This window comes from Gnatocerus cornutus, chromosome 1 (genome assembly GCF_029298725.1).
Source record: "Gnatocerus cornutus isolate USDA-ARS CGAHR chromosome 1, icGnaCorn1.1, whole genome shotgun sequence".
In the NCBI taxonomy this organism is placed as follows: Eukaryota; Metazoa; Arthropoda; class Insecta; order Coleoptera; family Tenebrionidae; genus Gnatocerus; species Gnatocerus cornutus.
In genome coordinates this window covers 31,861,522-31,969,099 of record NC_142233.1, presented here as the reverse complement: position 1 = coordinate 31,969,099, position 107,578 = coordinate 31,861,522, and the positions used below count along the sequence as shown (strand labels likewise).

Here is a 107,578-nt window from a genome sequence, read left to right as displayed (position 1 = left end):
ATAAGGTTTGATTGGGGTTTAGTTTTTTGCATATTCTTTCGTTGTGGACACAATCTGAAGAAGTAGAACAATGTAGAAAGGATTTATAGATTGCTACCTAATAGAAAGATCAAAAATCAAATTTAAAAGTGATTGCACTTAAAAAATTCAAAATTTCTATAGATAATTTTCAAAATGTTTAGAAATTGAAGAGACTCGGAAGAATTAGATTTTAATTTATAGAGTAAAATTTAAGAAAATTTTTATTTTAATTAGGTAAATGGAAAGATGCAAAAGGTCTAAAGAAGATCCATAGAAGAATAAATATAAAACAGTTATAGAATAAAGATCTTGAAAAATTAAAGAATGAAAAATATCCGAAATGGTCAAGAAATAATAAGGAAAAAATGCAAATATGCAAACAGGATCCAAAGATTTCTAAAATAATTTTACAAAATTGAAAAGACTAGGCTGGATCAAAATCTATTTAGAGAATAGAAAAATATATAAAGAAGTAAAAAACTGAGAAATTGGCAATATTTAAGAATCCAAAAAGTGCTAAATGATTCCAAGCATTCAAAAATCTAATATTTAAAGCATACAAAATGCAAAGAATTGCAAATTTATAAAAGGAAATCTAAGTAGAATCAACGGAATCTAAAAATAATTCAAGATAATTAAAGGAGAATATCGAAAATTGGAATAAACCGGAAAATTATCTTAAGGATCTGAGGAAAATACAAAGAGTAGAAAATCAGAATTCAAGAGAAATAAAAAAAATGTTCCAAGAAGAATTTAAAAAAATATATACAGGATGTTTTTAAAATGCATGTACAAAACAATTCTGCGCTTATCCAGACGGAGTATGAAGTATGAAAAAACAATTTTTAAATAAAAAACTGACAAGGTAAAATTAACTCCAATCCACGTACGTACTTTCTACACCACTGGCAAAAACGCATCTGAAATGACTTGTTTCCTAAGCAACCAGCAACTCGATTTTCTGTTTACTATTAAATCAGTGGCGCACAAGCAAATTTATTGAAATTTTTGTGTAATTTTAACTCGAAAGTAAAAACACTTTAACTGAAACTTTTTTTTGAATAAGTTCAAGTTGTAACAAGGAATTTCCACATATTTTTTTTGTACATGCATTTCAAAAACACCCTGTATAAAGAAGTCAAAATACGGAGAAATTGCAATATTTAAGAATCCAAAAAGTTCCAAATTACAAACATTAAAAAATCTAATATTAAAGGCATACAAAATTTAAAGAATTGCAATTTTCTAAAAAATCTAAAGAGAAAAAACGGAATCTAAAAATAATTCAAAAAAAATAAAGGAGAATCTAGAAAACTGAAAAAAAAAACGGAAGATTATCTTAAGGATCTGAGGAAAATATAAAGAGTAGATGATCAGAATCCAAGAGAAATAAAAAAAAATGTATTCCAAGATAAATCTAAAAAAACATAGAGAATCAAGAAAAATTCTAAAGATGTTCAAGACGAAAACTTTTAACAACATCTAAAAAGAATGAACTAAATCTAAAGAGATTTCAAAGAATCTACAGAAATTAAAGAGAGCTTTATGTTAATTAAATTAAATTAAAAGAAATCACAGAGAATCTAGAAAATACGAAGACCACCAAAATAGAATTTTAAGAAGAAAATATAGAAAATTCAAGAAGCATGTAAAATAAAATTGAAAAATCTAAGGTTATTTAAGCCTTTAAAAAGATCAAAAAGGCTATAGAAAGAATCTAAAGAGAATTCTGAGAATCTAAACCAAATATAATCTAATGAAAGGGAGGTAGAATCTAAGGAAAATATGAAAAAAAATTAAAGAAAACAACAATTTAACAACTTTTCAAAAGTCTGAAGAATTTTCTAAAATTTTATGAACATTTTGAAAGATCTAAAACATCTGAAGGCTCTAAAACGGTACTGATGAGGAAAAATTAACATTTTACATTTCTTTTGTGTACTTTTTCGTTTACTTTCCTTATATTTGTTCCATTTTCCACCTTATCTTTGTTGTGTTCTTCCAATCATTTCTTGTGTTTTTCCTGGCGGAGAATTTTTGAAAATATTGCTTTTAAATGTCCGTTTCGGCCTTGGCAAAGCCACAAATCGCCCACAAACAAATAAACCGATATCGCAATAAATCACCCAAATCCGTTCTCTAAGCAAATCCCCCAAAATAATTGATACCTTCGCACAGGTACCAGTTAATTTACGTCCATCATCACCAAAGGGCAACGATATTTCATCCGACTGGACGCCAATAATAATAGATTGAGAAACTACCTCAATTAAATGTGAGGCAAGCCGATGAAGAAAAAAGCGGCGATTGTCACGACGTTTCGACCTCGGCGCATCCACCACCATGCACTTTGATTGTTTGTTTGTGTTTTTTCTGGTAATCGGATCGAGAAAACGGCGACCTTGTCAAACAGGTTGGGGTTACGTTGCGTCACGGAGGAATTCCAATAAAAATAGTGAAGATGATCGAAAATTTTTCTCGAGGAGTTGCGAAACGGTTGGGAATTTGCGAGGAGGGTTGGAAAAAAAATTGAAGTGCGCGGGGTGGATGGGGACAAAAGTGCACTTTTACGATGAATATTAAAACAGCATGAATAAATTAAAAGCGAATTACGAGCAATTACACTTTACGACCTGCCATATAACTCACACATGTTCGTTTTGACCCAATAATCCGTTCTTATTTTGATGGGAGGAATCCGAAAGTGCGCTCGATTCAATTAAATGTTAAACCGACGCCTAATGACTTCAGTAATAATTTACGGTGTTACAAAGAAGTAAAACTTTTTCTTCTATTATTTTCGAGTCAAAAATTTCACAAATATTTCACAAGGTCGTTGTGAAACTATTTCGTAATGTTTCCTGAATACCACCAAACATTGTTTATATTTTTATGAGCGCTTAAAAACAAATTATTCGGAAAATTCACATAAATCGTCGATGATTGTGTTGGCAGTGAATAAATTAAGTGACAATGACTTAATTTTCGGACGGTTTGATGACCTTCGCCATTGTTGGGTTTTTTAAGGGAAAAGTCAAGGTTTGGGGGAAAATTTGAGAAGCACGACGCGCATTGTTGGGGTTCAGTCAAGTGTTGAGATAACGCTTTGCGTGCAATTAAATTCATTAGTGTAGAATTATCGGAGTTGATCGGATTTTTATTGTTGTTTGATTGGCATTTGCGTTGGGTAATAGAGCGTAATGTTTGAAGTCAGAACGAGGATTTATCTATGTGTCATGCCAGGTTCTTGAACTTTGACTGGAGCAAAGCTTTTCCAATTAATTTTACTGTCGGCGTAAAATTTATGTGATTGTTTTTGTGAAAAACAAACCGGGAATAATAAAAAATTCTTAAACAGGCCATCGTGCCCACAAATAGAGCAGAACATTGGAACCCATGACTATTTCACAACCAATCAAAAGGTTGATCACTATAAATAAAAAATCGCCTCGTTGCATCATTCCATCAAATTCTGCTTTTCATTTGTGGTCAAGACCAAATTCTCGTCGCGTGACGCCTCAACAAAATCTCCTGACCCCTGACACTAAGAATGTGCCCCAATTCCGCGTTACTGTCGTAATTAATTCCTTACAGGCTAAAATACTCGTTTAAAAGTACAAAATCGAACGAAAATAGCAAGGCCGGTTTTGCAATAATTGTTTTCATGATTTTTTTCTCATATTTCGCAAGAGAATTTATTAGTATAACTCGGCGTCGGTTCACGGAAAAATGCAACGAATTAGTGTTCAATTAGCCTGAAACTCGTCTTGAATAAAATTTGCATGGTTTTCATCATAATTAAAATCGTTAATTAAAGCAACTATGTTGATATTATTATTTATCGACGGGTTGTGTAATCGAAAAAAAAATATGATAATGCTCCAACCTAACCCATATTTCGCCATCGCACGATTTTCATGCATTATCTTGATCGTAACAACCATAAAACATTACACCCCAAGGATACGTTTTTACCCTCGACGAAATTCGGTTAAATTTAGAGAAATAATGAGGATCGCGAGTTTAATTAGGCTCGTGGACCACGACAAGGTCCGGCCCTGACCTCCAACCTGGCAAACTAGAGTAGAAGGCGCGCGGTTTAGAGCTCGAATTAACTCAAATTCGAGGCTCTAAATTTTTTTAATTCTCCAATATTTTTCTTAAATGTTTTTAAAAGTTTCCTCAAGTTTGTTTTTGGATTTTATAGAATTTCTTTAGATTGTCAATATTTTTTTTAGATTTTACTGAGAGCTTTTATACATTTCTTAAAAAATAATGATAAAGTTTTTTCTAGCTTATCTAGATTCTGTAGATCTCTCTAAATTTTCGCTACATTATAGTTATCTCAACGTTTTATTAGATTTTTTAGATTTCATTAAACATTTTCTTACATTTTATTTAAAATTTCTTGACCTATCTTTGAAGATTCTACATTATCTTTGTATTCTCTAGATATTCTCTTTATATTATGTTTCTGCGGGTTCTTCTTAGATTTTCTTTCATTTTTTTCTTCTTACTTTTTCTTACTTTTTAACATTACAACTTATTCTGTAAATTTTTTCTATATCTTCGCTAGATTATCGATATATTTTTTCAAATTTTCTAGATAATCTCAAACGTTTTATTTCTTTTTAGATTTTTTGTTTAATCTCTCTAGATAAACTTTTGTCTTGATTTTCTCTTAATTGTGTAGAATATTTTCTTTAAATTCTCTTAATAGTTTTCTTAATTTTTTTTTAATTTTATAGATTTTACTTAGATTATTTATAATTTTTTTTAGATCTCTTTTAGAATTTATCTACATTCTATTAAAAATAACGTCAGAGTTCTTTCTAGTTATTCTACATTCTGTAGATTCTCTCTGTCTTCGCTATATATTTTTTCAGATTTTCAAGATAATCTTAAAGTTTGATTTAATTTTTCTAGATTTTCTTTCGATTTTTTGTCTATTCTCTCTGTTTTAATTATTGACTAAGATATTCTAGTTTTTTTCTTAAAGTAAACAGTAAAGTAAACAGTTTTCTCAAGTATTTTTTTGATTTTATAAAATTTTTTAGATTGTCTAAATTATTTTAAGATTTTTCTTTCATTCCTTTAAAAATAATGTCAGACAGTTTATTCTATCTTATCTAGATTCTGTAGATTTTCTCTATATTTTCAGTAGATTTTGGTTACGTTTTTTCAGATTTTTTAGTATTTCTCATCATTACAACTCGAAGATTTTGTAGATTCTTTCTATATCTTCCCTAGATTATCGATATTTCTTTTCAGATTTTCTAGATATTCCCAACGTTTTATTTCTTTTTAGATTTTTTTAGATTTTTGTCTAGTCTCTCTAGATAATTATTAGATTTTGTCTTGCCTATATCTTTTTAGATTCTTCTTAGGGTTTGTCTACATTTCTTCAAAAATGTCAGTTTTTTTCTATTTTTCTAGATTTTGTAGATTTACTCTACATCTTCGTCAAATTATCGTTATATTCTTTCAGATTTTCTAAATAATCTCAACGTTTTATTAGATTTTTGTAAATTCTCTTCAGATTTTTTGTCTATTCTCTCTGGATTTTGATTAGTTTTTGTCTTATTTCTCTTCAATTCCTTAAGTTTTCTCAAGTTTTTTGGATTTTACAAATTTTTCTTAGATTGTTTATAAATTCTTTTTAGATTTTCCTTAGAGTCTTTTCACATTCTTTTAAAAATAACGGCAGAATTTTCTCTACTTTTTCTAGATTCTATAGATTCTCTCTATATCTTCGTTAGATTATCGTTGTAATTTTTCAGTTTTGCTAGATAATCTCAACGTTTTGTTAGTTTTTTTTCTTTAGATATTTTGTATAATGTCGCTGGATTTTTTGCTTTTGTCTTGATTTCCTGTTAATTGTCAAGTTACCTCAAGATTTTTTGGATTACACAAAATTTCTCTTCTTTTTTCTAGTTGTGCTTTGTCAGAATTCTTTCTACTTTCTGTGTTTTTTTATTTTATATTTTTTTCTTTACAAATTCTAAAATTTAGAATTTCTATATCTTTTCTGGATATTCTATGTACCTACTCTTTTAGATTGTTTATCTAGGTTCTTCTTAGATTTTTCTTATTTTTTTGAATCTTTCTTCTTACTTTTCATATTAAAACCCGACAACTTGAAAATCTGATAGGTCGCTTAGTTGAAAAGACTAAAAAAGTTGAAAACTATGAGAAAACGGAAGAACAGATGGAAGAATCTTCTAATGCCACCTGTCCCATCTCCGCTGGCGTGTGACGCAGGCGTCTTCATTAATGTGCATCGTGACCGCATCGGTGCGACATGCGGGCTTTCGCAACTGACCAATAATGAGCTACCTGCAGTGCCACGTGCCCTTGTACCCATTGGCCGCCACCTGATGCGGGTGGACATTTCGCAATAGAATTATTATCCATGAATTATTATCCATTTATCGCTTGATAAATAGCCCGCTACATCCATTGACCACTCTCCGGCCTTCTGTTATGAAGAATGTGGCCGAGATACGAAAGCGTAGGCGGTTATTGTCTGTATCAAGTTACAAGGTGTAGGGGTACACAGCCTGGAGGTTTCACTGTATCCCACCCTTGAACTCTCAACCCCGCGATTTTTCGCACACATCTCAAAAAATTCCAATGTATTCTTGGCGACTCACTTTCGCAATTCGACCTGAATGGCTGACAGGACAAGGTTGGCAGCTTGCAGTGACCACAGGTCAACAGGTCAACTCCGGAATGCCTCTCATTTTTCTAACGTCCATTCTTTTTATGATTCGCGCGGTGATTCTGATTTATCGCCTGTAAATATCGGGTTTGTTTTCAGACATTTCAACACTTTGGTTTCATGGAGATTTATGGCTTACCAATTTTAAATCTGCACTTTTGTAAGAACACCGTTGACTTAGTTATATTGTTGGCAATATCCTTTGTTGGAACTTTCTACTACAATTTTAATGGCTTTAGTACGACTTAAAAGGATACGTACCTATTAATCATCTCGTTCGAGCTAAAAATATCCAACATGGGTGGAATTTGTTTATTTTTAGACATTTCCACTAAAATTGGGTTGCTAAAGCAGCCTTGTGGTAACGGGACGTTGTTGGATTATACTAATGAAATTTGATCGAAAAATGCTTTTAGCGGTGCAATAAATTTCACCGACGAGAATAATCACAAATATTTTATTATTAGTTTGGCCTCGTCTGAATTAATACCGAATTTGTAAAATTTTCTTGATTTATTGAAGATTCAAGGTGCCACAAATTGGGAATGCAGAATTACACCTTTTCTCCTAAAAAGGAAAAATAGAAAGGCATTTTTATCTAACGCTGCTGTTTACTTACAGGTGAAAATCTCGACGTCCGCAGATTCCACCAAATGACAACAAAAGGTAGGAATTAGTTTTATCTTACTTCTGTTTACAATTTTTACTTGTTTACAATTATTTGTGTTTTTTCTTCTCCAAAGAGTGGAAAATATGTAAAAAAATTTCAATTGCTTTTTTTTTCGTTTTTTGATATTTTTTGATTTCTCTATTTTTTTAAATTATTGTGATTATTCAAATCTAATAATAAATATATCAAAATTTTGCACTTTGGTACAGTTAATGAACTTTAGAAGTAGTAATTTTCCCAAATTTTATTGTAATATTATTTAATTTTAATAAAAAACAAGAATATTTCGTTCGTCCTAAAATGAAAATTTCAAAAATCTCCATTTTTTATTCGAAAATTTTGCACTTTAACACCGTTAATAAACACTTACACATAAATAGTAACTTTTCTAAATTTCATTGTTACAACTTGAAAACTAACAAAGATATAAATTTAAAAAAATAAATAAATTTTTTAAAATGAAAATTTCTAAAATCTTAATTTTTTTCTAAAATTTTACACTTTGGCACAATTAATGAACACTTTAGAAGTAGTAATTTTTAAAAATTTTATCGTCATAACGTAAAAACTAAGAAAGATACAAATTTTAAACAAAAAAATTGAAATTTTCTGGTTCGTTCTAAAATAAAAATTTCTAAAATCTCAATTTTTTGTTCAAAAAATTTTGTGCTTTGGCACAGTCAATGAACACTTCAGAAATAGTATCCTCTCTAAATTTTTTTGTTGTAACTTAAAAACTAACAAAGATACGAATTTTAATAACTATAAAAATTTGAAAATTTTGGTTTGTCCTAAAATGAAAATTTGTAAAATTTTAACTTTTGTTCGAAAATTTTCTACTTTAGCAAAATTAATGAATATTTTTGAAATAGTGACGTTCATAAATTTTATTGTCATAATTTAAAAACTAATAAAGATACATACAAAGGGGGTTTAATAAAAAAATTGAAAATTTTGCTTTCGTTTAAATATTAAAATTTCTAAAAAAATTTTTTTTCGAAAATTTTAAATTTTACCACAGTTAATAAATAATTTAAAAATAATAAACTTCTCAAATTTCATATTCATAACTTAAAAACTAACAAAGACCCGAATTTTAATAAAAAAAAATGTATTTGGTTTGTCGTAAAACGCAATTTTAAAATTTCTGTTTTCTGTTGTAACATTTTGTATGTTGAATAAGAAACACTAAGTAACCTTAAATAGTAACCTTTCTAAATTTAATTGTCATAACTTAAAAACCAACAAAAATACAAATTTTAATAAAAAAAATTAAAAATATTTGGTTTTTGGTGAAGGGTGTAAAACTTTTGAACGTTTTTTTTATCTAAATTGCGAAAATTAACTAAAAATTTAAAAACCACATAAATTTTCGAAATTCTTAGATATTTTATTTTCTTCTGTTTAACCGTTTCTTAAGTTTTTTATCACTTCTAATATTCCAATTTTTTAATTAGAAATACCTACATTAAACCGCAAATATGCAATTTGTCTGTGAAATAATATGAAGGCTAATTTTATGTACGACATGTAAATATTCAAAATGATAATTAATTTAACCCAAGCCGCAATTTTTTGTTCTGATTTAGTCTCGATATAAGATAAGGCGAGTGGGTTGTGATAATGATAAAGAACTCGTTTCTAGACCAAAAATGAAACGAGAGTGAAAAGTGATTAATTGCGTTTTGGTTGATATGAACTGAAACAATTTTTAAGTTGTGGGTCATTCAGTCGTAGCTCTCGGCATTTGCAAGAAAAAGCATCTAATGACTCTTATCTAACGCAAAATAAAACAACCCATTCGGTATCTTTATATAATTTCAAGTAACCTTTCGCATTTGGTATATCGAATCAAAACGGCACCTATTTTTGCGTTCATTTCTTCGCGTTATATCATCGTAGCAAGTAGTCGATAAATTATGCAAAACCGTTCATTGAATATAAAATTTAGCACGACATTGGCTTCTAATGTATTATTTATAAAAGCTACTAGAACCGATTATAACTAAATTATGACGTGTTTGCTCTCATACGCCACCAAAACATTGAAGTTACACAAGCACTAACGCGAAAATCGACATAAAATAAACACTTGATAGAATTAACATTCCAGAGCCGGATTTAGCCCACGTAATTGCGGCGTAAACATACCGTAAATTCGTTCGAATTCTATAAAACGATAAATAATTCCGACGGTTGCTCAATGGACCTTGAAATGGACGAAACGTCGACGCGGTGCTAATACGGACGACGTCATTAAAGGGAATTGTTCGGGACAATTAACCGGGACCTTGTGCCCACGAATGACATAGATTCAAATTTGGTGCCAATTTTTTTCCCGCGTCTTCATAAATCATCACTCATTTCCTTTTACGAAGACATCCAGAAAGTCCTTCAGTTTTTCTTCAAGCTTCGCTGCATTGTGAATCCTCGCCTAGTAATTCAGACACGGTCTGTTTATCAGCACTGATAAACATTGCGCAAGGCAAGGTTACCTATTAAGAGCCCAAATAATAAGTAATTCTTCGGATTGACTAATCGGGAAAGGTCAGAGGAGGGTTCTATTGGTCGTCATCATCGCACATTCCATCACAATTACGCCTCGTAATTAAATTATTGAAAGTGATTAACATTGACAATAAATACGACCGACTTCTTTAGTTTTTAGACCGGAACGATTGTGTAAGATGTGGTCATAATGAACGGATTTTTGCCGAGACACGAACGACATTGTATGCTTGGCCGAGTCTATTCTCTTGACGAGCAAGTTTTGGAATTTCTCGTTTTTTTCGTTTAGTTATCTGAATCGTCATCAATCATCACAATCTTTTGAGTTTTCCTGTTTCAACATCACCGATAATTTCTTTTTTCTTTTTTTTCCTAAATTTTTGTATATAAAGCCATTCTTGATTTCGATCAAAATCAGTGTTCAAAATGCAGTAAGTGTCATTTTTCTCCTACTCTAGTTTTACTTCTGTTTTGTAGGTTCTTCTACCTTCTTCTTGTCTTCTCTGCTAACTTTCTTGCCATCACCAGTATCTGTCAAACCGATAAGTATTACATTATAAGAAACCAACCCTCTGGGCTAGTTTTGGAAGGTAATGGTAACGAAGTGACCCTCCAGTTCTTCACTGGGTATGAAACCCAGTTGTGGAAATTTGAGTGTGCGGGAGCTCCTGGTATCTACAACATTCTTAACAAGCATTTGATGTACGTAAAAGAGATCATTTAGAAACATTTATGTTTATTCTCAATTTTAGACCTGCCCTAGACATTGAACGTGTCAATGACACTACTGTTGTCGTTTTGAGAAAAAGAGACCTAAATTCGGATTCCCAGCAATGGATTGCTAATGCTGATGGAACTCTTTTTAATGTCAATGCGAACTTGTACATAGATATTCTTCTTGAAGGAGAAGATACTACAGTTCCTAAAGTAGGGGATTCCTTGGATCTTGTTTCTCTAGATAGTGGAAATGAAAACCAGAAGTTTACTCTTCAGGTTAAACTGTAGAACTCAAGTTTAATAGATTTGATTCAGTAAGAAAAGTTTGTTTAATTTAATCTGAAGAAATTTGCAAGGTCTTTCTGTTTTTTAAGTATTCTTCAATTGTTTTCATAATCATCTCTCAAGATTCTAATCGCCTAACCTATCAAATGATGATTATTGTTTTTTAAATTTTCTGTAAGACAAGATTGTCGTGGATCTTATCTTAACTTCAATCAAACAGCTCTTCAAAATGCGATAATGTGTCTACTTGGTGACCACTTTTACAGTTCTTTTCTACTTTTTTTTCGATGTTTATACCACCAAGCAACTGAGATTAGAAGTTTTAAACTCTGCAAAGGTTTTAGGACTAGGTATTGATAAGCTGGACCCTCTTAGCGGTGAAGACAATCCAGTTTCTAAAGGCTTGAAATGTGCTATAAATATTATGTTTAATTGTTTGATTAAATACGATTGATTAATTTTTATCCATTTTTGAATGTTTTAGATGTTAGATTCGTTTACAATGTTTTGTTCTTTTATCAGTATTGATCTTTAAAAACTGACAAATTTCGAATTTCTACGCCTTTCTGAAGATGTGGACCAAAAGTGGTCCCCTGTGGATCACGCGCTCCAATTTTGTAAACCTTTTGGATAAGCAATTTTGGAATATACCAGTTAATTTATCCACATTTGAAGTAGTCTGTCCTGAATTAGCTGTGATTGACAGCAAACTCTAAAACTGCCAATCAATCACCTCTTTTATATTATCACGACAAGCTTTTTAGTTTACTATTGTATTTGGCAACACTCGTTTTTTATCTTTACAACTTTTCGTCACATAAGTAGGTATCTGTATATAAACAAAATTTTTATTGATCAAAAACCACAAAATCAAGCAACAAAATGCGGTACGTGACAATATATGTAGTATTTTTGTTTTCATAACTATTTTTTACAGTTCTTTTTACCTTCTTTTTGTTGTCTTCTCCGCCAACGTTCTTTACGTCAGTGCTCAGTGTCAAATTAATAATTATTTCATCATAAGAAATCAACCCTCAGGACTTGTTCTACAAGCGGATGACACTGCGGTAACCCTCCAATATTTCACAGGATATGATGCCCAGTTGTGGAAATTTGAATGCTCTGGAGCTCCCGGTGTCTACAATATTCTCAGTAAACATTTATTGTACGTCTTAAGCACAGTTGGGGAGTTTTCTCATTTAGTTTTGATTTTAGTAACGCTCCCGTTTTGGATGTTCAGACTTCTGACAACGAGACTCTTGTGTTTCTGAACAGCCAAAGAGATCAGAAGTCTGATTCTCAGCAATGGTTTGTTAATTCTGATGGGACTATTGCCAACGTGGATTCTCAGTTGTTCTTGGACGTTCTTGTTCAGGGTGAAGATGGTAAAGTCGCTGTAGGGAATTCCTTGGATGTTGTTCCTCTCAGTGGTGAAGACAACCAGAAATTTCTTCTTCAACCAAAGGCTTAGCTTCATTTGTATGTGATTAGATAAGTAAAGTGTTTTTTATTGAAATTATAGCGATTATTAATGGATCTAGGATTGAAAAGGCGTGTTTTCGTTCCGAGAAGGCGAGCAATTATCATACCATTCTTATTTCGTTTCGAAACCCCGAAATCCGAATCAGGCAAAACCGCGAAATTTCGTCTACAACAGGTTTTTCTGATCTTTTCACGTACAAACTCGGGAATAATTTCCTTGTTGACGTTTATTATCTTCAAATTAATTACTCTCAACTCAGACTGGGTCAGTAGATAATAGTTTGACATTTTGACTGCCGGGCATTTCGCAGTGATTGATATACCCACCAGTTTTCGCAAGTTTCATAACGATGTGCTATGAATACACCTTAAATACGCCCCTGATTTATGATTCTTTTCACAATAATGGTTAATCCAATATCGATCCTCGAAAAGTCCACAATCAATCACGCTGAGATCCGCCGCTTACGCAACGGAATTCTAGTCCAAGCAAGCGCTGACCTAGGCCAACTAATTAGCGACCACGCCACTTCAATTGGATCAAATCGGTACGAAAAAACGGCCCAATTGGAATTCGCTTTCGTTACGGTCATTGCGAAAGCATGAGTCATGAAAACGCGCGAATTTTCAATTGTCGAAAATTGCACTTGTGCAATGGAGTGACTTTCACCGAAACGGCTTCTGGTGTTACTCGAAATGAGAAAATACAGCTCAGCTGGTTGATCTTTGGGTTTCATAAGATGCATGCTTTGATGTGTGGATTAATTGTGGCGTCATATGTCACTTTATACCGATTTTTATGGCGATTTTCTCTGATGAAACCGCATTGTCTTTGCAGAGTTGGCATCGTTGGGAAATTGTGACAATGGCAAGTGCAACATGGATTTTTGGAGCACGTTTCGTAGCAGAAACAGATGGCTGTGATTACATGCAACTTACACATTTAGAACAGTTTGTACCACCTAAATAGTAACATTGATTTCGTATCAAAATGTTTAGATTTTTTATCTACATACACTCGCCTCCAAATTTATTGCATCATTATCAAAATTCAAAATAAAATGCTTGTATCTGCTACTAATAGTGACACCGAAATGTGAACGCATTTTTCGTTGTCATGGATTTTTCCCTTAATTTTCTATAATGTAAATTAGGCTTTAGGCAGTGGCGTTCTTTTTGATTTTTCTCTAAATATTTTATATTAGCAATACAACTCTTACTAATCAGCAGCCACTGCTCTGCGACCGATTTTATTCAAACTTTTGCAACGGCTCCTGGTTTTTTTACTACAGTTTAATGTCTAGCCGATTTAACCTAAGTACTGTCATAAATTGTTATAAATGACATTTAGAAGTGCGGCTATGATATAAAGTAAAAATTACGCTAGACAATAAGTTTGTCGTGCACATGTCGTTGTCATCAACATTTTTTTGTGGGTTGGATCTTTGTTGCATAACACCATTCATATAATCTCTACTTTTATTTATCTTTGAATTACTCGAGACCCTGTTGTTCTTTAAGTCAGAGTCGATTAGCGATATTTTGCTGAGAAGATGTTCTTCAAGAGAAGCTACAATTAATTGAACAGTAACTCCAGAAGAGATTTGAATGCCGGTGTTGTTATAATTATTATCCATTTTGTTCATTTTCGCATATTTTTTTTACATTAACAATAACTAACTGACAAATCGGACAAATAGTTTACAAGCTATGGCGAAAAATAAATAAAATGAAAAATTTTCATTGTTTGAGTCGGAATTTATTTCGCTAAATATCGACTATCAAATTTTGTGCTTTTGACCACATTTGCTACCGTAAATTGAGTCTCAATATTTCAAATAGTTTCCGAGATATTTAACTTTGAAAATTACAAAAAATGAGGAAAAATTAAAATCAACTTTCCAAAACTTTGATCGGCCATACCTCAGTTATCTGTTGTCGGATCTGAATTTAAAACCCAAACTTGGAATTTGCCGAAAATTCTGCGTACACTGATGTATAATAACTTAAGTTTACTATAAAAATTAAGCGAGATATCGATATAGGAAATTTGGCATAGTTTTAGTCATAAATTTTTGCGAAAATTTGCAAATTTCGACTGTAGAAAAATCAAAGACTTATTTCTTATGTAAAAAATCGCGAGAAAAACGATGGCGCAAACCGCATCTCAATATCTGAAGTAGTTTCCGAGATATCGAGCACGAATTGTTTTGAACCTTCAAAAATTTGGCCCTCTGGCGACAACCAAAAAATTCAAACGGCCATAACTCAATTATTTGTTGACGAAAATTCAAAAATTCTCATGTTTTTGGATTCAGCGTGACTTTCTGCGTAAAATGAAACTCAAATTTGTTGAGTTTGCTTAATAAATACACGAGACATTGGCCAAAAACTGTTTTGAAATCGTCAATTCAGGGTGATTTTTTATCAAAGTTTTCAAAATAAAAACGACGTTTAATAACTTTGAATTATACATCAGTCGAAAGAGGAGCTCTATCTACTGGCCAAATTTGAGGTCGATCGGACAAATAGTTTACAAGCTATGGCCAAAAATAAAAAAAAATTAAAATTTTCATCGTTTGAGTCGGAGTTTTTTTTCGCGAAAAATCGACTATCAAATTTTCGGCTTTTGAGAACATTTTCTAACGTAAAATAAGCCGAAAAAAAGAATGGCGCAAACCGCATCTCAATATCTCAAATGGTTTTTCCGAGATATTTCCGAGATATTTAACTTTAAAAATGAGGAAAAATGAGAAAAAATGAAAATCAACTTTCCGAAACTTTGATTAGCCATAATTCAGTTATTTGTTGTCGGATCTGAATTTCAATCCTATATTTGGATTCTGTGGAAAATTCTGCGTACACTGATGAATAATAACTTAAGTTTAATTAACTATTTCTTATGTAGAAAATCGCGAAAAAAACGATGGCGCAAACCGCATCTCAATATCTGAAATAGTTTCCGAGATATTTAAGTTTAAAAATTAGGAAAAATGAGGAAAAATGAAAATCAACTTTTCCTAATTTGTATTTTAAACATTCCCAAGTTGCTATGGAAACAAAGCTACTTTAACATTCCGTATCGAAATGGATATTCTAGCACTGAAAACGAATGCGAAAATAGCGAAAATAGCTCTGTTACAAGAACAAATTAGGAAAAATAATATAAAAACCTCGTTCATAAGGCCATTTAGGCACTCATCCAAAGCCGCGAGTTTTATAAACTTAGATTCGTGCCTAAAAATTTGCCTTATGAAACTCGGTGTTTTAATATACCTACCTACTATTCCGAAACTTTGATCAGCCATATCTCAGTCATTTGTTGTCGGATCTGAATTTAAATCCCAGACTTGGAATTTGCGGAAAATTCTGATCAGAAAACGGACATCTCCGAAGGCTGCAACGCAACCACAGGTGGTCATAAAATCACGCCGGCAATTATATCTTACCATTAATACCAACAAACCGCGACCAAGTGCTTTTCCTTCCACGTTATCGCTCTATATCTCACTACTTTTTTCCAGCAATTATCACTTCCATCATAGAAAGTGAAAACTTCCACCGAACCCTCTCATGGCCCGCAACTTAAGTGGGTTAGTAATTATTGCCAATTCATTTTTTAATGCAACGCGGAAATAGTTCTGATTAAGAAAATATGACCTCATCTCGCTAAAATAAATTGCTGTCGCAGCGACGTGAAAGTTGCAAATTAGATCACCACGAAAAAAAAAACAAAAACATTACGTCATCACTTTTTTTCTAAATAACCAACCCCCGCTTTCGATACCAAAAGTGCGCATCGTAATTAGCGATTACGTAAGCTGACATTATTGATTCCGACGTTTTACAAGCAATTATAATTAATTGTTGAGTGGACGATGCGTTTTTGTTTGGTCGATCCGTGTTGATTTAGGTTATGTCATGGATGGCGTAATTAATCAAGTGGGTGATCACGTAAAAATAATTGTCGTGGTCGCACTTAGGCACGTATTCGGTAATTATGATTTTATGTAAGGTTTTGTTTGGGGATTTTACATCTACTTGAGACTTTCCCGCACGCGCTGGGAAAACAAATGCGTGTTGAAATTCTCCATAACTCGCGTTGGCAGCACTGTCCGTCCGGAGATAATAAAACAGTCCTACCAACGACTTTTCCCCTTCCGAGCTCACGCACCAGCCTTGACTCCGCGAGGAAATGAAAACGGTACTTGCTTTTAAACGAGAAAGCGTAATCTCATCACGTTTCTTCCCATTGTTCCAGTAGCGTCACGTTCCGTTCCTTCCTGAGAAGAATCTTTTAATTGGCTGTTACACAACTCATTTGTTCGGCACCAAAAGCGAGCCCTGAAGGTTCACGTGGGCGCAATGAAGATCGATTTTTGAGCATTAACTTTCTCGCGATTCGTCAACGAAGAAAGTTAGATCGATGCTGATGGCGAGGTTCCGTGCGGTTTTTTGTTTAGGCGGTGTTTTCAACGTTGGATTAAGATACGAACACACCTCAGTGATATATTTTGAAAGTTCTGAATGAAAAGGGGGCGGTTCTTATGCAAGAAAAGTCAATATTTGGTTGGTTTTTAGTACGTTTATTGATGCGGAAGTCCGGTTTTGCTAACAATAGAAATTACTGTAGCTTTCGACCTTGACGAACTCTCGGGGGACTTTCGAGGAGAACATCCACGAGTTGTGGGGGTGTTTTTTCTGACAGGAGGGGTATTTGAGTTTGTAGCGGTCCGGACCTGGATGGATGCGCGTGTTGGGGGGTTGGCGCGCGTAGATATTTGAACTGTTGAAGGGATGCAAAGTTTTCTTAGCTGCTTTTATCCTAAAACGGTGGTTTAACCAATTGGGGATGTATCGAGGGTACAAACCCGAGCTCGACGTTGTAGGCAGCCGGACCTGGAAACTCTTGGTCTGGTAGAGACAACCCGAGCCCATTGGGGATCACCATGGGACTTAAACCTAAAATTTACTACAAATAATTTACTCATTCTTCTTTTACTGTACCTTCGGGAAATCTTTCAGCCTGAAGAAATCTCCCACATCTTTTCTTACTAGGATGATGAAGAAGATGATCTAACGCGCTCGGAATATCGTAGATTTTGTCGGGCGATTTGAACAGAGGCGGCGCAAAATGGTTTTTAATTGTAGTTTGATCTCGGGGCCCCGTAAACGTGTCGTACGGCCCCCTTTTGGACACGATTTTGTCCACGATGGTGGGATGGGGTAAGTCGTATAAATTTGGGGGTATTTTATAAGCCGGCTCTGTGTTCTTGAACCTTGAAGAGAAGCCATCCCACTCGAAAGGCGGCTTTACATTAAATTTAGTATTGGCGGTTCGGATATCATGACAACCTGAAGAAGACAATGGGACCAACCGCACAAAAAAACGAAAAGTTACCAGGCGATAATGTCTCATCTTTAATAGCCGAATGGAATCTCGCCTCACACCCAAAGCCAACGTTCTTGAAAACGGACGGCCCTTTCGCGTCTTTATAGTCGATGAGATCGTAATTCCCAGGACCTCCAAGGGTTTTCTGGAATTCGCGTTCGCATAACAGTCCTGGATTATGGTAACCTAAGTACTTCGAGAACTCTTCGCTTTTAAGGCGATCCGCCCAGCTAGAAAAACAGATGAGGGAAAAGGGAACATTGAAATGGGGGTAACCTTGCGGATTTTTTCCTATAAGCGCAACGGTGAGCTCGGGGGTTGTATTCTCCAGGACTGAGGGGGTTGTTTGCATTGGATTTGATTAGCTCAGGGTGGAGACCGAGAGGTTTGAAGCGGTTGATTGAGCTGCCGAATGCTCTGGGGGTGTTTTTTTCAGAAACGCGACGCAGCGAGAATGACATCGTAAAAACGTGTGATGTTACTGTCAGTTTTTGTTTAAAGCATGTTGAGATCAGGCAACCAGTTAAACGTGCGTTTGTTTGTAATAATTTCAATCAGAGTTGCAGTTGGCAGCAATGACTGTTGCATTTAGGAGTAAACATGTTGAGCTGCCAACACAATTTAAATTTCAAAGTCTTTTTCCTGAACATATCGCCATGCATGAGTGTGTTTGAAAAACCAACCGAAGAAGAATTTGTATGTTAATTTGTCGGTCTGGCATTCACTAACTTCTTCGTCCAATCGAGCACCCACTGAAGCGAGAAATTACTAGTTAGAAGATCTTTCTTTTTCTTTACATAACGGAAAAAGCGTCTAAATATGATTTATATTTATAATTATTATGATGATGATGAATATTTACATAATGAAAATGATTACAATAAATTTTAATGATAACCGCCCCCTCCGTGCTCCTCAACCTGATTACTGTTGACTATCGCTAATTGCGCGGAGGCGGCTGCATTACTCTCGGCTTGTTGAGCGGCGGCGGCTGCTTTGTGCGCCGCCAATTCCGTCTCCACCAATCCAGCTAACGCCTCCTCCAACTTCGCATGCAAACTCCCCAATCTCTGTTTCGCGTCTTCAATCATCTGATGTTGAGCAGCCGCAGCCTGGGCCGCTGCCGCTGCCGCTCGTCCTGATTGCGTGACTGATTGTTGCACCGCCGCTATAGCAGCCGTGGCGGCGGCGAGTTGTTGCTGACTTTGCTGTGCTGCATTCTGCGCGGCGTTGGCGGCGGAAAGTGACTGTTGAAACTACAAGGACCGTACATTCTGAATTATCATCTCACGAGTTTACCTGTGCTTCTTCAGCGCGGAGTTGGTGGGCGGCTTCTTCGATGTGTTTTTCTAGATTTTGCACGATGATTTGTTTAGCTACCAGAGCGACTTGAGCGGTGGAGGCGGCTTCGAGAGCGGCGCGGGCGTAACCGGATTGGGCGCCTAGAGATGCTTGGAGACCAGCAGTTTGTTGGTTTTGGACGGCGGTTTTGGCTTGAAGGGCCGATGAGTGGGCGAGGCTGGTAAGCTCGGATGACGAAGAGTATTTCTTGGAAGCGTGGGCGGAGTAGTCACCGGAGAATTCCACAGCGGCGACGGGGGCGGTGGCTTCGGCCACCACGATGCTCAATTTTTGTCGTTTGGCGGCGGCGGCGGCAGAAGCTTCAAAGGAGAGTTCGATGAGGGATAAAGCGGCGAAAAGGAAAACAACAAAAAATCTAGCCATGGTCGTCTGGAAAATTACAGTTAGTTGGAAATTTTCTTATACGGTTCTTACGGTATGGTGAAGACCTGGACGCCTTGGTGGTTAAGGAGTTACTGGTGTTTCATTGGTATCATCCCTATTTATATGAAGAAGAATGTTCAATTAGAGCGAGCGTGCGGTTATAGGCACTTAGTGCAATTTGTTTTAATTTGCATTTTAATTGAGTTATGATAATAGTAATCTCGTAGAAAATGTTATTCCGGGTTATTCCTCCTGTCTGGATGCAGTTAAAAAATGTTAAAAATGTGGAAGAAATCGATACACTTATACAATTTCGTAATTGTTTCTTTCGTCTAATGATTGAATTTGGAAGAAGCAGACCGTGGTTATGAAGTGACGTAATTTTTTGGATTCACCGGAAATGTAGACCCGGTACTCAATTTAGCAACGCAAAGTGGTGTAAATAGATCATCGCGTGATGTTGAAAAAAAATTTTTTTTAGATTCTTGTGATAACTTATATTTAAAATTTACTATTTAAATTTTTTGTTTTTTGGCGACAACTCAAAATTCCAATCGCTTGTAATTCAGTTACTTATTTGTAAAATTGCGTGAAAAATTTGCAGTTTTGGATTTTGCGTCAAATTCTATGTTAAATGAGCCTCAATAACTTAAGTTTGCTTCACAAATAAGAAATAAATTTCTACATTGAAAAGATGAAAAATTTGAATTCGTCTTATCTAAGATCGATTTCTAGGCTAAAAATTGCAAAAAAAAACGATTTTGAAAAGGGTTTTTTGTATTTGAGATAATTTTGGACATATCAAGCATAATCATTTCCGGCGCTTCAAAATTTTTACTCTCTGGCGACAACGCAAAATTTCAAACGCTTCTATTTTAGTTATTTGTTGACTGGCGAGAAAAACAAGGGTGGTTTTCGATTCAGCGCAAAATTCTACGTAAAATGAGCCCATATAGCTTAAATTTCGTTAAGAAACGAGATATTATTGACCGAATTAGATTTTCAGAGGGTGTGGTAGGGTTAGGGTCATTTTCAAGACGCTGTTTCGGAGTGTCAACGACGTTTAGTACCAGTGTACAGTACCAATTATACATCCATCGAAAGAGGAGCTCGGGATCTATCAAGTACTCAAATCTCAAATCGATAGGAAAAGTAGTTTATGAGGAGCGATCAAAAAACGAAAAATTGAAAATTTTTCATCGATTGACTCGCAAAATTTTTTTGACCAAAAAATCGATCAACGAATTTTCGACTTTTGATTTTAATGTAAAATAACACGAGAAAAACGATGGTAATATATCCGAAACTTTGATCGCTCATAACTCAGTTAATTGTGGGCCGATTTTAACGAATCTTACTTTTTTGGATTTCGCGTGAAATTCTGCGTAAAATGAGTACCAATACTTCTTCTGTATACTAAATGATTTTTATTCCAAAATAAACGAGTACATTTTTAGTTCTATAAATATCTAAACTCGAATTTCTGGTACGCTCCTCCATTGTAACCTTGCGTCTCAATCTTTGCGTCTACGTTTTTACTCCTGGTATCCACGGCGTAAGCGCCATTCCCACAAGCATTCACAATGAAGCCCCCATGATGGATGTACCACTTTTGACAAGCATCCATATTTGGAGCCCCTTTAGAGATAGCATTATTCTGTGGGCAGTAGTCGTAGTAGTTCCCATCGAGTCCGATTTTATTGTTTAACACCAAGAAAGTCGTCTGGATTTCGCGAGAATGGTCAAGATCCAACACTTTTCTGTAAAACCCCAAATTAACTTCTCGAGAAAAAAAAACGCGAGTTGTCTTACCCTGTTCCTGCGCTGACAATGAAAGTTTTACCTCCTCTTTCGGGCTCTAACGTCCATTGCTGTGGCGGTAGCCCTGTGAATCTCTGAAGCTTGAGGACTTGTTCAGAGGCGTCCAAAGCGAAGCCTGTTTGCGGGTTTATGAAGGCGAAGGGTTTCTCTTGTGCGAAGCAGGTGGTGAAGCACGCGAAGATCAAAAACATGAGCGAAGTATACATGTTTGTTTTTCAAAAGATGCTGAAGAACTAAAGATAGTCGTTTACCTGCAGTAATTTGGAAAGTTCTTATCGGAGTATTATAGAGTCGTTCGATTTCCATCAACTTAAAATGTCATTATGGACTACCTGTCCACCCTCATTAGAAAACCGAGTCAGTAGATGTTAACCTCTCGCGCTGTAAACATGAAGATGCTCTTCAAAAATTCGTTTTTGTTCCTCTTAATTTGCGTTTTCGTTGCTGTTGAACCACAAGCAGACTTCTTCGTTCTCACAAACCCACGCACAGGACTAGCGTTAGACGCCAGTGAAGACTTCATCAAGCTCCAACAAGTTCTTGGATCGGATTACCAACAGTGGAGTCTTGAACCGACAACGCACGGCCAATTCTACATCGTAAACAAAGCAACAGGGTAATTAGACTCAACATCTCGTGTTTTTCGTTAAGTTTCACATGTTTTTTTCTTGCAGAAAACTTCTCGCGACAGATTTCAGACGCCCAGTCCGTAACACCAACATAATTACGACGAGAAGAATTTATGATTTTGCGTGTCCAGGGAATGATTCAGTACGCAACGATGCTTGTTTTAAATGGTTCGTCCATTATGGAGGTTTTATTGTGAATGCTTGCGGTCGAGATCCTTACGCTGTTGATGTCAGACAGCTTAAAGCGAACGCTTTTGTGGAGACTTTGGGGCTCAACCGCGGGGAGTATCAGGAATTTGCGTTTCAATACTTGAAGTAGCTTTTTGTATGTAAATTTGTTGTTAAAAGTCTCTTAACAATAAATGTTTATAAAGTCTTATGGTGTTCTTATTTTTAATAATATTGGTGGATGCGCTGCGTCAATCGAAAATCAAATAAATTTTCAGTTATAGTTAAAATTTTCTTTATTTTTTTAATTTTTATACTCTTTTCTATTGTCCATGACTTGTTTTAAAAAATGAAATGGAAAAAATAGAATTTACAAACTCAGAAGTTCTCAATATGGAAATAACTATTTTTGCGTGTGCGTAACGTCCTTTTTGCACGAGTAGAAAACAAAATCTAACAATAAAACACCTTTAGCGATGTCGCTAAATATTTTGAAATTGACCCCGAAGTTTTGATAATTATTTCAAAAGACACTTCACTTGACAGAATGACCGCACTCTTTTGGGGTGCAAATTTAATTACGAAAATCGAGTTTTTACGCAGATTCAACAGTTGAAAATTGAGAAATTGGCGCGAATATTCGTGAGAAATCTGACAAAAGTCGATAGAACATCTAGAAAAAGAAGTACAAAACGTTTACTTAGAATTTAATTTTCCTTCAAAATGACAAACTTTTACGCACTCATAAAACTTGTCAAAATGTCAATTTTATACGGGTGTTTTTGAAATACACTACCAAAAATTAAACAAGGTTTTGGAATGGAATTGTCTATTTTTTATTTTTTCTAACGATGAAATAAAAACACCTTTTATAACTTACTTGGAACACCACTGATAAAAATGTCTACTTAATTACTTTGACATAGCACAAACAAACTTTTCATTGTTTCTAAGGAATCAAGATTATACATATGCTTTAATCCAGAAGCGAACTGGAAATTTTGACCAAATATTCGATAAATTTTATCTCCAAAACAAAAGGACTTTTACATAAAGCATTTTTTGTTAACTGATTCTACTGGTCTTCACAAATTACCGGCTTTTGTTTGGTGGTGTATTTCAAAAACACTTTGTATAGCGATTTTAGAAAAAATATTTTGAAAAGGTCTAATTAATTTAGGCTCGGTTTAAAGCTAAAACTGGCTTTTAAATTTTCATGTTTAATTAAAGTTTTTTCATAAAGGTAAACGTTAATTTGACAACCGACAAAACGAATAGTGAATTTTCCAGTACTTTTTGAAAATGTCTCTAGGGAATTGTGTAGAGAATTGTATGGCTTCTAAAAATGTAATAATTTTAAATTGTCAAGAATTTATATAAGCATAGTATGTTATGTAAATTTATATAAATTTTTGAAAACTCCTATGGAAGTTTTAAGCACTCGATGGTTTTTTAATTTTAACACTGGAAATGTTTTGAGGAATCTTAAAGTGAAGATTCTCGACTTTGTTAAATTCACCGAGTGTAGAATTTAAGAAAATTCACTTCAATGTTAAATGGGAAGAAATCAGTAGAAACAAATTTAATAAAACTGTTTATTTATTATTAACAGGTACATAATTTTTTTAAACAGTTGCGAGATATTTGAACACAAACTTCTGGGTGTCTCCACTACTTAGCGCCACAGTTTCCGCCTTAACATTAGTTCTATTACTTTTGGTATCAACAGCAAACGCTTGATCACCACAAGCATTCACAATATAACCCCCAAAATGAATGAACCACTTCTGGCAAGCATCTGTGTTTGTAGTTACGAAAGCTTCAGCATTATTCTGAGGACAAGCGCTTTCAGGCTTACCAAATTTGTTCCTCACCACCACATAAGAATTTGTGACATGCCATCGATGGTCGACATCCAACAGTTTTCTTAAAAATTCAAGTAAGCACGATGGAAAAACTTTAATAAATATCTTCACCCGATTCCCTGTTGACGATGAAGGTTTTACCCCCTTTTTAGGGTAGATCAGACTCCACTGTTGTCTTGGCTCTCCTGTGAATTGCTGGAGGAGGACGAACTCATCGTCGTTGAAATCTAGGGCAAATCCCGTTTGTGGGTTAATTAGTGAAAAATATTCAGTCTGTGCAAAAACTGTCACGATTGCACAAATGAAAATGAAGTGGATGGTCGACATGTCTGTGTTGCTGCTACTGAGCGTAGAACAGAGAACTTTTTTGATTATTACTTTTATATAAATATGGTGCTAAAAGAAGTCCGGCTACAGTACCACAGATTTTAAAGCGGACTTCTTTCTTGAGATGCACAGTAAGATAATTTCCATGGAGCGGGACTTGTCTATCATTTTTTTGTGAGATCTCAATTTCCCGGTGTCATTTCCCAACACGTCATTGAGTTTTTATAAAGACCTTGACTCGAAATGATACAGAAGCAATAGTAATCATGACTCCCAACGTTCTTAACATTTCCTTAACACTTCTCTTCTTATCACATTTCGCCACAGCTTGTGACGACCACTTCCTGATTGTGAATCCACAAACTGGGTTCGTTCTAGGCGCCAGTGACGATTTTATCAAACTCCAGAAAATTACAGTCCAAGACACGCAGTTGTGGAAGTTAGAACCGGCCAGAAATGGGCAATATTACATCGTCAATAAGGCCACAGGGTGAGCAAGGATTCGTAGCGGAAGACAACTGACGCATTTTTACAGGAAGCTTCTGGACACGGATTTCCGGTGGTCTTTGAGAAACAGTTATGTTACTCTCGGTCAAAGACTTTCCACTTTTCAGGCATTAAGTGGTACCAAATGCGACGATTCTTGCCAGAAATGGTACGTTCACCACGGAGGAAATATTGTCAATGCGTGCGGTACTACAGCGTTTGCTGTTGACAGCCGCGGTCTTTTGACTAATGTTAAAGTGGAGACTTTGCCTTTGGGGGAGAGCCAATATCAGGTTTTTGCTTTTCAGTATGTAAACAGTGACTGTAATCCAATCTAGTTTTATTAAACGTTACGATGAAAGTGTCGTTTTTTTAATTCACCGCCTTTTTTTAACATTTTTGGAGGCATCTAAATAGGCCGAAAATCGGCATTTGGCGGTCTAGGCCTATAAAAGGATACTTGTTATTTTTTGTTTAACGGTCACTTTAAAACTTTTAGGAGCTCGAAAGCACCACCTATAAATTTTTAAAATTCAAATCAAATTTATTTGAGGCATATAAACAATAATAGTTATCTGTGTACCAAGATCAAAAAATTTTTTTTTTTGGCCGAGGCCAGAAAGATGGCGAGGGCAAAATGCCACTTTTTGGCCGTGATGCCCACAAGATTTTTTAGACGACTTTATTAAATTTACAAGTTTATTATTTTTTATTTATGACTTATCGATCTAATCATTTAAAGCAACTGAACAATTGTAAAAATTTATGGATCCTTCAGAAAAGTTGACATTTTCTTTATTTACATTTCCAATTTCGGCATGTGTAGCTTCACAATTTGTATGAACTAAGTTTGATGCGCTTTTTGTTGTTGTGGCAGCAGCACTTTCGTCACTGCTAGACATCTGCAATAATTTAACACATTTTTGTTGCACTTTACAACAATTTGTCGATTTGATTTTACCCAAATAATTCTAAAATTAGGGGTAATGTCGGTATCATGACGTAATTTAAAAAATTAACAATAGATGACGCAGTCAAAGAAGGGTCATTTTTCATCCGTATTTGAGAACAGAAAATTCAGTTTTTTGTTAAGGTCGCTTAAAAACATTTTTTTTTATTGTTACACTTTTGTAGAAAATGTGATTTTCGGCAATGAAACAATCATTGCATTAAACTTTTGAAACATAGTTACCAGACGAACAACCTTAAAAACTAAAAGTCACTAGATCAGAAAAAAAATTTGCGGACGCTCTCGAGAAAAAAAAATAAAATTAGGACTACAAAAATTGGGAATAAATAAATATAGACGCATTTCGTAGCTGAATCCTTTATTGTCAAAGTTAAAATCGTATTTGAACTCAAACTTTTGTAACGTTCCAATGTTCAGTGCCACAGTTTCCGTCTTAACATTAGTTTTGTTGCTTTTGATGTCCACAGCGAACGTTTTATCCCCACAAGCGCTCACAATAAAACCGCCGAAATGAATATACCATTTCTGGCAAACATCCGTGTTTGTGGTTCCGTACGAATCAACATTGATCTGAGGACAAGCGCTCCCAGGAAGACCAAATTGGGGCCTCACCACCACATAAGAATTGTCGACATCCCATCTATGGTCAATATCCAATAATTTCCTTAAAAATTAAAATAAACACCTTTTAGAAACGTAAATAAATAATTTCTTACCCCGAGTCTCTGTTGATGATGTACGTTTTACCCCCTCGTTGAGGTTTTAGACTCCACTGTTGTCGTGGTTCTCCTGTAAACTCCTGGAGGACGACGAATTCGTCAACGTCGACATGTAGAGCGAATCCCGAAAGTGGGTTTATTAGTGAAAAATATTCAGTCTCTGCGAAGACTGAGACGATTGCACAAAGAAAAATGATGTGGATGGTCGACATGTCTGCACTGCGCTGCTGCCACTAAACGTGAGAACGCAGAACTTTGTTTTTTGCTTATTATTTGGTTAAATATTACTTATATGGAAACAAGTTGAAAGGTGTCTACAGTGGTGCTCAAGAAGAAGTCCGACGATTGACTACTCCAGTGGCGTGGTGTGTGGAGATTTCAATAAACAACGCATTTAGAAAACGGAAATCACTAGTTTTCGCAATGCGTGTGATTATTTCTCTCAAAACGATTTGACCTCCGCCAATGTCTTTTAACAACGAGGTTACCAACAGGCGCTATATGACCACACAAATCAGTTTTGGTCGTGGATCCTCTACCTTCACTTTAACGAAAACTTTGGTTTGTTGTACATAAGTACCCATCTTAGTTGAGCAACCCTGTATATCTGGAGGCGGGACCTGTTTATCCTTTTTCGTTGAGTTTTCCGTTATATTTTCCCAACACGTCATTGAATCTTCGGCTTTGCATGTTACAGTAGTGATCATAACTCCGAACGTTCTTAACATTTCACTCTCACTTCTTCTCTTATCGTGCTTCGCCACAGCTTGCGACGACCATTTTATCATTACACATCCAGCCTCTGGGTATGCTTTGGACGCCAGCGACGACTTTATCAAACTCCAGCAGATTATAGTGCAAGATACGCAGCTCTGGAAGTTGGAACCGACCAGAAACGGACAGTATTTCATCGTCAACAAGGCCACAGGGTGAGCACAGATTCGTTGCGGAGGAAATCTTCATTTATTCTTGTAGGAAACTGCTGGATACGGACAGTAGCTATGTCATTTTAGGTGAAAGACTTTCGAAGTTTCCATCTTTAAATAAAGCGAAATGCGACGATTCTTGGCAACAGTGGTACATTCATCATGGAGGGAATATCGTCAATGCGTGTGGGGCTACTGGTGTTGCTGTTGATACCAAAGAGGTTGCGCTGAATGTTAGAGCGGAGTCTTTGCCTCTCGATGCTGCAAACAGTCAGCAGATTTTTGGGTTTCAGTATGTGAACAAAGAGTGTCCATCCAATTCAGTTTTATTAACTTGACCATGAAGATGTAGTTTGCGCTTTTTTTGTTCGATGAATATTCATTGTGAATTGATGAAATAAAGATTAATTTTTTTACAACATTTTTTGGAGTTGTATGTGAAAACTTTCTATAATTTATTGTCTTTTAAATTAATAATACATATAAAAAAGGTTGTAGTATTTGATCTGATCATTTTTTATGGAAATTCGCGTTTTTACTTCAACAGGAAAATTGTGTTTTTGGGCGAGGCCACATTTTGAATTGTTTAAGCTTTTTAAAAATTGCTGAAGATTATATGAAAAACACAGTTTTTATTTTTATCAAACTTCTTAAAATTTTATTAATGCCAAGTATTTCGTTACTTTTATTAAAAAACAAATTTTCAATTTTTTGTGTGTAAAATTAATGTTAAAACTCTTGTAGAATAGATAGTGCAAGTATTGGTGCTGTGAAGAATTTGAACTAAACGTCAAAAGTGTTAAAATTGGTGGATGCGCCGGGTCTGCAGTTGACTACATTTCTTGATTACTTTTTTTGGATTATCTTTAGCTTTCTGTTAAGTATTTTTTGTCTTAAAATTACAAATTGAAAAATTTTACATTAAAAACCGACTTTAATAGTCCAAAAATCAAAAATTTTGTAGGTTTAGCTTCCAATTTCCAGTTTTAGTTTTGTTTTTCATTATAAAAGGAAGAGAATCAGAGATGTGTATTCAATGATCAATAATTTTTTATTTGAAACATTTTACAGATATTTGAACACAAACTTTTGCCCCCCTTGACTCCCCAAACCTACAGTTTCTACTTTAACATTGGTTTTATTACTTTTGGTATCTATAGCGAACGCGTAATCACCACAAGCATTTACAATATTACCACCAAATTGAATATACCATTTCTGACAAGCATCGGTATTTATAGTTCCGGCCGAAGCAGAATTCGTCTTCGGACATGTAGTTTCAGTACCATATTTGTTCCTCATCACCACGTAAGAATTACTGACGTGCCATCTATAGTCGATATCCATCACTTTGCTTAAAAATTACAACAAATTCAACTCCCAGAAGCCAGAAGTAAATCTCTTACCTCATTGCTTTGTTGACGATGAAGACTTTACCACCTCGTTCATACTCTAGACTCCATTGTTGTCGTTCTGTTCCTGAGAACTCCTGGAGTACGATGAAATCTTCGTCGTTGACGTCCAAGGCGAAGCCAGTTTGGGGGTTGATTAGTGAAAAATATTCAGTTTTTGCAAGAACTGTCACGATTACACAGATAAAAATGAAGTGAGTTGTCGACATGACTGCACGGTTTTGCGTTTGTCTAATTGAATCGGAAGAAATCCAGCGCGGAAAGGAGGAGGATGACATTGAATTTATGCAATCCAGTGGCGTGCTATCAATCTTTTGATTACAGACTCATCAACTATGGCGTTAATTACGTTTTTTGTTCAATCTGCAATAATTTCTCGAGCTTCTCTCTACAAAATTTGCTCTTTATCCATCTCTTTATTGTTTCTTCTAAAATAAAGGGATCGTTACAATTGTAAACTGTTCCGACTCTGTCTATTATCTTTGGCTCGGCCTGATCTGACCTTCAAACAAACCCGTTTGCTTTGAAACCTGTTTATCTCTTACTTTTTTTGTGAAATATGACTCCATATCAGTAGAGATCATGAATCCGACGATTTTCAACCTTTTATTGACACTTCTTTTTGCTTCGTATTTTACCACAGCTTGTGACGACTACTTTATGATTGTGCATCCAAAATCTGGGTTTGCTTTGGACGCTAGTGACGACTTCATAAGACTCCAGAAGATTATAGTGCAAGACACGCAGTTATGGAAATTAGAACCGACCAGGAACGGGCAATTTTACATCGTCAACAAGGCTACGAAGTAAGAACAAACATTCGTTGAAATGAAAATTCATGCATTTTTGTAGGAAGATTCTAGACACGGACTATAGATGGGGGGTGTATAATAGTTATGCTATAGTGGGGAAAAGACTTTCTGAATTGACGTCTTCAAAGGGCACTCAATGCAACGATTCTTGTCAAAAATGGTATATTCATTATGGAGGGAGCATTGTTAATGCGTGTGGTGATACTGCATTTGCTCTTGATACCAAAACCGTTTCTTCCACGAATATTAAAGTGGAGACTTTGGCTTTGAGCTATAAAGAATATCAAACGTTTTCGTTGCAGTACGTAAATAAAGATTGTCACCCAGTTCAGTTTTATTAGACTGTGTTTTTTATTTTGTACTGTAAGAAAAAACGTTGGAGTTATTATAATGTGATCTTTTAAAGACTGTTGTAATTTGTGTATTATTTAAAACCCGTTGCATTTATTTAATAGTTCCGTAAATTTTTGCATGTATTTTCCCCTCTTTAATTTAATTATCTTATTAATAATAATTGGAAGAAATTTTTAGTATATTTGGTTGCCTGCTTGCAACAAATCTGTTTCCTGTAACGCAAGATTTTCTCTCCAAATTCCCTTCGCTTTATTTTTCTTCCCTCGTTCTTCTTATCCGACTTTCACAATTCGAAAAAATCTTCGTTTATTATTCGCCTTGCGCCAACAAAAACCATTTCATCATTAAACCGAATGCTTTTATTAGCCGTATCTTTAACTTTAATTATATTTCATACAGTAGAAAGCAGCGAAATAATCGGACCATATGCTTCCTTTTGAAATCTAAAGAAACGAATTCAAATCTTGCAACAAAACTGTCGTTAAATAAAAGAGGTAATAATTTCGAGATGTCACTTTGGGGTTTTCTATACGAGTTGTCGAGGAAGTTTGACAGCAAAAATGTTATCCAAGATTTCGTTCCGTTCTCGCGTTATGAAACTCCAAATTGAGTGTAAAAGAACACACTCTAAAGATGCACAATCTGCTTTAATTATCCACGGTCTGCGCTTTTAATTGATGCAGTAACAGCGCGTTATATTCGCGAATATTCATTAAAGAGCCCCTCTTCGGCGCCGCCGATATAAAGCCCCTCGACGCTTTCATAGCATCAGTGACGTGCAGATCTTCATCAAGTGCACATCTTCATCAAGTGAGTGCCGTGTACCACCTGTTAAAAAGCTTAACTTTCTTCGTTTTTTCAGATCCAACATGCTCAAATTCATAGTTCTTGCATCAATTGGTGAGTGATGGTTTTTGAGTGACTTCTTGTATTGAGAGTCAATTTTCAGTTGCTTTGGCGACGGCTGGAATACCCAAAAACCACAAGAATGCCCCTCGTGAACCTGAAGCCCAAAGCACGGACTTCGGTGAAGTTAGTGTGGGGTCAGGTGGCTCGGGTGGACATTCCAAGTCGTACGCCTCAGGAGCGGAACTTACGAGTTTAGCCCACACCTCCGCCCTTCAAGCCAAAGCCGCCGTTCAAGGCCAGAGCACCGCCGGCAGCCAAGCAGCCTTCGGCGCTAAAAACAGTCTCGCCCAAGCTGCTCTTGGAGTACCTCTCAAATTTTTCTATTAAAATTTTACTAATATTGTGATTTTAGGCCGCCGCCACCGCCCAAGCTGCCCTCGTCGGCAAACAAGTCATCGTCCAAGGCCTCCAACACCAACTCCAAGACGCCGAGCACCAACTTCACGCTGAAGTCGCTCAGTACCAACAGACTGAACAAGCGGCTCAAGCTGCTCAACAAGCCTCCCAGCAAGCACAACAGCAAGTTAATGCTTTGACTGCTGCTTTAACCGCCTCTCAAGGAGGAGCGGCTCAAGCTGCCAAAGCTGCAGCTGAGGCTGCTGGGGTTGCTGCCGCTCAACACGCCATGATCCAAGATGCTAAGCAAAGAGTGGCTCATTTGTCGCATGAGTTACATAATGCTCTTCAAGGATTGCAGGAAACGGAAATTGCGGCTCAGAAAGCGGCGGCTGCTGCGCATATTGCGCAGTCCAATGCCGCCGACGCCGCTAATGCTGTTGCCACCAACGCGGCGCAGGCGGAGCTGGCTGGGCACTATGGAGGCGGCGAGGGAGAATACCATCATCAGTGAAGAGGCGGAGGACTTAATCATTGTATATATCATTTTCATCATGTAGTTATAGATGGCCAATAAAACAGTAGAAAAAAAAAGATTTTTAGGTATCTCCTTCCTTTACGGTGCGATTAATTATAGTCGGCTGTGACTCTGTGAACGTATGTATTGAAATTCCTCATTTCGTACCATCCGTCAACTATTTGACGTTTGAGCGACAAGCTCGGACACACGTTTTGCAAGGTGCCAGTCGACTAGATAAATAATTTAATTGGCCACTTTGTCTATTACCAGAAAGTGTAACTAAACAAAAGATTGAAATATAGATAAAGAAATTTAAAAACGTTATTTATTATGTTTGACACAATTTTTATTCTATTATTCTAATAAATGAAATTATTCTAGTAAAAGTTATTTATTAAAACCTGTCAAAATATTTATGAAAAACGAAAATTCACGCTCGACGTACCAAGCACCAACTTCTTGGCACACTTTGTACATTTTTAATCGTATTTCCATGTCAGGATCACTCTTCGCAACGAATTTCCATAAATAAAAATTCTAATAACAAGTGAGAGCAAAAGCAGAAAGCACTTCGGAAGTCATTATGAGGAATCTTCGTAGGAGAAAGAGCGGCGTCTATTCATTTAAAACTACTAGTTTTAATGATGTATCAAATACTCAACCATAAAATGGAAATAGTCAATTATGACCGTAACGACTGCATGATGAAATTTCTTTAAAAAAGCACCTGTTTATTATTACAAAAGATCTATAACAAGAAAATTGTTATTACAGTAATTAAAACTATTACTTCCACTTCAGTGAAAACCCACCCCGAAACTAACATCCGTCTGGTTCATTGCTTCTGCGAGAACCCCGATCACTTCTTGTTGAAGCGCGATTTTCTGGGCATCCTCAAGGAGTCCCCGAAGAACCGCCGTGAGATTCTCCGACTCCTTTGCGGTTCTCGCGAAAATTACAGCCACTTCTTTTAGGACGTAGTAGTGGGTAATTTCCTCCTCCAGCAACTTCTCCGCTTCTTTCAGTCTCTCCTCCAGCACCCTGACTGTGAATTTTTTAGTATTAAGGATAACCCGCGCCGCCTCCGCCGCCTGCAAGCCATAATACAAAAACAGAATTTTACGGGAAAAACATACGTGGAGAGCGGTCTGTGCGAGGTTGTTTTGCGCGTTAAAATTGATAAGATTGGAGATAAGCACTTGGTGGCGGGCGAGGTTCTCAGCTTGGAGCGACGAGAGGCGAGCGATGTTACTCAGCTGCGCCGCCCCCAAGTGAAAAGAGCGAACGGTGGCTGCAAATAGAAAAATAAGAAGTGGCGGTGTTTAGCGATCTTACCGAAACAAGTGACAGCGACGAGAGTCTCTGACCACATCTTCAGCGTCTGCGGTTTCTTCAGGGGAATTTTAATTTATGTCGTGAGCGATGAGATGGAGGGAAGATGAAGAAATGAGATGTTGTGACGAATTGTATAGAAACGGTCACATTATTACTTTGGACTTGTGGAGCTCCAGATGGTGGATGAAGATGGAAAAGTGCATTATCTGAGAATAGTGCACTTAGAAAGTGATTGATTGAGTTCTTTTTTTGGTTTGATTGGACGTCGGAGTTGATTGAGCATGAAACTGTTTCAGGGGAGAAAAAGTTATTGTTAATAATAAATGAGGAATTAAGAAGTGATGGGGGCGAATAAAAAGCCGAGTTTTACTGGTTGCCTATACTTTTGGACAAAAATATAAATTTGGAAGACGATTTTAACAGTTGGTCCAGTTCTTTTTCAGTCGTTAAAAAATACTCACGAAAGGACGTAAACGTTTCCTGGAACGGCGATTATTAATTTTACCGTAATTGGCAATTTCCTCGCCCGTTTTTCGGAAATAAACAACAACAAAGCGTGGTGAAAGTCTTTAAAAAGTTCCAGAAACTCCAAGACTTGGTCACGATTTGAGCGAACGGGACTTCGGTTTAGCCACACTTTTGGGTCTTTTTAACAAACGTGATGGTAGTAAAAATAGGAAAGACCATAAAATCAATGTAATTAATAATTTAATGGAACAAAAAGAAGAAAGTACGGACTGCTATCACAGTCAAAATTGACTCCGAACCGTAACAATTGGGTTTTTGTCATTTGGGAACGTTATTGGCGCTTGAGGTATAAATAATTGCAAACGTGGGAGTGCAGGCAGTGTCCAGCAGACCTCAACCAAGCAAGAGCCTCCGAGATAACACAGTAAGTACAAGAAGTTAATATTTGAATTTTATCTTTTTATTTTTTCTTATTTCAGATGATTCCCTTCTTCGCTTTCTTCGTCTACACTTGTAAGTTTCTTTTTATAGTGCTTTTCTGGTTTTTATAGGATTTGTTTCTAGTGTGTGTTGTTTCTTCTTTCCCCACCCACGACGCCGACGACGCCACCGCCGCCGACTCGCACCACTACGGAGGTTTTGGTTCCTCCTACACTCCTTCCCATCATGGTCATGGTCACGGCCATGGCCACGGCTACGCCTCCACCGCCGAACTGACAAGTCTCGCTCACTCTTCAGCCCAACAAGCCAACACCGCCGCCCAAAGTCAGCACACTGCTGGCAACCAAGCCGCTTTCGGTATCAAAAGCTCCCTCGCTCAAGCAGCTCAAGGCGCCGCTTCCACCGCCCAAGCTGCCGTCGTTGGTAAACAAGTCATCGTCCAAGAACTCCATCACCAAGTTCAAGGAGCTCAACAGCAACTCCAAGCTGAGATCGCTCAGTACAATGCCGCGCAACACGCTGCGAATTCTGCTCAGGAAGCCAACAACCAAGCTCAGCAACAAGTCAACACGTTGAGTGCCGCTTTGTCGGCGGCACAGGCCACCGCTGCTCACTCCTCGCAGGCGGCAGCGGGGGCGGCTAGTGCTGCAGCTTCCCAGCATGCGATGGTGACGGAAGCTAGACAGAGGATTACGCAGTTGAATGCACAGTTGGATGCTGCTGTGGCAGATTTGCAAGAGACTGAGGGGGCTGCACAGAAGGCGGCTGCGGCTGCTCACACCGCGCAGGCTAATGCGGCGGCTGCGGCTAATGCTATCGCCCTGGGGGCTAAAGGACACGGGAAATATCATTAGATTATTGGATTATCTTTTGTACTTACCTAATTAGAGTAGTTTCTTAAATAAACCTTTTTTTAAATGAGAAAAAAATTATTCCTACGCCACTGGTTGTGCGTTATGCAACCAACAATTCGCCAATGACGCTTGCGCGTTGCCAACTCATCTAAACTACGGACATAAACGTCAAATTCGTAACCAAACGCTTAGATGAAAGAATATATAGATAGCCCACTCTACAGTAAATGTTCGGAAATCCGCCTACCTCAACATAAGGTAGCGACCTCTATAAAAATGTCACACAAGCTTTGCACAAAAGTTTAGACCCAAACCAGCGCTTTAGTGAAGACACAAACCGTTATAGGCATTTTTTTTTACTGGTTTATAAATTTGAATTTTAATAAAAACAATTTTCGTTAAAACATTTTTATTAAGACATGTTCCATACATGTAACAAAAATAGTCAAAAAATAAAAGAAATTGCATACTTTTTTAGAATGCGGATGTTCATTTTTGACGATTGCAGACGCAAAATTAACTTCTTCACTTGGAAAGAACTGACTTTGACTCTGCTCACTGTAATCGTGTAGTAAATTCTTTCAGAAGTATAAATTGTGTTTAAATGTCAGCTGATGATAATTCTGGCTGTTGAATTTTCATAGTCCATCTATAACAATTTAAAACATGAAATACTGCCAATTTGGTGTGAAATGGTAACTTACCAAGTAATTTCTCTGAAGAATTGCAAGTTGGTGCATCTCTGGTGAAATGTTAGAACAGCTAGCCTCTTTATTAGACCCCAGTGTAGATAATTCTACAAATAAATAAATAAATATAACTTTTATAAGCAGAAGATTAATGGAACTCACCAGTTTCAGCTTGGTAATGAATATCGTCATTGCTGAATCAACTATTTAATAAATCCAAACAAGAAGAACAATGTAACTTCAAGCTTTTTCATAAAACTCAACACTACAATTGATTACAATTGAAGAAAACTCAAAGTTCAACGCAACACGTGTTAAACTTTCGGTTGGCCAAACATAAACATTGATAAACATTGTATTTGTTTCTCTCTTGGAATTACGTGTTTCCTCGTCAATTTAATTCAATTAGGAATCTGTATTTCTTCAGTATCAAAGCTTCACAACTTATGTGACAAAAACACAGAGTCCGCCACCATCGACCAATGCCAACAAGGGCCTATGAAGTGACCGCCCCGCGACCAAACGGCTTCATGTGAGTAGTTTTAGACGTGTTCGTGTTTGCAAAACCCTCCGAAATGGTGGTGATGGAAGGCTCTTTGAGCAAATGGACCAATGTAATGAAAGGCTGGCAGTATCGGTGGTTCGTGCTCGATGACAATTCCGGCCTGTTGACCTACTACACGGTGAGTAAACTCCACCTGTCATTTTTCGGCAACATAACCACCAAAAGCGGCTCGGCGCTCCCATCCATGCAGTTTGTAAACATTCGAGTGGGTGGCAACACCAAATACGACCTCAACCCACAACGCGTGTAATAAAAAAACGTCATCACCCCCCAAAATTCGTCTTCAAGTGGCGACACTGAGTGCCGTTGAAGTTTTGAGGGTCAAGAGCAACCCTCCAACCCCTTTAGGGAGGGGAGGTGACCCCTTTTCTATTCACGTCATAATCCAAGAGGGCTGTACAAAACAATCCAATGTTATTGTCATGTTAAACCCAAATTTCATCCAATTAAAACGGTCACGTGATTGGAATAATTACGTTTATTATCAAACAAGTGATTAAAAACCTGTCGTTCTCAAGTACGTTAAGATCACCTGTGACCCCAGCATAGGACACCTTTATAAATAACTCGAATAAACATTACGACGTCCTGTTTTTATCCGACACAGATAAATAAAGATTTGTGTTTTTTTTATTAGATTAGTGGACAACCGCAGACTAAACAAAAAGAGGCGTGATTTAAAAAAATGTTGTGTTGTTATTTGGCTACACAGCGCGGGAAGCAAAAACTTTAAAAAATCAACTAATGAATACGGTCGGAACAGTGAATCTATTGGTTGAATTCAGCGCGAACATGAGGTGTTTTTGTTTTGACTAGACCTCAAAATGGGGAAAAACAGAATTGTAAAATAACACGGGACGACAAATTTAAATTAATTTTGAGTACCCTTTTTGAAAATTGGTGTTTTCTGATCTAAACAAAGTGGCAGAGAATATATTCACCTCAAAAACTTCGTATCACCTGCCATTTTTTTTTGTTATGTCAGTTTTAAAAATAGTTAGAAAAACATACAAGGTATTTATAATTGTTCCTAGCAGCATCAAGGGTGGCTATGACAAGTCAAAGAAATTTGCCGCTCATTACAAATGTGAATTTAGATTTTTCAACTGACATTTCCAGTTAACATCAATCATAGAGCAAAGTTAATATAGACAAAAAAAACTGTTCTAGTTATGGTTTAAAACCTGAAAATCAAAGACTTGGACACAAAATCGTAACTGAAACGTCGTTGACGTGAGTGACATTTTAAGTGTAGTTAAACATAGTTACATTCACTATGAAAACAAAGCGGCAAATGAGCGCATGGCAAGAACTCAAAAGCCACCCTTGATGCTAGAAACATTTATAAACACCTTGTTGAAAAGAACTTGTTTTTTCGGGTTTATTTGAGATATTAACGTAGTTATAGTTACTTTGATGCGAATTTTTACACTTACAAAAATTTGTGATTTTTACACTAATTGTAAATAAATTTTACTTAAGCTGTGTAACGACTTTCATTTTGATAACAAAACAGTTAAATACTTACAATATACTCATAACCCACTTGTTCTAAAAATTAAATTAAAAAATTGGTATTTTTGAAAAGACGTCTACATAACTTCTAAATGCGACGTGATAGAGACTTGGGGTAAACGACATATGTCTTATAAAAATGTGGGCTACTTACTGCACCTAACAGTTTTAGGGCACCAAAACCTTGTCACGCAGTGTAATTGTCGCAATTTTTCAAAATTAGATGTGTATACAAATTTTCGCTCAGTTTTAATTTTCTTTTTTAATACAATGCCGACATGTTTTCTAAGGTTTCTATACTGCAGTGACCTTTCATTCTTACAACGGTCAAAAACAAAGATTAGAAGATTTTTTATCTCCCTATTTTATGATAATCCCTACAACACAAAATCCTTCTCTGTGGCCCATTTGTTATCAAGTAAACTAGAGGTAGTTCTTCGTCTTGCATTTTTACTAAAACCGAAGTTAATTTACAATAAATTTTCATCCGTTAAAAAACGCCTTAATACACACGAGATTAAAATGTTTTTTATTCTCTCAGGACTTAAAAGCGCTCGGCTTTAAACATATGCGCGGGTAAAAATCCATAATAATCCCTTGCGGCTTAAAATACTATTCTTTTCATTTTCATTTAATTTTATACAGTTTATTAAATGTTGTTAAGTTGGATTAAGTTTTTTTCCTCGCAGCTGTTATAAATCCAATATACTTTTTAATTAATTACCAGTTTTTATCACAATAAAAATAGGATTACTGGCCTCGTCACAATTTTGAGCCATTTCACTTGAGGGTTAAAATAAGCTTGAATTGATTAAATGAATAATTGAAAAAGTAAAGTCCTCGTTCGGTCGAGAATAATCTATACTATGAAGCAGTCTCGCTGTCTGAGGTACACAATGAAAATTTCATTGAATGCGAACAATAATGCTTGGAATAATTGAACTTCCGCGCTATTCATAGGTACAAGAAAAAAAGAGCTGATCCTGATTAGTTTATTATCACATATCAAGATTTACAAACAGTTTCAAGCGGTTTAAAAATTGAAACCAAAGAGAGGAACATTAATAAATATCTAATCTAAAGAAGCAGTTTTCAGGACTCACTTCTGTTTTTTGATGTAATTGTCTTTGTAAAACTGCCAAAACATGTAAAACACTATGGCAATGTCGGGAAGGTAGATCGCTAAGAGCCCTTTAGGCACGTTGCAATTTGGTTGCAGTGATTGCAAAGAGTGAACTATTAAGACGCAGAATTGGAACATCTGAAACATTGTTAGTCGTGCTTTCCATTTGTTGATTCTCTTCTGCCACTTTTCTCCCAGACTCGACAGAAGGTAATATGTGTACATCATAATGTGGATGGAGGAGTTGATGGCTACGGGGAAGGCGATCATGCCACCACCTACAAACCTCAGTCCAATCCAAGAAATAAAAAACGTAGAAGCGTGGTGGTAGACATGTAATGTGGAGACTTGATTGAATTTCTTGCGTAGAATAAAGACGAGGGTTTCGGACAGTTCGATACCTTTGAGGATGTAAGTGTAGTAGATCACATTGAGCTGCGCTATAGCATTGGTGTTGGTGGAGTAGTCGACTGATTGGCAAACCCAAGTGACACCAGAGGAATAAATCTAGAATTGGGTTTTACCACAAGCCTGAGAGGTTTTAAGACTTACCGCATAGATCAAAGCTAGACAGTAGGTTATCTGGAAGATGTTGTAGTAGAAGAGGTAGGACTTCAAGCTGTAGGGCTTCCGATTTTTCATGTATGCAGGCAGGAGGGCGTAGATGCTGAGGAGGTAGGCGGCGATGATGCTGAGAGTGATCATGGGGTTTGAGACACCCAACCAGTCCTTCACTCGGGGGTCTAATATTTATATTAGTTTTTTGACGACTGTAATAACTATTATTCTTACCACCGAGATCGTTCAGTACGTAGTCGTACTTCTCAGCAATGAACGTTGCCATTTTAACTGCTTCGACTAAGCTTCGATCCATTGAACATTAATATATATAACCTGAAACCTGTGACTCTGACGTTTTAGTCTTTGTGTGTTAATCAGGAGTTTGGAAAATAAAATTTTGTGTTGGTCGGGAAACTTAAATTATGAATTGTATGATGATTCGCAAAAATACAAGATTCCGAGTTTAATTCATTCACCGCGTTGGAAAACAATGGTTGTTACATCTTCGGCGCGCTTTGACATTCCATCCTTGAACTTGGTGACTTAACAATATGATAACCCACTTCTTGACGTACACGTAAAAAGACGTTTTCAATGAAAATGAAAACCGAAATGTCGCCTAATCTCCATATCTCAATCCGCTTTAACGAGCTATAAATCCCAGAAATAGAGCAATAAATCCTATTCTTACAGTCCAAGGAGAAAATGATGCGTGGCGCCCGTCGTGGCTGCGTCCGCCTTAAAGGAGCCGTCATCGGCATTGACGACGAAGACGACAGTACTTTTACGATTACGGTGGACCATAAGACGTTCCATTTCCAAGCTCGCGACGCCGAAGAGCGCGAAAAATGGGTGCGTGCCCTCGAGGACACGATTTTCCGGCACGGAAATCGAGTAAGTTTCCTCGATATTGACGTTCTTTGTTTTAACTTTCTTGCAGATCCTCTGGGACAACCATCGGCCGCCGCCCACTATCAAGGACTTTGATAATAAAGTGTCGGAAGCCGATGCGTATCTTCAGATAATGATAGACCAGACGAAGGTGAGTTGGAGGAATTGGCAGAGTTGGAGTTGAGAGTGTTGTTGTAGAATTTGGAGGAGAGGATTAAGACGATGACTGACGCGGAGGAGAAGGCGAAGTGCCAAGTGATTTTGGAGCACGCCAATGTGAGTACACCGCAGAAGCTTTCGCTTTGTTTTAACATTCTTCAATTTTTAATTTGTGTTGTGTCGTTCTTATTCTTATCTCCTTTGTAGGTAATGTTAGACAATATCAAACACTCTATAGTACTCCTTCAGATAGCAAAGGTTAGTTCTGATTGGTAATTAGACATGAACCAACGTCTGGTTTTTGCAGAACACAGCACACCCCATCAATGGTATCTACCAACCACGGGCGGGTCCCTCTTCAGCCAACATATCACCAAATCTAGGAGGTACGACTATGTTGTCTTGACCATAATGACTATAATTATGACTTGCAGACGTCGAGACTGTGACAGGCACGGTCGTTCAACAAGGCATCGAATTGGGCTCCGAGTGCGTCGAAAACTCGAGACGCCACAGCCGCTCCATCGGTAATTCTCATTACGATTTTATCACCCGCATGTCCATAATTCCACTTAATTACCAATTGTTAAAACGCTTAGCCAATTGACGCCATCGTTAATTCGGGTTAATCGCCATGACGCAATATTTCTTTTTTTTTTTAGATTTGGTACATCCGGCGGCGGCGGCCAGCCTCATTGTGCCGCCCATGTCCTATTCGAGTTCCGAAGGGGAAGACGACTTCTACGACGCCAACGACTCGCCTTTTACTCCTGGTAGCCAACAGCCCACCCCCACGTGAGTGTTTTTTCGTAAACGGAGGCGGAAATTAAATTTCACGAGCGCCTCGTAAAACTTTTAATAACACGGAGCAGGTGATAATGGAGCGGTCGGTTCATTTATGAAGTTCGGTGCGGTTTTTGACGTCATTTTATTTCTAAACAAAGGTAGAATGCGAAATTTATGGAAATTGAGTTGGATGGACGCTGTTTTGATTGATGGGGAATTTCGAGGGTTTTATAGGGCGAAAGGTCACGGGTTTTGTTATGCATGGATTTTGGTTTAATGGGATGAGCGAATATCGCGAGGTTTGCCAATAACATTTTAATTTTTTATTATTAGATCGTTGCTCTATAAATGATTGAAGCGAACATGCTGGGTTGGCTTTCCCTGGCGGCTGGCGTTAATTGTTTAGGTTGGCTATTCTGACAGTTTATTCATAGTGTTGGTAATAATGATAAATAATGTTGTTATCAACAGAAACTCTTGAACATTTAAAACTAAATAAACAATAGTGTAAAATGAATAAAAAATAATAGATAAAAAGTATTGATAATCGCACGGTATATTTATAACAACGGTGGAAAAACACAAGTTGATATAGTACATATTATTTTTACATTAAGATCACTTTTGTGCTTTTATTTTAATTATTATTTACGGATTTTTTACACAAGAAATTTTAACATGAAGATATTTCATGCTGCGACTAAGGTTACTGTTTTTTTTTATAATGCGAATTTGTATCACTGTTAACTTAATTAATTAAACATTCCAATTTATAGAATGCAATAGGAAACTACTTGTCATGGAAATTTCATTTTACTGTTAATGACTTTCAAACGAAATCGTCTAATTAAAATTTTTGTTTGCAATCAGGTCGACAACTTCAAAAAATTTTCATTTTAGAAAATATTTATTTTAAGTACATTCCACCACAACTTTAATGAATTGGAATGTACAGTCCCAAATTAACATTTGAACCCGACCTATTTTAATATGAGGTATACAGTCGGACCTCGACAACTCGAATAATGTTTACCTCAATATAACAAAAAAAAAATAAATTTTTTCATCGACCGTGCACGTCACTTGTTTTGTCTTGGGGACTACTTAAGAGTTTTAGTCTGAAAAGTATTTCAGAATTTTAACACGACTAAAACTCTTAAGTTTTAATTTTTTTCGCGAAAAATTGACCATCGAATTTTGGGCTTTTGAGAACAGTTTTTTACGTAAAATGAGCCGAGGAAAACGGTGGCGCAAACCGTTTCTAATTATTGACCAATTATTAACTCAGTTATTTGTTGTTGGATCTGAATTTCCATCCTAGATTTGGAATTTGCGTAAAATTCTGCGTAAAATGATGTATAATAACGCAAGTTTACTCAAAAAATAAACGAGATTCGATATCAGAAATTTGGCATAGTGTTACTCATGAATTTTTGCGAAAAACTAAAACTTTCGGCTTTTGGAAAATCTAAGAACTATTTTTTATGTAAAAAAATCGCGAGAAAAGCGATGACGCAAACGGTATTCCAATATTTCTAATAGTTTCCGAGATATTGAGCATGGATTGTTTGAACCATCAAAAATTTGGCTCTCTGGCGACAACCCAAAAATTCAAATGGCCATAACTCAGTTATTTGTTGTCGAAAATCGAAAATTCTTCCGGTTTTGAATTCAGCGTGACATTCTGCGTAAAATGAGCACACATTTGTTGAGTTCGCTTAATAAATAAACGAGGCATTGCCCAAAACTATTTTGAAGAGGTCATTTTGGGGTGATTTTCAATCACTGTTTTCAAGGTGAAATCGACATTTAATATCCTTGTGTTATAAATCAATCGAAAGAGGAGCTCAAAATCTATTTACCGGTCAAATTTGAGATCGATCGGACAAATAGTTTACGAGTTATGACCAAAAAACAAAAAAAAATTGAAAAATTTTCAAGCGTTGAGTCGAATTTTGGGATTTTGATCTTTTTTTAACGTAAAATGAGGCGAGGAAAACGATGGCGCAAACCGTTTCTCAATATCTAACTTTAAAAATTAGGAAAAATGAAAATCAACTATCCGAAATTTTGATCGGCCATAACTTAGTTATTTGTTGTCTGCACGAAATTTCAATCTTCAAATTTCAAGATTTCAATCTCAGATTTAGAATCTGCGTAAAATGATGTATAATAACGCAAGTTTACTCCAAAAATAAGCGAGATATCGATATCAGAAGTCTTAGTCATGAATTATTATCGCGAAAAACTGCCACTTTCGACTTTTGGAAAATCTAAGAACCCAGTTTCGAAACTCGTCGAAATTCTATAAGATTCTATAAAATTGATACTTATTTTTTGTTAGTGATAAAACTTATATCTTACAATAAAATGTAATAATGAGTATGTATTTAGTTCTTTATAAAATACTGTGTTTGATAAGTCAACATCGCGATAAGTTGTCGAGTCGGACTGTAATTCTTCTATTTTGCACTATTGATTGTTATCCTGTCTCGCCACATATTTATTTGAACTTTCATATTCCAATCGTTGCATTCTCGTAATTGCTCAATTTTCTCCTCAAATATTTGCGGCCATAAATCACAAAGCGGAAGTCCTGTAAAAACACGATTTGCGCAAATATTGATACGCCGATCGCACCTTGAATTTTCACGACGAATCGCCGAAAATAGAATCTCGCCCTTGTCGTGTTCCGCTGAAATAAAAGCGCAATCCTTGTGCCCCTTCACGCACGAAACATTACACAAAAGAAGTCAAATGAGTCCGCGGCGCTTTCTTTGGAAGTGATTTTTCCACGTTATCTCGCTTAATTGCCCCCAGAGCGCTGTTTTGAATTTTGTCGAATTTCGCTATAGCGACGTTGCGTCGGTGCGTGGGCGCCGCGACGCCACTACCGCAGCCGTCGTTCCAACCCCTCGTAATCCCCTGAAATAATCGCAGAACGCACCACATTGAACACGTGATCGCGAATAATCCCCGTACGCAATAATCCGTCGACAATAACAACAATGCACAAATCCGTTCGTGCCCTTTGACCGCAACACGACGCGGGCGTTTTATTGATTTCCTAAGACTGAGAACCAGCAACGCTATGGTCGCGATTTTTTTTTAATAATAGCGGAGCCTTAATTTACGGGGAACGGAAACACCAACGAACGCCAATGTTTAGAGCCTTGAATAATAGACTGAACTTCAGGAGGAGGAGGTAAAAATTTTGACGATTTTGACAGTAGTTTTGACATTGATTTTTTTTTTGTTTTATTGTAGTAGTGTAAGGACTTTCGATGAAGAAGCGCAGGCGGCAATAACAGTTGGCAAGCAGGCATTGCCGCAGACGCCGAGCGTCCGGACGTCGACTGGGAGGCAGGACAGCATCTTGTCGACAGCCAACTCTAATCTCGATTACGATGGTGAGTTCTCCGAGACTGGTGCAAGTGCGGAACTAAATCGATTTTTCAAAGAGCGAAAGTGCGGCAAAATGATAGCGTGCTTTTGATGGCAGGCTCCGAGCAAAAAAAAATAGTTTTTAGACGAATTTCGCCTCAATCTCAAAGTGACAATAATAAAAAAGAAACATTCAATCAAAGACATGCTTCGAAATTTCAAAGGTGACTGAGGATGAGCTTTTTTATAATCGCTCTGTATATCTTGTTTACCTAAAGTCCGCCGCGTCGCATTTTTTTCTTTACCTTGAACTATAATTATGTACAGTTTCGAAATTATTCTTCTATTACACAATCCAAGATGTACACATCTCGTAAAAACGTAATTTATTAGTCTAAAAAAATACGGCGCCATTGTGTTTGCTTGTAACTGTCTCTTCTTTTATAGCCCCTAAATTTACTCAATCTTAATCAGCTAGTGCTGTTTTTATTTCGATTTTTATGGTGGTATTTCTATGCAGATAGCAATCAAAGCTTATCGTTTAAGGAATAAAGTATAAGGTGTTTATAAATGTTTCTAGCATCAAGAGGGGCTTTGGAATTTCTGTCTAGTACTATTTTGATCATTTGTCGTCATAGTGAATGGAACTATGTTCAGAATTATTAAATGTCGCTTAGGTCAACACCTTTTTAGTTACGATTTTGTGGTGTCCAAGTTTTCGATTTTCAGGCTCAAACCACGACTTGAAAGTTTTTTTTTTTAACTAACTTTGTTCTGTTTAAGGTTTACTACAGATGTCAGTTCAAAAATCTAAACTGACATTTTCAATGAGCGGCAAATTTATTTGATATTTCATAGCCACCTTTGATGCTAGAAACATTTTGTACATTATTAGTAATCATTACACTATGTAACAACAAAAATAATTAGGGGAGAGGGGGGCATAGTGGGGTACTTAACATTCAATTTGCCACGCACGTTAAAATAATAGAAATTAACAATTTTTTTTTACTAAATATCATAGACTAATGTATTGCGGATGATTTTTGTTGTACTTTTTTTGATTACCATAAAAAACTTACGACATGTGAGCATTATTTTAAAAAATGGGATTTGCCCCGCTTTGCCCCGCACATAGGGGTAAAGTGGGGTACCCTATGGGGAAATCAAATTTTTGAATAACTGTGTACCTACTTGGAAAAAGTAACATTTTAAAATTACTTAGGCATCAATGCATATTGCACATAAATGAGCAGGTTCATCATATTTAGCCACTACATTTGTATGACTAGATTTGAAAAAAACTTGCTCCCTAACTTCGCGATTTTTTTAACGAAAACACAGAATTTCACATTTTGTTTTATAAAACATATAGGTTTTCACATTTTGTTTTATAATACACACGTGGTTAACTGTCAACTAACAACCAATCAAAACACGCTATTCGACTTTTTTCACGGCGTTTGATTTGAGCAGCAGGAGTGTTACCCCGCTATGCCCCGGTACCCCACTATGCCCCCCTCTCCCCTATGTTATTTTTTCATATTTATCGTTAGACTGGCGTACTTTTTGACATGTCATTTGGTTTGTCGAAATGTCCTTATATTAAGAGAAAAATAGTATATTAAAACACCGAGTTTCATAAGGCAAATTTTAAGTCACGAATTCAAGTTCATAAAACGAGCGGCGAAGCCTTATGACCTTATAAACAAGGTTTTTATACTAATTTTCGTAATTTGTTCTTGTAACAGAGCTATTTTTGCTATTTCCTCATTCGTTTTCAGTGCTATAATAGCGTTGTTTCCATACCAACATGGGAATTTTAAAATTCAAATTAGGAAAAGTTTATTTCGGCATTAAAATTAAAATCTACAAATTGGCTATGACAAGGGTTAAATTTTTTTTTGTGGAAATTATTCCTTGAGTTTAAAGTCTTTGAAGTCAATATAATTTACAAATGCACAGTATCTGGAGAACAAGATCATTTCACTAACTGCTATTTTGGGTTGCTGTTATTTTACATTTGCTAACAAAAAGGAAAAGAATCAAAATTGTATTTTGAATTTTTAACGTAGAACCGCATTTTATTTTTATAATTTATTGTTTTTTTAACAGTTTTGTTTTATTTTATGAATACAATTGTAATTTTCCAGAGCGAGAAACAAATGAATTTATTATTTTTCTTGGGGCCAACTCACACAAATGGTATTTATATTCTTTAAAAGAAATCCGAACTGCAATTATAACAACAAACAAAAATCAGAGAAATATGACTTTTGTAAAATTTTGTTACACTGTTATTTCCGTATGACTATATGAAGCTCTTTGATTTTATCAAAATTTTAAACATGTGAAATTGGGCTGATGCTTTTCTGACTTACTTTTTGTATGTCCGTTCAGTCTCAGTGGTCACTCGTTTTTAAATATAGTTGACAATTTAATTGTCTTTATACATACCATATTCGTACTATCTGTATAGATAGTACCAACGCATAACTTAATGCTTTTTATATGCCATTACTTTAAATTTTTTTTTTCTATCTTTCGTTAAAAAAGCAGCAATTTAGTTAAAAGTTGTGTACTAAAAGTGATGGTAATGGAAAGCTATTAAATATTGACTGGCCCCTGATATATTTATTTGAACTATTTGAAATATTCGCTTGGTATGTAGACAACGCAGACGCTAATACATACATATTATACCCTAAAGCAAATGTTCCAACCGTAGAAAAAAGTGTGTGTGCAACAAGGAATACATGTTTGGTCGCACTTGATTCATTTTCTATAATTCTCGCATCTTCCCCCGTTTCATTACGAGCTCGCCACTTAAACAATAATCCCTTATCGACCCTCCGGTCGTTTTTCCGCCCTCCCGATCCATTTATTATTCGTCACGAAGCTCTATTTCCAACCTCATCATTTTCAGCCCTTTACGAGGACGACGATGAATATGACGTGGAGATGGAAAGCCAAGGTTCGGTCATTCGCCACCTTTTGTCCCAAGTTAAAATTGGCATGGACTTGACGAAAGTCGTCCTTCCAACGTTCATCCTTGAACGACGATCTCTGCTAGAAATGTATGCCGATTATTTCGCCCATCCGGATCTCTTCGTGAGTATCGCCGAGCTGAAAGAACCCAGAGAACGAATGGTGCAAGTGGTCAAGTGGTATTTGTCGTCGTACCACGCGGGGAGGAAGAGCACCGTAGCGAGGAAGCCGTACAATCCGATCTTGGGAGAGATGTTCAGGTGTCATTGGGACTTCCCGGAGGAGAGAGATGAAGAAGTTCCGGTGATGGACGGTCCTGTGCCTTGGTGCAAGAAGAACCAGCTGGCGTTCATTGCCGAGCAAGTGTCCCACCATCCGCCCAGTAAGTTGGAATTGTAGTCAATGGTCAATTTCGCTACTTTTCTTTTTAGTTTCTGCGTTTTACGCGGAGCATTTCAATAAACGTATAAGTTTCAACGCCCACGTGTACACCAAGTCCAAGTTCCTGGGTCTCTCGGTGTGCGTGTATAATATAGGTCAGGGTACCGTCTCTGTGTTGGACTACGATGAAGAATACATAGTCACGTTCCCTAACGGCTACGGTCGGTCAATTTTAACAGTTCCTTGGATCGAGTTGGGTGGTTCGGTCACGATAACGTGCCCCAAAACGGGCTACTACTGCAATATCGAATTTATAACGAAACCGTTCTACGGCAACAAGAAACACAGAATAACCGCGGATGTCTTCTGTCCAGATGACAAAAAGCCGTTCCTTACCATCACCGGCGAGTGGAACGGCATCATGGAGGCGAAATGGAGCGACAAGGTAAGAAAATGGCGCCGCCCGCCATCTGGTTTCATTGTTTTTTGTTACAGGACAGCGAACAGTTTATTGACGTCAACGCTTTGAGTATAATTAAGAAACAAGTGCAGCCTATAAGCCAGCAAGAAGCAAATGAGTCGAGGCGATTGTGGAAGGAGGTGACTGCGGGGTTGAGGTTCAACGATATTGACAAAGCGACGAGTGCCAAGCAGGCGTTAGAACAAAAGCAGAGAGACGAAGCGAAAGAAAGAAAAGAGACGGGAATCGAGTGGAGGACAAAGGTTCTTAGTTTGTTTGTTGTTGTCAAGATTGTAATGTTTTTTTTTAGTTGTTCCAAAAGTGTTCTGAAGATGGCTGGATGTACACGAAACCGCTAAAACAGAGGCTACTTCACACATCGAACACATGAATACGAAATGGTCGGTCTTATGATTACTAACGTGCTTTTCCGAACTCTTCTGTGAACTTTCTTCTCTGAATAATTATTTTTTCAGGATTATTATAGTGAACTGTGATATATTATCATGAAAGTGTACGTATTGTAAAATTTTAGTATTATACGGCTGCCGGACAGCGATTATTTTCGTGATGAAGCTATGTATATAAGTTCAAGTATTCCGTTTTTTTTTATTTAAATTTGATGTACATATTTGGTTGAGTTACGTTTTTATGCGAACTTATTCTTGGTCGATTTTCTATATTTTATAAGCGACTCGCCTGTGAAGGGTAATTGGTAGTACAATCAGAACAATTTGTATGTGACTTACTTCCAAGTTGAACTCCTTTAAATAAATGATATACACATATCATCCTACTGATTGGTACGGTTTTTATACCCCCCAACCAATAAGAGACCACAATGACTTCACGTGGTCCAAGCAACTTCGTGTGTTGGTTGGTTTAAACTACAACATTCACGCTAAGTGTCACGTGGCTAAAACTTGTCCTCTCATTGGTTGTCGAGTTTGTATACTTAACCTCACTTTTAACTGTCAAACATGCAGCCCTCGGACCCCACCGAGGGAATGTCTTCTAAAGTTGTTTCTTCATTTAATAATGTGAGTTGATTTTTGTCATTTCTTCTCCTATTGGTACCTTCTAGGATCTTATTAAAGAAGTCTTGAAAACGCACTTTTTTAACACCAAAACGAAGATCAGCGAAGACGCTGTGGAACTCATGAGCGAACTTATGAACACTTTGGTCATCGAAGGCGCTCTTAGAGCCGCAAAGCAGTGTTCTTCAGAGAACAAGAAAGTCGTCACTTTGGACCATATAGAGGGTGTTCTACCTCAAATTGTAAGTTCAGACGCTCATTGAAAATAGTAATAACTTTATTTATTACAGATGTTAGACTTTTCGTGACATAAATAAATATCTCAAAACAAGTCCATGTCATTTGAACAATTAATATCGAGAAAATCGTCATCGTACGCCTCCAACTTCCGCCTGTTATCAGGAACGTCCATTCCGTCGCCGCTGTTTTCATGACCGTCCGTTTCAGGGGTGGGTGGCGGGTTAATTACGTCTCTCTCATCAGTCTCTTTGCGTGCTCTATTATTCTCATTGGCTAGTAATTCGGCTCTTGTCAGCAAATCAGGGAGAAATTTGTTTTTTGAAGCTGCGATCTCGTCCTTGAGTTTCTTTAATTTCTTCTTCTGTTTATTCTTCAACATGATTTTTGTTTTCTCCTTTTCATCTTCGAAGATCTTGTTCCTTTGCTCGGCAGTTATATCATGGTCGTGTCTGACTAAAAAAAGAAAGACTCCTCCTGGAGTCCTCCGCCTTGTTTGGTTCTAAATTTGGGGAATTTAATTCTGATTGGTGCATGTTGGTACTCACCATGATGAGCATCCCGCCTTCCTCTTCTATCCTTTTGGTTTCTTTGAAAATGGCGAAAGTTTTTTCCACCCCTAAGGTGTTAATTACCCTCACTGTAAATTTCAGGATTATTTTCGAATTTCTGGAAGGCTTACTTACAGATCAAGTCTTCCTTTTCTTCAGATAATTTATTGGCCATGTCCTGTGCGATTTCTTCAGGGGTGTTGGAAACGTCTACCGTCAACTCCTGGATCATCCTCGCGTTCCCTTTGCTCCTTTCCTGGCTCCTGCAGCGGCCTACCAACTTAATATTGGGGTTGCTCCTATCCTCCCGCGTCCTTTTATTATTTTCTCTGTGACTTAAGTAATCATAACTCTCTACATCTCGTGACCTATCTTTAATGGTAACATCACAGCTATTTAAGGTCTCCGCGAGTACGTCCTCTTGTACTCTGGTGCTCCAAATATCGTATTTCTTGCGTTTTTCGTTTTGGAACCTTGGCTTAAGCTTGATCCTGGGCTTTTTGGTTTTCTTCCATTTGGAATCCGAATCGCTGTCTGAGTCGCTAGATTGGAGCTCCGGTTCGCTTTCTGACTCAGGAGCCACCACAGGAAAGCGCGGATTCGGCTGAGTCCCGGAGTAATCCGCTGGTCTCTCCAGGGGCGTGTAAGTGTCCGAATCGTCAGACAACTGCAACAGAAACCTCAGAAAAGCTCTTACAACTCTCATTTTATCGTTACTTCGCCTTCTTCCAACACAACTTCGTCTTGCTCCATTATTCAAACGCAAAATTAGCGAAAACTAGTTAAATCGTCATTTTTGGCGGAATGACAACTGACAAGCCTGACAAGTGAAGTGGCAACCCTGGTGACATTAAAATTCCCCAACTCTCAAGGCCATAACCTTAAAACCTTCAAAACATCGTAATTAAAACATTATTTGCAGTGTCATGCAGTGATAAGTGTCTCGAACACGATGCCAGAAAGCCGGATTGAATTCGCGGTGCAAATGAGTTGCGGCTCCTGCGTTGAAGATGTGAAAAAAGCTCTTGCCGGAGACCCCAAGATCAGTAGCGTCGATGTGGATCTGGAAAAGGGGTCTGTGGTTGTCAACACGACGCTACCGACGCTCAAAATACAAGAGAAATTAGAAGCAACAGGCAAAAAAGTGGTGGTTAGAGGATATGCCGGTAGCTCGGCAGGTGTTGCTATTCTTGATTCCGGCAAAACGAATATACAGGGTGTTGTCAGATTCGTGCAAGTTGGGCCCAATTCCTGCATCCTTGATGGAACAATCGATGGATTGGACGTTGGGGCAGAACACAAGTTGACGGTGCACGAGTGTGGCGACCTTTCGCAAGGTGGGTATATTGAAATATTATATGTTGGTACCATTGGACGCCCTGTTTTACCGCCCTAGTGCTGTAAAGCGAACAGTTATTTACAGAACAAGCGCCGAAAGGCCCACAATGTAATGCGCGCTTGACGAGGCTCTACAGGCGTGCTGTACATAATTTTTCAACGCTAGAATTACAGTACACTCTCGATAATTTGAAATTCAAAGAACTTGGCAAAAAGTTCAAATTATCGAGGGTTTAAAATATAGTGTAATTCACATAATCAATAAGAAAAAGAGAAGAAAAAAATTAAAAAAAAAACGAAAGTTTAAAGGCAAACAGACAATAGTCAGAATAAACAAACCAATCAGAGAAGAGAGCGTAAAAGCCACTATGTACTTAACTCTACTTTAAAGAAATATCGTAAAACTTATGATTTGTAAGTTATTAATTCTGTGGCTTAGTGCAAGAACGGCCAATCTCGAAAAACATGGTGTTAAGATAATAATTATGTATTCAATAACTGTCGTCCAATTGTGCTGAGCAGCGCATTTGACGTTGAAAAAATCTTTTCTTTTCTACTTTTATATTCACATTTATTTATACTACATATTGAACAAATAAACTCCAAAAAATAAAAACAAAACAATTAGATTGGTCTTTTTTGTTTATAAAATATTTGCTAAAATGGTCCGATTGGCCCTTTCAAAACTGCATATTTGTTGGAATAGTGCAACCTAAAAACGGTATTTTTAGAACTTTTTCGTTTTGTTTTAAAGTAAAAAACTTATTAAATTCTAATACAATTAATAATTTTGACTATGCACTTCTATACAAGAAATCAGATCATATTATGAGATTGCCCCCTCAAAAAATGTGTAACTTTCAAAATATGGCAATTTTTAATTTTGACTTTATACCAATTAAACAACATTGTTTAACAACAACAACAACAAGTCAAAAAAATGTAAAATCTGATTTTAAAGCTGCAATGGAATTTTTAAGAACTTGCTTAGAAGTTTTTATAGTTTATAGTTTTAAAATATTTCTTGTAGGCCCACGCAAGGGACTTCAAATTAACGAAAGTTCAAATTATAGAGTGTTGACGGGAAAAATGTTCTCGATGTTACTTCGAATTAACGAGGGGATCAAAGTACATTGATATTTTTCAATTTTTCGAGAGAAATCTAGGGGACCGGGAAAAAACTTCAAATTATCGAGAGTCTACTGTAGTTACACAGATTTTTTTTTCAGGCTGTGAGAGCGTCGGAGACGTGTATGGCTCCACGGAAGGCAACCTCGGCAACATTCCAGTCTTCCAGGACGGTCGCTCCGTGTTCAAAAAGGAAAACGAACTAAAACTTTCCGATATCATCGGAAGATCGTTGGTTGTGAGCTCCGGAGAAAAAAGACTAACATGCGGGATTATAGCGAGGTCCGCTGGACTTTTCCAGAACCCCAAAACCATCTGTGCGTGTGATGGACTCACCATTTGGAACGAAAAAGTTCCCCCCAAATCCGTTCTGTAATTATTACAAATTGTTAATAAACTTTTCACCTGTTGCGGTCGTTGTTCTTAACTTTAATCTTAATTATTCTGAATTTTAACACCAGCAGAATCGCGGATACAAACAGAGGGTGGTATATTTAGGCCCCCGAAATGCCCGAATTGAACACAAAGATGTTGGTTTTGTGGGTTGTGGTGTTTGGAATGGGGCCCGCGCTTGGGGGGGTAATTGAGGCTCTTCACAACCACATGACTGATGAGGAGTGGGCGTACTACTTTCAGAACGAAGACAGAAGCACAGATCCTGAGTATGAGGTCGTGTATTTACCGGAAGTCCCCACAGATTCAGAGACTCTTGAGTACTCCTTTGACGCATTTCGGAGGTACCGAGCACCGAAACATTACACCAAAACCATCAAGTTTGTTTCAGACCAATTCAACTCAGGTTGCGGAAAAACAACGTTGCAGCCCCCGACATGAAGACTTACATAACAGACGGAGAGGAGCAAACTCTGGTATCGATGGAACCCCAAAATTGCCATTTTCTTCACAAAGACGAGGCCATCACCGCCGCTATTAGCGCTTGCGAACCTGGGGCTCTGGTAACAAACAAACTTTCACATCTCCTTGTAACTCTCTTTGATGCAGCAAGGAGTGGTCCTCCTCGAAGACTCCACTCTAGAAATCCATCCTTTGACGGAGCGGCTTCAGGCGCTAATACAAGAACCACTGGTGGAATCCGCGGAACTTTCCACCCCCCATATTGTCAAAAGAGCCAATTTCATCCCCCACGAAGACGACGCGTTTCCAATTGTTGACAACCTCGCTCATGTCAGAGAAGCGGCGAGTCACAGACCCGCCAATGGCCTCACTGTGGAAGTCGCGATGTTCTTTGACGAGGCGGCTTTCAAGATCTTTGCGCCCTTCTTGGACAACGACGATAGGAAACTCCAAGACATGTTGTTGGCCTACATGAATGGCGTCCAGGCTTTGTACCATCATCCAAGTCTTGGTACGACTATCGAATTGGTGTTGGTACGACTAGACATCATGAAGCGACAACCTCTGAACATGCCTCATTACAAAGGAGAACGCTCGCAACTCTTAGACTCCTTCTGCGCTTACCAGAGTAGTCTAAACCCTAAAAGTGACGAAGATCCCAATCACTGGGACATGGCTCTCTATGTTTCTGGGTACTACAAGGTTTCATTTTACCACGATCTCATTCTAGGCTTGTTTTTTCAGCCTAGACTTCTTCGCCTATGAAAATGGACGAAAAAGCGGGGTGACCATGGGCTTGGCCACCGTCGGCGGCGTGTGCTTAGAAAAGTACAACTGTTTGATCGCAGAACTCGGTACCACCAACGTCTTCGGGAAACCTTACCCGAGCGCGGGTTTCACGAGCGTTTATATTCTAGCCCACGAAATCGGTCACAAGTATGTTTTTTCCCACCCTAAACCTAATCTAACGCCTAGGACAGCCTAGGTATGCATCACGACAGCGTAGGCAACTCCTGTTCGAAAGAAGGCTACGTCATGTCACCATCCAGAGGCACCAACGGAGAAACCACCTGGTCCCACTGCAGCGCCCAGGTTGCCTCAAACCTAGGTTGGGCAAAATGTCTCCAAGATTCGGGCAGGCGGCAGAAACACCTCGACCATTCCAGGTTTTTGGATAGTCCAGGTCAGGTTTACACCGCCAAAAGACAATGCGAGATTCTGCTGAGAGACAAAAACGCAGTGGTGGCGCCCAACCAAGAATTATCCACAATTTGTTATAATCTGAAGTGTAAGACACCACATCGGAGTGGGTACTATTTCGCGGGACCGGCTTTAGAAGGGACAGAATGCGGCAGTAAGAAGGTAATACCAACCCTCTGTAACTTTTCTTTGAAATTGTGTTGGCAGTACTGTTACGGGGGCGGATGTGTGAAAAAATCACCACCTAAACCCGTCAAGGTGGTACCGGGAGGTTGGGGACCCTGGAAAGAAACCCCTTGCAGCTCGGGATGCCTGGAAAAGTCCCGAGGTTTCCACAGCAAGAAACGGGAGTGCAATAATCCCACTCCTGTGAACACGGATCAGGGATGTCAAGGATCAAGCGTAGAATTCGGGATTTGCAAGGATGACAAAGTAACTAATAGTGTGGTAATGAGTAGTACCAACAACTTTGATTGGTAGATCTGCAAAAACAAAAGAATAGGCGTGACGGATTACGCCTCCCAGAAGTGCCGCGAGTACTCCAAACTATTGCCAGAGCTGGACCCCAATGGTGGGGGCCTCCAAGCTCCCCACGAAGAAGGCCGGGTCTGGATGGCCTGCGCTGTCTTTTGTCGACGAGCTGATTCTGGGGGCTTTTATACCCCACGCATGGAACTGAATGATTTAGGGGTTTCCCCGTATTTTCCAGATGGGACTTGGTGTCACCGGGAGAATAATTTGAATTATTATTGTCTGCACCACCACTGCCTACCAGAGGTATCACCGTAAGAAAAACGGATTCTCACTAAAACATTGTTCCAGAATTTCCAATTCTCCAAGCTCGACGTTTTCAATTCTTTTGAGGATTTTCCGTTTTCGCAAAACGCAGGTCCTTTGTCGGTCATTCCACCGGAAATAAAGTCGTACTTTTCGCTCGGTCCCGACGGGAGACCTCTGAAGACGGAGTTTCAACCCGATGAAACCAAACACCTGAAAGAGGAAGACTGGGAAACAGACGATTACGTCATTATTCCAGGTTTGAAGGAGCGATTGGATTAGTAACACGAAACTACAGCACTGTTTGCGTTTATTAAGCTCTAAAAAAATGCAGGTACTCAAACAAATTTTATAATTTTATTGGAATAACTTAAAAAACAAAAAGTCCCTTAAAGAATAAAAAAATATCACATTTCAAAGTGAATCACGTTTTAGCAGTACGAACTAACTGAACTAAGCAACGCACGAACGATACATGTAGAGTATTTAAGCCTAATCTTAACAATAAATTGGTAATCAGTATTATCACAATGTCGTTATTATTAATATACAACAGTGACATCTACTCCTAGAAGCCGCAATCTGCAGGTAGACAGTGGACATCAAAAGCGCACAACAACAAAATACTGAATCAATAAATGCCTCTACGCGACTTCGGGTAACTCTTCCACGACCGGAAGTGGGTCGCGCCAATACGCAAATTGCGAATAATCATTGGCCGCTTCGATCAGAGGCGGGAACAACTGATCAACATAGTAGGTCATGGTGGAATATCTGAAACAAAACCATCAATTAAACACCGCCACGCGACTAAATGAAACAACTGCCAAGCGACCACACACACTCTGATCAGCTTACCATGTCATTAAAACCATGGTGCAGCGCCGGAGGTAAAGACAACAACAATAAAAAAATCACGAATTGTGTTTTATCACGTGTTTTGGATGAGAGAAGCGCTTTCACCGTTAGTTGCGTTGAAATGATAATTCCGTGATAAAACACAACTTTAATAGATATCGCTCATGTCTGACTCTATTTCGTCACTACTACTGTCATTGTCTTTCAGTTTATGTAATAGCGGAGGAAATACGTCATTGACGACCAGTGATTGACCCGTGTAACTGGAATTAAATAATACCAACTTAAAATTGTGCCTCTAACAAAATCAGGTGGAAATTCTAAGCAGACCCAGGTTACTTTACGTTTATCAAGTTTGATACTTACGTCGACTGGAAGGTTTGAGTCAGTTCGTGTTTCAGCTCGCCTTTTGGGTTAATTGTAAAGATTCGTACTATTGGGATTCCCACCGCTCTGTAAGCCCACACATCCTAAAACATACAAATTTCATTAGCATTTAACCACATGATACGCCACTGGGCTTCAAATCTATCAACTTACATTGATCCTATTGCCATATCCGGCGTAGAAAGGATTCGAAATTGGCGGAAACAGCGCTTTGATGTCGCTCATACAAGATATCTTGAACTGTTCCGGCTTCTTCTCGATCACTTCCCGGTGAAAAGCAGTGATAAGCGACGTGGGGTTGAGAAGAATGGGGCCATCCGGCATGGTAAGATTCCCTTGTTTGATACTTTTCAAATATTCGCGCGTGATCCGCGCTTGCCCGATCGCTCTAGCACTAAGATACAACAGTTTGTAGCCGTTATCTTTGATCTTGTTGAACAATTGAGCTACTCCCGACTGTGCCCAGTCTTTGCCCACAATGGGCAAGATGTGTCCCAACACGTCTGACTTCGTTATGGTCCCATCGATGTCAGAAATGACGATCTTGTCGTCCCATTTCCATTTGTACAGATGGCAGGTGCACCTTGTGGTTCCTTGGTACGCGGTCGTTACGCTGAAGACAATTTCGTTCATTCCTTCCCGGAGGTTCAACGAGGCCTAAGAAAGAGAATTAGTATGAGAAACAACTTCCGCGAAGACTTACGATTTGTTTGGAGCTCAACCGCAACGTCTTCTTGCACTTCTCGTTGAGACTCTTCGGCGACATGTCGATGGTACAATCCTTATCTTCGTGGGATTGGTTCACGGCGGCTACTTCTTCATCCCCCATGTCGATGGAGGTTTCTTTGTTCTCTTCGGGTTTGCGGACGATCTCCACTGCGGGAGTAGTTTCACGCGAGGTCTTCGACCGCCTCCAATGCCACCACGAGGACTTCGCCTCAGGTTTTGCGTCTTTACCCTGTTCGTTGGAAGGCATATGCATATTGCACAATTGGTCGATGGAAGATTGAAGCAGCGGTCTGTTGAAGATGATCAAACTGGAGATGATAGGACCTGCTACTTTCCAGTTGTAGTATTTCCCGCGGAAATTTACCACCAAATTGGGATTATCCAGAAGCATGGGGTTGTTGCAGAAGTCGCTGAAGGTGATGGAGTGTTCTTCGAAGCGAGCGGCGTCGGGTTCCGGCTCCCAGCCGCACAAAGAGAGAGCGACTTCGTGGCGACCGCTGGAATGATTAGATTAGTTCCACTCTTCTTTCTTTCCCGATTTTCTCACCTCTTGATGTGCTCATCGAAGTCGGAATCGATCGACTTGCACCCTTCCGCACTGTTGGGACTCTGCGCCAAGGACGGACCATTTCCTGATTCACAATCCATGTCGGCATCTGAATTTATTACACGACAAATACACTTAATGAACATAAAAAACAAGACACTAAGCTACAGAGAAAAACGACGCTAACCTGCCGCCTTGTTCTTCGCCTTGGCAAAATACAACGCCGCCACCTCAGGAGTCACGGAGTTCAAATCCGAGAGGTACATCCCCTCGGTGGGAAGGCCATGCGTCTTCTTCATGAACGAAAACACGTTCGAGAGCGCGAATTGATCGTTTTTGCCACTGGCTTGTTCATTTGTTGGGGAGTTGGTTTGGGAGACGTTGGGGAAACCACCCCACTCCCAGCTTTGACCATTGTTGCTGTCGTCACCTGGAGGAAAAGCGTGAAAATTGCGGATTTTTAATAAACGGGGGACGAACCTTTGCGGTTTTTCACTTCAAACTCGGAGTCGGACTGTACAGCCTCCACTTGGATGGGAGAGTCCGCTCTGGAGTCGGCGACGTTACTAGTGAGCTCGGTGTCGCTGAAGAAGTGGAAGTCGGGGTCCAGAATCTTGCGGCTGCTGGTCGACGGGCTCGGCGCTGGCCGGTCATGAGTACTACAAACCAAAAAAACAGATAAAAATTAACAATAGCTGTTTATTGAACCTGCTGAGTACCACTCAAATTCTGATTGAAATGAAACTTCTTATCACTTACAGTTCTTTGAGCTCGGGCTCCGAGGCGTTGCTCTCAATGGAGCTAGGCTCCGTGGTGGCCGAGTCGTTCTTCTCCGCCACCTCCGGCGCGGAAATCTGATTAACACTGGAGCTCTTCCTCGGCGCGTTCTTCTTCTTCGTTTTCCGCCGCTTTTTCTTACTCCCGCGACTCTCCCCACTAACGTCTTCCTTCACACTAGTCTCTTCCTTGTTCGGGATGCTCTCCGATTTGCTCGTGTCCATCTCCAACGAGTCCATTTTGAAAATCGTATCAGAGATATCGTTACTCTTGCTCAAATCCTCCACGCTCTCCTTCGTGGTGCTGTGCATCGACCGCGACAACTCCTCGGAAATTTCCCCAATGGCGATGTTCCCCAGCCCAATTTGTCGCTTCAAGAAGTCTCTTTCTCGGTCTTTGGCATTTTCGTTTTCGGCAGTGTTGCGCCGTTTTGTGTAATCGTTCACTTGGTTCTCGAACGTGAGCTCGGTGAAGCTCCTCCGGCGCGTTTGCGAGGTGAAGATGTTCTCGAAGTCGCTGACAGGAATTGGAGATGTTGCCAAGTGCTCTGGGATTTCGTGCTCGTCGTCTTCGAGCTCCTCCACGAAGAAGGCCTCGCCACTTTCTCCAAGTTTCATGTGGATGTCCTGGGGCTCCCCGTTGATTTCGATGTCCACAACTTTCTCGCGACTCCTGAGGACCCCCAGTTTTCCGAAACGGACGTGGAACGGAGAACAATTGTAACTCCCATCATCTTGTTCGACGACGATTACGTCGATGGCGCCCGTCAAAGTGGCAGTGTTGATCTCATTGTAAAACTCTTTCACATTACTGAACAGTTTTCCTATATTCATCATGTACATTCTGTTGGTTGTTCGCTGACTTGTTACTAAATTAACGAAACAAGCGGCGGTTTTTATATATCCTGGGCACGTGTCCTAGGCCCCCCTCTCCTCGGAACTGAAACAAAACATGAAGATAAGTGACGTCGTGCTTACGTACGGTACACACCCTGTATACAGAGCCCTAAGTACAAGTGGGGTGCAAAGGTCATAAAACCTAACGTTGCGTGATCATAAATCGGCGCTTATCTTCCGGGGAAAGCTAAGGTAACTTATTGACGCGACAGGAAGAGGGGTCGAGATTTATTATGCAAAAATTTTGACGTAACGCTTTTGAGTATCGTTTATTATTTCATCGTTGATAAGTGTTTGTTTTCGCAGGTTTTATTATTGAAGCGCGATGTTTATCATTTCGATACTAAAAAGTTAGATGGGTTATAACGGATAACTGCAATGACGCGGTTTTTCGCTTCTTCAGGCGTTTCTTATCGCGGTCTTTACATCAGAATTATTGAAATGCTTCGATAATTGGCGTATTTTCCCGTTTTGATTTGTAAAAACAATTGGAATAAAACTGTCGTAAACAAAAATTACTTATTGTTTGCTATTGTATTAGTTTGGGGATAATTTCGCTTTTAGCACTTGATGGCTATGATAATTAGATTGATTAGGAAGTTGGAAAATTTAACGTGTTTGCGTCATTTTACCATATTCCACGCCTACTGAAATCAAGTGTGATTCTGTCATTTCTAACAAAACTGTCAATTAACCCTTTAACTGTTATAAACCTATAGGTATGTACGTTTTCTAATGAACTACAAAAGATGAGAATTTGAAATTTTGGGAACAAAAATAAGCAAATAAGACAAATCAAATGACAATATTTACGTATTCATGACACTTCCAGCAATGCAGGAAGTAGTAGTCAACTTGCTTATTTAAAATGAAACACCCCATATATTCTTGCATTTTCAGATTCTACATCCGAATTAAGGGTGACTTTATGTATAATGTGCTATACTTAAATTGAACCATTTCAGAGATATCTTGATTTTTGTAAAAAAAAATTGCATAACAGAAGTGAAATTTTCTTTCCGAGATAAGTACCCTATAATCTATTTTAAAATCGCCATGTTAATTGGAAAATAAGCACAATACAAAAGTACAATAAAATTTTGCGTTAACTTTATGTATTGGACACATATTTCCTACTAAAAATACGGAAAAAAGAAGTTTTTACTCTTTTGTTTCCAATTTTTTTTAAGCAAGCTTTGGAATGGTGACTATTCAATTTTATGTGGATCTTTTATAAACAAATTTGGTGGCTTAATAGAAATAAAAAATTCTCAAAAATATTTGTTAAAATATTTTATTTTGTAATGCAAATTTAATTTTTTTTTTTGAAAAATCGAGATATTTCAGGAATTATACAATTTAGGAACAGCACGGTATCTAGAAAGTCATCTTCAATTTGCATATAGAATTCAAAAATGCAATAAAATATAGGGTGTTCTATTTAAAACAAACAAGCAAGTTGACTGCCACTTCCGGCATAACGGGAAATGTCACGTAAATGTAAATCTACTTATTCGATTTGTCTTATCCGCTTTCTTTGGTCCCCAAAATTTCAAATTCTTATCATTTGCATTTTCTGAGAAAAATGACAAAACGCACATATACGTTTACAACATTTAAAGGGTTAATAAGATTCAAGTGGGCTTTGGAATTTATAGAGATGTAAAAATTTCAAAGTCATTTGTTGCATTTTTCGAAAATTGTCACCTTGCAAGATTACCCGACCCTCATTGCCAACTTCCGGATCATTTAAGTCCATGATTAACTATTTATTTACAGTTTTGTTTTGACACCTCCACGTGTTAGCAACGACGCATTATTACAACGCGTAAACAATAATAAAATTGCCATTTTTTATGGCACTTTACGATTTAATGTACAATAATTTATCACGCTGATTCCACCTCTTATCATCCAATTCGCGCTTCTATTTTCGTCTCCTTAAAAAATGTAGTAAACAATCCGTTTGTGTGGCCACACGTGCCCGAAATTGTTTTTGGTCCTTGAGCTGAGCCTATTTTGCGTATACTAGACACACCTCCAGGTTACAGCAAACAAGATCAATGAAGACCACGTGGTTTGTGGTTTTGTGGTGGTGTCATACTTTGTAACCAATGGCGAAGATCGGATTTGCTATCGTACGATGAGCTACGTCATAAATACTCACTTTCACGTGTCGTATGATCATGGATGGTCCGATCGAGGATTGAATATAGGTCGAATTTCGATAAAAACAGTTGCAAAAAGTCAAGGTGGCCTTGGAGGAGATGTAAAAACAGTTGCCGCTTTCACTCGGAATTTTGCGATAAATATAAGATTTAAACAGTTGGCGTTGGATGAAAGATGAAACAATGGAACAATTCGACTTTGTCACGTGAAAATTTTTGATTTTGTCATTTTTCGTCAAACAATAGCACATACTGAAGCGAACGTTGAACTCCCAAACTAAAAATCTTCAGCTTTCTGATTGTCCATTATCAATATTTGCTGTATCATTATCATTATCGGAATGTTTGGAAGCGCAGCGCCAACTGTAAGAATTTCACTTGTATTTTCATTTCCCAAGGTTGGCGCCGCCGAATTTCAACATTTTAATTCAGGAATTGAGCAGGTCCTGGGCACACGTGCGGTTTTGTTTTCCGCAATTTCTGATGGGTTTGTTTTGTTGGTCAGTTAGCCTTGGCGACATGTTTTGTTTACACGCACACTTGATTAGAAATGTTTGTTTTGGAAGTCATTCTTTTGTTCAACACGGCCTTTGACTGCAAAAGCGACAAGAATTTTTTTAATTGACCATTGCCAACACACCTGAAAAGATCATCATTGTCCTTGGACTTGACCGTCGAAACGTCCGTCGTACTTTAACCTCGCGATTCGGAAACGGTAATTCTTTGTAAAAAATGATCCATCATCTAATCGCTTCGTGTTTCGTGCTGTTGCCAAGTCTATAAAAGCCTCTAAATCTCGGGCTATTGTTAGGTACGGCCGAAACGTCATTTTTTGGCAAAAGTCGATAATACAGTCATTTCCATTTATTTATAATACGCGCAGGTGGATGGGGACAACGTACCAACCCGCACCACCTTCCCCTACCACGGATATTTCTACATCTAAAAATCGTTCGTTAATTTGCAACTTCTGTGAAATCAGACCACTTTGATTGCCGAAATTTTGATAATACAGTGGCGTTTCGTCGCTTCGAATTAGCAGACGACCCAATTTTTTTTTTCGCTTTTTGTAAAGTGAAAGCGTACCGAAGCTCGTTATATAAGAGTTGCAGCGAAATCGCCGCTTTTGGTAACGAGAAGGTCAAAGCTGCCATAAGACATGACAAGAGGAGCAAATCTTTTTATAACTGAAGTTATTCATATTTCGTAATGGCTGCCAAGGGGTTTTGGCTTTTTATACGTCGCGGAATTTTTCCGCGTTTTTGCAAGGATTTGGGTCAGGCAAAAAGGCATTTATCTAACCAAGTCTTTTAGCACGTTGGTAGCACTGACAAACAGGCTGCCAACATAATTTCTCATCCTAAGCCTCCAAGTCAGGAAGTTTAGTGGAAAAACTTGCGATTTCCAAACAATCCCTGTTTGGCGATACAGTTCGCCGAGGCCGCTACGTTATGTAAATCGCGAATAAAACGTGCAATTACAAGATAATATTTCCCCAAAAGTCGAAGTCCAGAATGAGAGTGCGAATTTCATAATCATGGAAACTTTGTGATTTCCTGGCGACATTTTTCACCACAAAGGCCTCCGTTCGTGTCCTTAGAATGCAAATTCAATTTCGCTCTGTTTGTAAATTCTCTCACATGATTGCTCAACCTCCTGCGGCTATATTTACCATAAAAAACGTTCTCTTCGCTCTGAATTAATTTCACATATTGCTCGCTCCTATTAGTTTATTGTAGGTCGATGCTCTACCATTTCGGTCTCTTTCTAAGCCCCAAGGCGCGATCTAATTTCTAATTGAATTATCAATTCCAATTGGAGACTTTCACGATTTATAACGTGATGTCTGGTGTCTTATCATTATCAGTGACGTAAATGCAGATTTGGAGAGGACCGCGGCTTATTAAATAGCCCCCAGGATTTCCGGCTTTTTGTTAATCTTCGAGGTAAACAATCTTCCTTCAAACTTGTCCTCTTATCTTCAACAGACAATGGATCGGACTTGGGAGACAATTTGGCAATTTTTCAAAACATGTGTAACTTCTAGATTCGACCAAGTACAAGGCCGATTGTCGATTTTACTTAGGAACAGATTCTTGGAAACCGTTTCGCAACGTTTGATTGTTCTAAAAATCGTTAAAAACGTCTTGGAAGCAGAATGAGTCATAAATTCATTGTTTGTCCGCCGGTGTTTGATAACGATCCAAAGGTCGATGATGTTTTTGATTGCAGTTGGTGCATACAAAGCGACTGTTAAGACAAAGGGGCTGTTAATAACTCGCCAATTGCCCAATTGGGCAAAACAGAGTATTGATTGGATCAGCTGAGAAGGTCGGGGATTTAAGAAAATACGCTCTGACAGCTCATAATAAGACCAGAAATACATCCGACAGTATTGATTATGAAGGTCTTACCTTTTCTGATTGATTTTACATGAAATCTGTCCTTTCAAATTGGAACTACAACGAGAAACAACACGTAACATTCACCACAGGCACCGACTTGCAACTGACAGATAAAATTATTGACAAGTCGAGTAAGTCGAGTTTATTCAGATGTTTCTAGGGAGGGAGCAGGTTAGGCAACTTATAATAGAGAACCCCAGATCTAGGCAACCAACTTTACACCAGATCCAGCAACGTCCTGGAAAAATTCGTTTTCTCCGATCAAAATTCATAGGGCACCCTAATTGTTATCGACATGTTTTAACTTTTATTTTGTCGGCCACTGTCATTAAACTCAAGTATTAATTAATTAAGAGGTGCTTTTATTGAACCAAACACAATACGAAACACGAAACAAATATAAAATTATCAATAAAGCTTTTAAATTAGTTGAGTGAGGTGGAAGTAAGCAAAGCGACGCCCCGCTCATAGAAACTGTGGGGATCCTGCCCAGGGGCTATATTGAGGTCCACAGTGTACAGCAACTCGGTTCTCGTCGAATTCAAATAAATGGGCAACGAGAGTTTGCTAGAAGAGAACTTCTCGTCACCAGACACTCGAATCCAACGCATCAAAGTTATGGGAAGCTCCATCATAATACTAGACGTCAGAAGGAGTTGGTTGTTCCTACACTGGGCGCCTTGAAGTTTAATCCCTGGAAATTAATAAGCATTGATTAATAGCTATTTAACAAACAAGTTGGTTAATGAAAGCGATTAATAATTGAGCGACGTTCGTGCCATTAATAAGCGAGATCAATAATCTCCCGTTAACCATAGAGTTAGTTACAAAACTTTTCCAGTGATCGAATATTGAAAAATTCACCAAAAAAAGAAAATTGGTGCAAAGGTGGTTATGCAACCAAATATATAAAAAGTAAAGTGAGGTTATGTGTATGATGGATGTGTCCGCATTAAACTAGAAATCTCTCATTATTAAATTATTGAATTGCGTGTAATTGGTTGCCTATAACATTAAATCATTTATTAATAACCCACTTTAATGCATGATTTTAGCCGACAAATCATGCAATAATAGTACCAAAAAATGATCGCCGGGAAAAATAATTATCTAAAAATAAATTTTCTTTACCTGTGACCGCAAAACAGTCGTGCGGCACCGCCGCGTGGTCATTTGAATCCGTGATCGTAACCTCCAAATAGAGCTCTTCTAGTGACCAACTGTTAGCTTGAGCCACGCATTGTCTAGTCGCTGTTATGTAAGCTTCAGGGTTCAAAAGACCACCCAACCAAACAGGGAAGCTCTGAAAAAATAATTGTCAAAAACTGTAACAAAAGACAATGGTGATCTTACCTGTAGTTCCTTAGCACCGGCTGTGGACACCAATTTCGATACTTGTTGCAACTGTTTGACCCTCTGGCTAAAATCAGTGATCCACTGGATGACGGTACAACCACGTGGAACAGTGTAACGCCGCCAATTCGCCGGTAAAATTCCTCTCACGAGTTCACCCAGCATCGTCCTGTGGTAGTTCGTTTGTTTTTTCTCACCCTAAAAAACAAATTTGCATCCTTCTATCCGAATTCCGCACAAATCGACTAACCTGACAAATCAAAACCACGTCCTTCAAATCATGGATAACATCCTGGAGCAATTTCGCTCCGGAATTAACTTCGCGCTCGAAATATCTGTACAACGGATCTTTGATGTTCTCCACTGTCCGTTTCAACGTTTGCAACGATGTTGGCATCAACTGCAACCACGTAACAGCTGAGTTATGAAGAGTCTTCATCCATGACGGTCGTCCATCGACCTGAGCGGCGTCAGAAGGCGAGATTTCGTCAACAGAATAAGCCAGTTCATCGTCATCTTCGAGCTGCTGCATCTTCAGCAACTTGCTCACAAGATCCGTTCCTCGGGTTGTCAACAAGACTTTTTCTGCGTTGTTGGGCAGTCCTAACCACGCCGGAGTTTGGCGATCTGCCAGTCCCTCAATCCATTTCAAGAAATGATCTCTTCTTGTACCGTCCGGCATTGTAATGTGACGATTTCCATTAGGTCCATTGTCGATGTTAGCGACCAGAGCAAAGTCGCTCTCAAAACTCTTCGGTGTGAACAACTTATTTAAGAAGGAATGTAACAGGCGCTGGTCGAAATCGTTGTCGATTTTACCACCGTAGATGGATTGGGAGAGCAAAGTGACGAGGGCATCCCACGGGACTTTTTCTGGAGGTAAGTTGGTGCGGCCCATCGCCGTGGTTTCAATCCAAGTATCTAAAGTATCGCAAGCCACTCGAAGGTCAGATTCGTTGAACTCGTAGTACTTCGCCCATCCTAACGGAGAGTATCGTAATCTTTCTTGGACGATAGCGTGGAACCACGCTAACAAGAAGTAGAGTCTCGCTCTTTCATTGGGCGGCTTCATCATGCGACTCGCTGGTACCGTGCTGAAAGTACGCAACAAATTGGCTCTGATACCTGGAGGAGGCTCGAAGACGAAGATTCTACCAGCTCGCAACAAGTTCACGGGTAGTTTCGGATTGATTTCCATGGTCAGGAACAGTCGGAAGTTGGCGTGTGGTTGCAAAGAATGCAACTTCTTCTCCAGTTGCACCAACCATTGTGGTGCCAAATGCACGTTCTTCAACATGACCCATCGTCCGGTCTTACACGCCATATTAATCGCTCTATCAGCTTGATTGAAGCCTTCGGCTGAACCGATGGCAATGCTTGAAATCTGCTTGTTAAGTTCGGCGGCCAAATCATCGACTCTACCAGAAGCATCAAAACCTGGAACCGAGCACAAGAGCGCTGGAACATTCGATCGAATTTCCTTTTCAACACAATCAGCCAAATCGAGTTCCTTTTCGGCACTAGGCATGAAGTTCTCTCCCAAAACCGCGGAAACGAAGATTTGAGCGGCGGCGATGACGCGATCCGGTCTAAAGGCTTGGATTACAAGAAGTTGGTACATGGAAGTACCAACGGGACTGAGTTGGCGCTCTTCGATCCACAACCCGGGGACGCATTGCTCGGGGGCACTTTGTTGGAGCCAAGCACCGAACTCCGGCATCTCCTTGATCTTATCAGACAGTTTCTTGAACGCTGGAAGTCGCGAGGAGAGCCGCATCATCGCTTCTTGTTGTTCGCTGTTCAAACCGTCCATCAACGCAGTGCCGGCGGTTGAAAACACACCTTCTTTACCTCGGAGGAAGAAACTGAACTCTTGGTCCAAGTTGGGCTCGCTGGGGACGCCTTTGAGATGGATGCGGCAAAGAAGAATAGCAAACGTCAGACGGTCATTGTGCAGCATACCGCGCGCCACTCTTTCGTAGCAAACCGAGAATAAATCAGTGGTGATGATGTTGAGACGCGACTGGTAATCGGAGATGTTGTCTAGGTGCGGATTACTTAAAAGAATACTGCTAAACATATCCAAGAACATCTGCAACGAGTACTGATACAAGAAGTGCACTTGGTTTAAGCTGTCCATGGTAAAGTACGTGTTACTGCACGCCTGAGACAACGGCAAGTACTGCTGAGACACCGTTTCGATTTCCGAGATAACTTTATCCGTTTCTTCGACCTTTTGTCCAATTTCTGCAGCCTCTTGTTTGAGAGTCTCGAGAGTCGTAATGACGCTATCATCATCCAGAATCTTTCCTTTGGCGTCGTTCAACGCTTGCAACAACGACTTTTCCAACTGTCTCAACCTCAAATGGAACTCTCCTTGCAACTTCAACAAATCAGAACGTTTGGCGTCGATATCCGGGCGCTCCGCTTTGAGCACTTGATTCAAACACTGACTCTGCAACGAACTTCTCGTCACGGTGAAGTTGACGAAAGTCACCCTGGAGCAAATATCCGGTGGGAACTCCACAGTGGGGTCTCTCGTTGACAAGAAAATGACAAACGACGGCGACAGATCGATGTCTTGGTCGCCTAAAGTGATAAGGACACGTCCTCCAGTTCTTCTCAACTCTCTGTTCAACACGGGATTTAAAATGGGGTCGTAATTTTCAACATCTTGCACTAGGAGCGGATTTCCGAACCGCAGCGCAGACTCGAGGTTCTTCCTAAACGAATCGTCCAAGAAGCTCGTTTTTGTTATCTTCTTATCTTTGAATTCGTTCATGATGTATTCCGTGGCTTGTCCTGAAGGGTCGATAATCAACGGGTAGCGGTTGAATCTCTTCAACATGATGGCGTTTTCCGTACAGAGATCGTCGGATGGGAGTGCGTTCGCTTGCCATCTGAGGCGCTCATCAGGATTGGACAGATACTCAGTTCTTGCAATATCCGGTCGGTACTGTATAGCAGCTTGAGTTAAATGTTGACACCAGGTACTGAACAAGTTTTGACGGTAGTGTTGGTCGAAGTAGCCTCCATAGGCTATGAAAGCGGCGGATAGAAGAACATCGCCGATGATGGTCGACATCTGAGATCTAAACGTTTCGCTGGTGGCTTCCCAGCGCTCTCTTTCAATGACCAAACTCTTGAGTAAAGCGATGGAACGATCAACCTTCGCCTGGACGTTCTCCAGGTCGGTTTTGATCGCCTGTGCTTGGGCGATCAACTGGGCGTACTCTTCTTTGTACGACGCTATGCTCTGCTCCAACTGGCTGATGAGGTTCTTAACTTCTTCGCCGCGTTTCTGATTGGTCTCCGCTTGCAATTCCAGCGAGCTAAGTTCTTGGCGGAGAGGCTCAACTTTCTTCAACATGTCGGCGTAGAGGATTTGAGCCATCGCCCATTTGACCAAAGGTCCGCAGGCGTTACTTGCATGGTTGACTTTCTCAAAGTTATAGTCGGGGTTGTTGAGGTAGCGAGTTTTCATCTTTTCGCGAACGTCGTCACTAGAAAATTTATGTTAGAAATGTGTAATAAGAAGTAGAGAGGGGGACATGCTGGCTTTTAGGGGTTTTCTTCGTGAAGCACATGCATACCTAATGTCCTCGGTATTGAAATTGTTGACTACAGTATTGATGAAGTTATCACGCATGATGACCGCTCGAATAGACTTCCAGTCGCTTGCGTTTTCACCGAGCAACAAGCAAATGGATTCTAAGGCCAATTTTACCACCGCAGGAGGGTTTGCCATGGTACGGATTTCGACCAACTGTTGTTTTTTGATAGATTTTACAGCTGTGCAAAAATAAAAAATAATAATGCAAGGTAGAGAAAAACTAAAAACACTAAAGTTACAAGCAAGAGGAAGAAGGCACAAATTTACAATACATTTAGGCCTTTTACCAGCCTTACGTCAAATTCTCACTGCTGAAGTTAACAATAGTCGCTATAAAGTTGTCTCTCATGATTACAGATCTTATAGAACGCCATTCGCTGGCGTTCTCGTGCAGCAACAAGCACACCGATTCCAGTGCCATCTTTACGCTGTTTGGTGGATTTCCCATGGAACGCACCTCAACCAAATGTTGCTTCTTTATTGACTTAACAGCTATCATCACCTACAATTAACGGATGTAAAGAAACAAGGAAACTCACCGTTTTGCGCGTCGATGACGGCCGGTTCGACTTGAGCCAAATCCGCCATGACTTCTTGGCGTTTCTGCTCGATGTGGATGGTCTGCTCGCTCAACTGTAGCTGGATTTCTTGACTCTGCACCTTCTTCTTCTCGGCTTCTTGTTGGTCCTTGACCATCTGGCGAAGTTTCGCGTTGGCAGCTTCGTTTTTCGCTTGCAACTCCTGCGACTTCACAGCCAAACTCTTCTGCATCTCCTCGACTTGCTCCACGGTCTCGGCAATCTTACTCAAGCCGACATTCAAATGCAACTGTTGCTCTTCCAAGTCCGATCTCTTCTCTTTGTACAACTTTACGAAATGATGGATAAAATCTAAGTAATGTCGTGGCGTGATCGCCATGGTACGACTTCCTCTTTTCGCTAACCGCGCGTTCGCTTTATGCAGCGTCTGGTGGACGTAAACGCAAGCGTTGATCACCGCCTCCCGGTGCATGGGCGTCGCGGATATCAAAGAACACGCCGCTGGGAAGAAGTCGGGTACCTTCCACGTCGGTTTGTCCAAATCAACGCGATTCGTGAACTCTTTGCCCACTTGGAATAGAGCGCCGTCCGACCAATCTCCAAACCAGTTCAAAACGCATCTGTTGAACAGAGCTGGTGATGTCGCCGCGCGATCTTTAAGACCGTCTGTGGATGGATTCATCGTGAAGACGACGTGCAAGTTGCGCATTACTTGCTGAGTGAACCATTTATACAATTCGTCGCTGGAGTCGAGCATGAGACCTTCGCGTTGAGCGCCTTCTTTGCACTGGGTCATCAGAGTAGTGTATTCATCGCCTTCGAACAGACCAGGAACTTCACCGTTAGCCAAAAGAGTGTTCATTCGTTCTAAGAAGCTTGAATCTAACATGTTGGATTCATCGAGAATGAAGGCGATTTTCTCGTCTTTGCACCCACTGCGGCGCAACACCGACCGCAAGTCTTCGTCGAAGTCTTCAGCGGTGTATTTGTTGTGGACTTTGATTTGGAAGATGGAGAGGCCGTTCATCCACGCGACGAAGCGGGAAAGAGTTGTTTTACCAGCGCCGGAGACTCCAATAAGGAGTAGATGGCCTTGTGGTTGTCGGAAAATACGATCAATTCTCAGAACGTGGTCGAGGACTTCATCAAAGAGCACCAGAGGCACATCCAGCTCTTCCTCGTAGAAGACTTTCAGTCGCGCTTTGACATATTCGCGCAACTGCTCGCGATCTACTGGCACGTAATCTTTGCTCAACCAGTTACTGTAAAGAATGGGGCGCTCTAGCGCTTTTTCGCAGTTCGCCGATGGGAAATGCTTCAAAGCTACGGCGTCGATGTTCTCGTTCGTCCATCTACGTTCAGTGTCTTCCACTAGACGGTCCTGGAATAACCTGAGGGCTTCGTGGGCCCACAATCTCACAAGACCTTCAACATTGAGATGGTCTAAGGGTCGGATCGCCTCACAAATTCCTCGCACCCATCGAGTCATCTCACGAGGAGAATACACGTAATGGGGCTGCATGTCTTGGGTAAATCTGTCTTGTGACGCGAGGTAGAACTCCACCATGGCGTTGGTTAGAGGTTCCGCGTAACCACGAAGTCCCAGCGTCAGTCTCAACATTGCTCTGGTGAAAGTACCGTAGATCTGTTTCAGAGAGGTTTCTCCAGGATAATCGACGTAGATCACCGGAACGTGTCTTAAGAAGCGGTGAGAAAGAGGTTTTCTGCCAGGGTCGGTGGGAGGGTTACATGCTCCGACGAACTGTATTCTTTCAAGGGCGACCCAGGTTTGATCAGAGGCTCTGTAGAAGCCCTTTTGTTCGACAATCTGCCGCAAGAACATGATGACACGCTGCGTGCCGTAGTTGTCCATGTCTGGTAAGTTGATTTCGTCGCAGAAGAGAACCAGCCATTTACCCAGCTACCCAAAATTGTGTTAGAAGAAGTTGATGGTACTCGAGTGGTACTTACTTGAACTGGTGATAAGATGACGCCGTTGGGAGTCTTCCGGTATTCGCAGTAGTGGTCAAAGGTCTTTAGAAGAAGTTCTGGTGTCGTGGCTGAGGAGAAGTTCAATCCGACGACTTCCATGTCGGGGAGGGCGCGCAAGGCCGAGAATAAAGTCATGGTTTTACCGGAACCAGGAGGTCCGCAAAGAACTGAAAGCAACAATTAGATCCTGTTTTGATGGCTATTTTTAGTACCTAAAGGTTTGTGCTCGGCTAGCCACGTGTACAGAAGAGACTCGTGCCGGACCGTATCCAAAGTCGGTACTACAATATCAGGCGATGCAACTTTGTGGGTTTCCACTTCAATTTGTGGTACTTTGTTGGACCACGGCGACCATTCGCCTTCAAGATTCACTTCGTAGTCGATAATCGGCATGTTATTCGATGGAGGAAGAGGAACCGTGGTGACCGATCGAATGAAATCTCCAAGATCTGAGCGAACTTTGAGTTTGGCGTCACCAGCGAAACTCCACAATAACGAATAGACCAAACACTTCGGGATGTACTTCTCCAAAGTTTCGTTGGAGAGAGGGAAATCGATGTGCGAATGATTGTACTGGAGGACATTGCGAACGCTTTGATTCAACATGGAGAAAAGAGAGCTCAAAGCTCGCAGTCGCGTGAAATCCATGATGTGTTCTTGTTCCATTGCGTACTCCAAGCAACGGACGACGAGACCATCAGGTGACAAATGAGATTGAAGAATACTAGCAACATCCACTTGGACCTGGAGCGTTGGAGACAACAAATCCTCCTTGTTTTCACCCTTCTTTCCGAAACTATCATCTTCGCCTTCCTCCAACGGAATGCTCTTCAACCTCAACATGTAATTCTCAAAGATCATCTCCGTGGACAACACATCTTCAGAGAACCACACCATCCCGCAACGGGACACTGTAGCCAAAGTGGCGTACTTTAAATCTTGGACTTCGAACATGACTCTCACGTTCGGCGGCAGCGACAAACGTTCACCGTTTGGTAAAGTCAAGAGTTTATTGTCGTCGAGAACAGAGTTCAAGTTTTCTACCCATTCGGGGTCGACATCACCGTCGAAGATAATCCACTGCCGCTTGTTAATTTCGCCTCGGACGTTGTCGATGATTTTCCGGAGAATATGAGTGAAGAGACCATCAGTCCACTCGCGAGTGTTCGGGTCCAAAACACCGTACAAAGCTTCTTTGCTGATGGCTTTGGGGTCGATGACATGAGCGACACCTTCAATGCCTTCGAAGCGCTCCAAAGCCTTGAGGAGGACTCTCCACGCTGAACTTTTACCGGAGCCGCTCGGGCCCACCATCATGAGACCGTGGTTGAGGTTCGAGATTTGGTACAGTTGCAAAACCTAAGAGAAACATGCCAGTGAATGAGAAAAATGAATTGTTAAAGAAGTGAAGGAATGGAATGGTACCTTCTGTATCCACGTTTCTCCTACGTATGCTCTCTGTGCAGCGTGAAATGAAGTGCGTTTTTTAACAGTGACAGACAAAGAACTCACCTTTTCCATCCATGCGGAGCCTTGCTCGTCGCCTTCGCCGCAAACGAGGAACTCTTCTTGGCACACTTTCCGGATTTCGTCCTTCAGACCTGCGAAAACACGTCAATGAAGGCGAAAAGAAGTTAAATTCGAAACAAACCTTTCATTTCGGCCCTCGTGTACTGAACATTTGGGAAAACGTCGTTCAGCAGACTCGACAGCAACGGAATATCTTCAGCTACTAATTTCGGCACCATGGTCTCGCAAACTGACTGTATCAAAATCGCTTGTTCTGGTAAATTCTCCGCGATGCTCGCCTCATCAATGTTGGCATCCCCTTTCTGCTTCAACCCTTCTTTGATCCTCTGAATACGATCGCGTTTGACGTTACCAGCGGACACGAGCACAGACTTCAGAGCACGCAGCCCAAAGTCATAATGCGATTGATTGGAGAGTTGTTCGTCGCACAACCTGCAAAAAAACCTCAACTCTCGTCTTTAATTTTAAGATACTTACTTGAAGAATGGTACGATCTTGCAGGCAAGCTTCTCCGCCGTCCGGAAACCTTGCGAAAACAACATGACTTCAGCTATCAACTGTCGATCCGGCGTGGTCATAGCAAGCGATCTGAACAACTTCTTCAGATTATCAGGCAAGTTTGAACGTCCGGCGTATCCAGGATTCATCGTGATGAAAATGGCCATGTCGGGTGAAACGCGCACTTGCTTTCCGACGAGCTCCACAGTGATGCTTCCCGTGGCGGTGGAATCCGCTGCTTCTTTCTCCTTCTGCGATTTCAGCGCTTCTTGGATTGTTTGGATTTGTTGCGATACCGCTGATAACATTCTCTCTTCGAGGCGATTGAATTCGTCGAAGCAACCCCAGGCGCCCACTTGGCACAATCCGACGAAAATCCTCCCCATGGCTTGGAAGTCGAAGGTTTCGTCACAGTTGAAGACGAGAACGAAGCGGCCGAGTTGGTTACCCAAGGCTTTAACTGACTCGGTTTTACCGGTACCGGCGGGTCCGAAAGGTGATCCTCCGAGGCGCGCTTCCAAGGCTTGAGTCATGGTCAAATAACAGCGATCGGTGAGAGGAGTCTGCACAAGACGATCTTGAACCCCCAAGTACTCGAAACCGTAGTAAAACTTCGCATTTGCCATGTGGATCGTTAGTTGTTTCAACACTTCGGTCTGACGAGGATCGAAATAATACCGCATTTCGCACAACCACTCAAAAGATTTATTGCTGGAAACGCCATTGGCCATCAACCGCCGGGTAACTGTTCTCTTGTGAACGAACTCGTTGATGAGGTGCTCAAGCTTCTTGCGACGCAGCAGCGGTTGTTCTTGGAGAACCGAGTCGGCGAGAACATTCAGAGTGTTTTCAACTTGCTGCAGGACTTTCTCGAGAGGTCCTTTTTGGGCCTCGCCGTTCATCTTCACGAGTGCGGCTTCCACGTCTTCGCTCCATAAAATCTGAGCGGCAAGAACAACAATTTGCGCTTGGAATTTATCAACCCACGCCATGTACTGCTTTGGGTCGATTCCGTCTTTGAACTGTTTACTGTCTTGAACTGCTTGGGCCAAACTCGAGGCCAAAGTCACGCGCATTTCTTTCTCCACAAGACTCAGCCATTCGTTGATTTTGGGGTGTTCAACTGTTGAAACTGGAGTTCTAAAAATTACTTCTTCGCCTTCTCGCGACGCTATGCCTGTGATAACAGTGTTGTCTTCATTCAAGAGGATGGAAGCAACTCCGGCGAACATCTTCTTGAAGTGTTTTTGTAGGCGCGCGATGTTTTTACTGTTACCAATGATCTCAAGAAGATCCTCGTCACCGACGAAGTAGAAGCGAGGGAATGATGTTCGCTCGCGCTCCAGGTACTCGCCCAAAGCTTTCTGTATTTTGCCCAACAAGTCGGCGAGACGCTCAAGAGCGCGTTGGACGCCGGGGATGTTCAACACGTCCATTACCATCGGCGACTTGCTCACTTTCTTCATTAACCCCAGGAATTCAGAGCTTATGCTTTGAAACCGGGAGGTTTCCACAGGGAGGAGAGTCTTAATATCAGCGCTGCCGGAGAAGATGCCCTCTAGGTACACCCAACGTCTCTGAACGTCAATCCACACATCGAAAAGAGCGTTAATCCGGTTCAATTTCTCTTCCCAAGTCAAAGCTTCCTCTTCAAAGACTTTGTAATAAGGCGAGAGTTTCATCGCAGCCACGGAGTTGATGTGTTCTTTGACTTTGTTGAAGAGATCGTCCCAACCGCGGATCAACTTGCATTTGTTCTGGTAGTTGATTAGGTCGAGTTCGTAGGTTTGCCACGATTCGCGGACTTGTTTCAAGAACTCTTCCAGCGCCATTTCTCCTTGTGCGATCAAGATGATGTCTTTGACAATCGATTCGTTCTTTTGCAGGTTCACATCCCAGACTTGGCCCAAAGTTAGATCGGACAGCACCCAGTTGACGCGCAACTGCTTCATCAGTTGTTTCCAATGTCGCTCTTTCAATGCGTCGGATTTCAATTCAACGATCAACATGTTGACTTTGGTGTAGTTCTGAAGAGTCTTCTTGACGTATTCGTACGAGGCGTATTGTCTTAGCCTCGCAGGAAGTTCTTTCAGTTGTGCGCTCATCGCGTCCAACTGTTGGCGGAGCTTCCTAGGCTGTACCGACAACCACGGTTTCTCTCTGGTCTCGTCGATCTGCGTCCAAATCCTGGACAACTCCGACCACACACCTCGCAAGTCTTGGAGTTCTTCGTAGACAACCTGCATGCGATCTTCGCTGGTACTGACTCCACCCGGTTCTTGCAACTCCAACGCTTCTTTCGCCTTGGCCACGTTGTCTCTTTCTTCTTTCAAACGAGCGAATTTGCTCTCGAAAAGCTGCAACTGCGTGAGAGCTTCATCGGGTTTCAGGTGACCCTCAACGGGTTTGCTCCTCTCCCAATCGTTCAAGAAATCGTTGGTGCGACTTTCCACCGCTTTGTCTTCAGAGACAATCTTCTGTTGGAGACTGGCTACTTGGGTCTGAATCGACGAGTCTTTGCGTTTGATGATTTCATTGAAAGCTCCCCATTCGCCTTCGAGGTTCTCGACGTGCAACCAACTCGTGGGGAATTGGAATCGCTGTCTCTCCAAGATCCTTTGACCTTCGCGGTAGATCTCCACTTGTTTCTCCCAGGCTTTCATGTTGCGTTTGAGCTGTTGGACGTACGTAATGAAGCAGACGGCGTCGGAAGTGCTCGCCGCTTCTATGCTCTGCAGCTCAAGATCTGAGCGGGACTTGGAGACGGTGCCGTGGAACGTCGCCATTTCATTGCCCAACAGAGTTCCAAATTTGCTGAGAGTCTCTTTGTGCCACGAATCGTACTTGAGCGACACCTTGCTTTGGACTTTGGCAAAGTCGATGACCACAGGTCCAAACTCGCGCCTGGTGTCTGACGTGTCGAAGGTGGTCCTCGTCTTCTTGATATCATTCAAACACTCCATCCACTTGCTGATGTCATCTCCGAGCTTTCCGTACAAGTTGTCAGCCTGGAGGTCCCACAACGACTGGTAAGTCAACCACTCGTTGACGTACTTCTGTATTTCTTTGATTTTAGCCGCTATGGCTTTGTACGCGTTCTCCAGAGGTTCAGATTGGTTCGGGAGCTTCGTCAGAATGTTGCGGTAAGTCTCAGTCACGGGTTTATCGACCCCGACTTGGTAGCGACTGCTTTGCAGTCTTTGTTGTGACATGACGATGGCTTCCCATGCGAATAATTGTTGCATGATCTGGAATCTCGCTTCTTCGATGCTTGGGTACAAGTACATTGTCTGGTTGGTGATGCGGACTTCATGCACCACGATCTGAATCTGCGGGTCGCCCCCAGGCTTGTGAGTCGGCTGTGTGGGGGCATCCGTGTCCATACTGTGGTCAATCTCCTTCTTCTGCCCGTTGAGAGCGTCGGTCCACGCTTCAATTCCTGCTTGTAGACGACGCGCAAGGTTCTTCTCGACTTCTTCATCGAGTCTGTTGACCCAAATGTGAAGGTTTGAGTATTGTTTCAAGGAGAGGTCGTCCACGGCGTGTTGGATCTTCGACAGAATGTCTGCAAAAGTGTTGGCCGAGTAGGGGCAGGTTTCCAAGGAGCGCACATCAACTTCTAGTTGTTCCCCGACGATGACGAGTTCTTCCACGCGCTCTTGGAAACTGACAACGGCGTCGGAGAGACGTTGGACGTAAGGATCGAGTTTGTAGCTCTCCCAGACGAGTTGGATGCCTTCGGCGATGAGGGCTTGGACGTCTTTGCGCATGGCGGCCACCAGAGGAATGACGCTCGCTTTGTCTTCGATCTGTTAAAAAAAAACAAGAGTTGAGACCTGGGGAGCGATTTCGGGAAAATCATGCTAAAATTACAGGGGCATGCTCAACATCCTAAAAAGGGGCCACAATAATCATGCCGAAATTCATGTAAGCTAGACGCTACCTTAGTACCACTCTGAGCACTAATCCGGTTCGAGAGCTACGTAATAAAACATGTCGTTTATTTCCGTTTTCTATTCTAAATTAGAGTTCTACTTTATTTACCTTCTCCAGAGTCATCTCGTAAGTGCGCACGCTTTCAATCAAAGAAATCGCGAACGGGTAGAGTTGGTTCGCTTGGTGAGCCTTATTGACGATGGCCAGAGGCACTCTGAATCCCAGACACTTCAAATTCCGAACTTCTTTCGCCAAAGTGATAATCTCCGGCAGGAAGTTGACCCTGAGCTTCAACACGTTGCCACGGCCGCTCTTGGATCGCACTGCTTCAATGGTGAAAATCCGCCCGGTAACTCCAAGATTCCGCTGTTGGACGTTTCGGGCCCAATCGTCGAAGATCTCCTGGGTGTTGAGTTTAACCCGGAAGCTATCGCCGTCCGCTTTGAGCTTCTGGCCCTCGATGTGGTTTTCCCAACCTTTACCTGAAGAAGAATTGTACTTTACGTGGAGTTATAATGAGAATCCTTACCTAAAACGTCTTCGACTCTTCGCAAGTACGTTGTTAACTGATGGTCAATTTGTCGCGCCCAGATGATGGACCCAGCGACAGGCGGCAGGTCTCTAACCTTGCTAATACGAGCGCTGTTACTCTGCGGGTACTGCACCTGCAAACGAAGAAATAAACTCTGGGGACCTCCACCGCGCCACTCACTTTAAACTTCTCGTGCAAAGCCTCGATGTCGTCTTTGACTCTTTGGATTAAATGAGTTTGGTACTCTCTGATGGCTCCTCGGATGTGTGGGCGCACAAATAGCGCGTTAAACCTCGAGAAAATTCTGAACATCTCGTTGGCGTTCTTCGCCGTTCCCAGTTGGTCTCGGAGATGAGCGGTAATTCTAGTTTCAACTCTATCGATGCGCTCTTCGTATCGCTGAACAGCCGCGTCCCACAGATCTTGACCCTCTTTGGAAATGTCCAAACAATCGACTTCTTTAACGTTTTCATAGGCTAGATTGACCTCTTCAATGGCGTTAGCATCGGCGGCGTCCAAAGAGAACGTTGTCGATTTCGACTGTTCCAAATCTTCGCCTTCGACGGGGGCGGCAGCATCGCGGACCGACGGACGCAACACGCGGACTATAACAGTGCGGAGTTGCTCGTGTTGGCGGCGGAATTTCCGCATATGTTCCATGCGGTTTTGCAGCTTCTTGTGTTGGGCGGAGATGCGCCACACCATCTTCATCTGCTCGTCGCGTTTTTTCTTGATGATGTCTCTGTGGAAAAACTTGAAATGACAGGAAATAAAGGAATTCTAATAGTTTACCTGAGGAGTGCCTGCAACTTCTCGTATTCGTCCTCCCAGATGGTGAAGACCTCGAAACACTGAGTCATCACCTTCTCAAACTCATCAAAAGGAATGTGCATCAGTCTTCGCGTCCCTAAGACTTTCAATAACTGCCCCCCTAGGTCTCTGGAGATGGCTTCCACCAAACGCAGACAGCGTTGAATTGGGTACTTAGTCGATCTGATTTTTCGAAGATGGGCAAAGATTAGTTGGACCGCCGCGCGGATTCTTTCAAGTTCGGTGGCAGACAACAAATCGTTGATTGGAAAGTCCTGCAAAACGAAGATTAGCGACTATTTTAACAATAATGACAGTCACCTTCATCAAGGGGTTGTAGTCATTAACAGTAGCAATCGCTTGTTTGAGCCCCGTGTCCGTGTCAAAAGACACAGTGGCGTGGAATCTCTTCCCATGCTTGAGGATGTCTAACGTTAACGCGACTTCCATACTCTCCCGTTTTTCCTGGATGCGATGCAGAGCTCTCTCTAGATTTAACCAGAAACTGATTTCCTGCAACGAAGTCCCGGACGATGGATCCCGGTCCAACTTCGTCACTTTCTGGATCTCTTTAATCCACCGATTCACGCCATGTTGGAGCTGGTTCAAAAAGTTCGAATCTTCGACTTTATCGCTGAAGTCTGCCACCTTGGGCTTGCGCCCCTCGTCCGCGCATTGTTTAATCAAACTGGCAACGTAAGGGTGAACTTGAAGGGTAATTTCAGGAATGTCGATATTTTGTTGGAGATGCAACAGCCCCATTTCTAACTCCGCGATGGTTTTCTCCACCGAAGGTGCCATTTTATCGCCATCGCGGTCCGCGCGCCCCGATTCCTTCACGTAGGACTTGAAAAAGGGGGCCACAGTTTTACTGATGTAGGAATGGAGAATCTCGTACGGGGACCCATCGCTAAAGTTCATCAACCGCACCTGCGCGCGGATGCTTTTATCAGCCTCGACGACAGCCCCCCGTTTGATGCAGACGAGACTCGACATTTTGGAGCTAGAATAATGGACTTCATTGCTGATGTAAAACGTGACGGGTTCCTTCTCTTCCTCGCCTTCTGGCGGCTGATCGCTGTCATCATCTACACGGACGAGGTAAAGGTCATCTGTAAGTCAGCACTGAGATTACTTACCTTTAGATGGGCTCCTTTGAATATAGAGAGTGGAGACCTGAGAGTCGCCCAGAAACTTCCGGATGACCTCTTGATTGCTCTTGTCGTCGAAGGCGGCTCGGAGATTGGTCAACTCCCATTGGTTGTCTTCAGGGAGGAGCACCGTCGCCGCCTTTGTTATAAAGTTTGTGAACGCGTTAAAGTCGACAATTGCGACATTTTGGGCTTCGGGAGTCGCCTCACTCCCTTCTAAAGAATCCCCCATGGGGGCACAGTTAGAAACGGACGATAAACACAGAAATTGGGAACACTGGAAAAAGACGTTACGTCAGCTGCCGGTGACAGCTGAAATGGCGACTGTGTGAGGGGAACGAGGAGACAGAGGAACCGAAAATTCAGTCAAACTGCGCAGAAGCGAGGTGATTGAAAAAGAGGCAAGAAGGCGCTGGAATTTTTTGTTTTTGGTTTTTGTTTTCAAGGCCTGGAAAGCTTGCAAATGACAATTTGAAACGGAGTAGGCATCGCGCACAGTGGCGTAGATGTAAGGGAACTTGAAGGAACAATTCAAAGTTCTTCATTTAAAATTTTTGAAATTGTAAAAATGGCGGATGCGCCAGGCAAAAAAAGTCATTTTTTTTTATTAAAAGTAGGCTGGCACATTGCGAACGTGTCTCAACTTGACATAAAACCGTCAAATAATGGAGAGAAGCTCAGAGATATGCGTTCACAAAGTAACAGCCAACTAGAGAAATAATTCAATAAATGAATAACAACAAATTTTATTAATAAAATTATTTAATTTACGCAACAGTGATTGCACCAGGCAAAAAATTAAATTTTTTTTATTAAAAGTAGGCTGGCACATTGCGCACGTGTCTCAACTTGACATAAAACCGTCAAATAATGAAGAGAAGCTTTGACAAACCAATAGCCAACTTGATAAATAATTCAATAAAAGAATAACAAATTTTATTCTAAAAATTATTTAATTTATGCAACAGTGATGTAATTAGCAGCCCCAATAATCCGAAATCCCAAACTCTCGAACATTTTTATCGCTGCTTCGTTGTGAGGCATCACTGTACTTATAGCCCAGAATCCTTCTTCGCCAACTTCTTTCGCAAGAGCTTTGGTCACCAAGCTCGCGTAACCTTTCCTCTTGTGTTTACCATCCGTTTGTAGCATCGTCATGAGCCCAAAAACATGTCTTAAAAACCAGGCGACCATCGTGTTGGTGCTGTTCAAAAAGACTCCATAACCCCCATGAATTTCGATGAGGCTTCCAGTGTACTTATCGTGATTAGCAAAAGGATGAGGATACACTTTACTGATGGTTTCAGCATCAGATGGCTTGAGTTTCTTTATGGAGACTTCAGGAGAGCACTCTAGAGTAAATTTCTTGCCCGCATCTGGTGGTAAGGCCACCAGGACCGCTGGAATCTCTTCTACAATGCCAAGTCCTTTCTCTTCGATTATTTTATAGACTATATGTAAATGTTTTTCGTGAATACCATAGAAAATAGATCTTCCAGAGTTGAAGTTGATTCGCTTCGTCTCTGAGAGACCTCTGTAAAGTTTCTTGCAAGAGTCTTCTAAAGTAAAAGCATAGATGTCTTGGCTGTAGATCTACAACACTGTAAGCACTATCAGAAGGAATAGTTGAAACGTACCTCTGAGAGAATTATTACGGTTCCGTCTTGTTCCCAAGAGTCCTCAGGAGACCACAAATGAATCAAGTTCTTGAATTTGTCGGATTTTTTCCATTTCATCGCATTTTGGATAAAGGCGTACATGTATGGAGCCCATTGGGCGTTTTTTTGGTAAAAAGAAGCTAATTTGGGTAAGGAATCATTGGGAATGTCAACCAAAATGTCGGGATTGTGGGCCATTTTTACTATTACTAAACTATACAAAATGAAAATAAGGTTATCAGAATTAGATAATTGTGCTATTTTAAGCGTAATAAAATACAGATGATGTACCTAAGAGAACCTCAAGAGTATTTAAGTCGGAATGTTTCTCTTAGGCTGTTTCACGTTTTTTTTTTCTCTCCAAGGACTTTTATCTCTCCAAGAAGGTAAAATTTCTTCTCAGAACTGGAGTAACTTTACGATTTTTCGCTAGGCTATTACTGGCGAGAATACAATGGGACTATCCCAGTAGACGCAATTGTTGGTGCTCAAGACTTCAACAAAAAGAAAAGAACATTTATATAGGTCAAGCTTTAGTTCTAAATGAAGGACTCATAGCTGCTCAAATTAATCCAGGAATACAAGAAGTTGTAGTCCCAATGAACGGAATAAAGAAAATCTCAAACTACATTAAAGTAAGTACGTCAAAGCTTCTGCCTTCGTTGTCTCATGATGCCTGTAGATCCTGTGTGGAAATCAAAATGACCTCCACTGGATACCAGCTAATGCAAGTCAGTTATACATCCAGATGCGAGATAAGACGCCTGTTATTGGAGGAAACCAGAAAGCAGGTGTTTTGTTTGTAGGGCGTATCAGCAAAGACAAAGAGACAAAAATTGGAAAAATTACGTGCTTTGCTTTAGGAAATTCAGTACTTTTTTATGTAAATAATGACGAGATTGAATATGCAACCTCTTATGAAGTACTACTTTATAATAGCAGCAGAGTTTAGATGTTACAACCAATTCCGAGTAACCAACATTAGGAAATATTAATTACGTCTTAAAAATCAAGAAGATAATGTTATCACAATAAGATAACTGCACACTGTAAAATAAAAGCGATAACCAGGGAAAATTTAATCAAAGAGCTCATTAGTATTTAAATCACAAGTTATTTCTATTTCTTACAATCAGTTGAACATGTTTCTTTTAAGCTGCTTCATCTTTTTCTTTTCCATCCAAGGATTCTTATCCTCCCAAAGAGGTAAAGTTTTTTCTAACACAACAAGCTCTACTTTCTTTCATTAGACTACTACTGGCGAGAATACACTGGAATAATTCCCGATGATGCTATTGTTGGTGGTCAAGACATCAACGAAAAAGACATTTATATAGGTCAAGCTTTGGTTTATCATGCAGGGCTTATAGTCTCTCAGATTTATCCTGGAAAACGAGAAGTTGCAGCCCCCCATGGTGGGGTACATAAAGTTTCCAACTATATTAAAGTAAGTTTTTTGAATCTTCTGAATGCTTTGTCTCATATTATAGCTTGTAGATTTTGTGTGGATATCAAGATAACTTCTACTGGCTCCCAACTAATGCGAGTCATTTACACACTCAGTTGATTGGTAAGAAACCTGTTATTGGGGGGAATCAGAAAGAAGGTATTCTGTTTGTGGGCCGAATTAGCGAAAGTGGAGAAACAAAAATTGGAAAAGTTCCGTCTTTTTATACAGGACGTGCATCAATTTTTTATGTTGGTGACAACAAAGAAAAACAAGTGAATTCTTATGAGGTACTACTGTATAATGGCCCCAGTTTTGATGTTAGAATCAAGAACGAGTAACCAACATTAAGAAACATGTATTATATGTTAAAGGCATTTTATTAATTAGTGGAAATATTCCACTTTAAAAATAATGATTTACTGGTTGCCTAATAAACTAACGTTTTTTTATACTTTTCGAACATCGCAATGGCCCTTTCGTTATCAATCAAAATAGTACTCATCTTCCTCAACCTCTTTTGCCAAAGCTTACATATATGGAGCTCACTGGACGTTCTTTTGGTAAAAAGTAGGAAATTTGGGTAAGGAATCATTAGGACTATTAGCCCAAATGTCGAAATTGTAGGTCATTTACTATTACTTAACACTACAAAATGAAAATAAAGTTATTAGAATAAGAGAATTGTACTATATTTCAAGCGAAATAAAACACAGCTAATGATGTAACTTTATAAGATTGTGGGTCACTTTTGCTATCACTGACCACTGTACAAAAACATAAGTTTATCAGAAGAAGATAATTATTGTATTATTTTAAGAATAATAGATTGCTTATAAAGTACATAGGGAATCCCAATCAAAAAAGTCGCATCGGTAGTATTTAAATACCAACTTTTTGTTCCACGTCGTACAATCAGTTCAACATGTTCTTCCTGCGCTTCTTTACATTTTTCTTCACTATCCAAGGATTCTTATCTCTCCAAGAAGGTAATTTTTTTTCCATCGCAACGAGCACCTCTACGTTTTCTTAATAGACTATTTCTGGCGTGAATACACTGGAACTATTCCAATAGACGCGATTGTTGGAGGGAAAGACATCAACAAAGAGAACATTTACATAGGTCAAGCTTTGGTTCTAAATGAAGGGCTTATAGTCTCTCAGATTTATCCGGGAAAACGAACAGTTAATGCCCCCATATACGGAGTAAAACAAGTTTCCACTTATATTAAAGTAAGTCGATTGAATTTCTGATTACCCTGTTTTATATCGTCTGTAGATTTTGTGTGGAAATCAAAATAACTTCCACTGGATGTCAGCTACTGCTAGTCAATTACACCTCCAATTGATTAATCACACTCCTGTTATTGGGGGGAACGAAAAAGAAGGTCTACTGTTTGTGGGGCGAATAAGCGAAGATGGAGAGGTGAAAATTGGAAAAATTACGTCTTTTGCTTCAGAAAACGCACTATTTTACTATGTTAACAATGACAAAGAAAAACATGTGGCCTCTTTTGAGGTACTTCTGTACAATGGCACCAGTTTTGATGCTTATTGGTCCACTTTAAAAATAATGATTTACTGGTTGCCTAACGCACAAATGCATTTTTACTCCTCAGTTCTAAAAGTACCTTTCCCAATAACCCGAAAACTTCTCAAACATCGCAATAGCCGTTTCGTTATCAATCAACACAGTACCAAGCGATTATCTTCATCTCCAATCTCTTTTGCCAATGCTTTCGTTACCAAATCCGCGTAGCCTTTCCTCTGGTGTCTTCAATCTGTATAGTTTCAGGTTTCAGGTTTTTCTTAAGATGCTTCAAGTTTTTCTTCACAATCCAAGGGTTCTTATACCTTCAAGAAAATTTTTTTTTTCTCAGATTTTAAGTAACTTTACAATCTTTTGCTAGACTACTACTGGCGAGATTACAATAGAACTATCTATTCCAGTAGATGCGATTGTTGATGGTCGAGACATAACAGTACTTATTTTATTAAGTGTAATAAAATACAGCTAATGATGTAACTTATAGGATTGGGAGCCACATTTGCTATCACCAGCCACCGTAAAACAACATAAGTTTATCAGAATAAGATTATTATTGTTTTATTTTAAGAATAAATTGCTACTGATATAGACAGGAAATCCCAATCAAAGACGTGGGTAGTATATAATACCAACTTTTGATCCCACGTTTCACAATCAGTTCAACATGTTTTTCCTGCGCTTCTTCATATTTTTCTTCACTGTCCAAGGGTTCTTGTTTCTCCACGAAGGTAAAATTTCTTCCATCACAGCTAGCACCTCTACGTTTTCTTACTAGATTATTTCTGGCGTGAATACACTGGAACTATTCCAGTAGACGCAATCGTTGGCGGTCAAGACATCAACAAAGAGAACATTTACATAGGTCAAGCTTTGGTTCCTGATCAAGGGCTTATAGTCTCTCAGATTTATCCTGGAAAACGAACAGTTGCTGCCCCCACATACGGAGTAAAAACAGTTTCCGCTAATATTAAAGTAAGCTCATTAAATCTTCTGTTTTCCTTGTCTCATATCACCTGTAGATTTTGTGTGGAAATCAAAATGACTTCAACTGGATGTCAGCTAATGCTAGTCACTTACACATCCAAATGATTGATCACACTCCTGTTATTGGGGGGGCCCAAAATAATTATGGTTTTCTGTATGTGGGTCGTATCAGCCAAGATGGAGAGGTAAAAATTGGAAAAATTCAGTCCTATATTCCAGGAAATGCACAATTTTACTATGTTAAAAACGACAAAGAAGAAAGTGCAGCCTCGTATCAGGTACTACTATATAATGGCCCCAGTTTTGATGTCAGAATCAAGTAACCAACATAAAGAAACATTAAAATTATACTTAAAAGTAACTAACGCCTCCTTTACTCTACAGTTATAAAAGTACACTTCCCAATAACCCGAAACCCCAACTTCTCGAACATCGCAACAGCCCTTTCATTATCAATCAAAACAGTACCAAGCGACCAGTACCCATCTTCCCCAATCTCTTTTGCCAGTGCTTTCGTTACCAAACCCGCGTAGCCTTTTCTCTGGTGTCTTGAATCAGTGTGCAACATCGTCATGTTACCAAAAACATGCCTTATAATCCACGCCACCAATTCGTTGGTACCACTTAAGAAAATACCATAACCGCCATTCGCATCAATGAAGCTAGAAATGTGCTTATCGGAGTCCACGAACCGGTGGGGCCACATATCGTTGATTCTCGATCCATCTGATGGTTCGAGTTTCTTAACGAAAACCTCAGAAGGGCACCTGTAAAGATACGTAGTACTTCATTTTCGTACCAAATTCCGTACTCTAGAGTGAACTTCCTTGCTTCTTCCGGTGGTGCCGCGTATAAAAAGCACGGAATATCAGTCTTAACGTTGAGTTTCTTCTCCTCTATGACCTTTTTAACAGTAAAGATGTGTTTCTCGTGGATGGCGTAAAAGAAGTACCTTCCAGAGTCTCTTTTGATACGGTTGGTCTTCGACAAACCTTCATAAAGAGTCGTACAATCGTCATCCAAAGTGAAGACGTACACGTCCTGACTGTACATCTATATCAATTTATTGAAGAATAACAGTACTTTGTAACGAACCCTTGTGAAGATTACCACAGTACCATCGTCTTCCCAGGAGTTACCAACAGACAATAAAGTGACCGAATCTTTGTATTTATCAGACGTCTTCCATTTTATGGCAGTGCGGACAAAAGTGAACATGTAAGGGGCCCACGCAGCTCTTTTTTCGTATAAAAGAGCGAGATCTGGTAAGCGGTCGTGTGGAATTTCAACCAAGATGTCGGAGGCCATGGTAACACTAAGAACTTGCTGAATCATGCGACAACTTATCAGTAAACTGATCCTTGTGGTCAGATAAAAAAAAGTAAATAACTGATAATACGAGACTTTAAATAATAACTTTATTTGATCACTGATTTGTAGATGCATCCTTGTACTTTTCCAAAAGGGTAAAAGTACAGCCCCCAATATTGCTAAATCCGAGCTTCTCGAACATTGCCATCGACTTCTTGTTCTGCACTAGAACGGAACCAAGCGGGCAATGTCCTTCTTCCGCGATTTCCTTGGATAAAACCTTTGTTACCAAGCTAGCATACCCTTTTCTTTGAAAGCCTTCTTCAGTTTGAAGCATCGCCAAATGTCCGAAGGTTTGTTTTATAACCCACGCCACCATGGCGTTGGTACTTTTCAAATATATACCGTACCCACCATTCATTTCGATGAACGAAGCTAAATACTGTTCCGAGTTTGGAAATTTGTGGGGCCACACATCGTTGATTTGCTTAGCAGACGACGGTTCCAGCTTCTGGATGTAGACTTCAGGAGGACACCTAGAAGTACCAATTTAGTGGGGTGTTGTTTACAGTACCGACGTACTCTATGATAAAGTTTTTAGCTTTTTCTGGGGAAATAGAATAGATGCTGCATGGTACATTGAGTCTAATATTAATTTTCTTCTCTTGAAGAAACCTGTGGACAGTGGGAATGTGTTTTTTGTGAAGAAAATAGAAAACGATTTTAACTCCTTTTTCGGGGCGGATAAAATTCGCTTCGTTCAGACCTTTGTACAGATTGGTACACTCATCGTCTAGTGTAAAAACTACGATGTCACGGGAAGTCTGCAACTAATTATACAAAAGTTAGTGGCACTGATGTCCAAGAAACGTACTGTGATTGTAGCAATGATGGTACCATCATTCTTCCAACAGTTCTGTGGTGACAGGAAGCGCAGAGCTTGGTTGTACTTTGGTGATTTTTTCCATTTGATCGCGGTATGTATAAAACTGACCATGTAAGGTGCCCATGGTGCCCGTTCTTGGTACAGAAGCCGTAGGTTGGGTAAATCCTCGTCGGGAATTTCCACGAGGCTGTCACTCATGTCTCTATGAGTACTAATGCAGGTAACGAGCGCACAAATCACCTTGTAGAAGTGTTTCTAATTATCTAATTTTAGATAAATTACTCCCACTGTATTGGTTATGCAACCAAATATACAGGTTGCTTGGCATCCTTGGGAGGTTTTCCAAGGCGGTTTTTCCGCTCCAATTGATATAAGAGATGCAAGAGATTGTCTAAATGGTAGTCGTCTTGCAATGTTTCGCCTTTTTGGTCTTTTTCTTGTCATCCAAGGGTTACTCTCGCTCCAAGATGGTAAAACTCTTCATGGTACAACCCAGTACTACTTCTTCATTTCTAGATTACTACTGGCGAGAATACACAGGCAAAATCCCCGAAGACGCAGTAGTCGGTGGTCAAGACATCAACGGAGAAAACATCTACATCGGTCAAGGTTTCCTCGAAAACGGCCTCATTGTCGCTGCAATCCTCAGTGGAAAACGTGAAGTTTTAGCTCCCATGTTTGGAGTCAAGAAAATTTCGAATCACATTAAAGTGAGTCTTAGAATATTTCAACCGTCTTTAATTAGCTTTTTGCAGATTTTGTGTGGAGACCAGGAGAACTTCTTCTGGATGCCCTGCAACTCGAGCCACTTACACCTGCAGATGATTAACAAGAGACCGGTCATCGGAGGGCACGAAAAAGAAGGAGTTCTCTTCGTGGGACGCATCAACGAAGGAGGAGAGACGAAAATCGGGAAAATCGTGTCTTTTAGTGTGGGAAAGGCGGACTTGTTTTATGTCAGCAATGAAAAAGAGAAAAGCGCGGATTTGTACGAAGTACTACTCTACAATGGTACCAGCAACACCAATACTGACGTGGAAATTAAGTCTTAATCTTAAGTGGAAATAAAGTGTTAAAAATAGCGACCATGTTAGTACCACTCTTTAAGAAAACTCGTTGCGGTACCACCACTCGCAATCTCGAGACAAAGTAAACAATTTTTTTTCCAAGTTAGATGCAAATCATGTAAATTCTTTTTGTTGTTGTGGTGAACTGCTCAACTAATAAACACATATCTTAATTTATCTGCGTCCTTGAGTACCGAGGAATCTTTTGCCTCGTCGGTTTTTCCAGTTTTTAGCATGTCAGAGGTCATCCGGTTTTCAGTCTGGTACAATGTACCACCGAAGCTGGATTCTTCTTTTTACTCTTCAAGGGTTTCTCTGCCTCCAAGAAGGTAATCCATTTTTAATCTCCCGTGGTACTACCATTTCCTTTTAGATTACTACTGGCGGGAATTTACCGGTGCAGCCCCTGAAGATGCGATAATTGGAGGAAAGGACATCAACGGAAAGGACATCTTTATCGGTCAAGCTTATGTGGACCGACAAGGACTTATTGTGTCTGAAATCACCGCGGGGGAAAAGGAAGTACTAGTACCAGTGTACGGAATTAAGAAAATCTCCAATTATATTAAAGTAAGTCTCGGTACCACTCTTCATCGTTTTTTTAATAGTTTTTAGATTCTTTGCGGTGGTCAAGATAACTTTTATTGGACCCCAGCGAACGCCAGTCAATTGCATCTTCAGATGATTGACAAGCGCCCAGTGATAGGGGGGCACGAAAAAGGAGGCGTTCTTTTTATCGGACGCATTAACAAAGAGGGGGAAACTAAGATCGGGAAGATAATAGCATTCAAGACCGGAAGTGCGCGTTTTTATTACAACAGTAAAGGAAAGGAAAAAAGTGCGGACTCTTACGAGGTACTACTCTACAATGATAATAATTTTGATGTGAGAATCAAATCAAATTAATAAAAGACATGCTAATTTCTTCCTGTTTATAATTTTGGTTCAAAGTTCCAAGTCTCTAGGTCAAGTTTTATTAATACCAATCTTAACGTACTGATTTCTCCGAATTTAGTCACATAATCACACGTTTTGGAGGTAGTACCGTGGTACCGTGGTACCGTCTAATTTGTTGAAAAATAGTTCGTTTGTGAATCCAAATTCTAGCCCAATTATCATGATAAGTATGTATTAATGCCAATATAAAACTGACGTTTGCGGTACTACTTATGACAATCACAGTCCAATTTCATATCAGTACAGTGAAAGCTGCGTCATGTTGCTCACACTTCTCTTAATACTGATTGGTAAGTCTAAAAATAGCACAAAGTAGTACTACTAAACTAAACTCTTCAAATTCAGTCACTGCAAACGCAGAAGAATGCAAACAGCGCGACTACGGCAACGGCGGTCACGTCTGTGTCTGCACGTCAACATTCTGTGACACACTTCCAAAGCCTGAGCCTCCGGTACCACCTTCCTATCTCATTTACACGTCCAACAAAGCCGGATTGAGGTTCCGAAGTTCGTCGGGTACCTTCAGTAATAATAACGAGATATCCGACACGCAAATTAGCGTGAACTCTAATGAGAAGTACCAAGAAGTACTGGGTTGGGGTGGTGCTTTTACTGACGCCACGGGTATCAACATCAAGTCTCTAAACGAAGGCGCTCAAGAGAGGCTTTTGGAGTCCTACTTTTCAGATCATGGAATTGAGTATAGTTTGTGCAGAGTACCGATTGGTGGTACCGACTTTTCTATGCATGGGTACTCGTATGATGATGGGGAACAAGATCCAGAGCTGCGGAATTTTGCGTTGGCTGATGAAGATTTCAGATATAAAGTACAGTAGTACGTAGTCACGTGTTCGTGTTTTGTATCTTTTTTTAGATTCCGATTATAAAAAAAGCGCAGAATTTGTCTCCAAAGCTGAGATTCTTCGCCTCTGCTTGGACCGCCCCGAAATGGATGAAAACCAACAATGAGTACAGCGGTTGGTTGGGCTTTTTGCGCGAAAATATGCACCAATCATGGGCAGAGTACTTTCTAAAGTTCTTAGATAAGTACCAAGAACAAGGAATCACGTTTTGGGGGATAACTACAGGAAATGAACCCAGTTTAGCGATGGTACCGTCTAAAATAAATTCAATTGCGTGGACACCCAGTATAATGGTAAATACAAGGCAATGGTACGACTTTTGATAACTTATTTTGACAGGGAAACTGGATTCGGAACCACTTAGGCCCTACAATCCGAAACTCTACTCATTCGAAAATCAAAATCATGATGCTGGACGATCAAAGATTTTTTCTTCCATGGGTCCCAAACATTGTACGATTAACTGATGATAAAACAGTACTTTATAGTACCAGTTGTAGGTTTTGAAGAACAAAACCACCCGAAACTTCGTAGACGGAATTGCCGTCCATTGGTACTACGACAAAACCTTCCCCCCAAGTTTGCTCAAAGAAACCCATGAGAACTTCCCCGAAAAGTTTTTACTCGCAACGGAAGCGTGTCATGGTAAGTCCTTTTTCGTGGTACGACTTTCTAACCCACAACCACAACAGGAGACAAGCCACTTCAAAAACACGTTAGTTTGGGCTCGTGGGACCGCGGTGAAAGCTACGCTGACGATATCATCCAAGTAGGTACCACCACGGTACCACCATCACTAAATTTCTTTGTAGGACGTCCAGAATTGGGTTAGCGGATGGGTGGACTGGAACATGGTTCTCGACATGAACGGAGGACCGACGTATATAAAAAATTTTGTTGATTCGCCCATCATTGTCAATTCCACAGCGGGGGAGTTCTACAAACAGCCCATGTTTTATGCTTTGGGCCATTTTTCCAAGTTTGTACCTCCAGATTCTGTGAGAATTGGCTCTTCTAGTTCTTCGGAGCAGGTGTCAGTTGCTGCTTTCCGAAGAGCCGACAATGGAACCGCTGTTGTGATCTTGAATAAGTTAGTACTCAAGTAGTACCACGAACTGTATTAAATTTCAGTTTCAGAGGAAAGGAAACGAGAGCGAGTTTGGTGGATAACGTGAGAGGTAGTACTGTGGTGGAACTGAGCGAGAAGTCTATCACGTCCGTGCTTTATTGGTGATCCAGTGACAAATCATTTTAACTTGTCGATAGTGCTCACTTTTTAATAATTGTCCAGTGATGCCAAGACAGATGAGACTTAACAGTCTGCTTAGAAGTAGAATTTTGATTGTAAACTTATCTACATAGGTATGTAGATTAATTAAAGTTTTTATAAAAATACGTATTTTTTTTAATTTGTTAAAGTATACGGTACATTCAGTACTGATTAGATAAACAAAGTCTCTAGTCAAACGTCATGAAAACTCAAAGTGCGCATGTTACTAAAAATTATATAAACTGTAATTTTGATTTTTATCGTTTTAAGTCGTTAGAAAATAAATCTTTTTACAATTTTGAAAATTTTAACGCACTTTATTATTTTTTTATAAAAACCTGACGGTATTGCCAACAATACTGTTTTGCCGCAAATTGTCAATATTAATTCTATCACCTTAATTGTGGCTGTCAAAAATTGAATGATCAAAATTGACAGTTTAATTCAGAACAACCAAAAACATACAACATTAAATAAATTTTTATTTAAGGTGGCTATGAAAGAGGAAGACAAACATAAAAGACATGTCTGAAAAAAGTGTGGTTTTTGAAATAACCTCAATTCTTTGATGAAAATAACATTACGAAAGTGCAAATAAGAGAAAATGTATCGTGTGTAACTCCAGATTCAATAAGAAAACCAATTGAAAATAAATTAAATGGCAAACGTCCAAGTACAGTACGTTTCAGGGCTACCAACGATAGTACTAAATTTCAGGGGCGCGCCCTATCGCGACAGTCGATTTTGACACTTGAAATAATTTCGTTAGCATAAAGTAAACACTGTTGTTTTTAGAAAAACAAATTTGTAAATGTAAAAACATTATTCTTAACAACCTATTTATTGAAATTGAACCATTAAACTCTACATTTTACCATTATATTGTTTATAATTACAGAGTGTATAAAAATGTACAGTATGTCCCCGGATTGAGTTCAGAAGAGGGAAAAAAAAGTTTATTTTCCATTTTACAAAAAAATGACAAACGAATAACATTTTTTGCTTATTTTAAAACAGATAAATCTGCAATTAAAATTTCAAAATTATTAGTTTGTACTCTTAAAATTAATTTTTTCATTATTTTTTTTTATAAAATTTTGTAATCGTATTTAAATAATATGGATTCACAATTAAAGATTAAAGAAAAATTTACCCAATAATGTGTAAGTATTAAAAAATTGGAAAAAAAATAAGGGGATATCTAACAAACTGTAACGGTAAATTCTGCTTCTAAATTCTGCGTAAAGGAAAAATTATATGAAACATTTTAAACATCCAAACGTCAAATGTAGCATCTCCCTTCAACCCTCATTATTTGTAGACGGCGCTCTTTTAGTGAGTTACCCACGGTCAGTCTGCTTACTACGGTAATAAAACCATAAATATAAACTACTTCTTAAAACCCCAGCCCGAGTAGTTTAGATTATTATTACCATCATCTTGTGGTCAGGACAATAGCTAATAGTTTTGACTGCATTGATGGCCAAATTATTATTGCCCATGGCCAGTAAATCTTAAATACTTTGATAGTAGAGTCAGATACGTTACAAATTACACCCATGAAACTTATAATTACAATATCTCATTATTATTATTTAATGTTTATCTTCATAAATAAATTAAATTTTTCCCGAAAAGGTGGGATTTGTGTAATTGCAAAAATTGAAGAATTAATAGATGAACTGAGATCTTCGAATTTTGTCCAAGATTTTTGTAAATGTAACAAAAAATAGTGAACATAATTAGAAATAATTAAATTATAAATAATATGTAATTATATTCTGTTGTTTTAGTGATTGATCTATCCTTTAAAACCTTTAAATTACGAGAAATTTTTCAGTCTTTTCACCACCCCAAAGTCATAATTTTGACAACAAGACGTTATACTACTGTCTGGTTGTTCTCAAAATACGTATGTGTGAATTTTGAAAAGTCTACGCATGTGAAATGCTAAAAATTATTTCGCTTTCAGCCAAGTTTTCGTATTTAATTCATCAAAAAGTCATTAAATATTCACTTTACAAAAATTGTATACAGCATTTAACATAGTGCACGTTAAACAGATTCATATGCAAAAAACAGAAACCAATTTACTCAAGTAGTTTTCGAGTAATCGTGTTTGGAAAACTACATTGAATTTGCCTTATATTGAAATTTGTTCGAGATCTTAAAAAATAAAGATAAAGGCAAATATTTATCACCTAAACTATTCTAAAACAATTTAAAATCCTAATTCATCAGATATAAAGTTCAAAATTTTGAAATGATTGTCCTCAAAGCTACGTTCAGTTTGAATGAAAGAGAAAAATCTTGTTTCAGGCAAATTTAAGATTTTGTGTTTATGGAAAAGCTTCAGTTGTGAACTATCCCTTCGGCTACAAAATTGATTTATGGTACCCGCATTTCTACTTACCAGACAGACCTCTCTGGTATACTTTTCCAAGTTGAGACTCGTTTTTATGAGGGTACGTCTTTGTGTAAAAGTTAAATGGCTCTACAATGCAGACCATAAATTGTGGTTGCAACTCATCACTAGGGTTCGACCAGGACCGCACCGGACCCAACAGTGCTTTTGGTGCCAACTCTTCGATCAAATACGATCAAAACTTTTTTTGTCATGATTTAAATGCTGTTGATGTGTCCAATGATAATTTGACAAAAGTTTGCTAATTAGCGTAATGATGCTGTACATTGGATAAGGATAAAATTAGTTTTAAATTAGATTAAACTGTTTAATCATCGCTCTGGTAATGGTAGGATTGCTATCACAACACGCGTCAACATTTTTTGACAAAATTTGGTGTTTGGAAATATGTAAATTGTATTTTTGATAAAAAAAAAATTTGTCAACACCAAGATTTGATCCAACAATTTTCTGTATCTGAAACTGAACTATCACAAGAGTTAGTTTATCTCAATTTTTGAAGCCAAGCACAAGGGCAACATTTGGTGAAAAATTTGGAAAAAAAGATTTTGTACAAATTATAATTTAATGACGTCTGCCAGGTACAAAAGTTTGCTTGAACTCTATTCAAATAGTCTTAGAAAAACTTTCTCCTCTTGTCTTTAATTTAGAGATAATTCCATAATACCCTCAACCCGTTGGTAAATGCTAATAAGGGCAGGTTTTAAGGGATAATCAGGTAGTCTTGAGCAAACTTTTTATTTTCACGTAGAAGTTTATTTCTCGTTCGTACTCAGTGCAGTAAGGAGCTTTTTTTTGGTGTTCGGTTGCGTTCTGTTTGTTTGTTTGTTTTTCTGGTTGTGATTTTACTAAAACAGTCTTTTTCAAGACTCCTTGATAGATGAATATGCAAAAGAACAGGGCCACATCGTTCTTCGTCTTCCGCCATACTACTGTATTCTCAACCCAATCGAGTTGATTTGGAGCACATTAAAAAGATCAATTAGAAGAAAAAATACTTTCCCGACGCTAAGCTCAAAAGTTGTAGATTTAATCCGCCAAGAAGCTGCAGATATAACGTCGGAAACTTGGAAAAATTGTATCAGGCATGTTGTCGATGTAGAGAATACTTTTGTGTCGCCAAATTTTAGACCTTTTGTAATTAATTTAGAACAAGATAGCGATGACTCTGTAAGTGATGATGATTCTGATTAATTGTTTCAATTGTTTGTTTTTTTTTTGTTAAAATTAAACAAATTATACTAATCAGGGATTTATTTTATTTACTAAATTTTAAAATGAAAGGAGAAAAGCAAAAAAAAATTGCGGCCCGATCCTGGCTTGAGACCTCTCGGACTACCTAAGAACTAATTTATGACAGGGTTCTTTACAACGTCGAAACCACTGCTAATGTTTGCGGTAATCGTTATTGCAGGGCCATAATAACGAGTCTCAACTTGGAAAAGTATACAGAGAAAAGAGATGTCACTGCTAGACAAGGATAACATGCTTCGAATATGAAATTTTCCAAACACGATTTCTCAAAAACTATTAACTTTAAAAAAAATCGGTTTGGTCGACATTATGTAAAATTAGTCTACGCATGTGGAGTGCTAAAAATTATTTCGCTTTTAGCCAAGTTTTCATATTTAATTAATCAAAAAGTCATTAAAGAATCATTTTACAAAAATTATATATAGCATTCAACATAGTGCACGTTGAACAGATTCATATGCAAAAAACAGAAAGCAATTTACTCAAATAGTTTTCGAGTAATCGTGTTTGGAAAAATACATTGAATTTGCCCTATACTGAAATTTGTTCGATATCCCCTTAACAATAATTGAGAAAATTCGAAACAGTCTTAAAGAATCACGAGTTAGAATTGAACTATGTGCTAAAAAAGGTAATGGGTCAATCAAATAGTGGAAATTGGTTTGAGTTAAGGAACAAACTTCATTCCTTTGACATTTTTTGCAAAATTAAAAATAAAAAAGTTCTTCGTTATTTTTTGATTTTTTAGATTCTAAGAACATAGCTTCATAATATTAAAGTTTCAATTGAAGATTTATTTATTTTAAATTAAGCAAAAAATATTATTCCTTTGTCATTTTTTTGTAAAATGAAAAATAACGTTTTTTTTCCTCTTGTGAACTCGATCCGGGGACATACTGTATAATGGATATTCCTAGGTGTGATAAAACTGATAAAGATGACGCGTGTGCACAAAAACATTCCAAATATAGAATGTTTAGACATAAACATAAAATTCCTTCCACAAATCGACACTTATTTTGTAATGCATTTGACATAAAACTAAATTCTAATATAAAATATTTATTTATAATAAAAATCAATAACAAGTTATGGCCATGGTCATGCAATAAAAAAACAAGTTTTGAAACATGTCAATAAAACATGTTTACATCATTTTTTCTTGGAATGACATAAAAATTTATACCATTAAGAAGTTATATGGTTTAAACCACATTTTACCTGTAGAGACTTTTTTGTAGGCGGCAAATTTTAAACGGGGCTCTGTGATTCTAGTAACACAATGATGAATGTTTTAAACACCTGCAATTCCTGCGGAATGTCAAACAATAACTGTCACATTTGTCAAATTGTCAGCAAATTGTAGAAACATCAGCAATAAATTTGTTTTATTATGTTATTTTTTATTGTTATTAGTTCGTATTTCATTATAACTTTACATTTTTCATTAAAATAAAAAAAAATTGACAGTTGGTTGTGGAGCCATTTATTAATCAAAACTGGCATGTATCTATTACAGGTATCTAACTTATCCTTTTCAAATCCTGTTGATTTATTATTTATTTCACCTGCTTCTATGTACCTATTGAAAAGCTTTTTTACTATATTGACCAACCACATACACATAAAAATAATTGCTGCACTTAACATTATACCAAGGTTACTTAGTTACTTATCGAACCCAACATAAATACCCAGGACACCAGAAACTACTATGATAACTCTACTTAGTCCAGTACCATGAAGTGTGTTTTAATAATCATCGCTGTATTTGGTAAATATATCTAAATAAGAATTTTAACCAAAGAAATTTATTGGATCAATTCTTGGTGTTGACAAAAATTATCAAAATTACAATTTATTCCCAAACACCAAATTTCGATGTGATGGTAGCATTGCTATCAAACCGCGCGTCAGCATTTTTTTGACGAAATTTGGTGTTTGGGAATAAATTGTAATTTTGATAATAATTTTAACAACTAACAAAACGACAGGTTTAGTTGCTCTCAACGACCCCCAGCACAAACCCTGCAATCTTCGAGATTTAGGCAATGACAAGAAAATCTGCGTTTGCGACTCTAAATATTGTGACACTATACCAAAACCCAAAAAAGTGGAAAAGCCCCAGTACCTTTTGTACACTTCAAATATAGAAGGATTGCGGTTTCATAAAACTACAGGACGGTTTAAAAAAGAAGATAACGCTACAAAAACACGAAATTTGATTAAAATTAATCGTACTACTACTTTCCAAACTATTTTCGGATGGGGTGGAGCTTTTACGGATTCTACGGGGTTTAATATTAAGTCTTTGGGAAGCGAAGCAGCTCAGAAATTGTTGATGGAGTCGTACTTTTCTGAAAATGGATTAGAATATAATTTTGGTCGGATACCAATAGCTGGTACTGATTTTTCAACAAAGTACTACACTTACGATGACAGTGTAGAATCTGATCACGAGCTGAAGAATTTTGCTTTAGCACAGGAAGACTTTGATTACAAAGTGAGTGAGTCAGAGTTGTACTTTTGTTGTAAGATCTTTTTATAGATACCCTTCATCAAAATGGCCATGAAAATGAAAGGCAATAGTAAAATTAAGTTTTTTGGTTCGCCATGGGGCGCTCCAAAATGGATGAAAACTAATAATGCGTACTCTGGTTACGGTTTTCTCAAGAAGGATTCGTACCAAACCTGGGCTAACTATTTTGTCAGGTTCTTAGAAGAGTATGAAAAGAACGGAATTGATATTTGGGCAGTTACCACCCAGAATGAACCATCTTTGGCAATTTTGGGCTTCGGTAACAATTTATCGTCAGTTGGGTGGACTTCTGTGGATTTGGTTTGTAATCACTACATTGGTACCACCTTGGTGCTAACTTTTTATTGACAGGGCAATTGGATTGGTGAAAATCTCGGTCCCACTTTACAAAAATCTAATTTTTCGCACACCAAGATCATAATTCTTGATGACCAAAAGTTTTATATACCATGGTACACCAATTCTGTACGTATTTTCTAATTTTTCGTACTGTGGACTACAGTTAAACTTTAGATTCTCGAAAGTCTAAATGCTACAAAGTACGTCTCTGGTATCGCCATCCATTGGTACTTTGGGGCCACAACTCCTTGCAGCGCAATGACAAAAACCCATGAAAACAACCCAAATGTGTTTTTACTTTCCACAGAAGCCTGCAGTGGAGTCGACCAAAATGATAGCGTCCTTCTGGGTTCTTGGGAACGCGGTGAAGACTACTCTACCGACATCATCGAGGTAAGTTACCACAGAATCAGATTTTTCTTAACTGTATTAGGACATGAATTGTTGGGTCGTGGGATGGGTGGATTGGAACATGGTTTTAAATCTTGAAGGCGGTCCTACTTTTATCGACAATACGGTAGATTCACCCATCATTGTTAACAAGACATCGGGGGAATTTTACAAGCAACCCATGTACTACCATTTGGGTCACCACGCTAAGTTTGTACCAGAAGGATCCGTACGAATTGACGTTAAAGGAAAAGTCAAAACAGACTTAAAAATTGTAGCTTACAAAAGACCAGATCATGGGATAGCGGTAGTGATTTTGAATAAGTGAGTTGGTAACAGTGTGGATAATAGTTGGTAACTTGATTTTAGGTGTAATGATACTCTAGTGGTAAAGATAACGGACACGGAAGAAGGAACTGCAGTTTTGAATGTCTCGAAGAGATCTGTTAATACTTTGTTATATTGGTGAATTGGCAATTGTGTCAATAAAAGTTGTAACACTGTTTGAAATTTCGGTTGATCAACCTTTCGTTGTCTTTTGTTTTATTTGTTCCCAATTGCTACAGTTAGGCACAATTTTATTAAGTTAGTAGCTGCTTGTTAGTGACTTTTGACTGTGCAGTTGCCTGTACATACTTTTACTTTTACAAATACGTTAAATTGACAATTTGATTACACTTAACGCCCATTCAGGCTGTGTTGAGTCTTTTCACTATTAATTTTTTGATTTGTAATAAAACGGACTAAAATAGTATAAAATAGTATAAAGTAATAGTATACCCAGAAGGTATAAGGCTATATTGCAGTAATAAAAATTTTGACCGTCAATTATCATCTCTTTTGTACCCTTGTCGGCAAGCGCGTGTCCCAACAATAAATCATGGTTTGCCTGAACTAACCAAAACCGGCTTAAAATATTTTACTAATCATAAAATTAGGATTTACCTGCGGTGCTAAATTTACCATTTATTACATTCTTTAAGAAAAACAATAGAAATGTGGGTAATCTGCGATTAATATTAATCTCTTTGTCCAAGTTTGATGTAATTCATGCACATGTTTCCATAATTTTTAAATATTATTAAGCCGGGACTGGTCGAAGTGACCAAAGTATACTTTTCCAAGTTGAGACTCGTTATTATGGCCCTGCAATAACGATTACCGCAAACATTAGCAGTGGTTTCGAGGTTGTAAAGAACCCTGTCATAAATTAGTTCTTAGGCAGTCCGAGAGGTCTCAAACCAGGACCGGGCCGCAATTTTTTTTTCTTTTCTCCTTTCATTTTAAAATTTAGTAAATAAAATAAATCCCTGATTGGTATAATTTGTATATGAAAAAAAAAACAAAACAAACAATTAATCGGAATCATAATAATGATTTCTTTAGCATCTGATGAAAGATTCAAATCATCTTCACTCCCCTCATCTGCCAACGCAGGTGGATTATCAATGGCTTCGTCTTGGTTCAGTTCCGTATTTTCCCAAGGGCGGAACATTTTCAAAATTAATAGAAACTTTGAAATCTGTTAAAACAAAATGATTGAGAAACGAATATATATTTGAACATAATTACTTACTCAACCAAACTTGAAAAGGTGTTAAAGGAGTCTTGAAAAAGACTGTTTTAGTAAAATCACAACCAGAAAAACAAACAAACAGAACGCAACCGAACACCTTACTGCTTAAGACTACCTGATTAACCCTTAAAACCTGCCCTTATTAGGATTTACCAACGGGTTGAGGGTATTATGGAATTATCTCTAAATTTTCCAACAAGACGAGAGAAGACAGTTTTTCTAAAACTAGTTGAATAGAGTTTAAGCAAACTTTTGTACCTGGCAGACGTCATTCAATTATCATCTGTACAAGATCTTTTTTTCCAAATTTTTCACCAAATGTTGCTCTTGTGCTTGGCTACAGAAATTGAGATAAACTAACTCTTGTAATAGTACAGCTTCAGATACAGAAAATTGTTGGATCAAACCTTGGTGTTGACAAAAATTGTTTTATCAAAAATACAATTTACATATTTCCAAACACCAAATTTCGCAAAAAATGTTGACGCCTGTTTTGATAGCAATCCTACCAATATCAGAGCGATGATTAAACAGTTTAATCTAATTTAAAACTAATTTTATCCTTATCCAATGTACAGCATCATTACGCTAATTAGCAAACTTTTGTCAAATTATCATTGGACACATCAACAGCATTTAAATCATGACAAAAAAAGTTTTGATCGAATTGGCTTATGATAGGTATGTATGGTTTACTATTACGAACAGAGTTGGCACCAAAAGCACTGTTGTGTCCGGTGCGGTCCTGGTCGAACCCTAGTGATGAGTTGCAACCACAATTTATGGTCTGCATTGTAGAGTCATTTAACTTTTACACAAAGACGAACCCTCATAAAAACGAGTCTCAACTTGGAAAAGTATAAGCACTGCGGTACAACCAGATGGTTTACAACTCTGGGATGTTTTCTATTGTAGACAAGTTAACTTTTACACAATGGGATAATTTTACTGCTGCTATATAGCCTTATACCTTCTGGGTTACTTTATTATGAAACGCGTTTTATAATGAACATTTTGCCGCACGCACGTTTTTAAGACACGACGAGCGCAGTGAGGAGTGTCATAAAATAGTAAGTGCGGCAAAATGCATTATGAACAAGTATCATACGCTATTTTTTCTATTTCGCCTTATTTTAAAAGCAAAAACTTGATTTCGAAATCTAGAGAATTTTAGGGTAGTTGGCATTTGCAAAATGTTCGGGAAAAAAATTCGAAGTAGCCAAATCCAATGTCAGTTTGACAGGTGTGACGTTTTGAGGTTACCGGAGCGCAAGGGAGCCAAGAGAGCGAAGGTGTTGATTATGATCATCCAAAGAGTTTTTCTCCAAGTAAGCCAAGTACAACAAGAAATAATAGTGTATTGATCGATTTATCATGGTTTATCAAAACTAAAATCTAAATTGTCAACGTTGACGGCAGGTTGACGGTTTGTATGCTGCAAACCTAAGAAAAATATAAGTTCCTGGAAATATTGACACGGGATTGGTCTATTACGATACCAAAATACGCTCAAACGCGTATCGAAATATCTTCATTATGAACGCGAAATAGAAAAAAATAGTTATTTAATAGAACAATAATTTGAGGTTTGTTTTATCACCAGACAATTTTCCTAGACAGTGTTTCGGTTGTAAAATACAATAGAAAAACATTGCTGTGTTGATATTTTTTAAATAAAAATGGACTTTACAGAACTGTCAGAAAATTATTGGCAGGATTTTGTTTTTAACTTTGGATTAACTCTGCCTACATAAACAAAAGACGATTGAAATTTGAAGAATCAAGGAAAGTCCGGAAAGTGGCGCACCACCTTGAAAGGGGTGATTCCCCAGAGTATCAAAAAAATGTTAAAAAAAAATTCGGACACTCGGTTTTCGCAGGAGGACCAAAAGAAAATTAGGATAATGGCAACATTGCTTAACTGTTCCCCCAATAATTTAAATTTCTAGTATTTAAAGCCATAGTAACGTTGCTCTTGTATTGTTGGCGTTAGTCAGGTCAGTTCATAAACGAGTAATGTAACTATGGTTTCAAGTGAACGATGCCACTGATCGACATTGTCGATTCAAAAATTTTGTAAACAATTTTCAGGCATTTCACAGAAGATTTTTCTGATTTTTTTTGCACTATGCCTTTGCGCAAAATGTCCTTTTGGTAACAAATTCATTTAAACCTAAAATAATTGCACAGAAATCGTTAACTTTAGCATTAAACTTTTCCTCTTCAGTCCATCATATCTCATAAAATGGAAGACATGATTTTTTTTTAACATTTTTCCGGTGATCAATGGCATTATCCGATGATACAGTATCACGGTGGTGCGCGACTTTCCGAACACCTGTATGTAGGTAGACATTTTTAGCCCGACTTTTGACAAATATTAACAGAAAATGTTGCAAGTGAATCAGACTTTCTACTATAATTTTATTGACTGAAAAAGCAGGTGGAGTTAAACCAAAGTTGTAAAAGTCCGACAACTGTTATCCAATCATTAAATGTCATAATTAAATAATAAATAAATAAAGAACTGCGTTATTATAGTTTTTTTTTATTTTTTCCCAAAAATAATAGATGTAACATGACATTCATAAATTATAGAAAATTTACACAAGAGAGTATAAATAGAGTTCGACCATGATATTATACAGTCCGATAATGTGTTATTTTTCTAGTTGTTTTGTAAAAATATGTTTGATGCCTCACATTTTATAGCATCTGTCAATTATTTGACGTTTAAACGTAAAGTTCAGACATACGTTTACAAACTACGAACAAATTATAAAAATACAAAGTGATTTTTAATTATTAATTAAAGGCGGCGTTGAAATTTTTGGGTGTCATTTTTACCTTTTACATAAATTGGAAATGATGCATTTTTCGCAAAGATAAAAGTTATCGAAGTTGGATCTTTCTCGCGAAAACGGCTAAAGCTTCTTCTGACAGTCGCCAATCCGTAAAATCAAGAATGAAAATAAATTTTCTAGATGACAGGTTTCTGACAGTTCTGGCAGTTCTGATGTAGCAACATTTCGTTTCTAAACAAATATTATTTTACAAAATGTGGTTTTAATTCATGCTGTTCACCTGTTCTAAGTGTTTATTTATGGTACAAAAAGCAAATAGCAATCGTTTGGTGTTTTCTGTTAACAACACACAAATAACTAAATTATGCCCTTTGACGCCAGTTAATTCTACGCTCATGTTTACAATCAGTGTGAGAATCTACTAAAGCCGCGTTTGATTAATATTTAAAAAAATCACTCAATAATTTATTTCGATCATTCTGTATTAAGTCGGTGTCAAATTTATTTGGATTTTTTCCCAGTGCATCCACCAAAATCAAAAATATTATTTTGCCAAGATTGGTAATCTGATCATGTAAAAGCATTGATGGATTTATAAATAAATTGAATCGTTGACAATATAAATGATTAAATTTGATTGATTGTTTAATCTTTAAAAATATGTACGCAAAGGGTGATTCACACTCCATAAGAACAGAATGAGTTTGACGTCCGAAATTTTGTGGACACGACTGTAGTAAAAAAAACACTATTAAAACTTAAAAAATAGTTTGGATTTTAGCGATATAATAATTCATATAACCTTTAGATTATGGAGTAAGGTCAACATTTATACGTACTTTTAACGTTATCTGACTGTACAGTGCCATATTATTTCAACGAATTCATAAAAGTCCCATTCGATACTACTATGTACACTCTACCACTTCATTTAATCTTCGCTCTATTAGGTAACAAAATTTTCAAAAAAACCAAACAAACTACAATTTTTTAGCTCTTGTTGCATCACAAGACCAATTCAAACCATGCAATCTTCGCGATTTGGGTGACAATAACAAAGTTTGCGTTTGCAATGCTGAGTACTGTGACAACATTCCAAAACCTAAAAAAGTGAATAAATCTAAGTATATTTTATACAGTTCAAATCGAAATGGTTTACGTTTTGATAAAACTGTGGGGCGTTTCAAAAAATCTGATGAATCTAAAAAAATTCGAAATGTGGTTAATATCAATCGAACTAGTACTTTCCAAACTATTCTTGGTTGGGGTGGAGCTTTTACGGACTCCACAGGACTTAATATTAAATCTTTGGGCAACGAATCGGCTCAGAAGCTGTTGATGGAGTCGTACTTTTCTGAAGATGGACTAGAATATAATTTTTGTCGGGTACCTATTGGTGGTACTGATTTTTCTTCAGGGTATTACACCTATGATGATAGTGACGAACCTGATCATGAGCTCAAGAATTTTGCTCTAGCAGACGAGGATTTTGATTACAAAGTAAGTTAGACAGAGTAGTACTTTTGGTATAATTCTGCTTTTAGATACCTTTCATAAAAATGGCAATGAAAATGAAAGGCGACAGCAAAATGAAGCTTTTTGGTTCGACCTGGGGGGCTCCAAAGTGGATGAAAACCAATCATGACTACTCTGGTTACGGTTTTCTTAAGAAAGACTCGTACCAGACTTGGGCTAACTATTTTGTCAGATTTTTGGAAGAATACAAGAAGAATGGAATTGATATTTGGGGTGTTACTACTCAGAACGAACCATCATTAGCAGTTTTTGGCATGGGTAAAAAAATATCTACAGTTGGATGGACTTCTGTAGATTTGGTGAGTACTACTTTGATACTACTAAATTTAATAAATAGTAGCACTAAGCAAAAATTCATACTTTCTGTCATTGACAGGGCGAGTGGGTTGGTCAAAATCTCGGTCCTACTTTAAAAAATTCAAATTTTTCGGACACCAAAATTATAATTCTGGATGACCAAAAGATTCTTATACCATGGTACACGAATTCTGTCGGTACTTCCTAAATATTTTTTTAATAAACTATAAGTATAACTTTAGGTGCTCCAAGGTCCGGATGTAAAGCAGTACGTATCTGGTATCGCCATCCATTGGTACCTTGGGCTTGTCACTCCCTGCAGTGCGATGACGCAAACCCATAACAACTATCCCGACTTTTTCATAGTCTCCACTGAAGCTTGCAGTGGGTTCCAAAACAGCAATGGGGTTCTTCTGGGTTCATGGGAACGTGGCGAAAACTACTCCACGGATATCATCGAAGTAAGTTACCACAGAATCAAAATTGTTGTTAATGGTGCTAGGATATGAACTGCTGGGTCGCTGGATGGGTGGACTGGAACATGGTACTGGATCTTGACGGTGGTCCCACTTTTATAAATAACAGGGTTGATTCACCCATCATTGTTAATAAAACGTCGGGAGAATTCTATAAGCAACCCATGTACTACCATTTGGGTCACCACGCCAAGTTCGTACCTGAAGGTTCAGTAAGAGTGGAGACTAAAGGTACAGTTAAGAAGAATGTTAAAGTTGTTGCTTATCAACGGCCTGACAATGGAATTGTCGTGGTGATTCTAAATAAGTGAGTTGGTACTAGTAGTGGGTTGTTGCTAATTATGATTTTAGGTGCGATGACGATATCGTAGTCAAAGTAACAGAAGAAGGAACAGGTACGGCTTTATTGAGAATCAGCAAAAGATCTATTAACACACTTTTGTATTGGTTATAATCAAAATTATTACAGTGTTACCAACGTAAAATCAAAGTTTTAAAGGCACAATAAATAAGTAAAAACTTTATCAAAAGTCTATTATTTACTCAAACTGAAGTATTTTTTAATTGCTGAATTTCAATATAGCTATTTGAAAGTGGATACTATAGAACTGATAAAATCAACACGTGTGTAAAAAACATTAAATAATATGCAAAAAATGTAAACAAAATTGAAATATTAAACAAGATTCTGTTCAAAAGATAAAGATAAAATTGAAAAGGTATAAATTATAACAACTCTTCTGGCGTAAAATGAGCCCAAATAAGTTGAGTTTGCTTCACAAATAAACTAGACATTGACCAAAAACTGTTTCATACTTTTGAGTTATGCATCAATCAAAAGAGTGAGAGACTTTTGTGACGTTTGAGAAAAAAAACATTTTTCTCCAAACGTCACGTGTGAAACATTTTTCTCCAAACGTCATAAAAAGTCACTATTTTTTAGTTGTTTTTAGATAGTAAAGTAGGCAATTTTGTTATAAGTAATGAAAAGCGTGTGCCGATTTGGAGGCTAATGACCTTCGAAAATAATAAAGGTAAATTAATTAAGAAAAGATACCACAAAAATTTGCTAAAACACATTTTAATTTATATTAATCTGCAATCGTTTGATTTGAATGGGGTGCTACCAACCTATTTCCCAGCTGATGAAATTCCCCTAAATGAGAGAATGACGTTTCAAATTCAAACCAAAAGTCAAAATAAATAACTATTAATAATTGTCAGCGCACAAAATTTTGTGTTTGACACGGCTAGAAAATTTTTTGGAAATGCTCGGAAATTGAAATCCGAGCCCGGAGGCTTTCCTTGCATTTCCAAGAGACCATTTTCTAGCCTAGTGAAACAAATAACTATTGTGTGACGGGTACTATTTGAAACTTACATTTTGCACTTGCACTTGCACTTGCACGCTCTTAACTTTGAAACTCTTTGAAACCAATATTTTTCACAGTAAATGTCATCAATGACATATACATGCATAGCCATCCATGTTTATAATTCAATTTGCGTTCACTCATTGTCGGTTGTGGAACTGAATCTAGCGTTTGAAGAAAAAGTAATATCCATTCACAAAACATAAAAGTTACTATGGTTGGCGATAAAAAATAACCCTAAACGGAACAGTTGGTGAAATTGGTAACCAAATGGATATTACAATTATAATGCCAAAATTTCAAAATGAAATCTTTAATTTTAACTCACTCTGCAAGAAAGCGAAAGAAATAGATAATT

The 107,578-nt window shown here is 38.7% G+C and overlaps 31 protein-coding genes and 1 long non-coding RNA gene across 39 annotated transcripts; 18 read left to right on the top strand and 14 right to left on the bottom strand.

Annotated features, from left to right (window-relative positions):
* Window positions 1–10,261: 10,261 nt before the first annotated feature.
* Window positions 10,262–10,960, top strand: LOC148181763 (uncharacterized). Its single transcript, XM_088046277.1, has 3 exons — window positions 10,262–10,351; window positions 10,398–10,622; window positions 10,673–10,960. Exons 1-3 carry the CDS (start codon window positions 10,347–10,349, stop codon window positions 10,923–10,925), a joined length of 483 nt encoding a protein of 160 aa, XP_087902403.1. The 5' UTR covers window positions 10,262–10,346; the 3' UTR covers window positions 10,926–10,960.
* A 6,055-nt stretch (window positions 10,961–17,015) lies between these two features.
* On the bottom strand, window positions 17,016–18,257 carry LOC148181762 (ciliary microtubule-associated protein 2-like). The gene is made up of 5 exons (XM_088050357.1): window positions 18,073–18,257; window positions 17,806–18,026; window positions 17,412–17,759; window positions 17,276–17,366; window positions 17,016–17,229 (listed from the first exon to the last, which is right to left on the bottom strand). The coding sequence occupies exons 1-5, from the start codon at window positions 18,255–18,257 to the stop codon at window positions 17,016–17,018; spliced, it is 1,059 nt and encodes a 352-aa protein (XP_087906483.1).
* Window positions 18,258–18,683: 426 nt separating this feature from the next.
* LOC148181761 (uncharacterized) lies at window positions 18,684–19,521 on the bottom strand. Its single transcript, XM_088050342.1, has 2 exons — window positions 19,096–19,521; window positions 18,684–19,052 (listed from the first exon to the last, which is right to left on the bottom strand). Exons 1-2 carry the CDS (start codon window positions 19,519–19,521, stop codon window positions 18,684–18,686), a joined length of 795 nt encoding a protein of 264 aa, XP_087906468.1.
* Window positions 19,522–20,980: 1,459 nt separating this feature from the next.
* On the bottom strand, window positions 20,981–21,640 carry LOC148181760 (uncharacterized). Its single transcript, XM_088050329.1, has 2 exons — window positions 21,334–21,640; window positions 20,981–21,281 (listed from the first exon to the last, which is right to left on the bottom strand). Exons 1-2 carry the CDS (start codon window positions 21,546–21,548, stop codon window positions 20,981–20,983), a joined length of 516 nt encoding a protein of 171 aa, XP_087906455.1. The 5' UTR covers window positions 21,549–21,640.
* Window positions 21,641–24,597: 2,957 nt separating this feature from the next.
* On the top strand, window positions 24,598–25,385 carry LOC148181759 (uncharacterized). Its single transcript, XM_088050316.1, has 4 exons — window positions 24,598–24,821; window positions 24,867–25,124; window positions 25,156–25,222; window positions 25,317–25,385. Exons 1-4 carry the CDS (start codon window positions 24,598–24,600, stop codon window positions 25,383–25,385), a joined length of 618 nt encoding a protein of 205 aa, XP_087906442.1.
* A 552-nt stretch (window positions 25,386–25,937) lies between these two features.
* Window positions 25,938–26,718, bottom strand: LOC148181758 (uncharacterized). Its single transcript, XM_088050307.1, has 3 exons — window positions 26,504–26,718; window positions 26,066–26,451; window positions 25,938–26,029 (listed from the first exon to the last, which is right to left on the bottom strand). The coding sequence occupies exons 1-3, from the start codon at window positions 26,716–26,718 to the stop codon at window positions 25,938–25,940; spliced, it is 693 nt and encodes a 230-aa protein (XP_087906433.1).
* A 1,746-nt stretch (window positions 26,719–28,464) lies between these two features.
* On the bottom strand, window positions 28,465–29,158 carry LOC148181757 (uncharacterized). The gene is made up of 2 exons (XM_088034351.1): window positions 28,839–29,158; window positions 28,465–28,786 (listed from the first exon to the last, which is right to left on the bottom strand). The coding sequence occupies exons 1-2, from the start codon at window positions 29,120–29,122 to the stop codon at window positions 28,498–28,500; spliced, it is 573 nt and encodes a 190-aa protein (XP_087890477.1). The 5' UTR covers window positions 29,123–29,158; the 3' UTR covers window positions 28,465–28,497.
* Window positions 29,159–29,358: 200 nt separating this feature from the next.
* LOC148181756 (uncharacterized) lies at window positions 29,359–30,061 on the top strand. The gene is made up of 2 exons (XM_088034362.1): window positions 29,359–29,650; window positions 29,697–30,061. The coding sequence occupies exons 1-2, from the start codon at window positions 29,427–29,429 to the stop codon at window positions 29,995–29,997; spliced, it is 525 nt and encodes a 174-aa protein (XP_087890488.1). The 5' UTR covers window positions 29,359–29,426; the 3' UTR covers window positions 29,998–30,061.
* A 576-nt stretch (window positions 30,062–30,637) lies between these two features.
* Window positions 30,638–31,858, top strand: LOC148181755 (uncharacterized). Its single transcript, XM_088034341.1, has 4 exons — window positions 30,638–30,820; window positions 30,873–30,910; window positions 30,960–31,222; window positions 31,272–31,858. Exons 2-4 carry the CDS (start codon window positions 30,880–30,882, stop codon window positions 31,767–31,769), a joined length of 792 nt encoding a protein of 263 aa, XP_087890467.1. The 5' UTR covers window positions 30,638–30,820; window positions 30,873–30,879; the 3' UTR covers window positions 31,770–31,858.
* Window positions 31,859–32,356: 498 nt separating this feature from the next.
* LOC148181754 (uncharacterized) lies at window positions 32,357–33,147 on the bottom strand. The gene is made up of 6 exons (XM_088050294.1): window positions 33,111–33,147; window positions 32,912–33,066; window positions 32,588–32,866; window positions 32,517–32,523; window positions 32,433–32,472; window positions 32,357–32,390 (listed from the first exon to the last, which is right to left on the bottom strand). Exons 1-6 carry the CDS (start codon window positions 33,145–33,147, stop codon window positions 32,357–32,359), a joined length of 552 nt encoding a protein of 183 aa, XP_087906420.1.
* A 647-nt stretch (window positions 33,148–33,794) lies between these two features.
* Window positions 33,795–34,890, top strand: LOC148181753 (uncharacterized). Its single transcript, XM_088040075.1, has 3 exons — window positions 33,795–34,002; window positions 34,058–34,091; window positions 34,143–34,890. Exons 2-3 carry the CDS (start codon window positions 34,058–34,060, stop codon window positions 34,871–34,873), a joined length of 765 nt encoding a protein of 254 aa, XP_087896201.1. The 5' UTR covers window positions 33,795–34,002; the 3' UTR covers window positions 34,874–34,890.
* A 375-nt stretch (window positions 34,891–35,265) lies between these two features.
* Window positions 35,266–35,953, bottom strand: LOC148181752 (uncharacterized). The gene is made up of 3 exons (XR_015770537.1): window positions 35,725–35,953; window positions 35,578–35,669; window positions 35,266–35,522 (listed from the first exon to the last, which is right to left on the bottom strand). It is a non-coding gene; the product is annotated as an uncharacterized LOC148181752 (long non-coding RNA).
* Window positions 35,954–36,051: 98 nt separating this feature from the next.
* On the top strand, window positions 36,052–49,175 carry LOC148181750 (oxysterol-binding protein-related protein 9). Its single transcript, XM_088042647.1, has 13 exons — window positions 36,052–36,245; window positions 40,020–40,220; window positions 40,267–40,368; window positions 40,416–40,493; window positions 40,584–40,634; window positions 40,684–40,762; window positions 40,811–40,903; window positions 41,039–41,171; window positions 44,430–44,572; window positions 47,473–47,916; window positions 47,966–48,360; window positions 48,411–48,638; window positions 48,686–49,175. Exons 1-13 carry the CDS (start codon window positions 36,138–36,140, stop codon window positions 48,764–48,766), a joined length of 2,136 nt encoding a protein of 711 aa, XP_087898773.1. The 5' UTR covers window positions 36,052–36,137; the 3' UTR covers window positions 48,767–49,175.
* Window positions 38,714–47,004, bottom strand: LOC148181751 (very long chain fatty acid elongase 4-like). The gene is made up of 4 exons (XM_088042670.1): window positions 46,928–47,004; window positions 39,558–39,666; window positions 39,318–39,508; window positions 38,714–39,272 (listed from the first exon to the last, which is right to left on the bottom strand). The coding sequence occupies exons 2-4, from the start codon at window positions 39,637–39,639 to the stop codon at window positions 38,742–38,744; spliced, it is 804 nt and encodes a 267-aa protein (XP_087898796.1). The 5' UTR covers window positions 39,640–39,666; window positions 46,928–47,004; the 3' UTR covers window positions 38,714–38,741.
* Window positions 49,131–49,748, top strand: LOC148181749 (centromere protein X-like). 2 transcript variants are annotated; one of them, XM_088042701.1, is made up of 3 exons: window positions 49,272–49,415; window positions 49,460–49,654; window positions 49,703–49,748. In XM_088042701.1, the coding sequence occupies exons 1-3, from the start codon at window positions 49,356–49,358 to the stop codon at window positions 49,718–49,720; spliced, it is 273 nt and encodes a 90-aa protein (XP_087898827.1). In that variant the 5' UTR covers window positions 49,272–49,355; the 3' UTR covers window positions 49,721–49,748. The 2 variants fall into 2 exon arrangements, with proteins under 2 accessions (XP_087898818.1, XP_087898827.1); XM_088042692.1 differs by lacking the exon at window positions 49,703–49,748 and having other exon boundaries at window positions 49,131–49,415; window positions 49,460–49,573.
* On the bottom strand, window positions 49,672–51,010 carry Phax (phosphorylated adaptor for RNA export). The gene is made up of 4 exons (XM_088042658.1): window positions 50,918–51,010; window positions 50,336–50,867; window positions 50,198–50,289; window positions 49,672–50,151 (listed from the first exon to the last, which is right to left on the bottom strand). Exons 1-4 carry the CDS (start codon window positions 50,951–50,953, stop codon window positions 49,735–49,737), a joined length of 1,077 nt encoding a protein of 358 aa, XP_087898784.1. The 5' UTR covers window positions 50,954–51,010; the 3' UTR covers window positions 49,672–49,734.
* A 142-nt stretch (window positions 51,011–51,152) lies between these two features.
* LOC148181747 (copper chaperone for superoxide dismutase-like) lies at window positions 51,153–53,076 on the top strand. The gene is made up of 2 exons (XM_088042683.1): window positions 51,153–51,537; window positions 52,768–53,076. Exons 1-2 carry the CDS (start codon window positions 51,153–51,155, stop codon window positions 53,040–53,042), a joined length of 660 nt encoding a protein of 219 aa, XP_087898809.1. The 3' UTR covers window positions 53,043–53,076.
* Window positions 53,077–53,165: 89 nt separating this feature from the next.
* Window positions 53,166–56,023, top strand: LOC148181746 (A disintegrin and metalloproteinase with thrombospondin motifs adt-1-like). The gene is made up of 8 exons (XM_088042635.1): window positions 53,166–53,403; window positions 53,451–53,622; window positions 53,669–54,213; window positions 54,266–54,457; window positions 54,502–54,883; window positions 54,929–55,153; window positions 55,202–55,498; window positions 55,544–56,023. Exons 1-8 carry the CDS (start codon window positions 53,174–53,176, stop codon window positions 55,778–55,780), a joined length of 2,280 nt encoding a protein of 759 aa, XP_087898761.1. The 5' UTR covers window positions 53,166–53,173; the 3' UTR covers window positions 55,781–56,023.
* Lpin (phosphatidate phosphatase LPIN) lies at window positions 55,836–64,417 on the bottom strand. 3 transcript variants are annotated; one of them, XM_088042603.1, is made up of 9 exons: window positions 64,275–64,417; window positions 58,779–59,735; window positions 58,500–58,678; window positions 58,207–58,449; window positions 58,020–58,128; window positions 57,447–57,969; window positions 56,897–57,400; window positions 56,723–56,826; window positions 55,836–56,272 (listed from the first exon to the last, which is right to left on the bottom strand). In XM_088042603.1, exons 2-9 carry the CDS (start codon window positions 59,636–59,638, stop codon window positions 56,143–56,145), a joined length of 2,652 nt encoding a protein of 883 aa, XP_087898729.1. In that variant the 5' UTR covers window positions 59,639–59,735; window positions 64,275–64,417; the 3' UTR covers window positions 55,836–56,142. The 3 variants fall into 3 exon arrangements, with proteins under 3 accessions (XP_087898729.1, XP_087898746.1, XP_087898738.1); XM_088042620.1 differs by having other exon boundaries at window positions 58,020–58,104; XM_088042612.1 differs by lacking the exon at window positions 55,836–56,272 and adding an exon at window positions 56,404–56,619.
* Window positions 64,418–64,606: 189 nt separating this feature from the next.
* Window positions 64,607–80,541, bottom strand: Dhc64C (dynein heavy chain, cytoplasmic). Of its 5 annotated transcripts, none has more exons than XM_088049912.1 (19): window positions 80,208–80,541; window positions 79,390–80,156; window positions 79,051–79,343; window positions 78,439–79,000; window positions 78,256–78,391; window positions 77,835–78,208; window positions 77,734–77,769; window positions 73,770–77,599; window positions 73,414–73,724; window positions 73,275–73,363; window positions 73,188–73,220; window positions 71,975–73,121; window positions 71,742–71,929; window positions 69,771–71,691; window positions 69,528–69,723; window positions 65,869–69,121; window positions 65,619–65,816; window positions 65,397–65,568; window positions 64,607–64,959 (listed from the first exon to the last, which is right to left on the bottom strand). In XM_088049912.1, the coding sequence occupies exons 1-19, from the start codon at window positions 80,449–80,451 to the stop codon at window positions 64,691–64,693; spliced, it is 14,019 nt and encodes a 4,672-aa protein (XP_087906038.1). In that variant the 5' UTR covers window positions 80,452–80,541; the 3' UTR covers window positions 64,607–64,690. The 5 variants fall into 5 exon arrangements, with proteins under 5 accessions (XP_087906038.1, XP_087906037.1, XP_087906039.1 ...); XM_088049911.1 differs by lacking the exon at window positions 69,528–69,723 and adding an exon at window positions 69,212–69,410; XM_088049913.1 differs by lacking the exons at window positions 69,528–69,723; window positions 73,188–73,220 and adding an exon at window positions 69,212–69,410.
* Window positions 80,542–81,140: 599 nt separating this feature from the next.
* LOC148181743 (uncharacterized) lies at window positions 81,141–82,276 on the bottom strand. The gene is made up of 2 exons (XM_088050184.1): window positions 81,857–82,276; window positions 81,141–81,812 (listed from the first exon to the last, which is right to left on the bottom strand). Exons 1-2 carry the CDS (start codon window positions 82,073–82,075, stop codon window positions 81,177–81,179), a joined length of 855 nt encoding a protein of 284 aa, XP_087906310.1. The 5' UTR covers window positions 82,076–82,276; the 3' UTR covers window positions 81,141–81,176.
* On the top strand, window positions 82,151–82,829 carry LOC148181742 (uncharacterized). Its single transcript, XM_088050196.1, has 3 exons — window positions 82,151–82,263; window positions 82,311–82,512; window positions 82,560–82,829. Exons 1-3 carry the CDS (start codon window positions 82,160–82,162, stop codon window positions 82,827–82,829), a joined length of 576 nt encoding a protein of 191 aa, XP_087906322.1. The 5' UTR covers window positions 82,151–82,159.
* Window positions 82,830–82,930: 101 nt separating this feature from the next.
* Window positions 82,931–83,778, top strand: LOC148181741 (uncharacterized). Its single transcript, XM_088050205.1, has 3 exons — window positions 82,931–83,083; window positions 83,128–83,324; window positions 83,375–83,778. Exons 1-3 carry the CDS (start codon window positions 83,020–83,022, stop codon window positions 83,663–83,665), a joined length of 552 nt encoding a protein of 183 aa, XP_087906331.1. The 5' UTR covers window positions 82,931–83,019; the 3' UTR covers window positions 83,666–83,778.
* Window positions 83,779–83,869: 91 nt separating this feature from the next.
* On the top strand, window positions 83,870–85,462 carry LOC148181740 (uncharacterized). The gene is made up of 6 exons (XM_088050286.1): window positions 83,870–84,313; window positions 84,361–84,557; window positions 84,604–85,079; window positions 85,120–85,168; window positions 85,235–85,306; window positions 85,358–85,462. The coding sequence occupies exons 1-6, from the start codon at window positions 84,250–84,252 to the stop codon at window positions 85,460–85,462; spliced, it is 963 nt and encodes a 320-aa protein (XP_087906412.1). The 5' UTR covers window positions 83,870–84,249.
* On the top strand, window positions 85,459–86,218 carry LOC148181739 (pfs47 receptor-like). The gene is made up of 3 exons (XM_088050157.1): window positions 85,459–85,601; window positions 85,649–85,845; window positions 85,893–86,218. The coding sequence occupies exons 1-3, from the start codon at window positions 85,538–85,540 to the stop codon at window positions 86,178–86,180; spliced, it is 549 nt and encodes a 182-aa protein (XP_087906283.1). The 5' UTR covers window positions 85,459–85,537; the 3' UTR covers window positions 86,181–86,218.
* Window positions 86,126–87,210, bottom strand: LOC148181738 (uncharacterized). The gene is made up of 3 exons (XM_088050133.1): window positions 86,953–87,210; window positions 86,669–86,910; window positions 86,126–86,624 (listed from the first exon to the last, which is right to left on the bottom strand). Exons 1-3 carry the CDS (start codon window positions 87,190–87,192, stop codon window positions 86,231–86,233), a joined length of 876 nt encoding a protein of 291 aa, XP_087906259.1. The 5' UTR covers window positions 87,193–87,210; the 3' UTR covers window positions 86,126–86,230.
* A 51-nt stretch (window positions 87,211–87,261) lies between these two features.
* Window positions 87,262–88,252, bottom strand: LOC148181737 (uncharacterized). Its single transcript, XM_088050124.1, has 3 exons — window positions 88,043–88,252; window positions 87,751–87,998; window positions 87,262–87,704 (listed from the first exon to the last, which is right to left on the bottom strand). The coding sequence occupies exons 1-3, from the start codon at window positions 88,250–88,252 to the stop codon at window positions 87,284–87,286; spliced, it is 879 nt and encodes a 292-aa protein (XP_087906250.1). The 3' UTR covers window positions 87,262–87,283.
* On the top strand, window positions 88,184–89,298 carry LOC148181736 (uncharacterized). Its single transcript, XM_088050145.1, has 4 exons — window positions 88,184–88,274; window positions 88,328–88,524; window positions 88,571–88,764; window positions 88,810–89,298. The coding sequence occupies exons 2-4, from the start codon at window positions 88,353–88,355 to the stop codon at window positions 89,104–89,106; spliced, it is 663 nt and encodes a 220-aa protein (XP_087906271.1). The 5' UTR covers window positions 88,184–88,274; window positions 88,328–88,352; the 3' UTR covers window positions 89,107–89,298.
* A 65-nt stretch (window positions 89,299–89,363) lies between these two features.
* On the top strand, window positions 89,364–90,046 carry LOC148181735 (uncharacterized). Its single transcript, XM_088050172.1, has 3 exons — window positions 89,364–89,450; window positions 89,495–89,691; window positions 89,737–90,046. The coding sequence occupies exons 1-3, from the start codon at window positions 89,390–89,392 to the stop codon at window positions 90,025–90,027; spliced, it is 549 nt and encodes a 182-aa protein (XP_087906298.1). The 5' UTR covers window positions 89,364–89,389; the 3' UTR covers window positions 90,028–90,046.
* Window positions 90,047–90,173: 127 nt separating this feature from the next.
* On the top strand, window positions 90,174–92,336 carry LOC148181734 (putative glucosylceramidase 4). The gene is made up of 8 exons (XM_088050110.1): window positions 90,174–90,368; window positions 90,424–90,905; window positions 90,953–91,234; window positions 91,281–91,394; window positions 91,442–91,586; window positions 91,634–91,710; window positions 91,754–92,031; window positions 92,079–92,336. Exons 1-8 carry the CDS (start codon window positions 90,338–90,340, stop codon window positions 92,173–92,175), a joined length of 1,506 nt encoding a protein of 501 aa, XP_087906236.1. The 5' UTR covers window positions 90,174–90,337; the 3' UTR covers window positions 92,176–92,336.
* Window positions 92,337–97,582: 5,246 nt separating this feature from the next.
* On the top strand, window positions 97,583–99,668 carry LOC148181733 (lysosomal acid glucosylceramidase-like). The gene is made up of 7 exons (XM_088040949.1): window positions 97,583–97,664; window positions 97,885–98,393; window positions 98,439–98,729; window positions 98,781–98,894; window positions 98,943–99,161; window positions 99,202–99,482; window positions 99,528–99,668. Exons 1-7 carry the CDS (start codon window positions 97,631–97,633, stop codon window positions 99,625–99,627), a joined length of 1,548 nt encoding a protein of 515 aa, XP_087897075.1. The 5' UTR covers window positions 97,583–97,630; the 3' UTR covers window positions 99,628–99,668.
* Window positions 99,669–104,412: 4,744 nt separating this feature from the next.
* On the top strand, window positions 104,413–106,344 carry LOC148181732 (lysosomal acid glucosylceramidase-like). The gene is made up of 7 exons (XM_088044548.1): window positions 104,413–104,488; window positions 104,533–105,038; window positions 105,083–105,373; window positions 105,451–105,564; window positions 105,614–105,832; window positions 105,874–106,154; window positions 106,199–106,344. The coding sequence occupies exons 1-7, from the start codon at window positions 104,449–104,451 to the stop codon at window positions 106,299–106,301; spliced, it is 1,554 nt and encodes a 517-aa protein (XP_087900674.1). The 5' UTR covers window positions 104,413–104,448; the 3' UTR covers window positions 106,302–106,344.
* Window positions 106,345–107,578: the final 1,234 nt, after the last annotated feature.

What these genes read in the sequence shown, in the direction of transcription:
- LOC148181763 (XM_088046277.1), top strand. An exon ending in ATTCTTAACAAGCATTTGAT is followed by an intron (nt 10,623 to 10,672) that starts GTACGTAAAAGA and finishes TCTCAATTTTAG; the next exon opens with ACCTGCCCTAGACATTGAAC.
- LOC148181762 (XM_088050357.1), bottom strand. Translation starts at nt 18,257, where the DNA reads ATGTCATTCTCGCTGCGTCGCGTTTCTGAAAAAAACACCCCCAGAGCA. An exon ending in AGATGAGACATTATCGCCTG is followed by an intron (nt 17,760 to 17,805) that starts GTAACTTTTCGT and finishes TGTCTTCTTCAG; the next exon opens with GTTGTCATGATATCCGAACC. An exon ending in GGCTGAAAGATTTCCCGAAG is followed by an intron (nt 17,367 to 17,411) that starts GTACAGTAAAAG and finishes AGTAAATTTTAG; the next exon opens with GTTTAAGTCCCATGGTGATC.
- LOC148181761 (XM_088050342.1), bottom strand. Translation starts at nt 19,521, where the DNA reads ATGGCTAGATTTTTTGTTGTTTTCCTTTTCGCCGCTTTATCCCTCATC. An exon ending in TCCGCGCTGAAGAAGCACAG is followed by an intron (nt 19,053 to 19,095) that starts GTAAACTCGTGA and finishes CGGTCCTTGTAG; the next exon opens with TTTCAACAGTCACTTTCCGC.
- LOC148181760 (XM_088050329.1), bottom strand. Translation starts at nt 21,548, where the DNA reads ATGTATACTTCGCTCATGTTTTTGATCTTCGCGTGCTTCACCACCTGC. An exon ending in ATTGTCAGCGCAGGAACAGG is followed by an intron (nt 21,282 to 21,333) that starts GTAAGACAACTC and finishes GGGGTTTTACAG; the next exon opens with AAAAGTGTTGGATCTTGACC.
- LOC148181759 (XM_088050316.1), top strand. Translation starts at nt 24,598, where the DNA reads ATGACTCCCAACGTTCTTAACATTTCCTTAACACTTCTCTTCTTATCA. An exon ending in ATCGTCAATAAGGCCACAGG is followed by an intron (nt 24,822 to 24,866) that starts GTGAGCAAGGAT and finishes GCATTTTTACAG; the next exon opens with GAAGCTTCTGGACACGGATT. An exon ending in TTTTTTTAACATTTTTGGAG is followed by an intron (nt 25,223 to 25,316) that starts GCATCTAAATAG and finishes TAAAACTTTTAG; the next exon opens with GAGCTCGAAAGCACCACCTA.
- LOC148181758 (XM_088050307.1), bottom strand. Translation starts at nt 26,718, where the DNA reads ATGTCGACCATCCACATCATTTTTCTTTGTGCAATCGTCTCAGTCTTC. An exon ending in ATCATCAACAGAGACTCGGG is followed by an intron (nt 26,452 to 26,503) that starts GTAAGAAATTAT and finishes TTAATTTTTAAG; the next exon opens with GAAATTATTGGATATTGACC. An exon ending in TATTTTTTTTTCTCGAGAGC is followed by an intron (nt 26,030 to 26,065) that starts GTCCGCAAATTT and finishes AGTGACTTTTAG; the next exon opens with TTTTTAAGGTTGTTCGTCTG.
- LOC148181757 (XM_088034351.1), bottom strand. Translation starts at nt 29,122, where the DNA reads ATGTCATCCTCCTCCTTTCCGCGCTGGATTTCTTCCGATTCAATTAGA. An exon ending in ATCGTCAACAAAGCAATGAG is followed by an intron (nt 28,787 to 28,838) that starts GTAAGAGATTTA and finishes GTAATTTTTAAG; the next exon opens with CAAAGTGATGGATATCGACT.
- LOC148181756 (XM_088034362.1), top strand. Translation starts at nt 29,427, where the DNA reads ATGAATCCGACGATTTTCAACCTTTTATTGACACTTCTTTTTGCTTCG. An exon ending in ATCGTCAACAAGGCTACGAA is followed by an intron (nt 29,651 to 29,696) that starts GTAAGAACAAAC and finishes GCATTTTTGTAG; the next exon opens with GAAGATTCTAGACACGGACT.
- LOC148181755 (XM_088034341.1), top strand. Translation starts at nt 30,880, where the DNA reads ATGCTCAAATTCATAGTTCTTGCATCAATTG. An exon ending in CATAGTTCTTGCATCAATTG is followed by an intron (nt 30,911 to 30,959) that starts GTGAGTGATGGT and finishes GTCAATTTTCAG; the next exon opens with TTGCTTTGGCGACGGCTGGA. An exon ending in TCGCCCAAGCTGCTCTTGGA is followed by an intron (nt 31,223 to 31,271) that starts GTACCTCTCAAA and finishes TTGTGATTTTAG; the next exon opens with GCCGCCGCCACCGCCCAAGC.
- LOC148181754 (XM_088050294.1), bottom strand. Translation starts at nt 33,147, where the DNA reads ATGTGGTCAGAGACTCTCGTCGCTGTCACTTGTTTCG. An exon ending in CGTCGCTGTCACTTGTTTCG is followed by an intron (nt 33,067 to 33,110) that starts GTAAGATCGCTA and finishes TTCTATTTGCAG; the next exon opens with CCACCGTTCGCTCTTTTCAC. An exon ending in TCGCACAGACCGCTCTCCAC is followed by an intron (nt 32,867 to 32,911) that starts GTATGTTTTTCC and finishes TATGGCTTGCAG; the next exon opens with GCGGCGGAGGCGGCGCGGGT.
- LOC148181753 (XM_088040075.1), top strand. Translation starts at nt 34,058, where the DNA reads ATGATTCCCTTCTTCGCTTTCTTCGTCTACACTT. An exon ending in CGCTTTCTTCGTCTACACTT is followed by an intron (nt 34,092 to 34,142) that starts GTAAGTTTCTTT and finishes ATTTGTTTCTAG; the next exon opens with TGTGTGTTGTTTCTTCTTTC.
- LOC148181750 (XM_088042647.1), top strand. Translation starts at nt 36,138, where the DNA reads ATGGTGGTGATGGAAGGCTCTTTGAGCAAATGGACCAATGTAATGAAA. An exon ending in TACTCCTTCAGATAGCAAAG is followed by an intron (nt 40,635 to 40,683) that starts GTTAGTTCTGAT and finishes TGGTTTTTGCAG; the next exon opens with AACACAGCACACCCCATCAA. An exon ending in GAATCGAGTGGAGGACAAAG is followed by an intron (nt 48,639 to 48,685) that starts GTTCTTAGTTTG and finishes GTTTTTTTTTAG; the next exon opens with TTGTTCCAAAAGTGTTCTGA.
- LOC148181751 (XM_088042670.1), bottom strand. Translation starts at nt 39,639, where the DNA reads ATGGATCGAAGCTTAGTCGAAGCAGTTAAAATGGCAACGTTCATTGCT. An exon ending in CGTACTGAACGATCTCGGTG is followed by an intron (nt 39,509 to 39,557) that starts GTAAGAATAATA and finishes TATAAATATTAG; the next exon opens with ACCCCCGAGTGAAGGACTGG. An exon ending in GTCTAGCTTTGATCTATGCG is followed by an intron (nt 39,273 to 39,317) that starts GTAAGTCTTAAA and finishes ACCCAATTCTAG; the next exon opens with ATTTATTCCTCTGGTGTCAC.
- LOC148181749 (XM_088042692.1), top strand. Translation starts at nt 49,150, where the DNA reads ATGATATACACATATCATCCTACTGATTGGTACGGTTTTTATACCCCC. An exon ending in TTGTTTCTTCATTTAATAAT is followed by an intron (nt 49,416 to 49,459) that starts GTGAGTTGATTT and finishes GGTACCTTCTAG; the next exon opens with GATCTTATTAAAGAAGTCTT.
- Phax (XM_088042658.1), bottom strand. Translation starts at nt 50,953, where the DNA reads ATGGAGCAAGACGAAGTTGTGTTGGAAGAAGGCGAA. An exon ending in TTGTGTTGGAAGAAGGCGAA is followed by an intron (nt 50,868 to 50,917) that starts GTAACGATAAAA and finishes TTTCTGTTGCAG; the next exon opens with TTGTCTGACGATTCGGACAC. An exon ending in AGAAAAGGAAGACTTGATCT is followed by an intron (nt 50,290 to 50,335) that starts GTAAGTAAGCCT and finishes TGAAATTTACAG; the next exon opens with TGAGGGTAATTAACACCTTA.
- LOC148181747 (XM_088042683.1), top strand. Translation starts at nt 51,153, where the DNA reads ATGCCAGAAAGCCGGATTGAATTCGCGGTGCAAATGAGTTGCGGCTCC. An exon ending in GTGTGGCGACCTTTCGCAAG is followed by an intron (nt 51,538 to 52,767) that starts GTGGGTATATTG and finishes TTTTTTTTTCAG; the next exon opens with GCTGTGAGAGCGTCGGAGAC.
- LOC148181746 (XM_088042635.1), top strand. Translation starts at nt 53,174, where the DNA reads ATGCCCGAATTGAACACAAAGATGTTGGTTTTGTGGGTTGTGGTGTTT. An exon ending in CTTGCGAACCTGGGGCTCTG is followed by an intron (nt 53,623 to 53,668) that starts GTAACAAACAAA and finishes TCTTTGATGCAG; the next exon opens with CAAGGAGTGGTCCTCCTCGA. An exon ending in ACCACCACTGCCTACCAGAG is followed by an intron (nt 55,499 to 55,543) that starts GTATCACCGTAA and finishes ACATTGTTCCAG; the next exon opens with AATTTCCAATTCTCCAAGCT.
- Lpin (XM_088042603.1), bottom strand. Translation starts at nt 59,638, where the DNA reads ATGTACATGATGAATATAGGAAAACTGTTCAGTAATGTGAAAGAGTTT. An exon ending in GGCGAAGAACAAGGCGGCAG is followed by an intron (nt 58,129 to 58,206) that starts GTTAGCGTCGTT and finishes TAATAAATTCAG; the next exon opens with ATGCCGACATGGATTGTGAA. An exon ending in TTCGATGAGCACATCAAGAG is followed by an intron (nt 57,970 to 58,019) that starts GTGAGAAAATCG and finishes TAATCATTCCAG; the next exon opens with CGGTCGCCACGAAGTCGCTC.
- Dhc64C (XM_088049911.1), bottom strand. Translation starts at nt 80,451, where the DNA reads ATGGGGGATTCTTTAGAAGGGAGTGAGGCGACTCCCGAAGCCCAAAAT. An exon ending in ACTACAACCCCTTGATGAAG is followed by an intron (nt 79,344 to 79,389) that starts GTGACTGTCATT and finishes TTCGTTTTGCAG; the next exon opens with GACTTTCCAATCAACGATTT. An exon ending in AAGTTGCAGGCACTCCTCAG is followed by an intron (nt 79,001 to 79,050) that starts GTAAACTATTAG and finishes GTTTTTCCACAG; the next exon opens with AGACATCATCAAGAAAAAAC.
- LOC148181743 (XM_088050184.1), bottom strand. Translation starts at nt 82,075, where the DNA reads ATGGCCCACAATCCCGACATTTTGGTTGACATTCCCAATGATTCCTTA. An exon ending in CCGTAATAATTCTCTCAGAG is followed by an intron (nt 81,813 to 81,856) that starts GTACGTTTCAAC and finishes ACAGTGTTGTAG; the next exon opens with ATCTACAGCCAAGACATCTA.
- LOC148181742 (XM_088050196.1), top strand. Translation starts at nt 82,160, where the DNA reads ATGATGTACCTAAGAGAACCTCAAGAGTATTTAAGTCGGAATGTTTCT. An exon ending in ACTTTTATCTCTCCAAGAAG is followed by an intron (nt 82,264 to 82,310) that starts GTAAAATTTCTT and finishes ATTTTTCGCTAG; the next exon opens with GCTATTACTGGCGAGAATAC. An exon ending in AAATCTCAAACTACATTAAA is followed by an intron (nt 82,513 to 82,559) that starts GTAAGTACGTCA and finishes TGATGCCTGTAG; the next exon opens with ATCCTGTGTGGAAATCAAAA.
- LOC148181741 (XM_088050205.1), top strand. Translation starts at nt 83,020, where the DNA reads ATGTTTCTTTTAAGCTGCTTCATCTTTTTCTTTTCCATCCAAGGATTC. An exon ending in ATTCTTATCCTCCCAAAGAG is followed by an intron (nt 83,084 to 83,127) that starts GTAAAGTTTTTT and finishes TTCTTTCATTAG; the next exon opens with ACTACTACTGGCGAGAATAC. An exon ending in AAGTTTCCAACTATATTAAA is followed by an intron (nt 83,325 to 83,374) that starts GTAAGTTTTTTG and finishes TATAGCTTGTAG; the next exon opens with ATTTTGTGTGGATATCAAGA.
- LOC148181740 (XM_088050286.1), top strand. Translation starts at nt 84,250, where the DNA reads ATGTTCTTCCTGCGCTTCTTTACATTTTTCTTCACTATCCAAGGATTC. An exon ending in ATTCTTATCTCTCCAAGAAG is followed by an intron (nt 84,314 to 84,360) that starts GTAATTTTTTTT and finishes TTTTCTTAATAG; the next exon opens with ACTATTTCTGGCGTGAATAC. An exon ending in TTGATGGTCGAGACATAACA is followed by an intron (nt 85,307 to 85,357) that starts GTACTTATTTTA and finishes TGTAACTTATAG; the next exon opens with GATTGGGAGCCACATTTGCT.
- LOC148181739 (XM_088050157.1), top strand. Translation starts at nt 85,538, where the DNA reads ATGTTTTTCCTGCGCTTCTTCATATTTTTCTTCACTGTCCAAGGGTTC. An exon ending in GTTCTTGTTTCTCCACGAAG is followed by an intron (nt 85,602 to 85,648) that starts GTAAAATTTCTT and finishes TTTTCTTACTAG; the next exon opens with ATTATTTCTGGCGTGAATAC. An exon ending in CAGTTTCCGCTAATATTAAA is followed by an intron (nt 85,846 to 85,892) that starts GTAAGCTCATTA and finishes TATCACCTGTAG; the next exon opens with ATTTTGTGTGGAAATCAAAA.
- LOC148181738 (XM_088050133.1), bottom strand. Translation starts at nt 87,192, where the DNA reads ATGATTCAGCAAGTTCTTAGTGTTACCATGGCCTCCGACATCTTGGTT. An exon ending in CTGTGGTAATCTTCACAAGG is followed by an intron (nt 86,911 to 86,952) that starts GTTCGTTACAAA and finishes AAATTGATATAG; the next exon opens with ATGTACAGTCAGGACGTGTA. An exon ending in GCAAGGAAGTTCACTCTAGA is followed by an intron (nt 86,625 to 86,668) that starts GTACGGAATTTG and finishes GTATCTTTACAG; the next exon opens with GTGCCCTTCTGAGGTTTTCG.
- LOC148181737 (XM_088050124.1), bottom strand. Translation starts at nt 88,252, where the DNA reads ATGAGTGACAGCCTCGTGGAAATTCCCGACGAGGATTTACCCAACCTA. An exon ending in CCATCATTGCTACAATCACA is followed by an intron (nt 87,999 to 88,042) that starts GTACGTTTCTTG and finishes TTGTATAATTAG; the next exon opens with TTGCAGACTTCCCGTGACAT. An exon ending in GCTAAAAACTTTATCATAGA is followed by an intron (nt 87,705 to 87,750) that starts GTACGTCGGTAC and finishes TGGTACTTCTAG; the next exon opens with GTGTCCTCCTGAAGTCTACA.
- LOC148181736 (XM_088050145.1), top strand. Translation starts at nt 88,353, where the DNA reads ATGCAACCAAATATACAGGTTGCTTGGCATCCTTGGGAGGTTTTCCAA. An exon ending in GTTACTCTCGCTCCAAGATG is followed by an intron (nt 88,525 to 88,570) that starts GTAAAACTCTTC and finishes CTTCATTTCTAG; the next exon opens with ATTACTACTGGCGAGAATAC. An exon ending in AAATTTCGAATCACATTAAA is followed by an intron (nt 88,765 to 88,809) that starts GTGAGTCTTAGA and finishes AGCTTTTTGCAG; the next exon opens with ATTTTGTGTGGAGACCAGGA.
- LOC148181735 (XM_088050172.1), top strand. Translation starts at nt 89,390, where the DNA reads ATGTACCACCGAAGCTGGATTCTTCTTTTTACTCTTCAAGGGTTTCTC. An exon ending in GTTTCTCTGCCTCCAAGAAG is followed by an intron (nt 89,451 to 89,494) that starts GTAATCCATTTT and finishes ATTTCCTTTTAG; the next exon opens with ATTACTACTGGCGGGAATTT. An exon ending in AAATCTCCAATTATATTAAA is followed by an intron (nt 89,692 to 89,736) that starts GTAAGTCTCGGT and finishes AATAGTTTTTAG; the next exon opens with ATTCTTTGCGGTGGTCAAGA.
- LOC148181734 (XM_088050110.1), top strand. Translation starts at nt 90,338, where the DNA reads ATGTTGCTCACACTTCTCTTAATACTGATTG. An exon ending in CGCAACGGAAGCGTGTCATG is followed by an intron (nt 91,587 to 91,633) that starts GTAAGTCCTTTT and finishes CAACCACAACAG; the next exon opens with GAGACAAGCCACTTCAAAAA. An exon ending in ACGCTGACGATATCATCCAA is followed by an intron (nt 91,711 to 91,753) that starts GTAGGTACCACC and finishes ATTTCTTTGTAG; the next exon opens with GACGTCCAGAATTGGGTTAG.
- LOC148181733 (XM_088040949.1), top strand. Translation starts at nt 97,631, where the DNA reads ATGAAGTGTGTTTTAATAATCATCGCTGTATTTG. An exon ending in GGTGGACTTCTGTGGATTTG is followed by an intron (nt 98,730 to 98,780) that starts GTTTGTAATCAC and finishes TTTTATTGACAG; the next exon opens with GGCAATTGGATTGGTGAAAA. An exon ending in TACCATGGTACACCAATTCT is followed by an intron (nt 98,895 to 98,942) that starts GTACGTATTTTC and finishes GTTAAACTTTAG; the next exon opens with ATTCTCGAAAGTCTAAATGC.
- LOC148181732 (XM_088044548.1), top strand. Translation starts at nt 104,449, where the DNA reads ATGTACACTCTACCACTTCATTTAATCTTCGCTCTATTAG. An exon ending in TTTAATCTTCGCTCTATTAG is followed by an intron (nt 104,489 to 104,532) that starts GTAACAAAATTT and finishes ACAATTTTTTAG; the next exon opens with CTCTTGTTGCATCACAAGAC. An exon ending in ACGAGGATTTTGATTACAAA is followed by an intron (nt 105,039 to 105,082) that starts GTAAGTTAGACA and finishes TTCTGCTTTTAG; the next exon opens with ATACCTTTCATAAAAATGGC.